Source organism: Hyposmocoma kahamanoa, unplaced genomic scaffold (assembly GCF_003589595.1).
Source record: "Hyposmocoma kahamanoa isolate Upper Pololo Valley unplaced genomic scaffold, ASM358959v1 78, whole genome shotgun sequence".
Lineage (NCBI taxonomy): Eukaryota > Metazoa > Arthropoda > Insecta > Lepidoptera > Cosmopterigidae > Hyposmocoma > Hyposmocoma kahamanoa.
Genome location: NW_020653945.1, coordinates 14036246 through 14178976, shown reverse-complemented (window position 1 = coordinate 14178976; position 142731 = coordinate 14036246). Strand labels below are relative to the sequence as shown.

The window sequence follows — 142731 nt, the reverse complement described above, 5'->3', positions numbered from 1 at the left end:
ACTAGTTATAATTAGTTCTGGCCCGATCCATATTGATCCTACAGACTAGTAACAATTTGGTCTGGTCCGGTCCACATTGACCCTGCAGACTAGTTCTGGTCCGGCTACTAGCCCTTCAGAACTATCAGTTTTTTTTTTTTTTTTTTTTTTTTTTTACTTAAGTATCGTTGTTTCTCATAGCTTGCAAAATTTATCATTGGACCGGCTTAGCCCTACAATGACAAATATCAGACACCAATTAATCATTCTTATCGGTCATTATTACTATTATCAGTTTTATGAACATCAGCTTGTATTACTATATCTATTGGCTCGGAATATACAGCCATAGCGTCTTCGGTATCAATTGAAACGGTTCGTGAGCTGTTGGGATCATAGTTGTCAGATTCTGTAGTCAAAGTACTAGAGCTAGCAGTTTCAGTTTCAGAAGTGTTATCGAACTGATTGGCAATTTCATGAACAATATCATCATGTGGATCCGCCGCCGTCACGTCATCGTTATTGCAGTTTTCAGCGATCTCTAAAAATGCAGTTGGGCCTCGGGGTACTTCTCGTAAATTTTCATGGGAGTATTTATAAAGTCTATTTGACCCATTAATATGTTTTAGCTCATAGCGATCATTATCTAGGATAGCACTAATTTTAAATGGACCTTTGTACTTCCTGTCTAATTTTGTTTGATGTCTTTCTTCAGATTTTACAAATACGTAATCACCTATGGCAAATGGTTTTACCCTAGCTTTACCCCTATTAAAACGAAGAGAATCAGCTTGGGATAATTTAATGATATTCTCAGAAGCACTAGATCTAATTTCATCAAGGTTTAAACGGTTTGTTTCATCGTTAAGACAATTGGTAGTAACTTGAGATAACCCTAAGGAATTACCCTTTGTTCCAAACATCAGTTCAATGGGAGTAAAACCAGTGACTCTACAACGCGTACTGTTAAGGGCCAGTTGAATTTCACCCAACTGATCCTGCCATGGACTATCGGATATTGATTCACTTATTGTGAGCAGATTTTTAAGGGTACGCATTACTCGTTCAACCTGACCGTTGGCTCTACTGGATCCCGTAGCAATGAGATGTAAATGAATATTGTAATCTTTGCAAAAGTTCTTGAAGTCCGAATTGTCATATGAACGCCCGCGATCGGCAATTATTCTTTTTGGTGCCCCAAATAGATTGACAACATTTTTGACTGCTTTGATAGCGTGAGAAGAATTTAAAGAAATAGTATGTTCCAAAACTACAAACTTTGTAAAAGCATCTATTGCAACAGAACAATATTCCTTTCGTTCGCTTTTACCACTAAGTTTACCAGATAAATCTAAGTGTATAGTATGCCATGGAACAGCCAGTTTTGGAATAGGGTGCAATCGTACTTGTTGAGCTCCCGAGGGACCTTTGGAGGCCTTGCATATTACACAGGAGTCAACATATTTTTTGACGAATTTTGCCATATTAGGGAACCAGTTTTTTTTTTTTTTTTTTTTTTTTTTAATATATAATAGACACACGCTTGGCCACAATCTCACCTGATGTTAAGCGACGATGTGACCGACGATGGGACGCGTTTGCCTAAAAAATGCCTATTCACTCTAGCCTTGAATAGCCCCAAATTGTACTTTTCGGGAAATACAGATGCCGGTAGAGCATTCCATTCCTTTGCCGTACGCATCAGAAAGGAGGAGGCAAAGCGCTTAGTGCGAATAGGTGGAATATCAACGACATAAGAATGGAGTGCTCCGGACCTTCTAGTCGACCGAAGGAGGAACGGTGAGGGCGGAACCAAATTGAAAAGTTCCTGCGCACACTCCCCGAAATGTATCCGATAGAAAACCGACAAGCAGGCTACTTTTCTGCGATGAGCGAGATTTTGGAGCTTCGACTCCACAAGAGGATTATTGTTAATAAGTCTCTTTGCTTTACGCTCCACCGAGTCCAAGGCAGCTAACTGGTATTGGGCAGAGCCGTCCCAAAGGTGGCAGCAGTACTCCATACAGGATCGAACTTGTGCTTTATACAGATGTAAAAGCTGTTCAGGTGTGAAGTACCGCCTGACCTTGAAAAGTATGCCTAGTTTTCTGGCAGCAGTTTTTGCCAAGCACTCGATGTATCGCCCAAAGTTGAGGTTGGATGATAAGTCCAGACCAAGTAGCTCAAGGTGGTCCCTTATCGGCACGGATACACCTCGGAAAGTCGGAGTAAGGTGTAGGGGACTCCGTTTTGATGAGAAAAGACACGCCTGTGTTTTAGCCGCATTAAACCTGACCCTGTTAGCATCTCCCCAGTCGGAAGCAGCTTTCAGACTCAGGTTCAACCGGGTGACCATCGCCTCTCGCTTACACCGGATCTCTTCGCTGTTGTCTCGGGCGTCTGGCACATAACTCACCGCCACTGTGCTGTCGTCTGCGTACCCAAAGATACCGGGCATCAGCAGCAGGTCGTTGATATGCAGCAAGAATAGAGTGGCGGAGAGGACAGATCCCTGAGGTACACCGGCATTTATACCATGAGGAGCAGACGAGTAACCATCTACAACTACACGGATTGACCTATCCTTCAGAAAATCGCCTATCCATGTGCAAAAGCCAACAGGAATTCCGTAAGCTGGAAGCTTGTTTAACAGGCTATCATGCCAAACCCTATCAAAGGCCTTTGATATGTCGAGAGACACGGCAAGCGATTCACCGCGTTTCTCGACAGCCTCGCTCCATAAATGTGTGGCGTACGCAAGAAGATCCCCAGTAGATCGTCCACGGCGAAAACCATATTGTCGATCACTGAGGAGATCGTTATCTTCGAGGTATCCAAGGAGACGGCTATTCAATACACGCTCCATAGTCTTACAGAGTATGGAGGTGATTGCGATAGGTCGATAATTAGATGGGTCGGCATGGCTACCTTTCTTAGGTACAGGCTGTACATTTGCAAGCTTCCAGGATTTCGGGACTTGTCCAGAACTCATAGAGAGGCGATACAGGCGAGTCAACACCGGAGACAACTCGGGTGCACAGTTCCGCAGGACAATCGCTGGGACTCCGTCAGGGCCACTGGCTTTGTTGACGTCTAATTTGCGTAAAGCTTTCAACACCTCTTTTTGACGGATAGTGATTTCGGGCATTTCCGAGTCACCAGTAGAGATCGTACAATTTATCGAGAGTTTTTTCGTAACCAAGATGTTTTATTTCATTATGTACATGGCCAATTAGGGTCCACATTAACGACCTGGGAATAATAGGTAGCCATTTTGAAACTTTGCCACGTTCAATCTTCCGGAAGAGAAGACCCTGTCTTATATCGTATGTATGTGATATTTCCATTGGGTAGTCATTGGATCTTATTTTAGCAATAATATCGGAGATCTCTGAATCGCGCTGCTGCTCAACTAATAGCCATCCTTTTTTTAATTCAGAGAAATTAACCGTTTTAGGTTTCTGATTAGGCTTAGAGTGCTGGTTTTCAAGAGCAAAGTTACGAGAAAGAAAATCGGCATGGGCCATATTTTTACCTTCCTTGTAAATAATATCGAAATCATATGATTGTAATACAGCCCACCACCTATGAACTCTTGGAGTCAAGTCCTTTTTTGAATGGGATGCTTTTAAAGAATTGCAATCAGTGAACACTGTGAATTTACGCCCATATAGATAATGCCTAAAATGCTCCACCGATTTAACTACAGCCAAAGTTTCGAGCTCATATGAATGATAGCGACTTTCCGCATCAGTTGTTCTGTGACTAAAATAAGCGACCACGTGGGGTAAACCATTGACTTTTTGAATTAGCACCGCCCCGTAACCGTCACTACTCGCATCTGTATGAAGTTCAATCGGCAAAATAGGATCAAATATCTTGAGAACAGGTTCAGTTGTTAAATGAGCAAGAATGATTTTAAGAATTTTGTCATGTTCGGAAGTCCATGTAATTTTGCCTTTTCCTGTAGCAGTCAAGGGGTATAGAGGTTTGAGTAGTTTTGAAAAATTTGGTATGAATTGACGAAAATAAGACGCCAGACCAATTAGTTGTCTTACTTGTGTGACGGTGCTGGGCGTTGGTAAATTTTTCAAAGCTTCTATTTTGCCAGGATTGGGTCTGATTTCCCCAGAAGATATAATAAATCCCAAATATTCGATCTTGGTTTTCATAAAGGAACATTTTTTGAAATTAAAAGAAAACCCTGCTTTGGAAAGGGTGTTTAATAACTTATCTAATCTGGCTAAACCTTCATCAACAGTTTCCGATGCAGAAAGTACGTCATCCATGTAAACAAGGATTTTGTCATCGTTCAGTTCTTTGAGTGCAGTATTAATGGCCCTCTGAAAAACCTGCGGTGCATTGCGTAGCCCAAATGGCATAGTCAAGTATTCGTACTGTCCTGTAGGGGTGACAAATGCCGTTTTTTCTATCGAGGCCTCATGAACCCTTATTTGATGGAAACCAGAGATCATGTCGATACTAGAAAAATATTTCGCTCTATGCAACTTATTTATTTGGTCATTAATTAACGGAAGAGGATAGCTATCAGGGCGCGTATTACTATTTAGTTCCCGATAATCAACACACATACGGTCGCTACCATCCTTTTTTTTTACTAATAAAATGGGACTTGCGAACGGTGACGAACTTTCTCGAATAATTTTGGAATCTAGTAGTTCTCTGATTTTTTCATTGACAATTTCTAATTCGGAGGGTGATAATCTGTAGGGGCGTCTATGGACTGTTTTATTTGGATCGATCAATTCTATTTTTAGCAAACCGGTTGTAGCCTGTGTAGTTGGCAATTTGTTAATAAAATTGTTGGAATATTTATTTAAAATAAAAATCAGCTTCTCTCTTTCAACACCCGTTAAGTCGGTATCAATCGATTGTGAACGGCTATCAAGCTTCGAACATAAATTATTGACCTTGGATTTAGAAAAGAGCAATGTATTACTATCGATTTCAACGGAAACTCCTTTTTCTAATATATCACGACCCAATAAAACTTCTTCGCTTAAATAATCGTCCGGCAATACGTGAAAAGTGATCTCTACAAGCAAACCCTGAATGCAAGCTAAAGATTTTATTTGCAAGGAGGAATTAATTTTATTGATACCTATACCCTTTAAAACGATTTGTTCGTGAGGTCGTTCACCTTCAAGGAAATTGCATTTACTTTCTTTTATGAGACTACACTCAGAGCCAGAATCAAATATAAATGATAATTTCATACCACCAATCTCCAAGACACCGCGGGCTGTTCTGGAGCACAGGTTGACCTGCTTGCTGCCTGTTGCGACGTCTTCTTTTTTCGTATATCGCCTGGGACAGTTGCTGGCGATGTGACTGGACTCATGACAGATGTAGCAGGAAATCGTCGTCTTTATTGGTCCTGTTTTATTTGATAAAGAAGCATTTTTGTTAATGAAGCGATTCTTGTCTCGACATTCACTGCCACGGTGTCCAGCTCTTCCACAGAAATGGCAGGTACCCCTGAAGCTTGCAGAAGTACGGAATCTTTTCGGCTCGATTTCTGCCGAAATAGACTCGTCATTGCATCTTTTAAGGGAAAAGCCTCTCAGGGTTCGAAACAGTTGATGTTTACTGTTAATCACTACGGAGTTTAATTCACGTCGTATTTTATCATCGCATTGCGATAATACATTACAAAACCGGTCGTCACATTTTCAGGTAGATTAGCATCAGGTATTTTCTCTATTAGTTGCCATAAGCGCATGCCTGCCTCAGCTGGACTCTCCTTGATAGTAAGGCGAAACTGAATGACTTGATCAAAATGGTCTTGCATCATCATGGGCTTGGAAAATTTTGAAATAAGCATGTCCTTAATAGTAGGCCACGAAAGTCTATTTGGTTGTATTTTTGTGAGACAGTTAGCGGCCCGGCCTTTCAGGGAATGAGTCAGTGCAACAATCAAGTCAACACCTTCTAGTTTCCTATTTTCAATAATCATTTCACTCAACGCGCACCAGTTGACAATATCAGATTCAGATTGATCTGGATCGAAAGATAACAACATAGGGGCTGTGGATGAAGGGGCCTGACGTGAATTTAAGCTGTCTGCTAGTTTTTGAAAAACGGCTTCCATGCCGGAAGAAAAAAGAGACATTTGCTGTGCCATGTTATCGGCCATATTGCTATGGTCATGAAGTGGGGGTGGATCCGTCACTTCTGATGAAGGATGGGGAACGGACATATTAAAATACGGGGATACTTAAATCAACCCTTTGTTTATTAATCTATAATTTATACAGATTTCAAAATAATAATTAATTACTTAAAATTAATTATCCGAATTAGTCTAGGTTAAGCTTATAGCTAGATACAGCATGTGCATCGTGCCACGCCAGAGCCAAGACTGCCCGCCTGTTCCGAAGCGGGGCCTTTTTATACAGTTTGCTTAACAAGCGGCGGGGGAGTCGTACCGTGCGCCCGGTGCCGCGGTGGCGCGTTGTGCTTGGTGGCGTGACGCGTCTCGTGGCGTGATCCGAGCACGTGTTGTTTACAGTTTTGCGTCGTAAGAGAAAGCGTACGATGACGCCGCCGTCATATATATATATATGTCAATTGTTTACAATTAAGCTATATAATGCCCAATCACTTAACACCTGTGGTGACGAGTTTGTACTAACGGTGGAAAGTCGCTGCCCAGACATTGTAGCCATAAATGAATCGTGGCTAAAGGAGGGATGTAATGCATTGGCTCCTACTATTCCTTCGTATAAGTTTAAAATGCGCCCGCGTCCGCGCGAAGTGAAAGAAGGACGAGGGGTAGGTGTAGCCTTTTAAATACACGAAAACGTAAAAGCTACTGTCATAAGTCATCCTACTTCTTCAGTAGAACAATTTTGGCTTCGAGTAAATGTGAATGGCTTTCGCTTAGCCGTGGGCACGGCTTACCACCATCCATGGCAAGCTGTTCCTTGATGCTTTTGCAGAATCTGTAACTTATTTTGCCAATTTCGATAAAATCATAGTATTGGGAGACTTCAATATTAATCTATTGGATAATAACAGTTTGAATTATCGTAAATTTCAATCTTTTACTTAAAGTTGCGGTTTGTCACAGATAGTTGATGGACCAACACATTATATTGAAAATTCTGCAACATTGATTGATATAGTATGCACAGACTGTGTGGTCAAAAAAGTGGATTTGGATGCTATTTCAGGGCTCACTCACTGTATGGTTAACGTTGTTCTTAATATAAAAAAAGATAAATTTAATCCAAAATGTTCAAATTCAAATTCAAATTCAAAATAATCTTTATTTCATAGGTAAGCATTAATACACTTGAAATCGTCACAATATTAAACTCTACCGCTCATTCGTAAGGCAGATTCCCCTGAGAAGAATGAGCAAGAAAGTCTAGGGGTTGCTCTTTGTAAATAACATTTACAATATTTTTTTTTTATTTGAAACATCAGAGATCGAGACTACCTCCATGAGCTAAACGGGTTACTACCACGGATTTTTGTCATCCAAGTACGCAGAAGTTGTATAATAACCTTTAGTATGTATTTAGTATGTTTTGTATGTATTGCTTATAGGCCCATAAAAGATATTAATGTGAATAATTTTAATGTAGACTTGTTAAATTACGGCTTCCTAAATATTGATCCTTTCTGCACTGTCGATGATATGGTCGACTCTTACACTAGTAAAGTTGTGCAATTATTCGATTGCCATGCGCCTTTAAAAACAGTACTTTTAAAACGTGAATCAACTCCGTGGGTAACTCTGAGTACTAAACTTATCATTGATTTGTGTAGTAAAACTCTTTACCGATTCCGCCGCAGCCGACTCGACATTCATAAAGATTATTATAAAAGCCTCAAAAAACAAGTTAATATAGCTATGCTCTCTGAAAAGCGTGCATATTTTAACCAACGTATAAATAACTGCTCCAATGACTCTAAGAGGCTATGGAAAACATTAAAAAATGATGTTCTTTCTTATAATAAGCGATCTGAGACCTTGCCGCCTCATATTTCTGATCCTGAAAAGATAAATAAACACTTTCTAACGCTTCCATGTACTGATGCAATTTCACTTTCCGAATTGGCTTACTTCAAGCAAGTAAATACAGCAGCAGTATTTTTACTCTGCGAACAGTAAGTGAGATAGAGCAATCCTTTCAATTAAGTCGGGGGCGTCAGGGGAAGATAATATAAATTCAGATATGGTTTTATTGACACAGCCGCACACTCTACCTCTCATAGCAAATATTATTAATAAATCTATTTCTTCCTCGACATTCCCGCGTGGCTGGAAGACTGCTCTGATTACGCCCCTTCCCAAAATTTCTAATCCTAACACTTATAAAGACCTTAGACCAATTAGTTTACTGTCCTATCTATCAAAAGTACTGGAAAGGATAGTATTTTGGCAATTAACTGCGTTCTTGGAAAGAAATAAAATCCTACCCGAAGTACAGTCTGGTTTTAGGAAAGGTTTCAGTACTTCAACAGCTCTTTTGGAGGTAGTAGACAATATACTTGGCGCACAGGATAAGGGTATGACCACTATACTGACTCTATTTGATTTTTCACGCGCATTTGACTCTATCAATACCCCATTACTGCTTGCTAAGCTTGTCTATTATGGTTTTGACTTAGCCTTAGCTTAGTAAAATGGTTCAATAGTTACTTGACAAATAGAGCTCAAATTGTCAAAGTTCAGGCGTCGAACGGCCATATCACTAGATCTTCTGTAAGCAGTGTACATAGAGACGTGCCGCAAGGATCTATATTGGGACCCATTCTTTTTGTTTTGTACTCTGCGGATATTATAAGAAATGTGAAATATTGTAATTACCATCTTTATGCGGACGATGTACAAATCTATATTCACACACGTCCACAGGATTTGAAACTGTTCCTTTCTAGGATCAACTCTGATCTCGATAGCATCGCCCGATGGTCAAATAACAATGCTTTGGTTCTGAATCCAACTAAATCAAAGTTTATGGTTCTAGGTTCAAAATACCAGATAGCAAGCGTCCTTTTACAGGATCCTAGGATTAGCATTCTTGGATCGTCAGTCGAATTTGTTAACCAAGCCAAAAATTTAGGTGTTACTATGGATAGCAGGTTGCTATTTGTGAGCCATGTAGAGTCTGTTGCGAGATCTTGCCTTTTTCGACTAAAAGTGCTATACAAAATTCGTCATTTGCTCAGCGAAGACATTAGACTGAAAATGTGTGATTCCCTTATTTTATCAAAATTAAATTATGCTGATATAGTTTTCGGACCTTGTCTTCTCTCCACATCAAAAAAGGTAATACAGCGTATTCAAAACGCTTGCATGCGATTTTGTTATAGAGTTCCACCGAAAAGTCACATAACACCTGTATTAAACCAACACGGTATTCTGAATATGGAATCGAGAAGAATTTTGCATTTTTCTACATTGATGCACTCTGTTGTCAGATACAAAAGTCCACCTTATCTATATTTAAAATTAAAGTGGCATACTTATTCATATAATTCACGCAGGATAAATAGTTTTTTATTGGTAACACCTTTTCATAAAACAAGAGCCTTTGAGGGTAGTTTCCGGTATCAGGCATCTAAATGCTGGAACAATCTGCCTCCTCCACTCAGACAAAGGATCTCTAAATCAACATTTAAAAAACATATAAAAAAAGTGTTAATAGAAAACCAGCGTATGCTCTGATGCCGGATGTTCCCAACTTATTAATGATATTTACATATATTTATAACTTTTATTTAAATACATACGTGTGTCGTAAATGTGTAGTGTGGCTTAAAAGGAAGGATATACATGTACCATTTCCTCGGGACTCAGTGGACGCCGATACAGGAACGACTGAAAATCAGCGTCTGTTTCGACCGAGATAGACATATTGCTGAGTCGTATCCTTTTCCTCGCTTGAGCCACTACGCACACTTACTAAATTAAATTAATAAGTCACTTGTTGTTTTCTTTTTAATTGTAATTTTAGATATAAGTGTGTGTAGTGTTTCAATTCAGTGAATAAACTTCTTTCTTTCTTCTTTCTTTCTTTCTTAAAGTCTTAAAAATTTGTATAAAAGGATTTTCATTTTTCTTTTAATCTATTTCACCGACCAACTCCGTAAACGCTGTTGGATAATGATATCATATCCGAATCCCAATCGAACGTTTAACTCGAATGTTCATAGCTTGGAAAGCGCCCTTCAATTCGAGAACGATATCCAATCGGGAGTTTTGAATCGGGGTCCAAACCTTACGATAACTCAGTTGTCGACCGATTCGATTTGATATCGTATGATTTCTTTCCATTTTTATTCAAAACACCCGAATTGTACGTTAACGTTGAAACCGAATCCAAATGACGTTACATCCGCACGATTACTCGACCGGCAAAGGCTACAAACGTTATTCAGAACACAGTTATCGAATGAAAGGTGAACGTCCTATTGTTTACAAAACAAGAATGTAATATGGAAATGGAAAGGAAGTCTGGATTTTGTCCAATTTTATTAATTTATTTAATGCAAGACTAATGCATTCCTATATTTTAGGCCTTAAAAATGTATATAAAAGGATTTTCATTTTTCTTATAATCTATTTCACCGACTAACTCTGTTATCGCTGTTGGATAACGATATCGTATCCGAATCCGAATCGAACGTTTATCTCGAATGTTCTGAATAGCTCGGAGCGCCCCCTTCGATTCGAGAACGATATCCAATCGAACGATTCGGTTAAAATATCGAAGATGAATCGGGGTCTACCGGAACATCCCTACTCGAGATAAATAAAATTGCCATTATTAAAAACGTTTCTTAATTTGATGGTTTCGTGGAATCAAACAATAAAAAAACTACTATGCAATAGACAAGATAAAAAAGATATTATATTCAATAAAATCATGTTATCACATAAATATATATAAATAAAATTGTATTTTTTTATTGTACTTTTTAGGTAACCTTTCATGTTTACTTTGATCACTTTTTCTAAAACGTCGACGTCATCATGGACTTAAATTTTATTCTGGTTGTCAATGTCATTTGTTTCTGTAATGGCGGTGCCGCTTGTCGTAAGTTTTAAGTAATTTTGTATATGAAAAAAAACTCGAAAATCGTACTTTATTATCCTGTCAAAATGATGAATAACGCTAAACACGAAGGTATGGATCTGTTTGACTACATAAAAGTAAGTGAAGATGAGGATGAAGCTAACTCCGTGGAAATTCCGAGTGAAATGGATGGCACTTTACTGTTGTCAACACTGGTGGCCCAGTTCCCCGGCGCCTGTGGGCTCAAATACCGCCATCCTGAGAGTAAAGCAATCCGTGGTATTAGGCTGAGTGACGGCAAATTACACCCACCAAACGACGGCACCTGGGGTAAGCAGCTTTACATTTGTGTATTCCCCAAGGAAAACAAACGAAAGATGGAAGATGTCTCTTCTGAAAATTCAGCCGCTAAAACAAAACGTCTCGAAAAAAAACTGACATGTTCAGATCTTATTTGTCTTGGCTTACCTTGGAAGTCCACTGAAGAATCTATCAGATCATACTTTGAGCAATTTGGCGAAGTTGTGATGGTGCAGTTGAAAAGAGACAAGAATGGTTCTTTCAAAGGTTTTGGATTTATACGTTTTGCTACCTACGCTTCCCAAATGAGAGCTCTTGCTCAGAGGCACAACATTGATGGCCGCTGGGTGGATGTACGTATTCCCAATTCAAAGGAAGGAGTTGTACCACAAATGCCCTGCAAGGTGTTTGTAGGAAGATGTACAGAAGACATGACTGCTGATGATCTCAGAGAGTATTTCTCAAAGTTTGGTGAAGTAACAGATGTATTTGTACCCCGACCATTTAGAGCTTTTGGATTTGTCACATTTTTGGATCCTGAAGTAGCACAAAGCTTGTGTGGAGAAGATCATGTCATCAAAGGTGCATCTGTATCAGTTTCAAGTGCTGCTCCAAAAATTAAGAGTAAATCAAATCCACACTGGAAAGAGGAGAACTTCGGACCAAATAACTGGGAAACTAACCGATCAGGTGGTCCTTCAGGAGGTCCCAGTAATAATGGAGGCAGTAGTAACATTGACACCCTCAATATGCAGAATTTGGGAATAACTCCCAATGGTGGACCACCTGCTAATTTCAATTTGCCCATAAGTCTTGTTGCTGCTGCTCTCAATCAGGCAGGATGGGGTGGTTTTTTGGGTGGACCTAACAACGCTGGTTCAAGCTGGCAAGGAGGCCCACCGCAAGGGAACTCTGGCAAAAATTGGAATAACAATCAAAATTGGGGTCAAAATGGCCCACCTCCGACTTGGAACCAGGGAGGACCAGGAGGTAATCAAAACTGGAGTGGGGGCAAAGCAGGAAGTAGCAGCAACTGGAATCAGGGGAACTGGTCAAACAATGGTCAGGGTGGCTGGGGAGGTAATGGCTCTGGGCCAGGTGGCTCAGGAACTTGGAACAACAAGTCACAGACTTGAGGTGAGACATAACTTACCCAAAATGTAACAGGGATGCCTGTTTATGTATTTTATGTAATATAAGTTAGATTGATATATTAGTTGGTTACCCATGTGCGATGAGTTTGTGTTTTTAATACCATTGCAGTTGCGTATTTACATAATTGTATACCATAGCATCTCGTGTAAGTAATGTAGGTGTTCTTCTACTTTAAATACTTGACAACAAATATTCTAATACACTTCCTGCAAATTTTGGTTCTTAGAATATTAATTTTAATGAGGTAATTTTATATTCAGAGCATACTTAAATGTAGTAGATTTAATTAAGTTTGTATTAGTTTTAAGCTGACCAAAGCTATGTGTGTCTTTTGTGATGTGGAGTGATGAAGGGTCAAGTATTTAATAAACAAGTATGGATTCTGAGATGGATGTTTTAATTATGACTGCAAGGTGACTTCTTGTTAACAGGTGTATGTTAGGATATTGTAAAATGAATTTTATTACTTAACATGGGATCACGGGAGTGAATGGACATTTGATTGAGGTTTAATTATTGATAAGAGTAATACGAGCAGGATGCATTGAGTTTGTGCACAGCTGAATGTAAGTGGCGGAAGACTTGTAGCTGCTGCATGAAGTCCCTGGCTGCATAAGATTGTGGTCACTGGATTGCTCCATCAAGTGGTGACTGGCCAGAAAACTGAAGTCTTGTGAGGTCTGTGATATTTGTGTTATTTATGTGTGAAAAATATTTTTATTCTTTTTTTGTACGTAGGTATTGAAGGATAAAAGGGTTTACCAAGAATCTTGACTGTTTCACTGTGTGAAATTAAATACAGGTTTCTTTTTGGTGGTATATAACAAATTCGATGTTTTTTTTTTTATTATTTCACTACTTTTGTATAACACATTTTGACTTATTCTTATTAACAGGATGATCCTGCCAATTTGGAGCTGAACAATTTTAAATGGACGATTCATTGTGAGAGAACTATCAACTTAGCCCAAAGAGCAGGTGCAAGTGTTTTTCTGAGCACTAGATTAATTACAAGGTGCACATATATTATCATATGAGTTATAAGAAGGATTCTCATAGCTAATTTTATTTTAAAAAACACTATTTTGTTTACAGGTACACGGGTGTTGTGTGGGGTGCAGCTTCATCTTTTTTGTTAAGTTGTAACACAAATAAAACTAGATTTTTCATACAATTGCGTATTTATTTACACACAATATAGTAGGTACGGAGTAGAGAACTTCTACAGGAGTTATCACAACTAAAAGTTATTTGCCACAAGCAGTTTCAAGAATCACATTGAACAATGTAGCACTTACTTGGTATGTGTGGCGTATCACAGCAAGTTTACTTAAATTAATCCAATCACGTTACTTGAGACTTGTGGTCAGAAGTATTATATGAATTCAGATAATTTTACACCAGCTCAGTAGCCGAGATAAAAACCTACTATAAAAATACGGCTTTCGCCAGGTAGTCCCCGAACGAACGGTGTGCATTTTTTAAATAAGTGCACGATAAATTTACGAAAAACATTTAATATGATCCCAAAACAAAAACTAAGATTGACAACTTCAAGGTCGGATCAAACTTGACACTTAAAGATTTAAATTCGGCGATCCAAAGTATCAAGCTTCGTGTTGTCTTGACTGTACAAAGGTTGCTTATAAATGTAACAGGTAAGCGGACCGATAATCAAATTTAAAAGCAGAACAGACAAAAGTATCAAATCCTAAACATATATACATTTTCGTATATTATCCACTATATCCTTATAGTGGATCATATAAATGTGTCTGAGACGTATTCCTCGACCAGCGGCTCACAGGGCTGTGGACGCTCTTCCTAATGATACGACATTATACGTTCGTTGTCTTAACACCATGCCTTGAAATCAGCTTTCATCCCGTCGGATGTTCGATTCGTAGTACATACATGACTTCGTAGTCGGAAGGTGCCTGATGGGATATACAAATCTGGCTGTGAATGTACATATTTCCAGCACAATGGAATCATGTTTGGATGTTCTACAAAGAAAATGGCAGTTCTTTTTTATGAGGGATTTTTTGTCATGTTTAAAAAATATTAACGTATGTACTTCATTTGTTTCGGTACAGAGAATGTTAATTTTATAAAATTATATAATATCATAAACATATTAACCTCCCTCCCTCTAATAAAAATTGATAAAATTAATAAATGCTAAAAGTCGTACGTTTCGGTTTATCTTTAATATTTTTGGTTTAATCTGCATTGTATGCACGGCACATAGGCTGCATTTATTTGTTTTGGTGATATAATGTTTTGTGTAAGTTATTTTATTACCATGGTCGGAATAGGGTGTTACAAACGAGTATATAAATGTTCTACAAACACAGGGAGCGATTAAATCAGCAAATGAATAAGTATATTCCGGATTTCCGGAACTGGTTCTGCGTCATAGGATAACACTATTCGCTTAGAAAGCTGAAATTCGATTTTTTTTTAAAGTAATACTAGTGGTGCAATGTAAAAACGCAGTATTAGCATTAATAATTAAATGAAGCCGTGGTAGCCTAATGATTTGACCTACTGCCTCTCAAGCAGAAGGTCGTGGGTTCAAATACGGACTCGCACCTCTTGAGTTTCTCGGAATTTATGTGCGAAATTTAATTTGAAATTTATCGTGAGCTTTTCGGTGAAGGAAAACATCGTGATGAAACCTGCACGTTGAAGAAGGTTCACAACCCTCGGAAAACGTGTCCGAAAAAAAAAGTGAAAAAGTCCACAACCCGCATTGGGCCAGCGTTGCGGACTACGGCCTAAACCCTCGTCTGAAAGGAGACCTGTGCCCAGCAGTGGGACATATAAACGGGTTGATGATGAATTAAATCAAGCTTTTGCTTGAGCTCATAAAAAATATTTACTTTGGTGAAAGATTACTTATCGACTACATGTTTTACATGATGCCAATCACTTTAAAATCCAACTTCAGCTTCCCGTAAAAGTTTCGTAAAAGTTTTCCGAAAATCCGGAATTCGAAAAAGTAATTAATTAATTAATATTTGGTGGCTTTAACTACTCTATGCCACTACGTGTATCATATACAGGGTCGTATTCTAGAACTCTAATCAATGCTCAAGTCAGGATTTGAGTATGGTTTAAAGCACTCGAAATCATATTCAAGTCCCTGCCATTAGGGTCGTATTTCCAGTGCTTGTGTTTCAATTACAATCCTGACTTGAGCATTGAGTAAAGTTCTAGAATATGACCCAATTTACAATTGGAAATCTAAATTATATTATAAATCGTGTAACGACAAGAATTTTTAATGCCGAAGATTATTTCAATAGTAGCTACAATTAACAATCTTGATTAAATTTATAACAATTACATTTTCATTTTTTTCCATTGATTTTATAGTTGAAATATGTTTTCCCTCACAACTAATTTAGAAACTTAATATCAACATTTTTGTAGAGTTTGATTATCATACACATTGTCCAATTTGTATACATACTTAAAATGTATGATTACGAACTTGGTTAACTAGACAGATGTGCAACGCACTGGCAACAATAAGTATGGATTTAATTAACAAATTGATACGGAATCACGAAGTGACTACTTCAAAAATACGAATTTGAGCAGATAATTTATATTCATAATGAACTACACGTCTGCGTCGAAAAACGTAGATGTAATAGACAACATATACATATTCATTCAAAGGTCTAATATCAACCGTAAGTTATTATTCCGCCTTCACATAAACACAGTATAATAAACTTTGCTGCTTATCAACAGACCAAACACATCATCTAAGATAGAATACAGGAATTAGTTAATTAACTAATTTTGGTTTGGTTTGTTTGGTTTGGTCTGTAGTAGTAGTTACTTAAAGACTTTTCGAATTCTTAAAGTAGCTTAAGACCTCGAACTGATAAATTAATTACCTTACAATTAAAAAGAATTATAAGAGATCTTAGGGCGCGTTCCCAGTATGTAGTAACGTTTTATTTATCGTTTGACGACTGTCGCGTCTAGCCTGTTCTCATATCACGACTATCTGTCGTGGACGTTTATTCTATCATTGGACGAATGTTGTGTCCAGCTATTCCCACTAGATCGTGAAGACAATTTATCAGCTCACGGCAGATGCCTTGTATTTTTGCACGACATTATCGTTTGAAGCTGCAATTATCTGTCGTCACGTTCTTATTGTGACGTTTTATTTACCGTCTGACGACTGTCGTTCTAGTTCTAGCTCTTCCCATTGTCACGACAGTCTATCGTCGTAACGTCAAAAAAGTCCTGAAGGACAGTTAGTTAATGTGTGAACAACGACTTCATTTAAATATACAAGCCATGACACTTTAAACTGCACAATTATTTATCGTCACGACATAATGGGAACGCGCCCATGCACAACGTATGCTTTGTGTAGGAAATGAGTTTCAGAAATCACGGCAACGCAATTTTTCACTTGCCAAGCATGAAATTACTCTTAAGGCAGTGTTGCAACAAAATGTGTATACCTACATTACGAAACAATATGCTTAAAAAGAGTTTGCGGCACAAGGTCGAAATACGTTTGTGCTAAGTCCTTTAAACGATGGTCAATTATTATCAGTCCTATATGCTCTAAGATTATCACTCAGTGATGTTAATTACACCATTATCCAATTTATTGAAATGGGTTAAGTGAACAGTTCATCATAGCGATGATGTTTATGCTATAGATTGATTGCGCGATGATTCATTAGTATGAAACTTCATTTGGCCGAATGGTTACTTGTTCTATTAATATAATAAAGAGAGAAACAAACAAGATTTAATAATCAATATACGTGACGCTGTTCGAACAAAACATATCTGTATCCCTTATTATTATTATAACAGAGTCACCTCAATCGAGTATTTAAATTTTATTACACATGTAAGGAAAATTTTATTATGTTCCGGCCTACACAAGATAGTGTGGCGTACCCTACATGTTTAGATCAGAATTGAGTTGCAATAATGTACTTTTTAAATTTGAATATTTATCATAAATTTAATGAAATTAATGATGAATATTCAACTACAAATAAATTGTCTTCAGACTCAGTAGATATTTTGAATATGTACCTATTTATTATCACTACGAACGAATGAATGGAAGTGTCTTTTAAGTAAATTACACGATAAAGACAAAATAGGGTACTTTTCCGAGCATTGGAGCCGATGTGGGTTATCTTTTTCTGTATCTAGAGCAATAAATATTTTTGACGTAACTACACTTATACCATTCTTCTATGAGGGGTGCGATTTATGCAAATCGTAGGCACATAACAAAACGAACAGGCTGAAGTGAATGCATTCTTTAATAACAAATTCTAATATATGAAATAGTTGATGTTCGATGTCTTTTGTACACAGGATCGACTCATTTTAGAATTTTGCGTTTAGGACCGACTAGACCTAACTTTTTATGGGGGCAATAGATCTGAAAAAACTGCAATTAGCGTGTACAGTAAAACACCTATTATATATATAAAGCTACAAGTTCTTACTTAATTTGTGGTCAAAATTGGTTTTTCGCCATTTTCAAATATGGCCGCCATAGAAGCGTTAGTTGGCGGCAGAAAAAAAAATGCTCTGATCCCTTTGAAAATTGGTATGTGTGGGTTTCTAGGAGTGCTTGATAATAATTTGTGATCAAAAATGGTTTTACGCCATTTTTTAATATGGCCGCCATTCAACAACTAATAAAAATTAGCTCTAATTCAACTGAAAATCGATATGTGGGGAACTCTATAGGTGTTTGATAATAATTTGCAGTCGAAATTTATTTTTCGCCTTTTTTCAATATGGCTGCCATACAAACTTTTTTAGCGCCAGATAAAAATTTGCTCTAATTCGATTGAAAGTGGACATGTCGGGGTCTCTATGAGTGTTTAATAATAATTAGCGGTCAACATTTATTTTTCGCCATTTTTCAATATGGCTGCCATACAAACTTTTTCGGCGGTAAATAAAAATTTGTTAAAAAAAAGTTGTGATTTAGTCGGTTCTAGTCTTAAAAAACTAGATTTTGTCGTTACGCCGCGCCGTTTTAAATTTATTAAGATGTTTTACTGTCCACGCTGGAATAAGCTTATTCCGGCGGCATCGGCACCATTCTTGAATCTCGAGAACCACAGATTCTAGCTTAAATATGATTGCATCCAGAAAGTCATGAATTAGTCGGTTCTAGTCGCGAAACTTTAGACTATGGTGACGCTGGACCGTGTAGCACGCATTTGTAAAAATATCTTACAGCAGAAGTATAATATAAGAAGGAAAAGTATTATAAGAATAGTTATTACGTATGTGTATTTGGCGGAAGTTTGTTTGGTCCATTCATGTTTATGCTACTGTCTCTGTTTTCCACATAATTTAGATGAGACTGAATATTCGTTTCGACAAAATTATAATTGATCGAGTTCTTAGGTTTTCGCGATTGTTATACATAGTCCTTTGACCATGTCAACCGTGACCATGGGACCTGTAAAGGGCCCGAAACGTCGTCGGTTTGTTTGAAAAAACAAATATACGCGATTTAAATCCGGAAAAATACTTTCATTTCCTAAAAATTATAATTCTTAGATAAAAATGTACCTACCAAAATAGTAATAAAGAATGTAATGCTTTTTCTTCGTAACTCTTAATTACATCATTTCCAATAAAATATTTCATGATTTTTTAATCACGTTTTAATTTAGATTACGTACGGCCTGCCCCTTCCGTAGGTTACGTTAATATGTGAAAAATGAGCACGAGCCGAGCGAGCGAAGCAAGCGTGACACGGCAGCGGCTGACGAGTGCCAGAAGTGAATTTATTTAAATTTATTTAAATAATTATTCGAGAAAAGAAAGTTGTTTTCGGTCAAATGAAATAAAATCTGTATAGATTAGATACAGATACAAGCCGAAGATTTTCAGAGACCAAATTCTGTAAATTTTCCAGCTTGTAATAGGTGACGTTTTTTAACAGTGCATGAATCTTGAGAACTGCATCTAAGCTAGGGTGTGTAGTTTTCGAGATTGAAGAAAGATGAAGACGGACAAAGTTATTCGGGCGTGGACAACGTTAAAACGCCTGTATGGTATGCGCAGGCTTATCGATTAACAAAAGGTTACACACTACCACACAACTTTTAAATGGCGGGCGCACTGATTCAATCTTTTAAGCGACTAGAACATTAAAGTCTAAATCACGATTTTTTTACCGTAGTCTATTTTTAAACACTTTATTAAGGTGACGCTAGTGCAAATGATCTTTTTAAGTAACTACTAATTAAGCAGATGTTAGGGTACTGATTTAATAATTATGGTATTTAGAATACCAGCATTTGTTTTAAGATCTTTAAGTACTACTATTACAAAAGCATTGTTTCTATTTATTTATTTACCTATTACGTACAGTTAATGGAAAAAATATGCCTTCAAAGAATAGTTTCAAAAACATATGCCGAAATACGTCCCAACATAAATATTTCTCAAAATACTTTATATCTATGTATCCTATTTTTGCCATTGACTGTACTGTTTGGTTCATGGTGACAACGAAATTTGTGACGTATTCTATAAATTTCGAACTAACAATCCATCGACTAAAATTGAGTTTCGTACAAACGAACATTCGATCACATGATGATCGTCGAACTCAATTTTCAACTAACAATCCATTATTTGACCACTGGACCTAGGGTTCACAGAAACGTATTTGACCTTGCCTAGAAAACTTTAAATCTGTAAAATCAAGTCTAATGACATTTTATTCTCAAAATAAGGAAACACAATGTAGAGTGAAGTTTTTCTAAATATTATTGTTGATATTATTTGACGTTAAATTTCTTTACCACAGAAAGAAGCGGATTTTTGAGCAAGCAACGGATGATAAAAAGATTTTTGTAACAGTAGACTCGCAATATTAAGTTAATAAGGTTTATTTAGTATCGTAATATGAAATGAAAATAAGAGTGCTTGACTCTATGTTTTATAGCTTATAAATGCCATTATCGTCTAATAAGGGAAAGTGGACAGATTTTAAACACTCATCATCTTGGGTGTCTTGTCTAATAGTGTTTTTCTACTTAACATTTTTTACTAATGTTTTCATTGGTACTTGTCTTTGTGTATATTTTACACAGACATAGTACTTTATTTATTAAATATAAGCTACTTGATGCTGCCAGCGATTTCGTTCGGATTCACTGTTAAAATATCCTAATACTGCTAATCAAGGTTTTAAACAATCGTATCTGTTCAGTAAATTCGTCGTGACTAATTAAAAACATTCATTAATATCCGCTCAAACTTTCGTGACCGTCAAGACGGCCGGTCACATGTCACATGTCACATCTGGCACTGAGGTATATTCAAGAATTGCTACATATTCTGCTTCTTAAAATTTTTCAATCGTTTATATTTTTTTAACTAATGTAGATAGGAAGCGTATACCTTTAATTCGTGAAGGTAGCAATTATTGGTAATACATACTTCTGGAAAATTTGCTCCCTTCATGCTGAACAAAGTGGCGACCAGCCTTCCTGACGTCAAAATGGCAGGTCAATTTTTTTTTTTTGATTTCTCAGAATATATCAAAGATAGCAATTATTTAGAAAAGGTAGCAATTCTTGAATATACAATCAGTACCAGATGCGACAGGCGACCAGCCATCCTGACGGTCACAAACTTTCTTCTTTATAATAATATTAGTGTCATAGAATAAAAGTCATTTACCCTATTATAAACTCAACTTATTGTCAACTTAGGGATAAGCTAAAGGAATAACAGAACACCTAGGAAGGTCGCCCCAGATGAAAAATTGTAATACATAAAGACGTTTTGAGCTCTGTATACATGACACTTATGTACTTATGACAGTTTACTACAAAACTACTTTTAATGCTCAGAAAATTCTGTGAGACCATATTTTATTACAAAAAATAAAATAAACACCTGTGTAATTAGCAAAATCAGTACTTGAAGTTAACGTACTTTAGGTTTAAAAGTAGAAAATGAGGAATTTTATATATGGTTTCTTTATGCATTACACTATACATTTTATTTTCAATTGCAACCGCATTGTTGATAGCTAAATACATTAACATCAATGATGTAGGTAGTAGATACAAATGTCATTCTAAGTATTATAATATAATGTCAGTTGGTATCAGTGCGACGCTGAAACGTGTTGATATGTAGCTCATCTCTTGGTGCCCTAATTAGACTTTAACTTTTTTAGGAGGTCTAAGAGCATAGTTGATAGTCACCTGCCGCTTGGCTGGTGCTCGGCGCAGGTGTCGTCTACCGTTCCACTCCGCGTCCATCTTTCGCGCCAGCTCCATGTCGTTCTTTTCTTGTTCTATCAATTTTTCAATCCTAAGCTGCTCCTCTAGTATTTTCTTAACATCACAGTTCTTTAAAGGACTAGATAAATTCTTCACAGCTAAATTGACTTTATTGTTATTAATGGTTTTGGAAATTAATGGTGGGCTATGGTGTCGGTTTTTGGTATCCAGTTTCTTAGTGTCACTTCTCAAACGCGGCTTACGCTCAGAGACAACTTCTCTTTCATGAATTTTAGCTTTCTTAGGTGTTGTCTCATTTTCGTCTTTTGCTATGGAGCCCATAGATCTGGTGCGTCGCAAATTCGTTTCGACATTGACAATGCCGTCTACTTGGATACATTGTTTGGACTTTTGCGCTTTTTTCTTTGGGGGTGTTTTTAACGTATTGCACTGAATCGGTCGCTTTAATGTCATTCTGCTTTCATTGCTTCTAGCACTTTCCTGGAAGAGATCAAATATCGAATTCTTATACTATAATTTAGAAAATCTGCTTGTCTGGCACATTATTATTGCATGTCACGTTTCGATCTTTAGAGGACAGTGTAAATGAAGTCTCTTGACAATTAATCACAGAATGTAATTTGTTGGCCTTGGCTTTGGATATACAGTTGTTACGCTGATACGCTGCTCAGTTGATTAGCTTTGAATGAAAATGAGTTTTTTTAAATGTAGAAGTAGAATTATTAACACATTACCTGTTTCACTCTAAGTATGTTGAGTGCTATTACAAATGCGGAGGGTAGGTTTTTAGATAGCGATATGTTACGAAGATGACAGAGCCCTTCTATGTACTGCGTGCGACTGGGTGGCGTTCTCCGGGGAGGTTCCGTCGACTCCAAGTCGGCGCGCACGCTGGGCACTCGCAACGGGATACTTTTATTGGTTTTGACACTAAAAAAATCAAATCATGCTACATCTTAAAATCCTGGGCTGTAATATACAGGGTGACGTCCAAAAAAAAACCTTTAGGTACTTCACATTGAGGGGTATCCGAATCACCCCCATGTATATTCCGCGATTTTTCGTGGTTTTCGAGTTATGATTTTTTTTTATGGATTTTTTCAAATTTTCAACCGGATCGGTTCTAAACTTTTTTTTTCAATTTGTACAACAATTTTTCGGTTTTTTTTAACTCAATCTTTATGAATTGTACTTTAACGCACAAAATAATCGGCTTCGTAACTTCAATGGAAGCGACGAAAATTTTGACACAAAGTGGAAAATTCGCGTTCGAGAGAGTCAGATTTGAATTTTCAACTTTAAATTAAAAATCTAATCCGGCAATTTCATTGTCCCTGGGTAACTTAAAAAACTGCGCTACTCTCGACTCCAAATTTTCATATTAATACAAAAATAGTAAATAAAAAGTAGTACGTACTTAATAGGCCTTTATTTGCCGAAATCAGCCTTCAAAGGTACTGAGGTCGAATATCCCTACGATAGTAATTTGATTAAAAAACAAATTATGCCTATTTTATCTTTCGTAAGGCTAATTATGGTAGAAAGTGTATAAACTAACAAAATAATAACTTAATAGCTATAAGTATTAGGGGTTAAAGTATGAAATTGCCGTTTTATTGCAATAGGTTCTTTGAATTTTCATAGAATCTTCATGGTTTGAGGTTTTCGAATGAAACTTTTGTCAAATGGTTTCTGTGATTTTTTTTTTAAATTTGAAACATTTGAATATCGACTTTCAATTGTTTTTGTTATTCAATTTAGACAAGAAAGATGGATACTGCGAAAATTCGAGTGATTTTTGAATACGAGTTCCGACGCGGAACTAACGCGGCAGAAACAGCCCGCAATATCAATGCTGCGTTTGGAGAGGGGTCTACTAATGAACGCACCGTGCGATTTTGGTTTAAACGCTTTCGTGATGGAAATTTCGACTTAAAGAACGAGTCACGAGGAAGACCGCCCACACAGGTGAATAACGATGAATTAAGAGAGATAGTGGAAGCCGATCCTAGTCAAACTACCCAGGAATTAGCGGCATGGTTTAACGTTACCTTACCCACAATATTGACTCACTTGCGTCAAATCAATAAAATAAAAAAATACGAAAAATGGGTGCCTCATGATTTGACTGATCTGCAGAAAGAAACGCGTGTTGAAACTTGTGTTGCCTTGTTGAACCGGTACAGAAATGAAGGAATATTGGATCGAATTGTAACATGTGATGAAAAGTGGATTCTTTATGATAACCGGAAAAGAAAAATGCAATGGCTGACCCCAGGTCAAATGCCACAACAGTGTCCTAAAGCAAAACTTACCAATAAAAAGGTAATGGTAACTGTTTGGTGGTCTCAGCATGGTGTTATTCACTGTAGTTTTCTCCGATCTGGTCAAGCAATAACGGCAGATGTCTATTGTGCCGAACTCCGAACCATGTTGACAAAACTAGCAGTAAAACAGCCCCGACTCATGAATCGATCTCCACCATTATTGCTCCACGACAACGCGAGACCTCACACAGCACGAGAAACCATTTTGACCCTTCAGGAACTGCAGTTAGAAACCATTCGTCATCCTCCGTATTCACCAGACCTTGCTCCAACGGACTACCATTTTTTTCGTGATTTGGACAATTATCTACGTGACAAGAAGTTTTCTTCCCAGGAGGCAGTACAAAATGCTTTCACACAGTTTGTGCAGTCTAGATCGTCGGAGTTCTATCGCAAAGGCATTAATAACCTTCCCATTAGATGGCAGCAATGTATAGATAATAATGGCAACTATTTTGATTAAATAAATTTGTTAAAAATTTAAAAATAAACAATTTAGATTTTCAGTACAAATCGGCAATTTCATACTTTAACCCCTATTATTTACTTAGATTATTTAACTTTTATTTATTTTTCTAATTTAATTTAGTTGATTGTGATGGCAATACATTTATTTATAAAAGGTTTTCAAAATGACGGCTTTTAACAAAAATGCACATCCTACACCTACGCAAGAAATTATGTTTTAGTCTTCGAAAAGCTTGTCTGTTGCCTTTTACATCACGTTTGGCTTCTTGGATTTTCTCCTTCAGTTCTTGTTCATTCGTACATTCTCTGGCGTATGGTCTTTGTAAAAACTCCAAACAAAAGTCGATGGGATTGAGGTCAGGTGAGTGTGGCGGCCGCCTAATTGGTCCGTTTCGTCCGATCCATCTGTTCGGGTACGTTTGATTTAAATAATTTCGCACTTGTGTTGCGTAGTGACATGGTGCGCCGTCATTTTGAAATACGATTCGTAGAGTTTCAAGGTTAACGACTTCCATCAATCATCAACAGTGGTAAATCGTTTTCTAAAAAACTGTTGTAGAGTTCTGCATTAAGTCTTGACGGCAGTTCAAACGGCCTAATTAATTCTCCATTGAGGATACCAGACCCCATGTTCACACGTTGAAAAGTTGAAGGTCTCGCTGCGTGTGGATTTTCAACCGCCCATGTGTGGTAATTATGAATATTGAATATTCCAGTTCACTCAAATCGTGACACATTAGTCCACAAAATTTTATTAAAAAATTGGTGATCCTCTCGCTGTTTTCGCAACATAATTCGGCAAAAATCAACCCGCAATTGATAATCTGTAGGCAGTAAAGCTTGTACTCGCTGATACGAATATGATATGCATGGTATCCTTCCTCGTGAATTATCTCTTGGATAGACGTCAACGCTAGAGTTCTCGTACTCGTTGATGGATTTTGACGATGTGCTTCCAGCACATTATTTTTCTGCGATCCGGATCAACTCTAGGGACTGCTTTGCGATGGCTATGTCGACCAGGAATGCAGCCTGCCATTAATGTGGCGTGCGTGTTAATAAAAACAAGATGATCGGGATATCGATCAGGTTGTGGTCCACCTCGGCGTCGAAGTTGATCTCGTTACAGTCGTGCTGCTTCATGGCCGTTGCCATAAGCAATGCCATAAAAATAATACATTTCTGCATATTCACTTAACGTGTAGCTCATCTCTAAGGCTCAACTCACAGTGTCGAAGCGTCGCGACGCGTCATATTTTTCGCCTATAGCATATTCATCTATATTTTCCAATAATTAAGGTACAAATTTGTTTTGCAAATATGGAATTGACGACGCGAATCGAAGCTTGGTAGCATTCGCGCGGCTTCGCGTGTCGCCGCGCGTCACTTGGGCGCCGTGAGGCGTCTGACGCCGACCAAACTGTGATCCCGGCGCACTAATGCGAACGTCATCGCGCGTCGCCTGGCGGTGGAGTTGAAAAACAGGACGCGACGCGACGCTTCGACTCTGCGCCAGTGTGAGTTCAGACTTACACTTTCAAGTAAACGAAGTCCAAATTACTATGCGAAACAGAGACCAATAAACGAGCTAAGTAGTCAGATAAGTAGATAGCAGGATCCGTGGGCAAAACTGCGTAGTGGTAGAGATAAAACGACGAAACGAGTAGCAGTAAACATAAAGTGAGAACGACTGAGGCGATTCTCGTTTGCATTGACTCACATTGCTCGTTGTTCCTCTCGCTTACACCGGTTCTAGATACAAAGAGTGAGAGAGACATCAATATTCTTTACCTGATCCATTGGTATTCCAGGTAAAAAAAGATAACGTGCAACTAAACTTCCGAGAACTGGTCGCAAAAAATATTTAGGATAAAATTAAACAAAATTTAAAATGTCCAGATCTTAGCTTTCCTACAGTTATTATTTTATTACTTTATACACTTTCTACCATAATTAGCCTTAGGGAAGATAAAATAGGCAATAATTTATTTTTTTAATCAAATTACTATCGTGGGAATTTTCGACCTCAGGACTTTTGAATAATTTTGAATTTGGCGTATTAAGTGCTACTTTTTTGTTTTAATATGAAAGTTTAGGGTCTAGCGCAGTTTTTAAAGTTACCCAGGAACTATGAAATTGCCGGATTAGATTTTTAATTTAAAGTTGAAAATTCAAGTCTGACTCTCTCGAACGCAAATTTTCCACTTTGAGTCAAAATTTTAATAATTGTAGCTTCAATTGATGTGACGAAGCCGATTATTTTGTGTGTTAAAGATTCATAAAGATTGAGTTACAAAAAAACCCGAAAAATTGTTGACACAAATTGAAAAAAAAAATTGAGCCTGCCCGGTTGAAAATTTCAAAAAATCCATTAAAAAAATCATAACTCGAAAACTACGAAAATCGCAGAACATGGGGTGATTCGGATACCCCTCAATATGAGGTACTTAAATTTTTTTGGACGTCACTATTCCGGTCACCCTGTATATTATAAAAAAATTACTTAGTAGCCAATCTCAGCAAAAAGGTTGACCACCATCACACTACACTCGTAATCTACACTCGCGAGCAACCAGATCGACTCTGCCACTAAGTGTGCAAACAAGATTAGTTTTTATCAAAAAATACACAAATAATTCATTAATTAAGTTCTTATTCATGTTAATAGTCATCTCTTATTAGGTTACTTGTGCATATAAAGCATAGTCCACACCTTCTTGACCGTTCATGAGTGGCATCACGGCGATAACCGTTTTAATATCAAATTAAGAACCCATATTTTAATCTAATATTGATTTTTGATCACCTGAATTGCAACAGTTTTCTTTTATACTCGTCACATTTTTTTAAATTTATATTTCGTTGGCTTATCCATGTACACACATCAATGGTTAATTCTATTAAAGTTAAATAAAAATATCAATATAAATTTACCAAATTATTTATTTGTTTTTTTAAAAAATAAAATCTCCCAATCAGATTTACTTATTTCATTCGCAAGCTTGTTAACTCCGGCACAATACGCTGAAATTCTTTATGATTCATTTAGCCTCTAAATATTCATTATAAGCAAGTTTAGAATCGTGGCGTTCTCCTTACTTATGAGTTCTCGCAAATATCTTAAACCACTTACTATATTATATAATTTTGACTTAATTACAATTTACAAAGCGTCTAAGCTAATTATACAGGGTGTCCGGTAATGAATGTATCATACTGAAATGGCTTATAGCACAGCTTAAGACTGTTCAAAAAAAAATGCAAAAAAAATCTATCCCATGTAGTACCTAAGGAATGTTTTTTTTTTTCTTAAAAGTTAATTATTTTTATCTTATTTTAGGTTTTTGTGCACTATGACTACAAATGAATGAATTTATTTGGTTTTTTGGTGTCATAATATTCTACGTTAACTGTGTCCTAAAATAAGCAGTAAATGGTATGACTAAGTGTACATTTTTTTTTTTTAAAAGTTTAACTTCATTTTTCAGAGAAACAATTTATTTTTTACGAAGTTTACGCGCCTTCTGTATAAAAAAAAGTATGAAAACCTGTGTGGCCAAGTACTTTAAAATAATGTAGGTTTAATGAGGATTCCAAAATGGTATCATATCTCATTGTATCTAACGTAAATATCAAATTATTGCTATTAATGTGCAAAAGGAGTAAATTTTACTAAATAACTATGTTTGCAAAATTGGACCGTTTCTTGTCCTGAATTGTACCCGACCAATGGGGTTTAATAAAAAAAAACATTATTAAACATAAACAAAACTCTATTTCTAATATTTACAGTAAATGTTCAAATTGTTTGCTACCGGCTCTGATGCAGGCTCTACATCGACGAATAAAAGCTCTATTAAGCAGCCGTGTATAGCGTCGTTCACAAATTTTTAATGCGGCCGCACGGACGCGTCTACGTAAGTCTTCCAAGGATCGGATCGGTTTGCTGTACACTTCTTCTTTAAGGCAGCCCCAATAAAAAAAATCCAGTGGATTTAGATCCGGTGAACGCGGAGGCCATAAAATTGGCCCCAGACGACTAATCCACCTATTTGGATATGTCGCATTTAAATATGCACGAACAGAAATAGCATAGTGCGCAGGACAGCCGTCATTTTGGAACCAATGGAATTCCCTCAGCTCTTCAGGCACGTCTTCCATTAAATTAGGCAGATCATTTTGTAGGAACTCCAAATAACTTTGGCCAGTAAGAGTCTCCGGTAGTTCAAATGGTCCTATTATTTTTCCATTTAATATTCCCGTCCAATAATTTATTTTAAATTGGTGCTGTGATCGGTCTTCCCGCATAAGATGGGGGTTTTGCAGTTGCCAGCTATGAAGGTTGTGTAAATTTAAGTAGCCGTCTCTTTTAAGTGTTGATTTATCGCTCCATAGAATTTTGTTAAAAAACTGGGGGTCTTCCTCTATCTTGGCCAGCATTTGTCGGCAAAAACGCAATCTTAAATTGTAATCTCTGGGTAGGAGAGTTTGGACGCGTGTGACATGGTATGGATAAAATTTATGTTTCTTTAAAATATCGTGCACAGTCGATTTTCCAATTCCCGTGTGTCGTTCTATTGCTCTCGTCGACGTGGAAGGATCTTGCCGAATTTCTTCAAGAACTATCTCTTCATATTCATCACGAGGTGCTCTTCCAGCGCTAGTGCCACCAACACCACTACCAGGCATTCTTCCTTCTGAGTAACATTGGTGGACTCTTATAAATACGGGATTAGATGGGTGACGTGCGTTAGGGTATCTTTCTCTGTAAAGAGCTTCAGCTGCTCTTGAGCTGGTACCGCATTCCCCATAAATAATATGCATGTTTGCATATTCTTGTGGCGTATACTGAGTACGTGGCATTTTTATTCACAGACACAAAATACCTGTTCAGTCCAGAAACAAGCCAAGTCGTCGCAAATATCACCAAACAAACAAAGTTGAAATCAGTAAGCAAAACTATAGTCCAGTAAAATAGCCAGTTCGTAGTTGAACACTGATTGAAAGCAAATCGCAAAGGAACAGAAAACACGTGCAAAACCGAACAAATCGAATGATGCACTAAATCCTTTTCGTTTTTTTATACATTTGCTGTTAATTGTCACTCTTTGCCTCTTGTCCAACTCTGACCATTCTTATCATATGAACAAAAGACAGGCGGAATGTGGCTATCGCGCAGGTGGCAAATAACGGTCACACGTGGTACTTTAAAGACAACAATTGAAAAATTACTTTGATTGGATTTTTCATAATTTCGCTGTAAATAAGTTTTATTAATGCCTAATATTATTTTTTATCAAAACTCAATAGTCAAGAACAATTCAGGATAAGAAATGTTCCAATTTTGCAAACATAGTTTTCTAGTAAAATTTACTCCGTTTGCACATTAATAGCAATAATTTCATATTTACATTAGATACAATGAGATATGATACCATTTTTAAACTGCCTCTGTGGCCTAACGGTTACCATGCCGGACTGCCACGCAGAGGTCCCAGGTTCGATTCCCGGGCCGGTAGAAATAGTTGTATGGCCTACAATTATTTCTCTCGTGAGTTTGGATGTAATTTGTGGTTGTCTATGTGTGTGTCCATGGCACCCGCGACACAGGGTTTCCCTAGTGCGGGGCTATGTTGAGTATGTGCGTTATTTATTTATCATTTTGGAATCCTCATTAAACCTACATTATTTTAAAGTACTTGGCCACACAGGTTTTCATACTTTTTTTTATACAGAAGGCGCGTAAACTTCGTAAAAAATAAATTGTTTCTCTGAAAAATGAAGTTAAACTTTTTTTTAAAAAGTACATCATTTAGTCATACCATTTACTGCTTATCTTAGGACACAGTTAACGTAGAGTATTATGACACCAAAAAACCAAATAAACTCATTTATTTGTAGTCATAGTGCACAAAAACCTAAAATAAGATAAAAATAATTAACTTTTAAGAAAAAAAAACATTCCTTAGGTACTACATGGGATAGATTTTTTTTTGCATTTTTTTTGGAACAGTCTTAAGCTGTGCTATAAGCAATTTCAGTATGATACATTCATTACCGGACACCCTGTATATTTCAAAAAATAACTTTATCTACATAAATAACATAGAAAAAAAGTCCATTCGATTAATGCGTAAAATATGACACCTTGTTTGCGCGTAATGTGGTTTGTAGTCACGGGTTGTTATTTTCTCTGGCATTGCATTTGACTGTTTGGGACCTGGGCGGCGCTGATGATGTATGTGCTGCTACGTGGGCCGGGCTATACCCTGGATTCCGTGGGCCAAGATTACTCTAGGCACCGCCGCTACATGGGCCGGGCAATACCCTGGACTCCGTGGCCTGGCTTTACCCTGGACACCGCAAGAGCTCTTCTTACAACGTCAACACGGCGGAAGGGATAGTATTGAAACCATTCTTATTTTGGATCAACAGAAATTCCAGCACACATCACACATGAGGCGCTGTCGTACGTAACTGTTTCAACGAAACAGCATTGCCTAAATTGCTCACAATTACTCACTGGACGCCTATACGTACGCCTGACTTCTTCTATCACTGCCATGCAGACACATTCTGCACTAGTCAGTGAACAAGACAGTCCGCCATTGCTCGACGTTCCAATTAAGGTGCTCTCAAGCAAATTGAAACTCGCTTACCGATGGCTTGGCGTCAATTTCGGATCTATGCCAGGCCGTTTTAAGCCGTGTAAGGTTGGCTTCCTTCAGGCGTCGTCTAACTGTCCACTCGCTGACAGACGCTCTTGGAACACGTATCTACTCCTGCTGTACACAGATGGCGATTTCACAGTGAGATAGAAACGGTAAACCGGTCGTTTCTCAGATATATCTGTGACGGCTGGTTCTCGGCCGCCGGTTGAATGCACCGTACTGGAAATCTTCTTTACACCTATGATACCGCACATTGCCTTAAGTACAGTTGAGTAGCGACAGTTTCCTGACTGAGTCCCTGTTGCAAAAGAGCAACAACTTTAGCGACTTCTTGCAGCGTTTTCTATCCATGGTTTCGATAAAATAATGATCGCAAGTTTCGAAGATGTGTTAAGGTCAACTTATGGAAAGCGACTGATAAGGATAATTTTTTTATTTTATGAATGATATTTTGCAGTTGGCCGCTGATGGCCTTTACTGCGCCCCCGGAGAAAGAGGGCGAGCTGAAGGCTCATAACCCCAAAAATAAACTTAAAGCTAAGTAGCGGGCCTGAGGGCGCCCAAGTGGCCACGGACCTCGGCTCAGGGCGCTACTGGAGACTTCCGCCAGAAGGGCGTGCTGTAGGAGAGAATCTACCACTGTACGTGCTGAAATAAGGGGCTTGACGACCTCGCCGGCGAGGACGGTTGGTGCGTGAGGGACGGGACTGACTAGCGATCTGGTTGGCCTTCAAAGTGGCGAGAGTGATAAGGTCGTCAGAGTCGTTGAGGACTTCCCTTGGCCGACGGGTCCTACGTACGCGGTGGGGTTGTTCCCTGAGGGGGTCGTAGGAAAATGCAGCCACCACGATGGGATTGGGGTGGTGAGGAGCAGAGTCGAAGTATTTCCTCGATGCCTGTTTCATGAATTGGGCTATTGTGGGGAGCCGTAAATCTATATGGAGGATAGCGTTGCGCATGAATCGATTTGATAAGGATAAACCGGGTACAGGGGGTTATATAGGGGTACCTGCGTGCGCAACTTGTGCTGTGCACCACTCGTACATTTTTCTGTACTTTAATTTTATTTGCGTTATTTAAAAACTGCTGAATCCATTTGATCCTTAAAGGTAAAGTTACAAGTTTTTAAACATTAGATGTGAACTTATAGATAAAACCTACTCTGTACGCACACTTAGAGGTTGAGTCAGTTTGGTTGCTCGTGTGTGTATAGCTATACTTCGTTTCAATCCATTTTGAACAAAAAGTAAACAAACAAGTCACTGACCTGACCATAGACGGTTTAGTGATGGCAAACTGTAACGCCAACAACAAATCGATTAATTAATTGAATAAATCGATTTGTTCAATTGAGTTATACTAGCGGTTTTCCTACATAACCTATATAAGCATATTTAAAATTTCAATTGAAATCCTCCATCAATTCCACTTAGATAATCGATTATTAAATCAAACATTTCAATTGCAATCGAACTTGCAATTGAAATGTTCGATTTAATAATCGATTACTAAACTTTAATTGATTGAACCGAATGTTTTTTTTTCGAACAGCACTATGCAACCATAGGCAAGTCATAGAAGTATAGAGGAATAATAACCTCACTTTTGGACTACCATTTTTCAAATACGATTTTACGATTCTATGCAAATAAAAATTGTTGGAAAAAGTGATGAGATATCAAGTCGAACTCTTCGAAATATACGTGAAAGTGTTACTTATTCGATTTATTGAGTGATTGCTTTAGAATTTTAACCAAACAGGTTTGTTTACTTTTTGTTCAAAATGGATTGGAACAGACTTTATGTCCCCTGCGAGTGTTTCGCTGTATGCTCTATTAAACTTTGAGATGGTGTCGAATTCGAAAAATGTATACAAACAACTGTCAAAATGACATCTCATAGATCATAAACTTTTTTTTCCACGTTCGTTTATTAACAGGTCCCACTCTATTCAGACTAATAATTATAATGGAAAAATACTCCTTTGGGTTGAACATTTACAAAACTTTTTAGAATCATCTTATGTCATAAAATATTTTCAATTAAAAAATTACGAGTAAATAAGAAGCGTCGCGGCTCACAGAGAATTACGCAAAAGAAACATATTAGAATATTCTTTATATTGGGAACATAAATTATGTTTTGTTTTCGATATCAGTGGCTAACATGTCAAATATTGACTTTTGTTTTTACTTAGGCAAACTATTCTACGAACGGTTCTTTCAGATATCCCCAGAATCTCAGCAGTTTTGTTGGTACACTCGCACAATTCATATACTGGCCAAGTTTGAAATGTATGCTAGTAAGCATTTATTATCATAACCTTCTCGGTTACAGACATTGCAGGGCGTGGTCTTTTTTTCTGCCTCCATTGTTGTTATGGTCACACGTACGCAAGCAAACACGAATGTAACAGAAAACCAAAACTTAACAAATAAAATAATACAAACGAAAACTCCACAACTAAAAACAAAAACTCAACAACACGATGCATACGTAGCAAAGAACACATGCGATAACGACAGCTGCCAGAAACCGAATGAAAAAAATTGCGGTGATGCACTGGTGGGGATGCAACCCGAAGACCTGACTCGTTATCCATCCATATCTATCAAAAATTGACTTTTCATTTTTTTATTCATTATAATTAACGCTATTTAGTAATTATCCAATCTATAATTTTAATTTTATTATTCTTAATTAATTAATAAATAATAATGATAAACAATATTTAATTTAAACAAGTATTAACGTTATAGTATTATAGCAATAAATTAACCCACTCCTGCTTAAAAGTATTTGTGTTTATATAAGAAATAACAAAAAATCGAATAAACAAAAAGAACAGCCAGAGGTTGTTCATCCTCGAAACATTGCCAATGGGATAAAAATCTTTCCACAGGATTATATAGTTTTTTGAGATTATCTTATTAAATATTGTTTTAAATAAAAAATAAGATTTGATAACATTTTGTTTGTACATGCACACAATTTAAAAACAATATAAAACATCTAGCATTAATTTTTAGCCCTTTTCACTGTTACACTATTCGTAGAATATTTTTTTGTAATGGCATCACCTTTGTTTACATTTTTGGACTTTTATTTCATCTCAGAGTTTAAAAAAAGCATTTCGTTAGCTTCACTACATATTTCTTGACAATCTTTTTACTTTCAATGCCCGAACAAATAAGTGTACACATTTTGGATAGAGTGACAAGGTTCTAATCCCCAAGCAGTGCACTTTCATACACCCTTGCATGCGGTTAATCAAAATTATATTAGCACGATACTGGGTGTCTACTCTCGATCTCGGTCCGACATCCGTCCGAAACAATTACTGCCAAATAAGCAATACTTGACACTTGTCTTTTAATTTTGTCGAATATTACTTATTTGACAGTAATTGTTTCGGACGGAGATCGAGAGGGGGGCTGCCCTGTCTCGTAGTCACGTAATTTTCATGTGCATAGAAACAATAAATTATGAAAATACAAAACATTGTATTTTTATAATTTATTCAATTTGTTTCTATGCTCATTTCTTTCTACTTTGTTATTTTTACAAAGGAAGATAATGCTATAATTATCAATACAAAGATCGAACACTTAGAAAAAATTCTTTCAATCCGGCCGGATTCTAACCGACATCTTCTAGCAAACCGTGTCATCTTTGTATTAATAATTATAACAAACTAGTGGAGTAATTTCACATCAAAAATAATTGAATGTGAATTCATTAAAAATTTTAAATATGAAATTAGTTTTTCAATATTGCAACCAATACTATAATTAATAGTTTAGCAATGATGGGAGTCGTTTCACGCTTTTAACAAACAGTTACAAGTTTGTAGATTGTCCTCATGGTTATGATATCACAAACAAACCATTTAGTGGTGGTTACTAGTTTCACCATTTTATATTATTATTTAATTTTAGTAGCAAAAGAGCTCGTTGTGAAAGAGTTCATTTAAGGAAGTACTGCCACCTTACCTATATCTGCTGCCAAGCAGCAATGTGACCATCGCTGCGTTCCAGTTTTGAAGGATAAGGGCGCTGGTGAAATTACAGGCACAGGGGACTTCTCAATTTATGTCTCAGGGTGACACGCGCAGTGGCAGTGCCTCTCAGATCTATGTGATGTGCAGCTCTAAGTGGCACTGCAACTGTTATGGACAGGCGTGTAGCTTACCACCAGGCACACGACTTGCTCGTCCCGTCACTTAATTTAAAAAAATTTTGACAAATTTTGATTTGGTTATGAATTTACATTCTTAAAGCTTTTAATTTTGTTATATTTGTCAAATAATGTAATTGCAATATAAAAATTATTGAGTGACATATTTACCCTGTAGTACATGTCTTTTCAATGGGCTTGAAATAACACAACTCCAGCCTCATGGAATCTACACTCCCTGTTTCCAGATTTCTGCAATTCTCCGGCTTCTGTTTTTCCAAACATTTGTATATTTCTATTTTTTGTTTGTCCAAATTATTTTTTTCCAAACTTCTACTTGATTCAGGGTTTTTATTTTCAGTGATATTAGATTTATGTTGTAAAATCCCTGATTGTGGAAGAGGCAAGGACACAAGTAGCGATTTTACAACACCTGTAGTTTTTTCGTTGACACCTTCTGCATTGTTTTCAGTTTCTTTTTGACTAGGGTGAACATCGTCTGGCTTCTCATTCATCTACAAAATTAAACACCATATTAACAGTATAATAATAAGGTAAGTCACAATAAGCATAGTGCGCTTCATTGCATCTGGTTAAGTTACAAACAATTAATATTTATACATACAATTTATTAAAATAAAACAATGACATGCAGCATTTCAACAAAGAGATAAGTCAAGAACAAAATCTTACTTTTTCCTTGTCTCTTTTTCCATTTTCTTTATTCCAGAAACTGGAGCCAGTTTTGACTTTGTGATCTATTAAATTTTTAATGATTTTACCATAACTTGGTACCACTTCAGGTGATGCCCTGCTATTCGATTTTATGGTCGCTTTGCAAGTTGAGTCTGAATTTGTGCTGTCATCAGTTAACAAGGGACTGCTGTAAAAATGAAATTGTGAGGACAGTCAAATCATTTGCAACGGCAAACTCGCGCTCCCGAAGTTAATTGATTTTCTACTGTAGAAGTGAGAACGGAACTGTAAAAATATTGTGAAACTATTAAGAACACACTGTAAACGATGTGGTAGTGTTATATCGGCATAACAATCCCGAAATCAACAATAACATCAAGAAATGGAAGACTAAAAGTCTTCCATTTCCATCAGCACCAGCAGCATCAGCAACTGCACTAAGCAAAGTGAAAAGCCCGAAACCACATCGTCAATAACTTTTCAAAAACTGCTCACTCTGCAAGAGTATCACCCAGGCCTCTACAATAGTACTCACTAAGTGAAGTGAATCAATAAACAAACATGTTCCTAAATCCAAGCCTATGTCCAAAAAGTATCCGATTTGGTTTTCACGTGACCTTATAAGCCTATTACGTGAAAAATATAAGTACCGCCAGAAGCTTCGGAAGTTTAACAACAACCCACGCGACAGATTAGCGTTTGATCTTGCGAAGTCCCATTTTGATAAACTGAAAAATATCTGTTACAAACAGTACATCGCTCGTCTGGAGAACAACCTTCGTCCGAATCCAAAATTTTTCTAGTCTTTTGTGAAAACTAAACGCAATAATAATGGCCATTATCCTTCTCAAATGTACCTGCACGAAAAATGTGCAGTTGGTAGCAAAGGTGTCTGTAATCTGTTCGCTAATAACTTTGCTTCGGTATACAACAAATCTACTAGCCCCTCTTCTGCGGTCTGTAGTACACCGGCTCTAACTAGCAGCTTTTTAACTATGGTTCAGTTCAAGGACGACCAGGTCTTCAAAGTTTTGGAGAGACTCGACCCTTCGAAGGGAGCTGGACCCGATGCTATCCCTTCTAAATTTGTGGCCATGTGTGCCCCAGCATTGGTTCATCCACTAATTTTTAATACGTCTCTGAGCACAGGTGTCTTTCCGACTGCATGGAAAAGGGCTCTTATAGTACCGTTGCATAAGAGTGGACACAAAGAAGCTGTAAACAACTACAGGCCTATTTCCATTTTGCCAATCTTTGCTAAGGTCTTTGAGCGCTTGCTGATCCCCATACTATCTTGGCTTTTCAGGGGCATAGTGCTCGCAGAGCAACACTGATTTACTAAGGCACGATCTACAGTTACTAACCTCGTTTAATTCATCGATAATATCTCACGCTCTCTTGACCAGCGCTCGTCTGTAAGCGCCATTTACACTGACTTCAGCAAGGCTTTTGATAAAGTTAATCATCAACTTTTTCTACGTAAACTTTCCATATACGGTATTGCAGAGCCTTTGCTGGGTTGGTGCGAGTCGTATTTGCGTGGCAGAACGTCTGTAGTGGTTGTAAATGGAGATTCTTCGGATCCTTTTGGTGTTTCTTCAGGCGTGCCGCAGGGTTCACATTCGGGCCCATTGCTTTTCAATATCTTCATAAATGATATAGATCAGTACTTTAGGCACACGCGGATCTTGCTTTTTGCTGACGATTTGAAATTTTTCCGAGGTGAATACCAATGATGATATTGCGAAATTACAAGAAGACATTAACCGCTTAGACTCCTGGTGTGACAATAACCAAATGACTTTAAATGTCTCTAAATGTTACGTAATGTATTTCACCAAAAAAACTAAGCACGTCTTCTAAAAAACTACGCAAAATTCACGATTAAAGGTGATCCCATTTCTAATGTGAGCCAAGTTAGAAATTTGGGCGTGTTGCTCGATAGCAAACTTCACTTCCATATCCACATCGACAACATCGTATCTAAGGTTTTTCAAACCCTCGGTTTCGTCTTGCAAAACTGTAGGGACTTTAAGTCGCCTAGCATTAAAATTATGCTGTACAATTCTTTGGTGCGAAACAGGTTGGAGTACTGTATTATTATATGGAACCCTTTCTATGACGTGTACAAAAAGAAACTCGAAACGGTGCAGAAAAGATTCTTGTGGCACTTGACCTATTCCTGTTTATAATAAATTAACAAATGTAATTGAAACAGTGTCCAATAGATGTCACTAAAAATAGTCAACAAAAACTTGTTATGTACTCTCGTTGACTCTGCAGAAGAGTATAAAAAAATCATCAGTCTCATAAGGGAGAATAGTCTTATAGGAGACACCTTCACAAGGAAAGACAATAAATGTTATAGATTTGTTATTAAAAATCTTCATCACACTACTCCACATAGCCCTCTTATCGAGGTAGTTGAAGCAACTGGTAACAACGTGAAAGGGAAAATAATAAATGCACGCTACGGGCCAGAAAAAACACCAAATCCACATTCATCGTAAATCTCGAACCAAGTATAAATAATAAAAATGTTAAAAAGACCAAGTATATTTTCAACCAAAGCGTTAAAATCGAAGACCCTCTTAAAACAAATACAATTGTTCAATGTCAACAATATGGACAATCCAAGAATAATTGTATGAAACCTTTCAGGTGTGTCAAGTGCAGTGAATGGCACAAAATCTCCGCCTGTCCCAATAAAAGACGGAAACTCCCCTGCAAGGTACGCTTTATGATCTCTCGTGCATCCTGCTAATTACAAAGGATGTGAAGTCTACCAGCTAGTACAAGCAAGACGTAAGACTACACAAATAACGCACTAAAACAGACTTCTTCTAACTTAACCTCTGCGTTACGAAAACCGCCCGTGTTATACAATGCGACTACCGACCCTGTCATCACAACAACCACCTCGAGGACCCCTTTGTTTAACTTGCCTACATCAAGCGCTATATCATATGCTGACATAGTTAAAAAGCCCATTGAAAACCAACAAACCAGCAGTGCCGTTGAAATCATGCTTCTGAAGCAAAGTGAAAAATTGGATACATTAATTCCACAAATAAGTACCCGTGTTAGCCTTATTACCATCCAAATCGCTAATGTCACAATGACTTCTCTGCGCATAGCCAACGTGGAACATCAATAGACTTGCACCCAACACATGTGAATTAGAAACATACATTGTTCGCAACAGACTTGATGTTGTCCTCATCTCAGAGTCACACAGCTATAAACATCAATAATTACTGCACCTACGTTACTCCCCACACTGATGGAAACGCTGGGACAGCTATGGTGGTCAGAAAATGTATTAAACATCACCTACTAGAACCTTATGTAACGGAACATTTGCAAACTACTTCAATCAAATTAATGGATAGAACTGGCACAACAAAGTTGCCAGTGTTTTACTACAGTGCCCACCTAGGCGCAAAATAGATGAAGTAATGTTCTCACATTACTTTATTACACTCGGGCAACGATATGATGGTGATTGGAATGCTAAACATACCTACTGGGGCTCCGGATTTATTGTAACTAAAGGCCGGCAACTAAAGCGGGGCATTGACATCAATCGCATCTATCCAATATAGTCTGGTAAACCAACGTACTTGTCCACCGATGCCCAAAAAGCACCTGATCCTGATCTGTTAGACTTTTTCATCACAAACACATTTCTTATCTTTACACTACAATCGAATCAAGCCTAGATAGCTCGTCTGATCACACACCTGTCATTCTCACACTGAGCACAACGGCTATATTGCGTGAAACTACAAAGAAGAAAACCACACAATCACAAGACCAACTGGGACTCGTTTCGTCATTACCTGGAAAACCATAGCAACCTTAGCAGATAATGATAGAGGATTGATTGATGAAGCGTGCGCCTACATACATAATCAGCTCCAAATCGCTGTTTGGAAAAATACTCCAGTGACTAACCCAAAATTGAAACCAACTTGCCTACCAATGCTAATTTTATTCTTAAAATTACTGAAAAAAGACGATAGTATGACACCAGTCTTGCCTATCTTCTGATAAAACTTTCTTAAATAGGGCCATTAAGGAGTTGAGACAATTAAAGGAATGCTTAGAGGAAAGTAACTTAATCCCACATCAATATGGGTTCCACTCAACACTCCACTGTCCAATAAATCCACCGAGTTTACCAAACAATTAGACAGCTTATGGAAAGGAAAGAATATTGCTCAGCTGCTTTCATTAACGTACAACAGGCTTTTGATAGTGTGTGGCACCATGGACTGTTGTATAAAATTAAAACTCTACTACCTCACTCGATTTATTCCATAATCAAGTCTTATCTTGACAACAGTCTTCCAAGTAATCTAGATAAAGTGGTGAGGGAACATCCGCATTTTACACTTTCGTGCGGGCGTGTGGCAGGGATCTGTGCTTGACCCAATACTGTGCATGATATACACATGCGATTTAACACAGTCCCCTGATGGTGCTATCGCAACATTTGCTGATGATGCTGCTTTTCTGTCGTGCAGTTCCAACCCCAGCGTAGAAAGTGCACAACTACAGAGGCGACTAGCACTATCTCTGCATGGTTGAAGAAATGGTGAATCAAAGCAAATGCTACTAAATCGTAACACATTACCTGAGAAGAGGCAACTGTCCACCTGTAAAACTTGGAGTAGATAGCCTATCTCAAACCTTGACCGCTGTCTGACCTGGAAGGTACTGTAGACTAGGCATTATGGTTTGTGTTAGTGCTGGCTGAATGAATATAGGTTTGTGTTTAGAATTATATACGAGGGGAGGTCCAAAAGTCCGCGGAATGGAGGGGGCGGGAGCCCGCTAATTACGCTTGCTTGATGTGGTACTAATCAGATACTCATTAGGGGTATATATATCAAGCTTCACCCTTTTAACTTCATTAGTTTACGAGATATCGCCCTACAAACAAGTAAATCCGGAAGAAAACTGCAAATATGGAGCAAATCGAGTTTCGTGCTGTCATCAAATTCCTTACCAAGCAAGGAAAACCTCCTCAAACCATTATGAATGAGATGGAAACTGTTTATGGGGATCAGTGCCCTGGTAAAACAATGATTTACAAGTGGCACGTTCTTTTCAAACATGGCAGAGAATCAATTGAAGACGATCCTCGCCCAGGACGGCCAGTTGAGGCCACCACATCAGACAATGTTGAAAAAATCGAAAAATTTATATTGGAAGATGCCCGTCTGAAGAAGAAACAGCTGTCTGCATTAGTAGGAGTATCAGACACTACCACTTTGAGGATCCTACACGATCATCTTGGCATGACGAAAGTCAGTGCAAGATGGGTGCCGAGAATGCTCACGCCGCCCGCCTCAAAAGCAACAAAGAATCGATGCATCAAAGCACTTCTTGGAGCTGTGTGGCGCAACCTAACCTACCCCAATTTTGGAGCAAATTGTTACTGGAGATGAAACTTGGGTTTATCACTTTGAGCCCGAGTCCAAACAGGAGTCAATGCAATGGCATAAAAAGGGTACACCACCCCCTAAGAAGTTTAAGGTGTCGGAATCGGCTGGAAAAATCATGGCTACGGTTTTTTGGGATTGTGAAGGAATTTTATTGGTTGACTACAAAGAAAAGGGGGTCAATATAACGGGAGAATATTACGCAAGAACATTAATAATAAATATAAATAACGCACACACTCAACATAGCCCCGCACTAGGGAAACCCTGTGTCGCGGGTGCCATGGACACACACATAGACAACCACAAATTACACCCAAACTCACGAGAGAAATAATTGTAGGCCATACAACTATTTCTCTCGGCCCGGGAATCGAACCTGGGACCTCTGCGTGGTAGTCCGGCATGGTAACCGTTCGGCCACGGAGGCAGTTAAAATTAGAGAGACTGAAACATTAGAGAGACTGAAGGAAGCTGTCAAAGAAAAAAGGCGGGGAAAATGGACAAAAGGTGTGTGCTTTTGCAAGACAACACACCGGTTCACAAGAGCAATGTTGCGATGGCTGCTCTACACAAGTGTGGCTTTCAATCGCTGACCCACCCACTTACAGCCCGGACCTAGCCCCCAGCGATTATTATTTGTTCCCAAATTTGAAAAAAGAATTACGTGGGAAAAAATTTCGCGACGATGAAGAGGTTAAGGCAGCAATTTTAGCTCATTTTGAAAGCAAAGAGAAAAAATATTTTTTCGATGGCATAGGAAAGCTAATTCCGAGATCTAAAAAATGTATTGAGCTCAAAGGTAATTATATTGAAAAGGAAAAATAGCCTTATTGTTTTATATTATTTACAACCCCTTCATTCCGCGGACTTTTGGGCCTCCCCTCGTATAAAACGAGCCCTGTACCCCACTGTACCCACAATATCTTTTTTGCACCATATCGCGAAGTATGCGTTCTATTTCTATCAGAGAGTAAGAACTTGTAGCTTTATATATATAAATAAAAATAGGATTAAAAAAAGAAAATCTTGGTTGTTCTAGTCGATCCGATAACACGCAGTAAATCTTTATTCATGAGTATAATCCTCGTTTATCTTTGAAAAGTGCCTCTACACTCTTCACAGTACATTATAAAGCATACAAGAGACGAATTCAATAACAGATTCAGAAACTTGTTATGGCTTCTGGGTAGGCTGTCCACCCTGTCTCTTAGTAACAAGCTCATGGTGTACTGTGCCATATTGAAGCCGATATGGCTTTACGGCATTCAGGTAAGGGCCACTGCCTCCAATTTAAACATCCATAGCCTTCAAAGAGTCTAAAACAACATCCTTCGAACTATCAGTGGTGCTACATGGTACACCAGAAACACTTGATCCACGAATACCTAGAAGTGATGGACCTGTATAGACATAAACACAGGTATCAGCTCAATACTCATCCGAATCCTCACGTTAAAGCACTAGTTGATGGTGGCAACATAGAGACTGAAACGACAGCATGTGTTCGATGAGTAGGAGAGGCTGAAGTCGCAACTGGCAACTGATTGTAGATACATAATAACAAAAAAAATAAAATATTGTGAGGTACATGTTTAAAAGCACACATTTTTTTTAAAGGTAAGACTTACTCTCTGGGAGCTGGAATAGTAGAAACAGTAGCTATCTGTCCTCGAGACAAGTATCCATCAATCTTAGTTGCCTTAAGCCGTGGTCTGGCAGCATTGACTCTACTGGTCTTTCCGGTCACCATGACAGCTTTGACAGGTTCTTGTTGCACTAGCTGCTTTGCTAAAACTTCATCTTGTTTTAGTCGCTCCAAGTATTTCTTCTGAGATTCTTGCTCTTCTTCTTGTATTTTTCTGAAAATTTTGATAATACATTCCTTAGCATTATTGTATGTGTGATATACAGGTGTCCCAAAATAGGGTGTACCACGTCAGAACGACACTATGGGTAGGTGAGCTATACACCTGCCAGAAAAAATGATTTGACCTTAGGCCTTAGAATAATAACGCATAGAAACCTAGCCCGCACACGCTAAATGAGGCAAGTTAGAGGCTTCCCAACGGGCTCCCATGAGCGCGCGGGCTGTTAGTGCTCAAGGTCAAATTGCACCGCGAACAGCTCCAAAATTTTTTGCTAAAAATGACGAAACGTGCGGTAAATGGGTGTAAAAATAGAACAGACAAACATAAAATAGACACTAACATCACATTCCACAAGTAAGTAATGCGTTTCAACTTCAAGGGGAGCATTCTTAAGCGATTTTTTAATCTATTTTAACAGTTATTTTCTTTAATGTTTGCTTATGGCATTTTCGGTTTTAGGTTTCGAATATGGCACTTATTTCTAAATCCAAGATGGCGGGCGCGATTTTTCGAATAATGGCAAGTTGGGTATCGTTTTCGAGATGTTTGGGAATGTTCAATACAAATATGGCACTCATTTCTAAATCCAAGATGGCAAACACGACAGTTCAATCAAAAGCAATATTCCTAATGATCACCCCCAAATACCTCGAAAACGATACCCAACTTGCCATTATTTGAAAAATCGTGCCCGCCATCTTGGATTTACAAATAGTGCCATATTCACATTGAGCATCCCCAAATACCTCGAAAATGATACCCATATAGCATTTTTTTGAAAAAATCGTGCCCGCCATCTTGGATTTAGAAATGAGTGCCATATTCGTAATGAGCACCCCCAAGTACTTCGAAAATGATACCCATATTGCATTTATTTGAAAACTCGTGTCCGCCATCTTGGATTTAGAAATGAGTGCTATATTCGTAATGAGCATCCCCAAATACCTCGAAAATGATACCCATATAGCATTTTTTTTGAAAAATCGTGCCCGCCATCTTGGATTTAGAAATGAGTGCCATATTCGTAATGAGCACCCCCAAGTACCTCGAAAATGATACCCATATTGCATTTATTTGAAAACTCGTGTCCGCCATCTTGGATTTAGAAATGAGTGCCATATTCGTAATGAGCATCCCCAAATACCTCGAAAAGGATACACACATAGCATATTTTGAGAAATCGTGTCCGCCATCTTGGATTTACAAATAAGTGCTATATTCGTTTTTCATCGACAAAACCGAGCATATCTGTAGGCACCTGATCGACAATGTCGGGCAAATCTGTAGGCACCTTTAACTTAATGATGAGTTAAGCAAGATACAATTTCCCCACTTTTGAGGGAAATGTTATTCCATGGCATCATTATTTGTATATTTGTGTGCGTGCCGACGAGCGTAGTTACAAGTTGCTTACGCCTACATGAATTTGGTTTTTGCCTCACTTGTGACAGTCGTTTGATATGAAACTATCATTCTATGCGTTATTATTCTAAGCCTTAGGCTTAGGAAAGTCTTTTGATTTTAGAGATATTGGCGCTTTAGTTTTTTTGGAAAAACTCTGTTATTTAATTGGTTTTATTTTTTATTTATTTATTCCAGACCACATGACCCATATAATATATACCTTAAGGAAAATCATACATAAAATATAATAAAACACTATTTCTAACTAATCTACACGAATTGCACTTGTCGGCGACGTTAGGCGCAATCTGGTGTCAGGTAACCGACCGCGGAATCGCCGATCTTTTTTCTTTACCCTTCGACCAAAATTCTTCCTTTATGAAGGTCGACAGATGTTCGGTCGGTAGTCTGATGAGAAAAACTTTGTGGTGACAAACGAATTGAAATTCACGTTGTAGCGGGAATCCAAATGCTCGACCCTCAAGGTGTATTTGGCATTATGTCTGATGTACTTCACTATCTCCTCAGACTTCGTGGAGTAATGCAATCGCGACAGGTACAGCAGCGTCGTTGGTACGGCCGGACGCAGCAGGAAGTTCGGTCCTGTCGGTGCTGTGCCACACTGGTTACGGCTGGTGGACTTCCTCTTCTCCTTCCCCACTTTTGTGAAGCCGTCCTCGTCGAGGACGCAACGACGCAATGTCCTTCAGCAGCCTAGTGACAGCAACGTTGTCGAATGTTACTGGGGGCAGCTTGTGCGACTCCTTCGCCATGAATGTGGGCACGTCGTCCGGGTCAGTCTCCTTCAGGAGTGTGATGATATCTTGGAGACTCTTCACGCCTCTATCCCTCTGGCGAGATGGCATCCGTTCGGCTTTACCGAGGCTCTGGAACAACAGCACCTTGCAAATCTCATCCTCATAGAAATGCGATTAGCAGATCTGCACAATGCTGGCTTTGTCCATGGTGTTGATGGCGTGTTGAATAAACGCCAGGACCTCATTGGCAAAGAGTTGCTGGGAACCCATTGTCAATTACGCACAGCGGCCTGTGCCGCGCGAGACGCGAGTTATAATTAATAATTAACTCACTGCGTAGTGGAGCATCCGGTTCCGAACGCGTTTTTTTATGCTATTATTGCCAGGATTAACTCCAGATGCAAGTTATTTTTATTTTTTGGGTATTCTGAATAGTTTTTCCAGGTACTGCAACTTTTTTTTTTAAATTGTATGAAACGGAATTTGCTAATGATCTTAAAAACTATTCCACTTTATAAAGAATCAGGAATGGTACAATACTATTGAAATTTTTGACAAGAGCTTAGTCATTTTGTTTTTTTCGTCATCAACACCCTACTAGCCGAATTGGCTTCTAAACTAAAGTGTGTTAAATTATGGAACTTTATGGCAAGCTACTCTGTCGCTAGAACCCCATGTAGTAAAAAATGAGCGAGAGGTATGACCCTTACTTGTTATCTCTCTCTCTTACGTCGGTATCAGTCACTATTGACCGAGTGGGAAAGAGTCGGGTCGAACTCGTAAGTTGGTACTTACAGTTCGCTCGTAAGTTAGTAATAATTGAATATGCTGACATGTACCTAATTTACAGCGAAACTAGACGTGTTTCGGCTCGTGGCATCGTATCATTAAATGCATTAGCAGTAAAATTGTATATGGAAATATTTCCTAACCACAATGCCAAGTTGTTGATATGATTACTAAAATACCGTTCTGATCGTTAGCAAATGAAAGACCAAAGTGATGCCAAGTTGCGGAAAGTTTAGAAACAGGCTTCTGTTTCTAACTTTAACTTACAAGCCTTTTTTTTTACGTTGGGAAATACTCATCGATATCTCTCTGCTGCAGGGGCAACAGAGAGATCATGTCCGACTCCAACCGACTAAAACCCCACGGTGTTCCGTCCCTGCACCTTTTGCCGGGACTATGAGAACGCTTTCGCACTCTTCCGCGGTCCCTACAGCGCTACTTACAAGCCTAACCCAACCCTATACTATCCCAGCCGGCCGATAGATAACAAGTAAGGGTCATACCTCTCGCTGATTTTTTACTACATGGGGTCCTAGTGACAAAGTAGATTGTCTAGAAAGCTCAATAATTTAACACAATTTTGTTTAGAAACCAATTCGGCTAGTAGGGTGTTGATAGTGAAAAAAATTAAATGACTAAGTTCTTGTCAAAAATTTCAGTAGTATTATACTATTCCTGATTCTGCATTAAGTGGAGCAGTTTATAAGACCATTTGCCAATTCAGTTTCTTACAATTTCTTTTCACACTAACTATTCAAAGTTAATGTTCCACTTTTGAAAAGGATATGAGGTATACAAAATTAATAACTTTTTTCACATTTTATGATGTTTCTCAGTAAAATATTAGTTGCAGAACCTGGAAAAACTAGTTTTCAATCATTACCCGAAAAATAAAAATAACAAGCATCTAGAGCGAACCCAGGCAATAATAGCATAAAACCCAACAAAAAGTAGTTTTTCCAAAAAAATAAAGATATATATATATATAATATTTCGAAAACCAAAAGACCTGCAGTGTTGCTCTGATGTGGTATTTTTGGGGCACCCTGTATAGAGATTCTGTATTTTTGGGACACCTGAGATTCAAAGTCAAATAATCATGAATTCCGTAGGTAAAATTTTGTACACTTATTATTTAAAGTACTGCTTGTTCCCTGAGAAGAATGAGCGAGATACTCTAGGAATTGCACTTTTCAAATAAATTTCAATGCTATGGAATACACTTTGAATCATATTTGTGTGAAATCTAGACTCATATTGTACTTCCATACATCTTTATCTAAATGTAGTCTTCAATTTTTTAATATGACTTTTCAATTAAAATACTTTACAGAGAATCGATTACCAACATAGAAAAAAAGTTAAACACCGTACTTAATTAGAAGTTCAGTCTCTTGCATGTGCTTTTGTTCTAGTAGTAAGCGTTCAGCCTTCAATCTCTTTAGCTCTGCCTCATATTCAGACCTTATTTCTCCAGGTGCACTCAGTCGAGGTGGTAAATATTTTTCTACAATAAACAAAGAAATATTTAGGAAAACAAACGATACAATAGGGGCCATGTTATGCGTTAGTGGCTAAGCTTACCGTCAGGCACAATTACATCTTCACCCTTCAACTTGACATCAATTTCTTTTGAAAACTTAGATTGTATATACTCCCAGAGTTCCACATTCACTAGATTTTTTTGTTTTGTTGCTGTTCTCAACCAAGATCCTATTCGAAGTCGGCAAAGAGGACAACACAAAGCATTATTTTCTACGCTGCCATTGAAACAGTGTTGGCAGAAATAGTGCTTACACGGCAAAGTTACAGGTTCTATGAGAATTGATTGACAAATTGAACACACGACATCCTTTAACTGCAATTTTTCCAATTTTATTACTTTATTTTCTAATTTCAACAGCCGCTTCTTTAGTTTGGCCGACATTTTTGACAAACAAATGACAATTAGCTTTCTGAAGGTTGCCGTTCTGATTTTTTTTATTTGTCTATGATTAGTGTTGGGTCAAAAATCTTATTTTTTTCAGAAAATTAGTGTTTTTTTTCCTTTATTTTTTCCATCCTCTAAGGTTTATATCTTAGAGGAGGTGGAAAAAACATAGTCTAAGGTTTTTCCGCATATTTTTCCTTTTATTTCCACATTTGACGTTGACACCTATCAAAAATTAAAGTTACTGAACGAAAACGATGGAACCATTAAAAAGGTTTTTTTCGCTGTTGTGAAATCATTTTAAATCTCGTTTTTCTTTAAGTGGCTTTTAGGGTTGTATTCCAGAACTCTAGTCAATGCTCAAGTCAGGAATTGAGTACGATTTCGAGCACAGTAGAAATCATACTTAAGTCCTGACTTGAGCATTAAGGAGAGTTCTGGAATACAACCCTCAGTAAAGTTTATTTTATATTACGAGCTGAATAAAACTTCAAAAGATATTTCTAAACGTAGAACATAATAAGAACCTTCGAAAATTGGTAGGTCAAAGCTTCAAAATTATGTTTTTTCACGAACTTGTATAAATCCGTGTATTTTTCTAATTTTTTAAATGTTTCAAATTTTTCGGGAATTGTTCCTGAATTCTACTATATATATTTGAAGTTTTTTAGAAAGTTACTCAACAGTATCTATAATTGATTAATGATTGATCTACAAATTTTTAAAAAAACAGTTGTATCTACTGTTAGGTAATTTTCCGAAAAGTTTCAAACTGTGGAAATTTTTCCAGAGTCAACAGTCAAATCTGGAAAAATGTAGGAGATACAAACCTATCTTCGCGTTGGCCTAGGATCGACCAACATCCACCCCAAATGGGTTCCTACTTGTCGAGGCGGGAGCTCGGTAGTCGTGGTCGATTTCATCTCACGGTGTAGCTAAATGCTTTGCCAACCTATGGGCTGGCCGAATGTGCTAGGCTAGTGTTTGGTCATGGAAAAAAAATTCCATTTTTTTTCAAATCAAATTTTTCATAAAATAAATATATTTTCCGGATATTTTTCCTTTCTTTTTTTTTTCCACATTTGACGTTGACATCTGTCAAAAGTTAAAGTTATTGAACGAAAACGATGGCACCATCAACAAGTGGAGGTGGTGTGGTTGTTAGATGTTTTTTCGCTTTTGTGAAATCATTTTGAATCTCGTTTTTCTATTAAGTGGCTTTTACTTATACAAGTTTATTTTATTCACGCTAAATAAAACTCAAAATATATTTCAAATCGTAGAACATAATGTGAGCCTTCCAAATTATATTTTTCCAATTAAAAAAAATTTCCACCATTTGAACTTTTTCGGAAAATTACCCAACAGTACCCTTATATCCATCTATAGTGGAGAAGAGGAACACCCGGGAGTTTGGCGCGGTCGGGCGGCTCCCGTTCAGGGTTCAGCCCAGTACCACGTAGCCCCGCGTCTGCTAGGGGGTCGGGGTATCTGTAAGCAGATTCCCCCGGGTCAAAAAAAAAGAAGGCTCAACCAACATGTATTGCAGGCTTAGGCTCAACTCACACTGGTGCAGAGTCGAAGCGTGGCGACGCGTCATGTTGTTCGCCTATAGCATATTCATCTACATCGTCGCGCGTCGACTCGCGTCGACGCGCCTCGCCTCTCCATTCCATTTTTGCAAAACACAATTTTGTACCTGCAATTGGAAAATGTAGATGAATATGCTGTAGGCGAAAAACATGTCGCGTCGCGACGCTTCGCCTCTGCGCCAGTGTGAGTTGAGCCTTAAGGTACATGATGTAATTGTGTAACGGATTATTTTCCGCTACTTAACGTCGCAGCTGACGGTTCAGCTTATCCTAATTTTATATATATGTCAAATAATATCAAACTTGACTTGACTAATATCCTTGATAATTTAAAATAAATAAAATAATTACATATTAAAACATATGTGCATTATAACCAATGGTTTTATGCCAATAAAATCTTTCAATTTCATGTTCATTTTTTTTCTTTCATTGCAGGCACTTGCCAACTGTGAAGCCTGTGAAAAAAAAATTGACAAAGACAAGAATTAAATGAGTACCAACATTGCAGGCGAAGAAGCCATGTTGATTATTTTCTTTCTTTTTTCGTCATGTACCGACTCACATGTATTTGATGAGAACGAAAACGATCACGCAAGAGCAACATCCACGAGAAATATGGTGGTTAGAAGAGAATTTTAGATTGTGGTGTTCTTTTGTTCTTAGACAAATTGTGCAGCAAGAGTAACAAATGTTTGAGTAATCCTTTGCAAATTTGATGCGATCACGGAACAGTATTCACGAAAATGTCTTCGATGCATTTTGTGGTTCATCCATTGCCTGGTACAGAGGATCAATTGATAGACAGGTAAACAAATTTATCGGTTCACTCGCCTCCATTACGTTCATCTTGTGAAATCCGACATTCCATGATTAGCAATGATAGTGAATTTTGGTAATCTTACAATTTTCTCCCAGATGGCCACGTTTTCCCGTGGCCTGTAAGAATTTTCCAATGACGTTTATCCGCAGTACTGTGATATCCATTATCATCCTAGGGTGCAGTATATTGGATGGCGTAATCGTAGGTTTCAACACTTGCGAACCCCGCTTACAGGAATTGTCGCAAAGGGTGGCGTTTTCTTCGAACAAACAAAGGGGATGTAAAAAAATCGATGTAAACATTTAGGATTCTCGGATTCTAATGATTCCGAGAAGTAATTTTTATGTAATAGTATTTTTATATCATTGCATGCACTCTTAAATCAGTCATCATTTACTATCCCTGTGACTTGCAAATATTTGTAAAATGCAGTCATGCAATCATGTTGTGAAATATTTTAAGTACATACCTACTTTTCACTTTTAAACATACTATGGCTAAATAAAGGATTCCTTGAAAAAATTAACTAACTCACATAATTTATTATGCCAAATGAGAACATTCAGTTGATTTGCTTCATAAGTTTTCATTCTGAGTAAATAGAAACTCTTAAACAGCCTTTTCCTCATGTTCCTACTGGTAGGACCTAAAGGATAAATATGTCCTTGTGCTCCTACTAATGTATTGTCAACTATATTTATATGTAATTGATGTTGTATTGGGGGTATTACCGATATTAATAGAATTTTTATACTGCAAACACATGCTGTTAGGACAATTTACAATCTTGCCCCCTGAGCATCTTTGAGAGATAGTCTCTTTATGAAAAATAGTGACAAACATACTAATAACATTAATAAGTGGAATAAAAATAGTTGTTCTTGATATCTGTCTTCACAATGTCACAAATTCATTTAAGGGGCAATGTATATACTTCTATGTATATAGTAAGATGCCAGTTGATTTTCAAACTTTGCCATTTATGAGGTAAAAAACTATAGTAATTGAAAAACTTTATACTAAAGGTGACATACAACTTCTGCGAAGGAACTGGGATGACAAAAATCCATGGTAGTGATCCGTTTAGCTCTTTTAGGTTTGTTTCTGTGTGTACATTTCAATTACAATATTAATTTTAAAGGCCAACCAACCCCTAGAGTTTCTTGATCATTCTTCTCAGGGGAAGCTGCCGCGTGCTGCTGCGAAACATGCGCTTAAAAACAAACTGACATGAAAACTAATGAAATTCACAACACACAAATTTATATCAGTTGTAATTTACAAATAGAGCTACTACATATATAACTAATTATGAGATAGAGCAAATGACTATAATACTAATTAATACGGATTGTTACTATGTGTACTAATATTAACAAACAAATACTATTTTATACTAGAGGTGTGCTTCCTACATTTTGTGACTTCAAAAAATAAACCCTTGAGCCATGAAATTGAACACAATTGGGACATTCTTTGACGTAAGGGAGATAATTACATATTTTTGTGGCTGAGTATTTGAAGCATCCTCTGAAGCCCCCTGTTCGAAGTGTAGACAATAGCATAATGATTAAATTTATTAAATTAAAATATAAATTTATTAAACATATTTGTTAAACAATATTTTTGGCAACATAAATTCATGTGTTAGTTTTTAGATGTGATAATTTTTTATGCCATAATAATTTATTCATTGTTAGATATCAATTTGTTACAAACCTATACTGAACTGTAATGAGTTCATGGTAAGGACCCTGGTCTAGCCATTGTAGGTAGTGCCCCAGAGTGAATACTGTTGCTATGGTGCTCATAGTACAGGGAATAATATCCTATTTCGAGAGTTCAAGTAATTGATGTGGTTGCTGGGCAGTCTTACTATTGTTATAGTTCATGCAGTCCTCACACTTAAACATTTTGTCAATTCCTGAATCAGTTGTGCAGCCCAAGATAGTTATGATGTCTCTGCCGTGTTTTGCTTTTGGTAATACTCAGCCTGGACAACAATTTTCCTACATGGCAGTGCATATAATTCTCATCAAAAGGACTAGCACAACAAGCGCGACCTGCGCGAGAGCGACATAAAGCGCGATATACTTTTATTTTTTATAATATCAAGTGACGGGACGGACAAGTCGTGCGCCTAATGGTAAGTTACACGCCAGAGCTTTAAATCGCAAAGATCTGAGAGGCACTGCTACTGCGCTCCTTACCCTGAGACATAAATTGACAAGTCCCATGTTCCTGTAATTTCACCAGTACCCTTACCCTTCAAAACCTGAACAGAGTAATGTTGACATTACTGCTTGGCGGCTGAAATAGATGAGGTGGCAGTACTTTCCTGGAAGAACTCTTTCACAAGGAGCTCTACTGCTACTACTCTATTTTATGCTAGAATAACAGTATCATGCGCTTTAAGTCGCTTTTGCGCAAGTCGTGCTAGCCCTACGGGTGTCCCAAAAGTTCAAAAAGAAAAAAAATTGTGATTTGAAAGAAAACAAAAATATTTTTGTGATTCATAATGTTTAATATCATTATAACACGAAATTGGCTAGTTCAGTGACTCTGGTCAAATGAGTCACTGAACTAGCCAATTTCGTATAGAATAAGTATAGATCATTAATAATTTAATTTAATTTCGTATAGAATTTCGTATAAAATAAGTATAGATCATTAATAATAGTCCAAAATAATTTGCCACCCTTTTATTAGGATTACATATATTATTACCACTTCTTGATTCTTTTTTTGCTTTTTGCATACTTAAAATTTAATTTCTTATTTTTATTACAACACATTTCTTACATTGTGTAGAGTTGTGATACATGTAAAAATTTGTTTAAATACAAAGAAAAATCCTTCTCAAGTCATACTTAGTGCGGTTAGAGGTTTAAAAAATCATATGTTACTAGAGTGTAATTCTCAATAGAAATTGCACTTTTGTTACAGTGTATTTTGAACTATTTGTAGGTTTACAAAAATTAAGCTGATGAGAATGGACTGTCTCTTGTGGATATACATGTTCCAGTGTCATGTTTAATAAGCTTAGTCAGAAACACTATTATGCCTATACATGAGTTGATTCTCTTGCAAGTTTTTAAAACATCGCATAGCGCACAGGTTATTCATCAACAAAATCTCAGTCAAGACTTTTGTAATTTAATCTAAAAAGTTATCGCCCTAACAGGTGTTATAAATGTGCATTTATACATTGATCCCAAAAAAGTATGTATAATACATGTTTCAAATAGGATCTAAGTCCTCAATATCACCTAAGTCCTATTTAGAAAATTCAATTGCGTTTTCTGTATATGATATTGCTTGAAGAAACCAACAATGCACCTTTTGGAAACAAATTGCTGGAAAAGCAATTTTATTGTCAGTGACACATAATCTTCAGATACTATGATGTTGTAGAAAGCTAAGCGATGTCTATATATCTACTCATTTTCTCATTTCAACACCTGCAATGAACACTACGGCAATTTAATTATTGGACCTGATTTGATTTTATTTTGTTTTTTGTTAGATTTTTGTAATATGTATGGCTGTTTACAAAAATAACAAAAAAATCATCGAAAAATAAACTTGGAGTAGTGTTCATTGGAGGTATTGATTTATGTGTTGTATGTAACTAAAATTGTATAATAATAACCAAATTGCTACAAACTTAAATTTTGATGGTATTGACTAAAAGCTAAATGTTTCACACAATGTTGTACAAATTGCTATAGTTAAATGAAGATACACTTTAGACGTTCTAATAAAATAAGACAAATGATAATCAGAGATTAGGAAGGTATGTGAATGTTAAACCACATTGTAATTTTTTGCCATGGTCTTGTTTTAGAATCAAAGAAGTAGCCGAACGTTGGAATAGATATGGCACTGGGGCAGGTTCATCAGCCCTCAGTTCCCTGCGGGGAGTTCGGGCTGTGGCTGCGGGCCCCGCACATATCGCTTGCCTTCTTGATGACGGCACCATCTGTCGAGCTGCCTTCTCCATCATTCCTGATAGACTTGACTTGAGTAAAGCTGATGCTAGTAAAAATGGAGGGAATGGTGGTGGTGGCAGCGGCGGTGGAGGGACAAGTGGGGGCAAGCAAGGCGGTAGCGGCGGAGGTTGCGGCTCGCGACAGCAGCCCCGTACTAGAGCTCGGATCATGAGAAATTCCATACGAGCAGCACCTACCTCACAAGGTATATTTTTAATGCCTTTTTTTGTTATAAATCAAATGTGGCAGGCTATATTATTGTTTTAGTTTGTATCTATGATGATTTTACAATTAGTTTCTTGTGAAATAATTTAATAATATGCACTATTGCGTGGTGTATAGGTGTCTACAGATTTGCTCGATTTTTTGACGACCGACACTTGTCGATCTACAAAAACGTATTTTTTGTAGATCGACCTGCTTCTTAGAAGTTTACTCGATTTTGTTGGATAACACGTGTTGATCGACAAAAATATATTCTCGATCGCTTGTAGCTTACAAATTTACTCGTTTTGTTTGATCATACATGTCGATTGCCAGAAAGTCAAGCAAATCGGTAGGCTACTTTTAACATCACATCTCTTGTTTTTGTCTTTGTGGCAGGATCGACAAGCCGTGCAACTGGAGTTATAATCGGTCCATCAGGCTCAGGCAGAGTAGTATCGGTGCCAGCCCCATTTGTGCCAGAAGATTTAGTTACACAGGCACAAGTCGTGCTCCAGGGCAAAAGTCGGAGTCTCATTATTAGAGAATTACAAGTACGTTATTAGATAATTAAGTGTTCATAAACACGTTGCGCATTAGTCAACTGTAAGAGCCTGAGCTTTTGCAACACATTGTTTTCTGTTCCTTACACTGTAGCGTACAAATCTGGACGTGAACTTGGCGGTGAACAACCTGCTATCACGCGATGACGAGGAGGGCGAAGAGCCGGAAGGCGGCGAAGGAGGTGACGGGTACGTGCCCGAGGACCTCATATCCCTGCTCGACGGCGGCTTCCACGCGGCGCAGCAGGATCACTCCGTCATCATCGACGCAGACGCCATGTTCTCTGAGGACATCTTCGGGTACGCGGCTATCAGAAGGTATACCTGTCCAGCTATGCTCCTCCGCCTCTTTCCTGCCTGTAGAACATAGTCCCACCACCTGATCTCGCACGCTGACAAGCTTACGCATTTTCCATTTTTTGTTGTGATTAGGTGTTTTATGTTCTAGCAAACACCATTTAGTTATTTATAGACGTTTAGTGTTTTGTATTAGGGCCGCAGGTCGACTTCAAAATAGTTATATTTCAAACTATCTCGTCTATTATATTGTTTAAGTTTATTTTTATCAGCGTGCAATAACCAGTCCAAGTAAAACAATCCCATAATTGAGAAATTGATCATTAAAGTTGGAGTCGACCTACTAATTCCAACACATACTTGATGTTGACGATAAAACTTGAATGTAGCCGTAGTGGTGGTGGCGGTAGCAGTGGCGGGCGCGGGGGCGCCAGCCGCGAAAGCAGCAGCTCCACGCAAGAGCGGCCTTCGGAGTTCAGCCGTTGGCGCGAGCGACAGTACTTCGGTCCGAGGCGATGGCTGGAGTCGGCACTGCGAGACACCTCGTGGGATAAAGATGGAGGTCAGTTCCTGAAACAAAGTAACTTTTAACTCGTTCATCTTTGCACTATACAAATTGCACCTTAATCTGTCAATATTTATACCAGATTTACTGTACTATTTTATGAGGAGATAAAGTAGTTTGTTCCACAGGTGAAAGTAAAAAGAAAGACTCTGCCATGACGGCATCTCCGTTGTGGGTGTCAGAGGAACTGGAGTATTGGGACAGCAACATCCGTTTTACGCACATCGCGGCAACATATAGCGAGCTTATTGCTGTGTCCACTAATGGTCAACTGCATCAGTGGCGCTGGGCTGATGCGCATCCCTACCAGCGTAATGACGTAAGTGATCACTTATAGGAAAACCGATCGTGACCTATTTTCTCAATGTAAAACAGATTCCGTTGTGTTGTCCGTGTTCCGTCATTGTATGCCTCAATGTGCAATAAAGTTTTCATCCCCTATTGAATATAACTACATATGGTCTTCGTGAAAATAACTCTATACAACCAATTTTGTTCGGTTAATCATATTATTACAATGTAAAATTATTTGTTTTAGCCTTCTGGTTCCGGCGTGACATACCATCCTCGCGCAAACTGGTTGGGTATGGGGTTAGGGGAGAAAGTGGTGAACATCAGCGCGGCTGGCATTCGGATCTCCGTGCTCACCGACGCGGGAAGGATCGCTACGTTCCTTGATGAGTCTATTGGTAAGATTTTTATGTAAGAGTTTGGTAAAAAAAGTTTATTCGAAAATTGTTGTACCTATGATTTTAGATAAACTGCCGTAAAATTTTAGGATTTCGAGTCCGCGTAATATGGGCGAAACAGCAACACATCGTGGAAAATGTCATCTGTACTTATTTAAATTCACGTACCATTAATATAAATTACTTCTTGTAAAAACTATTTCTATATGAATACATTTTAAAATTAATAATTAAAATAAGGTTATAATAACTAACTACGTGTTTTTGGCTAATTTTTTATTATTTTATATACTTGGAAATATAATTTTCGCCTGTCGGCTTAATTTTTTGTGATAAATTATCCATATTTCAAAATAATACAGTGTGTAACAGTCACTGAATAATGCGGACTGCGACAAACTAATTGGTGAAACGCCCTGGTCTTTCGTCTCGCAAACTATCAGGAAAGCAAAGCTTACGGCGGCTCACCTGTAGTTACCATTAGGGTTCTTAGCTCATGATTCATAAAGGTCCATCAGTAGATTTTAGTGTTTGTTTGTCGATTTTTTACCTGAAACTATTTAATGAACGCTTTGGCATTATTACAAATTCGTATGCACTTTTTGCCAATCAAAACACTGGCAGCTTTTTTAAATGATGTATTCTTTTAATCTCCTTGAGGTATTTGTTCTACTGAGATAAGGCACACTAAAATTACATGTATAATAAATGTTAACATTGTATTTATTGTAGCGCACGCTCCTGGAGCTTCTCGTTTGGAACACCCCATGCAAACATTCTCAGAGTTTGGGTCTGACAAAGCCATATCTCTGCACGTCTGTTCGCTTTACACAGTGGCGAGACTTGAGTCTGGAGCTCTTTATTGGTGGTAAGTGTAAATAAAAACATGTATTGTGTGTATTGAAACTATTTGACTAAACATAGTTCACATAATTATAGTACAGTGTTAAAATATTTCAGTTCCATTGAATTATATTTTAACATTGACTTTGACATAATTCAGTTAGACGGCTCTTCCAACTTAAAAAACATTTAAATGCACAGTGAAATGGTTTCAAGCTAATAACACCTGTATCAACAAAGTTTCTCAATTTGTATTCATTGTTGTAGTTTACTCGCGTGAAAGACCATTATTACCATAATACTATACTCGTTAACTAGAGGATATACAGTTTGCATAGCAACTCATATAAGTTCATAATAAAATTATTTCCAAGGACAAATAAAAAGTACATTTTTGAGGCTTAATCTTGTGTAGTAGCGGCAGGTAACCGATGGATGCACGTCGCGTCCGATCGGCTAGTCTGGAAATCTTTGGGGGAGGCCTATGTTCAGCAGTGGACATCTTCCGGCTGACGATAATGATGATCTTGTGTAGTATGTGAACTTTATGCAATTATTCATATTACGTAATTTTTATGCTTATTTTATCAATATTATTGGTTAAACGATAGCTGTTGGATGTCTCCTCGAGAAGCTGAACAATGATCCCGAACACATAATATGAGCTAAAGTGACATTTTCGGCATGAAATTTGATTGGTTAAAAACTATTAATGCAATTTGAAAGCTGGTATACTAAACTTCATTTCTGTATGCCCTTGTTGATTATTTGAATTGGTAAAACCTGGGACAACTTAAAATATTTTTGTATTCTAGCAATTTAAAAATAAAAATGTAAGGAGGCACGAATAATGTGTAATACATATATATATATATATATATATATATATATATATATATATTTATATGGTAATTATTCACTGGCATTATCTTTCAACTTCTAACATTATCCATTTTGCAGGGGTGTACTTCCGCTGGGTCAACGCGCTCGCTTGTGGGAGAAGCACCGCGCTCGCTCGCGTAAACAACAGCGTGGTCACTCCTCCGCCACGCCTCAGGATCTGCAAGCGGGACAGAGCGTCACTATGAAGAACGCACCCATGTATCAACCTGGTGCTATTGGTGAGTATAGATTAATCAATCTACTTTAGCACTTGTGTTATCCATCCTCGAAGGCCTATGCGAACGCTTTAATTGACATTCCTGTCCTAGGGTCGTATTCTAGAACTCTACTCAATGCTCAAGTCAGGACTTGAGTATGATTCAAAGCACTAGAATCATACTCAAGTCCTTGCCATTAAGGTCGTATTTCCAGTGCTTGACATCGTACTCAAGTCTGCTCAAATCCTGACTTGAGCATTGAGTAGAGTTCTGGAATACGACCCCTAAACAATTTTCAGATAATACGACAGTCGGTTAAAAAAAAAAGTAAAGTCCACTGTCAAATTGGTTTATAGATAGATACACAAACACTTTATTCACTAATATGCATTGACCTACCAATAAATGGACATCGGGTCTAATACAAAAACCACGAAAGAAATATACGAAGTTAACTTATACAAACGTAGTGACATGTAACGAAATATAAAAAACTAAAACATTTAAATTGTAACGTTATTGCAGTACTGCCTAATTTTGCTTGCAACAATTTAAGGGCCCAAAAACACCATATTCTACTTGAAAATTCTACTGGAAACTTAACAAAATGCACCATATTTAGCTTCGACTGAAAATTACTTCAACACAAGAGTAATGGAGTAGCTTTTCTCGTAAATATTAATTAATTTTTATATACAGGGTGTAACCGCAAGGTGTAGTCATATTAAAGGAGCCAAACCTATACTTGATCTAGACCCTCTGTGCAAAATATCAAATAAAAATAAGTGACTTTTAATGTTGATATAACTTTAATTATGTTTGTATAAATAGTGATTGTCCGAAACAACCACTGCGTCACAACTCTATTGCTAGTTACGTTACTACGACTTCACAAATTCATTAATGAAACCTGGGCGGCCGCAAGCGGGGCGAAAGAACAGCTGACTACAATTGAAATGCCACTGTAAAAACATGATTTGAATATATTGATAACACGTTAATATTAAGTAACAAAATCTTTAAATACCTAGAAAAATCGAATTATTTCTAACAATATTATTTTATACCATACCTAGGTACGTACTTATTTACATACAGTTTAAAGGATATTTATTTACTTATTAAGCCCGTAGTTACGCACGCCTTCATCGTATACACATTCTACATAATTTTGTATTAATACATTTATTTACGACAATTTTACAATAGTGGATACTTTTTTAATTGGTACTTACCTACTGTGCAATTCATACACGTTTTAATGAATTTCCTACGAATTGTAATTCACTGTTGTACAATGTACGAAATATTGACTTGTTTACGATAATTTTGAATAATAAGTACAATCACTACACGCACTGCTGGCACATTTCACACATTTACAGGTAAGGTTCAAAATGCCGACCTCCATGCAATATGCATATTTCCGTGCGTCGGTACAGAGACTGCTCTACTCTTTGAAGCATCTGCCGAGTGATTTGACTAAACGCCATTTCGATCCGCTGCCTCATTTCTTCTGCGCTTTCACAGGACTCCGCATAAACAATATTTTTATATGACCCCACAAAAAAAATCGAGCGGTGTCAAGTCTGGGGACCACGCTGGCCAGGGTACAGGACCTCCCCGCCCAATCCACTGCGGGAGACGGTCGTTCAGATGGGAACGTACATTTCGAGCAAAATGTGCGGGTGCTCCATCGTGCTAGAAAGTCATCCCGTGTTCCATCACGAGTCTCACGTATTGTGTCACTGGCAGGGCCATCAGAACGTCACCCAAGTCTTCTGTTAGGAATCTTAAATAATTGGCCCCATTCAGACTTGCCGGCAAAAACACTGGACCGATGACGGCACAACCTATTATACCAGCCCACACGTTAATCCGCCACTGGTGTTGAAAATTTGATTCCCTTGATACGCGGGGATTCAAATGAGTCCAAAAATGTTCATTATGCATATTGATAATGCCCGCACGCGTAAATGACGCCTCGTCTGTCCACAGTACCGACGAAGCGAAGTCGGGAGACCTCCCAACCTGGTCGCGGTACCAGCGGCAAAATGCCAAACGTAGATCATAGTCCGCTTGTAACAGCTCCTGCGTTCTTTGAAAATGGTATGGGTGCTGGCCATCATCCCGTAGCACACGCCACACACTCATATGGTTCACACCACCAAAGGCTGCCGCAGCACGACGAGTACTTGTCTTTGGATTGCCGAGAAAATGTTCCAAAACATCTGCCTCGAATTCTGCGTCTCGTGAACTCGGCCGGCCTTCAGAACTGGAACCACGGAACGATCCACTATTATGAAGTCTCATAACCATCTTCCTGAAGCATTCCACAGCAGGAAATGGTCGACGTCGATTTTCTGGGACGCCATCAATAAACTTTGCCCAATAAATTTGGCGAGGCTGGCGCAAGCTCCCATCGGCTGCGCCTACGCACAACATCATCTCTTAGTAATCACTATTGCTTAAGCGTGACATAGTTTAAATAAACACAAAAACAAGACACAAACAAAACGATGACACCTATTTAGTCCTCACAACGCAAACGGCAATTACAGACTGTTACAAAAAATTAAGAAATAGCACCTCTGCCTCAGCGGCGGCACATCAAAGGACGCCGACTGAAACGCAAATTTTGGAATATAGGGTAACGTTTTCATAATGTACCTACAGGGTGAAATTAAAATTATTACCATCCTTTTGAAATAAGACCCTTCTCCTGATACAAATTACATCATTACATACACATTAAACGAATACCTATATCCTACGTCTACGACCTTCAACGTTGCACTGCATACGCCTTTGTTTGTAAACAAGCTCTGACCATCACCCGTACCACTTCCACATAATGCAAGAACTGACTGAGTGATTACGGATATACTGCACTAAGGAGGCAGTCACCCATCGGAAACTCACGACGTCCGAAACGAAAGCCTAACACACTAACCACTACACCATGGAGGCAGTCGACTATAGGAATCAAATCCACGACCTCCGAAACGAAAGCCTAACACTCTAACCACTACACCATGGAGGCAGTCGACTATAGGAATCAAATCCACGACCTCCGAAAACAAAGCCTAACACTAACCACTACACCATGGAGGCAGTCGACTATGGGAATCAAATCCACAACCGCCGAAACGAAAGCCTAACACTCTAACCACTACACCATAGAGGCAGTCGACTATGGGAATCAAATCCACGACTTCCGAAAAGAAAGCCTAACGCTCTAACCACTAGACTATGGAGGCAGTCGACTATGGGAATCAAATCTACGACATCCGCAAAGAAAACCTAACACTCTAACAACTACCCCATAGAGCCAGTCAACTATGAGAATCGAATCCACGACCTCCGAAACGAGTCTAACATTAACCACTAATCCACATCACCATGTATAAAATCAAATGCTGGCGGCGAAAATCAAAGGTGATATTTTTGCCGCCAAAGTTGCCGCCAAAGGCTTGCGACTTCGCTACGATTACGTATCGCGTACGCAAGGCGACTAATCTTGATACTTTGTTTATTTAGGTAAGATTTTTTATGGTTTTACACTATTGCTAATTTAAACTATTCTAAAATATTTCTTTAGATGAGTAGATATTATTAGGAAGTAAGAACCTTAATAGGTTCAACGGATATTAATTATTTCAATTTCACCATGTAATAAACCCATACCCAGAAAGTTGTCGTGTGTAGATAAGTCAAATTAAGCGTAAGCCTGTTGTTAGAAACGTGCGCTCAGCAATAGACGTATGTAAGTTAGTAAAGTACTATTTTTTGCACAAGGTTTAGTCCACTGCACTTGCATAGTAAGTACTGGTTGGAAACTTGACATTCTCGCATCTTTGAAGATTTCGGCAATTATCTCCGAAATCCAAGTTTTCTCACGATATTTTCATTTCCAAGCAAGTGATGAAAATTTATTTTATTTTTATTTTTTATTTTTTATTTATGGCACAATGTACAGACATCAGATACAGAAAGTGAGGAAAATAAAAACACTTAAAAATTAATACAACAGGCATATCTGTGCCCAATTATTACTGTGCTCAACATTCATTTTAAAACATTTAGATATACTTAAACAGACACTAAATCAATCATAAAAAAAAATTAAATTAAATTAAAATTACAATAATTAATTCGTGGTCAACGATCAAAACTAATTTCTTGACGTTTACCGACCTTCAGGTTGCACCTTTACGATGAAAGTGTCCCAATACAAAATTTCAACTTTTTGGGAATAAAAAAGAAAATAAGATTTCAAGTTTTTTCATATTTTCATATTATTTTATTTATTACCTACTCTTGAAGTACTAAAGGTGATGGCCTTATTAGTCTTTGAAAATAATGAGGAAAAATGGAACTTTACAACTGAAAATTGTTTCTGATCATTTTAATGTTCAACAATTTAAAAACATAATTTACAAAAACTAGTCGCCAATAGGTCTTTTTTTTTAACGATTTTTTGTTATCATTTAACGTATTAAGAATTAAGTCTTTTTAATGTTCATCAGCTAAGCAAGATGTCATAACCCTTGATATTGTTTTGTGGTCCCTGTTTCACAATTAAAAAAGAAGAAAGTCCACGAAACAAAAAAGTAAGTCCCTTTAAAAAGTAAGTTACTAAAAAAATTTTTTTTTTTAAATATTAAGCGACGGGTCGAACAAGTCATGTACCCGGTGGAAAGCGTCACGCCTGTCCATAACAGTAGCACTGCCGCTCGAAGGCTACTGCTACGGCGTCCATCTCTCTGAGACATAGTTGACAAGTCCCATGTGCCTGTAATTTCACCAGCACCCTTACCCTTCAAAACTGTAACACAGTAATGTGGCAGTACTACCCTGGACGAACTCACAAGGAGCTCTACTGCTACTAGTGATTTTTGAATATGATTTTCGGAACGAAAATGGCTCAAATGCTAATCCGTCAGTGGCAGCGTGTTGTCTTTGCAAATGCAGATTCAACAATAAATGCGGCGTTAATATTTCGACGCGGGAGTAGAATTTTTAAACTGAAAGAACAAAATGAAAGGGACCTTTATGAATCAGTGCTATTCGAGCTTTAATTGCACAATTTCATCTTCACCACAGTGTGACTAATGTAACAAAATATTTTTTTAAGATGGTTTTACGGTATAAACTCATTTTTTAATTTTTTGATTTGGGTCGCTTTCATTGTAAGGGTGCGAAGTATTAGTCGGATAATTGCGTCATATTGCGTCATGCGTTAGAAGAAACATACCGACGCCGCCATGCGTTAGAACAGTACCGACGGATAGAAAGAGACAAATTTCATTCATTAAAATACAATAGATGAATGCGTATGGTAAAAAGAAACAGAGATAACTTTAAATATGTGTTTTTTAGAGGACATTAGTTTTATTAATGGATATTAAACGGAAATTTGTGTATTTTGTATGTTTGAAGATATGAAGTTAACGAAACCATATTACGTTATTATGTACTAAGTTTTAAATAATAGTTTTATTATGAACTAGTGTATTTTGGCAAAGTAATCGATAATATTTATTTTTCATTAAATGTTTACACGCATATTACATGAATAAAATAATAATAAATTTAGTAAATTATAACATAGTAATAAGAATATGGCATTAAGTACTTTATCATTTACAATAACATGCCTGAATTTCACAATTTTTTCAAGTTACGTAATTTGGTTGTATTATGATACTCAATAGAGATGTGATGTGCCTATTTATTTTCGTTAAATGACATCAGCTGATCGAAACTGTTCATGGCGAAATTTCCATAAATAACGTAGTTTGTACTAAAACAACTTTGCTAAATAGTTTCATACCATTAACTGAATCCGACCTTCAAATATGACTACACCTTGCTGTTACACCCTGTATATCATTATGTCGATTTTTTTACAAATTCATTTAAAGATATAATAAAGAGTTGGGCAGATACATACATACAAATATTACTACAAATGTGAAAATAAGCTTGTGCTATAAGAAATGTACCGATATTACAACTAAACGTAAACTTTTGAGTTTACGCCAAAATTAGCTTTTGTTTTGTAATATTCCTAAAAAAATACATTTGACATTATGAAAATTCGAGCTAACGTTATTTCGGGCAAATGTATTTTCTGACTTCTGATAGGTAGTCCCAAGCAGTAAAACGAGTACAACAATATTTTGTTAGTTATTGCTTCCGTTTAATAAAAAAAAGTCATTTTAAAAATAAGATTAAAATCAACACAACTCTATAATTTCTTTGTTCCAAATATTTCAATCGTTTATAGTTCGAACAATTGAAAATGACCAAGAAGTATATTTAGGCTTTTTGAAATTGACGTAATGGGTCTCTTTCCGTTCTTTGCGCATGCAATGTGTAGAAAAAGGACAGTTAGCTATTTGAGTATTTTATTTGCTTTTGTAATTTATATTTACGATTAATGTATATATAAATTAAATACTTTAAAACTGTACCAAATAACACTTTTAAATGAAAACTATGAAACCCAATATATTTGTTTAGTGAAAATATGATACAAAATCCTGTTTTTACACTTTACTGCAGTAATTTTTACAAGTTATTATTATACAGGGTGTAAATTTGAGACCTTCAGCAAGACCAGCTACCTTAACCGTTGTTGTTACAGGAAAACGGTTCGAGAAGACTATCCATGAATTAGGAAGATATTTTGATTGGCATTCACAGATTTTAAAAAAATGGTACAGTCAGCAAGATAAAAAGCAATTTGTACAAAACTTTTTTTTATGCTATTCGATCCGCAGGCTTATTACCGAACTTTAGCAACTGGTTGCTAATTGTACAATAGCAATGCGATTTCTACCAGTTGCGATTGCTAAGTTGGTATTACGAATGTATATCACAAACTGATTGCTCTCTTGGTGCATTTGCGACTAAACTGTATGGAAACTAGCGCCACTCTCAACTAAACGGCAATCAATGACAAACACAAACGTCAAAAAACAACAAGAAATAATTATATTTACGTTTTCTTAATCTTAAATTGATCTATAAAAACAAAAATATATCTTAGATTGGACATACAGAAATATGCAGACAATGTATTTTAAATGTTTCAAACAAGAAATTTGTTGTTTCGTGTTTTTGGTTACCCAAGAAAGTTTGAATTGCAGTGACGATTCACTAACACTTGAAAGTTAAGTGGTCGACGAAACAGTATAAATCACTATAATAAAAATGCCAACTATGTCTACGTTATTGAGTTCTGCTTCTATGGATTCATTTCGTTCATATTACCAGCGTTTTGGTGTCGTGAAATTCAGACTGTGAAGATGGAAAGTCGCGTCTCAAACGATCAGTTAGAAATGTTATTTGACCATCTTCTAAGGCACCTTTGCATTGGCTAAAGGTTTCAGTCTAAGTGGAAGTTCACAAGAGACATCTGAAAGGCTGTGGAACGAATTAGCCACCAAATAAATGCTCTTGGCAGTGGAACAAATAAAAGTGATGCACAATGGACACTTAGAATGAAGAAAATTTAAGTAGAGTAATTGATATAATTGCAAATGTATCTAAAACCAATGCCAAAGCTGCAATGTTTCAATCTGAGGCCGCTCAAATACAGTCCAAGCCCTAGTGAATATTGTACAATTACTCAAAAAATAATTAAGACAAACTAGTGGTTAATTGTTATTATTCTTAGTATCATTTTGTTGTCTTATTGTAGTAAAATTTTAATTAGGTATGAATAAAAAGTGGCAATCAATAAACACCTTTTAATTTTCAACTTGCATTGTAAAATTACATATATTAACATTTTGTACAATTGCTTACAGTCATCTCCTACCATCCCATCTGTCAACATTTTGCACTGGTTTTATTATGAGTGAAGGACCAATTGGAAGTTTTATGAAAGTAAATAATTCAATTTAAGGCTTTTATTTCATACGTTCATTCATAAGGGTTAGTAACAGAACACTTTAAAATAGAGTTAGTATTACAAATAATTCTTTTTCCTCACAGTGATATGCATTCAAGTCCAGAGCTCATGAACCTAGCCCTGTACCCTGAATGCAATAACACTTGGCAGGCCATTACTGCTGCCACAAATTCAGCACATCAAGGAAGCCAATGTTTTTTGCATTAGTAATAATAGTTTAATAAGAGTTTGGGTGTAATTTGTGGTTATCTATGTGTGTGTCCATGGCAACCGCGACACGGTTTCCCTAGTGCGGGTTATGTTGAGTGTATGCGTTTATAATGTCCCTGCCTGTCAACCTCTTGGTTATACGAGAAGAGCACTATTACCTGTGCAAGCAAGCACACGCAGCGACCGCGACACGCTGTATGCCTCGCGATACTGATTTTCAGGCCGACCTTGTTGATACATGGTTTTCCAACATAATCCAATTGAACTATACCATCGCAACGTTAAACATCGAACATTAATAATTATATCGGTTGAAATTATTAATAACATTTAATAGATCAATTTAAAAAAAAAATGATTCTATGACTATGCACGACTAATTTACATTGTAATGAACAATAATAATATTATTAAAAAAAATATATAAACCAGACAATATTCTCAGTTACACCACTTACGCTGGCTCGCTGTCCGCACCGTCTCTTACCAATAAGAAGAAGAAAAGCAGTTAACTTCACATAGATTAAAATAACATTCTTCCCGTTTTACTCATACGAAGTTGTCCTGTTACAAGAAGGAGTTACATTACTTTTTGTCGCTCTAATAATTCTCTTTTCGTGTGCGTCTTAACTAAGTGACCTTATCACTCAGGTCCTGACTCCAGATCAGCCCCGTTTACACAGACATCATCTGGCTGTAGGTACAGCTCTGTACCTTTCTACATTAGTATTGGTTATAGTGACCCTCCCTACCGACCCTTACTACTATATACCGAATAGTACTATAACCTGTGCGTGCACAGGAACATTCTAATTTCAGGTTCTGACACCAGGACCCCGATTGAGAACTCTTCGATATTTTAACCGAATCGTTCGATTGAATATTGTTCTCAAGTCGAAGGGCGCTTTCCGAATTATCAGAACATTCCGAGTAAAACGTTTGATTCAGGTACTCGGATACGATATCATCATCCAACACCATTTACGGAGTTAGTTGGTGAAATAGATTATAAGAAAGATGAAAATCTTTTTAAATATATTTTTAAGACTTTAAAGGTGCTAAAATATAGGAATATATTAGTCTTGCATTAAAATAGATGAATAAAGTTGAAGAAAATCCAGACTTTATTTAAATAATAAGAGATTTCCATGTTACGTTCTTGCTTTGTAAACAATAGGACGTTCGGTAACTTTCATTCGATAACTGTGTTCTGAATAACGTTTGTAGCCTTTGCCGGTCGAGAAGTTCGAGTAGTACGGATGTGACGTCATTTCGGTTCGGTTTCGAATACGACGACAGTTTGACGTTCCATTCAGGTGTTGTGAATAAAAATGAAGAGATATCTGTCGACAACTGAGTTATCACAAAGTTCTGAATCGACCCCCAGATCAGCCGTAGGTACCGATTAAACACAGAAACTATTGTACAATAGTTTTATTGTACATACGGTGTTTGTCATAGCAGTGAACAGGCACAGACTCAGAATATGTCCAAGTACTAAGGCACTAATTTTCAGTCGGGACTAACGCGGAACCAAATGTATAAGTAATTTATACGCAAAAAAAAAATAATTATTCGTGAAGTTATTGTGTAACATTAAGTGTAAAATAATGCATCTAAAACAACCTATTAGATGTGTAAGTGCTTGTGCGAATGTAAATATAAGTATTATGAGCATATTTGTTACAGAATTGATTTCGTTACCAGTGAGTTAACTGTAAAAATAGAAAGGAAGAAGGCGATAATGCATTGATTAATTGTTTATTAGACTTCATACCGTTGCTTATTAATGAGTTTGGCAATCAATCGATAAAACTCTCGACAACGACTACATGACTATTTAAAATTTATTTTATGAATTTATATTTAGAGAATAGTGGCGACCCTGCAAACATAATTTTACTCAGTCACAGAAAAAAAATTGATATACAGTATCGAGTTCCTAGGTTTTCGCGATTGTCACACATTTGAAAAGACTATTTGTTCGTGTCAAAATCAACCGAAAAGTTGATTTGTTTGAAAAAGACATATAAACACATATTTACTTAAAACAAACCAACTTTTCGGACTCTTTACAGGTCTCATGGTAATAACTGATGTGAGCTGTGACTATTATGCGATTTAGATCCGAAAAAATTGTATCCGAAAAATTCGATCTGAAAAGAATATAGTATACCAACTTGATATTATAGACATTCCAGGTGATATGAATTTGCGTTTGTAAATCTAAATTCTTGTAGAGCTATTATCGTAGTCTTCATTTCAACTTGCTATCGCATTATATGCCTTAATGTGCGATTGCTTGTTTATTCAGGCTTCAACATGTCAACTGGCGTACCGAAGGTGGGCGTGTTGCAAAACGCCGCGTGGAACCTCTCGGATATGTGTCGTTTCAAGCTGATGCCGCCGCCGCAGCCTGACCGCTCGGTTTCTGATAAGGAGAAGAGGGAGTTACAGGTTAGATACCGTCTTCATAAAGATTGTTTATAAGTGATGAAAGGTATATGTCGGTTTAAGCTTGAAGTTACTGACACTCCTTGAAGAAACCCTCGCTTACATAGCCAATAAGGACTAGAATAAACAAATATAATATCTGAACAACATTTGATGACATTTAACGACAGATACAAAGAAAGTTTAGAAGGAACTACTGCTTACATTTTAATTATATTGAGATTTTTAAAAACCTTCCAATTGTTTCAGAATCAGTCCCCACTCACGGTATCATCGGTAAAGGCGTCATCCTCGAACAGCAACTCTAAAGACAGTGGCAAAGACATGGCCGATAGACTGGACATGCCGCCGCCGCCCAGCCCCGCCTCTTCCACGTGCAGCGATACCAGCACATCACATAGTGAGTTTATTATCCGTAGTGAATTTCTAGATAAATTTATACGATATAACAAATAATGCGCTTGGCACTGCGACGAGACGCGCTTTAACATGAAAATATCTACATAAATTATGTGGTGTGTTTGAAAAAAGTTAAAAACTTAATGCAATTTTGAAGCTGTTATACTAAACATCATATCCGTACGTCCTTGTTGAAAATTGAATTTGTAAAAATGGGTGAAACGTTGTCTTCGATATAACAACATTTTTATATTTAAGCCGTCTAAAAATAAAAATGCATGGTGGCTCGAATTATGTGTTCGAATGTGTATTTTGAGTAATAAATAGGCAATACTTCAAGCGTTCTGAAGAACGAAGAATGTTACTTTCCCGCCTCTTTTAGCACGAATTTATATAGCGACAACTGGTTTCTTCAGCAATTACTAAATTTCTACCAGTAACTCGATTGCGGCTTGCCGTATTCGACAACGCTCTACTTTACTTAAAGTCCGTTTTTATTGAAGATGGAAAAATTTGACATTTGCAGGGTTGCCAGTTTTCGTAAAATTTTAAATAGTCATGTAGCTATTGTCGATAGATTTATCGATAGGTTGGAAAGATGATAATAGTTTCCAAAAAATGTATGAATTGTGAGACTTATAACATTCTAATGATTAGTAATTGCGTTATCGCCGTCTTTACTCTTATTTTGACGTTTGGCCCGCGAGTATCAAAATCAATTCGTAAAGTATCTACAGACGCACGTTCAAATTATTGCCCTATTGTAGACTATGTACAATACCACCTGAACTCGTTTTTATTCATATACATTTTTAATAATGCTAGTTGGATTTGATTATCTATACTGAATTACAATGAAAAACCACAAAATTTCCCCTTTTGATTTTTAATAGATGTGATGAACTTACAAAAGTTGACAATTCAAATGTACTTATAAATTTTACAATTCAAATGTACTTATAAAATCTACAATTCAAATGTTGACTTAAAATTAAATATGTATAATGCACACTGGGCGGATTCACAAATTACGAAACAAATGTATATATACGTGTTTCATATACATTTTTTTTAATTCGAAATTAAATTAGTCCTCTTCTGTGTTAGACGAGGTAATGGTATCGTCGGAATCCGATACATGTATAATAAATGTATCACATACGTCGTCAATTAAATGGTCGAGTTGGCGCATTTTCGTTTCGACATCGTTGATAACGTGGTCTACACAATTTTTCCACTTTTGTGGCGTTACATTAGTTATCCCTTCTCCAAGCAATATTTTAGCTTCATTCATTTTAAAAGTTTTGTTATTTCTTGCGACGTGCCCCTTTACCTGTGCCCAAACTAACTCGATCGGATTTAGTTCACAATGGTAAGGGGGCAATCGCAAGACGGTAACGCCATAGGCTGCAGCCAACTCGTCCACTGTATACTTTATATAGTTTCTCTTTTCCCTCCTTACTATTACCATTAATTCTGTTTTCACCATTGAAAGTTCAAAAGAAATATTTTTTGAATTCAGCCAATTTTGTACATCTGCTTTTCGCCACGCTGTAGTAGGTGTCTGCTCCAGTCGTCGTGAGTGGTAAGGCGCGTTGTCCAATACCAAGATTGAACCGTTTTTCAACTTTGGCAGCACCAGCTTCAACCACTCTTCAAAATGTGCGGCATCCATTTCCTCGTGATAATCGGCTTTGTTTTTTTTGGCTTCGAAAATCAGCTGACATCCTTCCACGAAACCCTCTTCATTGCCAATGTGGCTAATTATTAATCTCCTCCCCTTTCCTCTAGAGTCCGTTAATCCCGTAGAATACCCTTCTAAAAATGCATCTTTGCGTTATTGGATTTGTGTATCTTGCCAGACTTTTTTCATTGTGTGACCTGCAAAAAAACAGGAGTAACTTATAGATTTTAGTATTATTTTTGCGTAAATTTGTAGTAGTTACTTGAGTCATTGATTAAGTAGGTAGGTATATTACCTTCATTAACCCAAGTCTCATCTTGGTAATATATAACCTTTCCCTCCCGTCGATATTGCTGGATCGCTAATAAATATTTTTTTCGCCACAAAATTATATCTTGACGGTCAATTAAGCAACTTTTCCTGTTTCTTGTCGCATATTTAAAATTTAAATGTTTGAGTATTTTGTAAGTTGTACTTCTCGATAAGTTAGGTAGCGTATCATCATCATTGATGGCTTCCTGGACCTGGAAGTAGAAATTGTTAGTCATGAAAATCTAGTTCAAGTAGTATTACTTTTTATCAATTAATACAGGTATAGACGACCACACTAATCTAAAAAGACCACGAAACCATCACGTCGGAGAGGCGCAGTGCCAGCACGTGCGCAGATAAGAACAAAAGCATTGGTTTTTTGCTAATACCACTGCTAAACTAAAAAACAAAAGCTATTGTCCCGCCGCGCGGTTGCACTCTCTATTCCGTTTTCTTATCTAGGCACCTGCTTGCATCGAGCCGACACTACGGTTTCATGATCTTTTCTAAATGGACTGAATGACAATATCGTCAAATAGATGCATAATATCATAAAATTTGATCAAATTCGATTTACGGTAAATATTAGTTACAAATAATTACCGTCCTCGTTTTCAGATGTTCATGGGCTATAAACCTGATTTTTAAGTTCGACGTTAACGAAGTGTCGGGAAAAACCCGAGTGCTGGCCCATCTCTGGTGCGAATTACGCAATTTGACTGTAATGATAGCTTTAATTGACAAACACGTCGTACGCCAAGATTTCTGCACCTAAACAACTACAGCAAGTTATTTAAATAATCTACCAAAGTGAATATTGATTTGCGAATGCTTACCTTGGCAATAGTTGGACCTTCGTTTCGGAAAAAGAATTGATGAACCTTGCGTCTTATGGCCTCCAAATGGAATTCATCGAATTTTTCTATGTAGCTTTTTCGCCTGCCTTTCGGTTTAGGGGGCTGAAAGTTCATATTTTCGCATTTTTCTTTTAGAACTGTATAAACAGTTGATTTTGAAATGCCCAGAATGTCAGCCGTTTTTTTAGCACATTCTGTTTCACTGGCAGCTTCTAAAAGATTTGGATCGCAACCCTTGTTTTCTTCCTGAACAATGTATTTATGTACATTCTCCGTCATCATCTTCTCAGTAGTACTGAGAGCAATACGTTGTCTTTTCTTTCGAGGCGATAAAATGCCCGAAGAAGTGGATGGTCCTGGGTTGTCGATATTGCGATGCAATACACAACAAATACAGTAACAAAAAAAAACTTAACACGATAACAGAAAACAATAACGTGAACTAACAAAAGAAACGTAATAAGCGCGAGCGCAAGTGAGCACATCCGAACAAGCCAAAGAGTGGTAGTCGAATGCGGCAAATTCAGCCGGCCCGCTGTGCCCGTGCGGCGTTTTATTTATTTGTTTAAATTTTAGTAGCTACTTTTGTCTATAATAAGTAATATAATAACGACTCGCATATACCAATTACCAGCATAAGTAAAGATGACGTATATTTATATTATACAGTTTTTTACGTTTTTCAATGTTAATTTATAATAAAAAAAATAAAAGCAATAGTAGCCCAGCAGTGGCACGAATAATTGGCCGATGATGATTCAAATTTAACAAGTTCGGACAATCATTGCGTAAGCGTAACCAATATTCAGTCGATAATTCATTCATTCATTCATTCATATTTATCGACTGCAATCACTAGGTACTTGAGAACGGGCAACACTTTTGCGCAATGAATTGTCAAATTTTTCCATCTTCACTAAAAACGGACTTTAGGTAATGTCTAAGTAATATGTAATGCGTTTTGTAGAACGAGCCAAACGCGTGACTGTCCGGGGAGAGGAAGGCTCCTCCAACGACGGCTCCAAACGTGACGAAGAGGAGTGGCCGCTCAAGGAGGTTGTATTCCTGGAGGACGTGAAGAGCGTGCCGCTTGGCCGCGTGCTCAAAGTCGACGGCGCTTACGCCGCTGTTCGATTCCCGACCGTTGGGAAAGATGGCAAAGAAATCGTTCCTTCCACCCCGGATGATTGGATGACGTTGTTGCAAGATTGCCGTCTCGTGCGCAAGGACGATTTAGTTGCGGTGAAGTGGGGCGCGGGAGGGGCCGCTGGCCCTCGTGGTCCTGATTGTCTGCAGCGTTCGCCAAGGAAGATTGCTTTGCCTCCAGAAGTTCAAGTCATTACCATTGCTGTAAGTTTTTACATTTCCTTAAATAAACTTATATCAAGCTATGTTTTCTGTATACTGTAGTCAGATTTTTGTCTATTTTCATTTTAGGTGGACAACCGTGGCGTACATGCTGTAGTTCGTCGCGCAGGTGGTGCGCTCGCGTACGCTGTGTACGCTGTGGGAACCACGCGCGCTCTTACCGACAGTACCTTCCCCACTGACAATACCGCATTGCTTGGGCATTCTAACGGACAGGCTATACATCTTGCCACCGCTGCTGAGGTCAGATTAAAAACTGCGGCATTGTATTCCTTTATGATAAGAACCACTTTAAATTGTAGGTAATAAAATCTCGACAAATAAAGGACGCCCTTCTGTTATTACTTCTTGTGTAATGGTCGTAAGTTGTTCCCACCACATATGTGTCGTCATGTCGTTTAGATGTCCGCTATGTAGTTATCTAAGTTTATATTGTGAATTCAACAGGGCAGCGAGCCCGTAGTGATGATGTTGGATGGGAACGGTGCGCTGTACCCAGTAGCACGCGACTGTGTAGGCATGGTGCGCGAGCCGCCGCCACTCAACCTACCGCCAGCACGGGCGTTGGCTGCGCACGCGCTGCCGTTGCACCCACATGGCGCAGCGCATTCGCACCATGCTGCGCTCAAGTCGCAGGTAAGGGTTACGATGACATTCGTCCCAACACTTATTTTATTAACTATTAATTCCTGGTGTAAGGCGGTGGCGACCTTGGGGAAATAAACGCCCCAGAGGGAGACCGCATATGCACTGGAAAGATAACATGAAGAATGTGGCGAGGTTGAATTGGATACAGTTGGTACAGAACCGAGAGAAGTAGCAGAAACTGAAGTAGACCTACTCCGATACGGTTGAGAACGGCTTTAATTTTAACGCTAAAGATACGTAAAAGCACATGTTTGGTTTTAGATTCATTCTGGTGAATTGGGAAATAATTTTCTAAACAGAAGTTTGCATACTATATTTAGTACCCTTTGGCCGGACGTGCATTACATTTCCGAGTCAGAGGTCGTGTTATTTTTAGATTGTATGTAACTAATTACATTATTTACGACACAGGTGGCACTAATAATATTAGTACCGGAGCCACAACTGATGATGCCGCGCGTTCTGCGGTGTGATCTTGAAGGAGTACGTACGCTACTGCATCAACTGGAGGCTGACTCTAACAGTGTGTACTTTTAAGTATATTAGAAAAGCATACAATGAAATTACTGTCTCTTAAACTAGGCTAAATCCGTAACTAACTCGATTTATGTAAGTCCAGTGCTATTAAAAATATAGCGAAGTGTCTGCAGAGTTGTGTTACGATGTGAAATTTATTTTTAAAATATGATTGATGCTTGCCCGCCGTGGCAGCAACAATACTATCTAGCTAACATTGGCTAATTCTTTAACTAATTAAGTACTTATCGAGTCCTTAGGTTTTCGCGTTTTTTACACATAAGAAATGAAATAATTTTTCGCATCCTAATCGCGTGTTTGTTTTTTCAAAGTATTTTTTTTCCAAATATAAAGCATAATAAAATGTAAAAGGCCCGAAACGGTTGGTTCGTTTGATACGCGATTTAGATCCGAAAAAATAGTTTCATTTCGTATTTAAGTACTGTAACTTATCTCTTTAATATTTTGTTAGGCAGTCAGTAAAGTTATTATTATTATTTAATTTATTATGCTTTCATACATATATGAGACGTTAAAACAATACGGTATTGATGACCCAACGTTCGATTTCATTTTCTCGTACTCCAAGCAAAATACCAATGTTTAAATCGGTTGTAAAATACATATAACATTGATCGTTTTTCACCCTTGTTATTATAATCTGTATTGTAATCTACTATTTTTTCACAGAACAACAAGTCTTATCGATTCTCCAAGAACGTTGTGATGGCAACAGAAACATACTACACGCTTGTGTGCACATGTGTGCTCCTACGTCTAATAAGGAACCTGACATAGGTAAGTTGTTCCGTAAATTGTTAGAAATAATTAAGATATTAATGAAATTATAAGTGATTATATAAATGATATGGTCTTGTCTATAAACTATAATAACCATTTGACATTACACATGCATAGTGTCTTCACACTATGCCACATGCATAGTGTCTTCACACTATGCATGTGTAATGTCAAATGGTATGACTGGTAGCCTAGGCCTAACATATGATATAGAGTAGTAATTATTTATAGTTGTAGTAACACAAAATAGCAACCCATGGAAACATACTCTCAGAGGACGTTTGCAAACCACTAATTACAAACAAATACATATCAAAATATTAACTATCACTTCCCACAAATTAGCACAAAAAACTTTGTATTTATGATTTATGGAAGGTATGATTGCGAGTTTCACCATTTTTAGTTCACGCAGTTGTTTGGCGTTTTACCGTCATATTGTGTTATGGTGACAAGTAAAATTTTTCATATGGTTTTGTGTACAGTTGAGAATTCGATGCCGAATCTGGCAGGCAACCCCGGCAGTGGCGCTAGCGCAGAGGAAGCGATGCCGGCGCTCTCCTGGCCGCCGGAGACCTTCGAAGCGTCTGGAGATGAGGACAGCCTGATGGGACTTACTAATAACGGGTAAGGTATTTGGCAACTAATGTTGAAGAAACGCAATTTGTTGCAACGAGAACGTGAGTTAACACTTCACACTAGGAACATCAAGAGTTGCAGAATGACGACAGACGAAACGACAATTAGTATGACTCGTAATTCAATTAGTAACTAAATTACGTATATTATTACGTTTATTAATGTTGGACCAAGAACAATGTAGACTACATTGATAAGGATATGCAATAAAGACGAAACCCTAGTAACAGTAGTAACCGAGAGTCGTTTACAGCAAAATGTCAAGCGGCGGCAACAGCGGCAGCGGCGCCGTGAGCGCAGATCCTGCTGAGCGTCGCGGCAATGCCCTTTCGGCCCTGCGTGCCCTTTGCGAGAGTCCTGTACTACAGCCTTACTTAATGCAACTACTTACTGCTAAGTAAGTACATTTCTCATAAATTACCCTTTACAGCGTGGTTTAAAAAAGTGAAAACTAGTTCGTAGCTTCAAGTTTTCAATAATTTGACCTCAAATTGCTGATCTAAGTAATATTTGTGTCCAAGATATCGATATGACGCTATATTAAACAAAAGTAGCTGTTTGTTATGTTTTTCATAATTTTATTATTTAGGGATGGAATGGGCCAAACTCCCCTAATGGCGGCTGTAGCGGAACGGGCATACCGTGCGGCTTTAGTTCTTGTAGACGCGATTCGCGCATGCCCGGATGTGGATGAGGCCCAGCGTACCGCTGCCATATTCCCTCCCACAGCGCACCCCGATCACTCTCCGCTTCTCGTTCTCTGCTGCAATGATACCTGCAGCTTCACGTGGACCGGACAGGAGCATATCAATCAGGTACTGAATAAACATTTGTTTTCATTACTTTTGCACATGAATGGTCGTTAATTGAATTTTGTATTTGTCAAGGTTATTAATTGTTCTTACATGTTAATAGTTTATGTACAAAAATATTTACAAGTTGATGATAATCATCTAACGTTATGATATTTTCGGTTTCTTGTATAGGATATTTTCGAATGCAAAACTTGTGGACTCACCGGATCCCTTTGCTGTTGCACTGAATGCGCTAAGGTGTGCCACAAGGGCCACGACTGCAAGCTAAAACGCACATCGCCGACGGCCTACTGCGATTGCTGGGAGAAGTGCCGCTGCAAAGCTCTCGTTGGCGGCAACTGGACCGCGCGTTGCGACTTGCTCGCACGCCTTGCTAGGGATACTAACCTCGCTACACACTTCAACTCCAGGTAATCTTAACAAAATCGAAACAAACTATAGACTAAAGCGCTAGACTGTCCGTAACTTTGATTATTTTACTAGAGTATTTTCGACAACTTTTTATGTAACGAACACGATGAGCTGTGATTGAGATATATGATTACTACTAGGTTTTAAAATCAGCATCGTTATTGTCACACAGGGGCGAGTCAGTCCTGCTGTTTCTTGTACAAACTGTGGGACGACAAGCCGTAGAGCAACGTCAATTCCGCGCAGGCGGCGGGCGGGGCCGCGGGCCGCGCAAGCAGCCTGGCTCCGACGCAGAGGTCGACGCTCCCGATCACGATCTCGAGCCACCACGATTCGCAAGACGCGCGTTGCTGCATTTGCTTGGTATGCATTATACACAATACACAAGTCTCAAAATCAGCCTCTACGCTATAAAATATGTGGTGTAAACATCCCTAGGAAATGTATAACTGACCTAATTTTTGCGTTGCAACCGTTACACTCACCCGACTCGTGATACAAATGCAATACGATCTCACGTTTTAAAATACGGTTAAACAAATAAATGACCACTTGAATGCAATAATTTACAATTACAGAAGAATATAGAAGAATATGAATTTTTTTATTAGATAAAGATTTTACTTATCGAATGAAAGACAAATAAATAATCCAATTCGTTTGTCCAGGTGACTGGCCTGCTGTGGAGGCGGCGATAATGTGCGGATCGTCGTGCGGCAGTGGCGACGGCGAAACCCGCTCCGGGAGTCCCGCACCACACCAGTCTGGGACCACTTTGTTGGACAAATTCACGCATGCACTTATCGTGAAGTGCACTAATGAAGTAAAAGGCTTTTTTATTCACTATGTAAACTTTATAGGGAGGGAGTTGTCAACGCGACTGGGTTATTGCCTTACTGCAATAATTATGCTGATTAAGTTATGTGGTATTGTACATAAGATATTCAAGTGGAAGTTAATTTTAAAATGACAAATACAAGTATTAGAAACACTTAATCCTTATGACAATGTGCATACGGAAGTTTATATAATTATGACATCAATCTTCAGATGCTAGACACCCTGCTGCACACTCTTATCCGCGAGCAACAGAATGAAACGATCCCGGGGCGCGCTGAGCGTGCCCGCGAAGTAGCGCGTCGGTTTGTGCGCTCCGTCGCAAGGATCTTCGTCATATTTAGCGTTGAAATGGCGCCGGGAGCTGCAAAGAAGAAGGGGTAAGGGTTTCTAGATTCTTGTAAATAGACAAATTAAGCGATTACGTTATAAAATATCAACTAAGGCTCATTTGTTCCAGTAATTTAAAGATTAGTACAAATTGTGATAATGAAGTATAAAGCAGGATGCAAGTTAGAAGTGTGCAATTTAACAATAAAACCAAGCGATTGTTTTTATAAAGTATAGCTTTATTTATTTATTTATTCAGGACATTCCACCATAAGTCAATGCATTCCACATAGAAAAACACTACACTTTAAATATCGAACATAATAACTTAAAACTAAGTGCACACTTAAGGAATATTACAGCAATGACAACAATATGCTGTGAAATATTAATAAAATTATTGCTGTTTTAAATTATGCGAATATATTATAATGAATCTATCTACTTATAAAATCGATATACACGAACTGATTTAAATAATAAAAATGTTAAAATATAAATTTGAGAGAGTTTACTGAGTACCATAAAATGAATTGAAATGTAATTTATGTATTTATAATATCACCCAGCCTTCTTTTGTAACTGTTTAACCCAAGACCAATGTCCAAATCATGTGATTTGGAAAGCGAGTTATACATCCTGCAGAGCCTTGGCATAAGAATGAAATGGTTCGAGATTCGTTTTTGAAACTGGTATGGCAAAAAAGTTGTAAGCGCTTTTCCTGGGCAACCAACAAAAATTGAATATGTTGCTATAATAACTCAGGGCAATCTAATGAACCGTTAACAAGTTTATTTAGGAATATTAAATCAAGTCTCTTTCTACGGTTGACCAAAGTTGTCAAATAGTAATGCTTGAGTCTATGTGAGTACCCTGGAAGTCTCTTAGCACTAAAATCGCCATTTGCCAAGTGATACAGAAAGCGTTTTTGAACACTTTCCATACGTTTGATGTACACTTCGTAATGAGGAGTTCAAATAACACTGTTGAATTCTAGTCCAGGTCGTACTAATGCTTGAAAGAGTTTTATTTTTGATGAAGACTTGAAACCCTTTGCATTGCGCAGAACGAAACCCATCATCCCAAAACCCTTGTTTACCGCTTTTATAATATGTGAGTCAAACCTCAAATTTATTCTGTATACCAAAACCCCCAAGTCCCGAATCTCGTCTACTGTCCTTAATTCCTGTCCGTCAATATTGTATTTGTATAAGTTGTTAAGCTTATTGCGTGAAAAACGTATATGATGACGTTTAGCAACATTTAATATCATTTTATTGGATGTGCACCATCTATATAAATAATATCTTCTTGGAATAGTTCTGAATCCTTGGAAGACTTAATTGGTTTTATTATATTTAAGTAATCGGCGAAAAGGTATAAACTCGAGTTTTTTAAACAATGAATTACGTCGTTAATAAATACGTTGAAAAATATAGGACCCAAGTGAACTCCTTGGGGAACCTCAGACAGAGCAACAAAAAAATTTGAACTAAAACCGTTTACCTTAGAATGCCGATAACATAAGTAGGACTTAATCCATTTAAGCAATGACCCATCAATGCGTGAAAGCGAAAATTTATTTAAAATAATTTGATGATCAACTTTATCGAACGCTTTGCCGATGGCGTCCACTGGAATTCGCTCATCTACTAATTTAGATATACTAGATATAAATATCGCTAAGTTTGTAGTAGTTGATCTTGACTTAACGAAACCATGCTTATGCGTAGTAATAAAATGCTTCAGGTGCCAAACTAGATGCTTAGTGACAAATTTTTCTAGAACCTTTCCAATAAATAATAAAAATAATATTAAACTCTAAGGGTCGTATTCTAGAACTCTATTCAATGCTCAAGTCAGGATTGCACTGGCAACACAAGCACTGGAAATAAGACCCTAATGGCAGGGACCTGAGTATGATTTCGAGTGCTTTAAAACATACTCAAATCCTGACTTGAGTGCGAGTAGAGTTCTAGAATACGACCCTAAAAGTGCATAGATGCGTCGTATGTTGTCGTACGTTGCTATAAGTGCAGCATCGGGTTATAACACTCAACAACATGCTTCGATCACTAAACTTGATTTATTATTCTCACAGGCCGTTATCTATAACATCGTCACTCGTCCGGTGTCGGCGAGTTTTCGCAGCCTTAGTGGCACTCGCAGTCGAAGAGTTAGTGGAAGCCGCAGACGCCCTTCTGGCCCCAGTACGACTAGGCGTCGTACGACCCACCGCGCCATTCCCCTTGGCTACCACATACGTAGACCTTGTCAATGGCAGCGAGGACTTGTTTGGTGTTGAACCACTCTCGACCGGACATTCACGACTAGCACACGCCAGACGGTATGATAAACTATGATATAAAACTAGAAGACTTGTTTATTGCTTAACCGAAAGAGATAAATATCTACTAATGGTCGTTATTGATTTTAAACATTTCGTCGCCTTACATTTTCAATCTCGTATCTTAAAGCACAAAGTTACTGAATTGCAAAAAATGGATTGTAGATACAAATTTTACTGATATCACATTTCCTTCATATTCACATTCTGGCTTTTACGTATTCTTAAAGTAATGCATCCAACTTAATAAGAAATTTAAAATAAATATAAAGTCTTCTCATCTCCTGAATAATCGTTCTTTATAAGATACGAGTTTGAGAACATAAAGCATCGATTTGCATTATATAATAGATATGTATTGTGTATACATACATATTTATATAATATGTATATTTATGTTAACGGAAGAAGTATCAGAAATTTGAATCCTCATCTTGCCTCGTCTCGTCTCTCCTCGCCGGTGGAAAGCACCTTAAGCGCCCAGTTACACGACGCGAAAGTTTTCGCGCGGCTATCGCCTAGTTACCCGCTTTCATGTACATTAATGGCGAATCTAAATTCTATTTACTAGGCAACAATATTTAAATTCCTCTGAATAAATATTCTATAGACCAAATTCAAGCCAGTGTCGCCCACGCGCTCGAGACGCTCATTTAAGTTAAAATGTAAAAGCTAAATAAATAGAGCGTATTTTGCCATGACAGTTAGATTCACGCGGTCGCTGCGTGGGGGCAACGCAGTCTCCGCGCGGTGCGATGAGCGCGATGAAATTCGTGTTGAATAAACGCGCCCTGACGGTTTGGCCTACCGATTTTCAAGCAGAGGTTCGAATCCGGAATTTATGTTTCCAAATTTCATTTGAAGTTTATCATGAGCTTACCGAAAAGGTAAAGGAATACATCGTGATGAAACCTGCACACCGAGAGAGGTTAATAACCCTTGTAAAACGCGTAAAGTCCCCAACCCGCATTAGGCCAGAGTGGCGGGCTATAGCCTAAACCCTCGCCCATTAGGAGGTCCGTAGGAAACCCGTGCCCGGCAGTGGAACGTATTAATGAGTTGACGATGATATACAGGGTGTCCCAAAAATAACACGCCAGAGCGACACTGTGGGTAGGTGAGCTTTATACCTACCAGAAAAAATAATTTGACCTTAGTAAAAGTCTTTTAGTTTTCGAGATATTTGCACTTTTTTATTTTTTTGGAATAACTCTACTTTTTGTTGAGTTTTTTGCTACTATTGCCAGGGTTAGCTCCTCCAGATGGTAGTTGTTTTTATTTTTCAGGTAACCTGAATAGTTTTTCCACGTACTGCAACTAATATTTTATCTGATAAATGTCATAAAATGTGAAAAAAGTTATTAATTTGGTATACCTCGTACTCTCGTACTCGTAAAAAATTAAACGTTAACTTTGAATAGCTAGTGTGATAAAAAATGTATGAAACTGAATTTGCCAATGATCTTAAAAATTGCTCCTTTAATGCAGAATCAGGAATGGTACAATATTGAGATTTTTCACAAGAACATAGTCATTTCATTTATTTTTCGTCATAACACCCCACCAGCCTAATCAGTTTCTAAACAACATTAAATTTAAACTTTTAAATGAATTAATTGCTAAGCGCTAGGTAACGGCGCATCAATCTTCTTCCCACGTTGTATTCGTAATATAGGAGTGAGATAGTTACTAGGCTTTTCTTTCTCTCTCTGAACTGGTACAAACAAACTGTGACAAATCAAACTTCCCAAAAGCATGCGGATTTAGCTACTAATATCGTAGTAGAGTGCCTTTGTGTGTCGCTTGATTTGTGGCCGTTTTTACTTAATGGAAAATAAAACAATAAAATTTAAATAATTTAATTTTTATTAGATATTATAGCAAGTGTTCAAACTGCCTCCCTCTGACTCTAATCCACATGCGACATCTTTTGACGAATGAGCTTCTCAGACGCCTCAAACTCATTTGAGAAATTTCTCGAGCTGCTTCATAGACTCGTCGTCGTAGTTCGGTTTCTGTAGTGATAGCTTTGGAGTAAACTTTATCTTTTAAGCACCCCCATTAGAAGAAGTCGAGGGGGTTCAGATCAGGTGATCTCGGTGGCCACAAAATTGGTCCCAATCGGCCAATCCATCTTCGTGGGAACGTCTGGTCGAGGTGCGTTCGGACGTCGCGAGCGTAGTGGGCTGGACACCCATCATTTTGAAACCTCATTCTTCTTAGTAATGCTATTGGCACATCTTCGAGAAGGTTTGGCAAATGGTTTTGTAAAAACTCTAAATAATTTTCGCCATTTAGAGTCGGAGGCAGTTCAACTGGACCAAATATTTCCCCATTGAAAATTCCGGTCCATAAATTAATTTTAAACTGGTGTTGGGACCGATCTTCTCTTCTCTCGTGCAGGTTCTCTAACTGCCAGCTATGGATATTGTGAAGGTTTACATAGCCATCTCTGCGACATGCTGATTCATCACTCCACAAAATCGTATTAAAAAAGTTGGGGTCTTCACTGTGCTTTTGAACCATTTGTTGACAAAACTGTACGCGTTTAGCGTAATCGCTCGGCAGTAAAGTTTGAACTCTCTGAATATGGTATGGGTGGTATCGGTGCCTTTTTAAAATTCGCTGTGCCGTAGACTTTGAAATGCCAGTCCGTCTTTCTATCAGGCGAACTGAAGTGGACGGATCTCTTGACACTTCCTGCAAAACTATTTCGTCTGCGACGGTACGAGGTCTGCCTCCACCACGATGGCCAGGGTTCCTACCCTCTCTGTATGCAGTATCAACTCTTATTATGGTCTCATGGGTCGGTTGCCTACGGTTAGGAAATCTTACCGCATACAATCTTGCTGCTAATCTTGCATTTAACGATACGATGCCGCGAGCAGAAACACGTCTAATTTCGCCGTAAACTAGGTACATGTCAGCGTAATCACTATGAGTGAATTCGGGGTTTGCTCCAACGATATTCTGTTGATCTGCCATTTTAACTGTATAAAGGCAGTATCCGGAGGCGCAGCCGTGGATCACACACAAACAACACGGTCCAAATAGTAAGCAAATCAGGGTCCAAAATAATGCCAAGTTGTTGATATGATTACTAAAAAAACTTTTCCGATCGTTATCAAATCAAAGTCCAAAGTGATGCCAAGTCGTCGAAAGTGTAGAAACGGAAGCAGCGATAAAACGAAAAACGCGTACGTAGCACAAAACACAAAGGTATGTACTAACGGGTACTACGGACCCAACCCGACCCGACCCCGCCTGGCGACCGATACCGACGTAAGAGAGAGATAACAAATAAGGGTCATACCTCTCGCTCATTTTTTACTACCTAGGGCCTAGCGACAGAGTAGTTACTCATAAAGCTCAATAATTTAACACAATTTTTGTTTAGAAACCAATTCGGCTAGTAGAGTGTTGATGTCGAAAAAAAATTAAATGACTAAGTTCTTGTCAAAAATTTCAATAGTATTGTGCAATTCCTGGTTCTGCATTAAGTGGAGTAGTTTTTAAGATCGTTTATAAATTCAGTTTCATACAATTATTTTTCACACTAGCTATTCAAAGTTAATGTTTAACTTTTTACAAGGGTACGAGGTATACCAAATTAATCACTTTTTTCATAGTTTATGATATTTCTCAGTAAAAAATTAGTTGCTGAACCTGGAGAAACTATTCAGAATACTCGAAAAATAAAAATAACAACCATGTGGAGTTAACCATGGCAATAATAGCATAAAACCCAACAAAGAGTAGAGTTTTTGCAAAAAAATAAAAAAGGGCCTACATCTCGAAAACTAAAAGACTTTTACTAGGGTCAAAATATTTTTTTCTGGTAGATATATAGCTCACCTACCCACAGTGTCGCTCTGGCGTGTTATTTTTGGTACACCCTGTATATAATATTAAAATATAAACATTGTTATAGGGAGTCAAGTGTCGCCGGAGCTCGCGGCAACGTAGCTAGTGGTACATCAATGGGCAGCTCTACTCTAGTGCCCGACCGGTCCTCGACGCCCGTAGCGACTGAATACGCAGATGACGTCGCCGGTGAAGCTCTGGGTGGCGACGATGACGCGTCAGAGACTGATGAACCGAATGCGCCTGCGCCTGTACCACCTACTGATGCTCAACATGATGATGCTATGGGCGACAGGTAAGGTTTTAAAATTGATTAATGAAAAAGCAATTTATAATCGAGGATTCTTTGCCGTTAGTTGACAAAGGTTTTGCATCAAGACCATCGATCTACTCTTGTCTACACGTATCAATTCGTATGTGATCTACGGCACTGTATGTTTTTTGCACCGTACAATACTATGCTAACTTAACAACCTACATATTGCACGTGTAAATGCTCGTAAAAGCCAGTTGGCTTCACCTGTGATCGACCACAGATAAGCATTCAAACTATATTGTACACTTTTTACTTAATACATCAAATTACTACGGAAATTGTGGTTTACGTCAACTCTGGAGTATTATTAAGTAGAGTAGGGTAACTTCCATAGAAAAGGATCATCCAATTTATTTTTTTAACGAATTTGGAAAATTACAACTGATACACGACGAATGGACGTTACTGGTGTACTTCAACCTAACATCGTACTGGCAAGCCACAATGAAACTACACGATTACGTTGAAGAAATTGATAAACTATGTCACAAAATATCGTACACACCCTGCGAAAACAATCGTGAATCATCTATGTCACGAATTACATCATCTAACAGAATATAACTTAATAATACTCCAATCTTAGACGTACATGAAGATTTCGAACGAAACAAGACATTTCAAACGTCGTTATTTTCCGATGAATTGACCCACTTACAAGTGCAGTGGCATTTTAACGCACCTCTCTGGCCGACAGCTGGCGGACTATAGGAGGACTATGAGAGGCTGTTAAATCTATGAAGTATCATCTTAAGAGTGTTCTAGGTGACCAGAAACTTACTTTTGAGCAGTTTACTACACTACTTACCCAAATTGAAGCTTGCTTGAACTCACGCCCGCTGTGTCCGCTCTCGGAAGATATCGACGACCTAGAATACATATCACCGGGACACTTTCTTATTGGCGGGCCACTAATTTCACTACCGCGAGAAGAAAATTTCAACCACCAAGATTTAAGAAATAGATGGCGACTAGTGGAGCAAATGAACTTACATATTTGGAAACGCTGGTCGCGTGAATACTTACATCAACTACAGGTGCGCAGCAAATGGCAGCAACCACCGAAGGATCTAGAAGAAGGAAAGTTAGACCTTGTCAAGGACGAATACTTACTGCCTGGCAAATGGGCTCTCGGTAGAGTGACGGAAGTCCATCCTGATAGTGACGAGAAAGTGCGAGTAGTCACATTAAAATCTAAAAGGGGTCACTTGACACGACCGATTACTAAACTTGTTCCGCTGCCCCTGAAAGAGAACTTATAAACTACCGAATCAGTACAAGAATCGACAACAACTCCTAGTACACCGACATCCTTACCACGTAACACACGATCCTGCGAAGGATTACACAATATTCTCTACTTACAGTACTATTGATGCTGTCCACTTTCATAAGTGCAGCACGACCACAACAATTAACTAATTATTAATTAACTTCCATAGAAAAGGATCATCCAATTAATTTTTTTGACGAAGTTGGAAAATTACAACTAATACACGACGAATGGACGTAAGCATTCAAACTATATTGTACACTTTTTACTTAATACATCAAATTACTACGGAAATTGTGCTTTACGTCAACTCTGGAGTATTATTAAGTAGAGTAGGGTAACTTCCATAGAAAAGGATCATCCAATTTATTTTTTTAACGAATTTGGAAAATTACAACTAATACACGACGAATGGACGTTACTGGTGTACTTCAACCTAACATCGTACTGGCAAGCCACAATGAAACTACACGATTACGTTGAAGAAATTGATAAACTATGTCACAAAATATCGTACACACCCTGCGAAAACAATCGTGAATCATCTATGTCACGAATTACATCATCTAACAGAATATAACACCATGCTGCTGTCTCAACGTCATAACCGACAAAAAAGAGGTTATTTCGACGGTATTGGGAAACTCGCAATGACGCTATTTGGAGTCCTTGATGAAGATTTTGCAAACAAATACGAAAACGACATTATTTAATTGCAACAAAACGACGATTACTTACTACAGTTAATGAAAAATCAGACACTGATAATTGAGACAAAAAATAACATTGTAAAAAGGAGTGAAGAGTTCATGGTCAAGCAATTTGAAACCATACATACCCACATAAATCAAACGTACTACGAAATCAAGCAAATTGAAAACCGGGTGCAAATGTTATACGCGGTGAATGACGTTTACTCCGCTGCTATTACTTCAACTTTGATACTAAACAACTTACAAAGAATTCAAGAAATGCTGCTTAACGCGTTGAGCGATATCTTCAAAGGACATTTGGACTCCCAAATATTTGCTGCATCTCAACTCATTGAACAACTTACTTAATATCGGGTAAATTACCACAAGGTTTATCTTTACCTATAAAAGATGTGCAACAAGATATTCAAGAAATATACGAATTGATTTACGTCAGAGCTCGAATTACAAACAAACTATTTACTATTTGAATTGCATATCCCGCTACTAAGCAACGAGGAGTACACAATTTATCGTATTTTACTGTTACCTACCGCCAGAGGGAGTCACTGGGAGACAGTAATTATACACAACCACTCTTGTTGACACGTATATTCTGACTCAAAAACGACGCGGGGCGCAGCCGCGTTTCTACTTAAAACTACCCACATAACATCCCTCCACCTTTATTCTTACAACTACAAGAACTTAAACTAGACTTAAAACTAAAAGAACTTTCGGTAGTCTATTTTATTCCGGGGGCGCTTTGTAGTTATCTCAGGCTGAGCCTGAGCTGACGGGTTGAGTACAGGCGCTTCTAGCGCGGCAGACTCAGGCGCGGATGACTCCACGTTGGGGCTGGTTTCGCACTCGAGCCAGCGCTCGGCGTCCACGTCGATTCCATCAGACGGCCCAGAGGGTTGTCCAACGTTCGTGTCGCGCTCGCCGGACACGGCGGTCGAGTTGTCGCCGGGCGCCGAAGGGTGAGCCAGTAGCACCGGGGGCATGATTGGAGGCCCACTCACTTGCGACGATGCTGCCAATGCATGAGGTGTCTCTCCGCAGCCTTCTTTCTGCTCCTCCTCCCCCTTGTATTTCAGTATTTGGTTCAAATGTTTTTTTATGCTCTGGTTTGAGTGTTCTATGTGCACAATGTACACAGATGCACCAAGTTTCTTTGTAATAGTCCCCTTAACCCATCGTTTCTTAAAATTATCGGTGATTCGCACTAACACTAATTCACCCACAGTAAAACTCACTTCCCTATTGCCGCGATAATGTTTACTTTGCGCGCACTGCTTCTTCTTTACGAGTGCGTCGAGTGTAGCATCGGATGATGACGAACTCTGTGGGACTATGAGATCCAACCTGCTTCTTAATTTACGCCCAAATAATAATTCTGAAGGGGATCTGTCTGTAGTACTGTGCTCTGAGTTTCTGTAATGGAATAAAAATTCTTGTAGTTTTAAATTAAAATCTTTGGCTTTTGTTTGTGATAATATAAGTCCCCTTTGATTGCCCGTTTTATTATTTTGACACTGGCCGGATTGTAAACTGGGAAGGTTATATGTTTTATTCCATTACGAGCGCAAAATTCTTTAAACTCATTGGACACAAAATAAGTTCCGTTATCCGAACAAATCGTATGAAATACCCCAAATCTCGACATCACTTCGCATAACTTTTCTATTATTACCCGAGAGTTATAACCATTGGAAACATCGAAACACTCCACCCATTTAGAGTACGCATCAACTACCACTAAACAGGTTTTATTATCAATCGGTCCTGCTAAATCAAAGTGCACACGATGCCAACTGTGCGGCGGGAAAGGCCAGGGCGTGCAGGCGCGTGGCGTAGCGCGCAGCACACGCTGCACGTAGCTACACACTGTTCGATATCAGCGGATAACTGCGGCCACCAAAACCTGTCACGGGCCTGTGATTTCATTTTCTGGGCCCCTAAGTGACCTTTGTGTAATTCTATAATAATTTTTTTCCGACGCCAACTCCCGTTTTATCGCTGTTACTGCCCTATCATGTTCTTTATTCCATACCCAAGGACAATTTTTTTGCAATAGTTCATGTAAAGGGTATTAAATTAGTATTGACGACGCATTCTTTACAAAATTTCTGTAATAATTAACCAAGCCCAGAAATGATTTCAATTCTGTTACGTTACTTGGCACTCTTGCTTTTAAAATGGCTTTGTCGGGTGATTTATGAATACCTTGCTTGTCAATAATAAACCCTAAGTATGACACCGAATCTTGGAATAAGGAACACTTTTCTTTTTGCAATACCAACCCGGCTTGTTCTAACCGACTAAATACTTCGTGTGGTTTTTCTACATGTTCGCTTTTATTTTTGCCAGTTACCAAGATAACGTCCAAATAAACCAGAACCCCGTCTAGGCCTGCTAGTAAGGTCTCCATGGTTCTCTGAAAAATGGCTGGTGCACTTGCTAAACCAAACACAAGCCTCGTGTATTTATAAAGGCCTTTGTGTGTGTTTATTGTTGTTAATAACTGTGAATCATCGGATAGCCTTATTTGGTTATATGCCGCGACAAATCAAGTTTAGAAAATTGTTGTCCCCCGCTCAGCTTAGCAAAAAGTTCGTCTATTCGAGGAAGTGGGTATTTCTCAACAAGTAAATGTTTGTTTAATGCAACCGAATAATCGGCGCACAAACGTAATGTCTTGTTACTAGGCTAGGCCACGCACGCGAGCTGCCCACTCTGCCATAGTCCCGTTTGTGTTTTGAATCGCACTGTGGAATGTATATCTTTCCGCAAAACTTTTAGATTGAAAATGTTCGTCGAGTAACTTTACTAAATACACATAAGCTATTTTCTCGAGTGGTTCCAGTAATGCTAGGTCGCGCACTAATCTGTAAGTAGATTCTGCTAAAATACTCGGCAATATGGCGCGCCGTTTAATACCGCCTTTGTCTCCTTCCTCTGTCACATCGTTTGCTAGGAACCAATGTTGCAGTCTGTACATGTAAATTGACCACTCGTGCACTTCATGGTTGAAAGTTGCTAGCGATCCAACCGAAATTTTGGCCATTATCACGCGTATACTGAATTTTTATTTATCCCATCCTCGTCGCCACTGTTATCTACCGCCAGAGGGAGTCACTGGGAGACAGTAATTATACACAACCACTCTTGTTGACACGTATATTCTGACTCAAAAACGACGCGGGGCGCAGCCGCGTTTCTACTTAAAATTACCCACATAACATATACCTATACCTTTTATGCGACGAGAGCGTTTGAAACTTCTTCGGTCATCGTCAAACTACATCGCAATTAATTTTGTGAAGAATTCGCATATATCTCTGGAACACGAGGACATGCAACGGTGTACTAGATATGGAGAAGAAAAGTTAGTTACATTGCACGCCAGCCTGTCTACAACCTGCACGATAAAAATGCTCCTTGTGAAGCTAATGTATTTAGTCAACAAACGACATTATCGTGTGTCATTGAGGATATACCGTGCAAAGAGACTTGATAAAATTACACAAATCTAACTTTTGATTGTTTACGTTGTGTGAAAAACATATGATGCTCGTAATATGCGACGGAAATGTAACACCAGGAGCTATTGATGGAACTGGAATAATCGCATTGAAACCAAGCTACTTTTTACAAAAGACGGATCCACTATATTTACACACAGTCACTGAGGAAGCAACCTTTATACGGAGTTGATATCGATATCCGAACTGCTAACTCTACAATCAACAGCATGTTTAAACTGAACTGGGATAATGCACAATGAAATATAACAAAATTTTGCAATTTTGCAATTTTATTTTTATTTTTAAATTTTACAATTAAACATCAACCGCAAATGATATGAAAATTATTGAGAAAAAAACTAAACTTTCAAAAAGAACAGGAAAAACTGCCTTTGCAATCAGCATTTCAGTTCATGATATCTCACTGTACTACTTTATTTATTATTACTACTTTGCTGTTGGGAGGGATATTCTCGCTACTGTTGTTTAGATATTTAAAAAGGAGGTGTTTGAGACGAACACCCCCCTCCACACACACTGATGAGATGCAGCAAACGCATAGTCCTGCATCTTCAGAATACATCTACACCGAAGCGATACCCAAAAGACGAGGATTTCACTTTGCTGAACTCCATGTGTAGTTACTGATACGTTTTTGTTTGTTTTTTGCTGTGTACTGGCTTATCTGACTAAATCACTTCTCATGTATTTCCTCGGGAGCATGTACGGTTTTTGCACCGTACAATACTTTGCTAACTTGACAACCTACATATTGCACGTGTAAATGCTCATAAAGGCCAGTTGACAACTCGCTTCACCAGCGATCGGCTACAGATAAGCATTCGAAACTATACTGTACACTTTTTACTTAATACATCAACTTACTACGGAAATTGTGGTTTACGTCAACTCTATATCCTACTCTACTTAATAATACTCCAACCTTAGATGTTCAGAAAATCATACGGGCACTGTCCCGTTCCATCAACGAAAGCTAAAGCTCTTAGTATTTGTTCCTTCAGCTCTGCAACTTATCGATCTTATTGTATCTTTTCAAAATTTGTAGAGGTCAGGAACAACATGTCGTGGTCGAGAACGGCACAGAACGCGCCGAAGGCGGAGAAAGTGAGAGCGAGTTAGATCTGCTTGCTGAGGTTGAAACAGAGAGCGATTCCGATGATCAAGACAACGCTGAATCGGCCCAGCGCAGTGTGCAGACCGGCGCAACACAGGGTTCCGACGCCGGTAAGTTGCTATAATTATCTATTGTATTTAGTGTTGAGTCATGGAAAAAAATCCACTCCGTTCCATTTTGTTTCAAAGCATACTTTTCAGAAAAATAAATATTTTTTATATTTGACGTTGACACCTATCAAAAATGGAAGTTACTGAACGAAAACGAGTGGAGGTGGTGTGGTTGTTGGAGGTTTTTTCGCTGTTGTGAAATTATTTTAAATCTCATTTTTCTTTAGGTGGCTTTTAGCTATACAAGTTTATTATATAATTTACGCTAAATAAAATTTCAAGAGACTTCTAAACGTAGAACATAATATGAGCTAAAATCCAAATTGTTTTTCGTGAATTTTTGCGGAATAATTTCCACTATTTGAAATTTTTCACAAAATTACCCAACAGTAATTGTATTATTGCTTGTATGATTTTTTAACGTACACACTCATAGCCCTGCACTAGGGAAACCCTGTATCGTGGGTGCCATGGACACACATAGGTAGACAATAACAAATTGCACTCAAACTCCGAGAGAAATAAATGTAGACCATACAAATATTTCTCCCGGCCTGGGAATCAAAACCGGGACCTCTGCATGGCAGTCCAGCGTGACTGCCACTCGACCACGCCAATTAGGATTAAATCATAAAATGAAATAAATTGACGCAACTTTTTTTTATGACATGAAGCAATTAGTGGGAACGTTGAGATGCTTAAAAAGGTGAACGGAAAATACTGTAATGTGTAGATACTTAACATACATGACGTTTATACGTGAGGACGACAAAATCCTTTCTCTAAAAAGTTAGTAGTTTTATTGGCGGCTACTCGCCTCAAGTGTTATTATCTTAATTACGTATTGCACCGCGACAGGCATAGCGTCCCTGCTGCTGTACCCCGAGGATGAGAGTGGCGACTCCACACAGCCCGAAGACGAGGATTCAGAAGCCGGAGAAACAGATGAGCAAGATGGTGAAGCCGAACCGCCGTTACCGGATGGCGAACCACTCGAACGCCGCACCGCACCGCCATCTAGACCGAATTTGGCCCCGCACTCCATGCAATGGGCTATACGGTAAGCACTGAAACATCCTTCTTATCAAAACCAAAATAGTATCTTAATAGCAAAATCAGTTACTATTTGTGTTTCAAACCAACAATATCTTTATACAGGTGTAACAAAGAATATTTCATTGACCGCGCTCATTACTTTCGGAGAACCCTCATATTTATTCAGGAAACTTTAAAGTTATTTGTTATCATGAGTTGTTATGTAACGGGCGCATTCGCCAGATTTGTACGCACCTTACTCGAGTTGTTGAATCAGGTAACCAACATGTTAATCTGATACATTTATTATTGTTAAATACCTCTCCATTTTCGCCAGCTTTATTCATGAAATTTATGATGCGCAGTTCTCGCGAGTCGAACCGTGGCACGAGCGGCAACGCCAGTGGCGTGCGTCTGACGGGCGGGTCCTCTTTGGTGTTCATCGACCCCGCGTCGCTGCGTCGCTCAGCCGCGGCAGCTGCCGCCGGCGCCCATGATCCACACTCTACCTCCACAACTGCGTCTTGTTTGGCTAGAGCTTTCGGTAAGTCTAATATATCGACTGTGAACTGGCAACCAGTACTATCCCAATTTTGACAACAATAAAATACACGATGAAGAAAAAAATTGTTTGCGTCATTTTTGTAGCATCTGGTTTATTAATTAAAAATAAGTAGTGTATGTGTAATACAAATATTTCAAAACTACGTATTTTATAATCAGATGCTATACAGGCTGTATATTTGAAAGTGGGACATACTTATAGAGTGCTTTATATTCCTGATTCTGAACCCAAAGAAATAATGAACTAATGAACTTAAACTTTACAAAAAATATTTTTGTAATTTTTTTATCGACTATTACTTGAGAACAACATTAGTTATCGAAATCTATGCACATCAGTATTATTGCTCCGACGCAGCGGCGGGTGTCGGCACGGCGGCAAAAAACAAAGCACAGGCGGGGGTGGGGGCGCGGGCGCATACGCGAAATTGCTGTTTGCAACTTCAGACAGTGCACGCGCGACCTTGATCTAACGAAGACACGTAAATTATTTACGCAATAAGTGGTGATAGTGCGAGGCAAGCTATTGAAATGTTCCCAAATCGGAGTTTACGCGGAGGACGTGAACAGTGTCGAAGTGTTGCGTGAGAGGGTTATCTCAGCATTTTATACTCTGAGACAAAATGTGTTGTACAATTTAAAACAAAATTGACGATGCCGTGTTAGACTTTGCATTGTGGAAAACGGTGGACATTTTGAACACTTGCTCCATACCACGTCTACATATTACACGTGTTTAACTAAAAAATCAATCATTGTAAATAATTTGATTTCACATTTTTAACTACCCCAACAACCTCTATTTGTATTAAATGATAACTAGTTACTAAATCATAAACTTATCGTTTTTAGTACGTAAAACATCTCAATGATAGTTCAAGTAAAAAATAATTAACATAGCTAAAACGTACATGTGAAATCATTGTTATTGTTGCTGTCTCATTCGGCGCTCGCTTGGTAGTATTCCCATTGCTCTCGAAGTCAAGCGTAAAGGGAATCGGTTTATTCCTATGTACACTTCAAAACACATTTGTTGATTTATTTTTTGTTCTATCCCATCTAATTTTATTTTAGTTTATGTTAAGTTGTACCATGATTTACTATGACATGTATGAATATGTCTCACTTTCAAACATACAGCCTGTATAAATGACTCAAACAATTTTTCCTTCATTCTGTAAAGTTGTCAAAATTGAGATAGTACCGTTTGCCAGTTCACAGTCAATATTCCAAAATAGTTCTCTAAGTGCTTTAACACTGTTAAATACAAATACTAGAAACGCCTGAACCTATTTGAATGTTTCTGTATCTTTCTAATAGACGTCACTTACACTCGATATTAATGATACATTTAAAATCTTTTCTCCGCTCTGTAATATTTTGTTTGTCTGTAAAGGAATTGTGATCCGACAAATTGCGGATCTGTTGTGGGAGTACGAGCGCATAACGCTACCGCTACCTCGCATGCTGCCACTCGAGTGCAGGGAGGCTTTGCGTCTACAGTGTTACCTCGAGAGGCAGCTCAAGCCCACCTGGGACTGGCTTGTTACTGTTATGGACGCTACTGAGGCGCAGCTCAGGTATGAAATGTAAATAAAATGTACATCTTTAAGTTACTAGGGAGGAAATGTTGCCTGCTACAACAACTGCTACACAAATGTGGACAATAAAGATAGCAGACCAAAATTTGTGTTCTTCAAATCTCGCGTTTTCACACGATATCGCAGTCGATAATATGTTCCATGGCATTTGTTACCTACCGGGTACATGACTAAGGGCATACTGAATATGTGTATAACTCCAACATTCTTCAACACAAAGATTCGGCGCGTCCCTTACGTCGAACAACGCGGGCACCTCGACAGCTGAAACCAGCCGCGTCGCGGCACCGGCAGCTCGCCGCACTACCTCCTTCCCCTCGCCTGCCACCCGCATCATCAGTTTTACCGAAGGACCTCGTGCCAGAGATCGAGAACAAGGTAATTTCTAATATCCTGTTTCCACACAAAATACGTTGCATATTCGTGTTCATAGTTTTTTACTTTCCTAAGTCCTCCTAAGAGAAGTCCTAAGTTTCATTTGCAAAAAAACACCTTGAAAAAATGATAAACAGCTCTATAAATATATACATGCTGTTAAATTTGTTAGGGTGGCGTTGTTTACATATCGCATACATTCATTCTATTTCTGCAGTTGCGCAATAGCTGCGTATTTAAGGCCTCAGGGTCTTGTTAGCCTCACCCTGTCCCTTGGTAGTCTTTCTGTTGTACCAAGGGCATCCTCACGTCAAGTTACAGGTGTGGAGGCAGGCAGCGCCCGTCGCGAGTTTCTGGCGTATTGCTTGTCATTGCTGCGCGCGCACAGCGCCGAGCACGCAGAGCAACTTCCGGTGCTAGACGTTGCGGCGCTAAAGCACGTAGCCTATGTGCTCGACGCGCTTGTCTACTACATGCGTGCTGCGCAGCCGCAGCCCCATCACCACCCGCATGTCTGGCCACCTGTATGTATTTTCTTCTTGAAAAGGAACAAGATTCTTTTTTATTTTTCTTTTTTTGCCTCAAGAATGTAAAATACATGAAAAACGAGACCATGTATGTATTTTCAAAAGTCAGCGCGTCTATAACAAAAAATAAATATAATGTTTATATTTAATTTTTTTAATTTGCCAAGGACGAGAATGAAAACGAAGAAGGTGACGAAGAAATGGTGATGGGAGGTGCAGCGGCAGCTGAATCTGATGGAGAAGGCGACGGCGCCCGCGGACGCACTCACGGGTTCTTCCAACGATCAGATTCTACATTGTGTCTTGGTTGTCCACCGCCCGATCCGTTTAACAGTGAGTATTTTAGAAGTGACTATTTCTCCTATTTGTTCAAGAAGCGCTATATTTTAATGGTTTGTTGGTTATTACTATAAATGAAAACACTATTGTTGGATGTAAAGACGGTGATTCTTATTGTGTTAGACAATCACAAGAATTATCTGATCTCAAAGTAGGTGAATACGAGATTAACGAAATTACCTTCGGAACCCTACCCAGTACACCTAGATACGAACCAATTTGGAAATTCTTTCTCGTTCCTTTACCTATATTTAAGTATATCAACTAAAATGAAGGAACGAATAGTGGAGTGAATGAAGTTTTAACTTTGAACGTTTAGTGCAGTAATTAATAGATTTATAACGCACACACTCAACATAGCCCCGCACTAGGGAAACCCTGTGTCGCGGGTGCCATGGACACACACATAGACAACCACAAATTGCACCCAAACTCACGAGAGAAATAAATATAGGCCATACACATATTTCTCCCAGCCTGTCCGGCATGGTAACCGTTCGGCCACGGAGGCAGTTCAGGCGTTAGTTTGTGGAAGACAGTATTAATAAAAATGGAAGTAAACTTGCTATTCTTGTGTTGAATATTTTTTTTTCATTGCAGTGACAATGCAAGATGCGCTGCCATTAGCAGACCAGCCACAGTTGCTGCAGCCCAACGCGCGGCGCGAGGAACTATTCGGCATGCCGCGCCAGCCGGTCACTGTGCCCTCATCTGGCGACGCGCCGCCGGGCGTTAACAACCCTCTTGAAGGTAATGTTTCCAAACTCGTGGAAGCGTATTTAAAAACCTCAACTATACCAACGTCAACATGCTACGCAGGCTTGGCGATAACTGCTCATAAGATAATATAACGCCTGTTTGGTGTATCAATACCATTGACTTACAAATTAATGGACGACGGGTCTAATACAAAAACCACGAAAAAAATGTCCCAGGTTAACCTATTTAAACGTAGTGACATGTAAAGGATTATGAAAAAGCTAAAACGCTGATTTAAATTGTAATGTCATCGCAGTACTGTCTAATTTTGCTTGCTTCGCTGTCAGTCGAACAAACGAAGACTAAAGCGTGAATGACGCTCTGTATACGATTTTAACGCCCTATAAGTTCGGACACTTTTTAGCGCGGACCCGACGTCCATATAATTGTAAGTCAATGATCAATACCTACATTTCACTAGAGGCGTAGGGTTGTGACGGTGTGACTTCCTTACATCGTCATCCCAACTTTTTATCGCCTTTTTCCGGTTCCAGGCCACTCATATTTAAATTTTGAATCGTTCCATAGCTCTTTTGCCTCGCATTCTGATTTTGTTTCGTTCCGCCGTCACTCCCTGCTCGATCGCGACAGCGTACGGAGCTGGTTAAAATTCAATCGCGTCTAATTTTGATTCCTTTACTAATTTTATAATCACTAGTAATCTAAATCATGTGCCAATTTTAATAAGTTTATAGCCACTACAGCCTTATCACGTACCTATGAATACGTATCTGTAACTCATTATATGTCGGCCCTTTTGGGCCTTACTTCTTTGTTACCTTTTCCTTCCTTAACAGACTTGAAATAAATTTGTGGTCTTGAAGTTTTCTGTTTTACTGCCGTGAACCTGGTCACGGCTTGTTAGGGTTACAACTCTTTCAGGGTTGTCACTTTATTATTTTAAGTTGTACTTACAGGTTGTAAACATAATTTGAAAAACTATAGGTTTTTTTTAAACCTATAGTATTTAGCAGTGTTTTCGTGCTATATTGAAATAACCTTTGTCAAATGCAATACGTACGTATATTGATATTTTTATACTAGCATTGGTTTTTCGTTTATGGGAGTAAGGTTACGAAATAGGATTGCGTGCGCATGTATGCGAGGGAGAGCGTGCGAGCGCGTCTGAGTGATAGTGAGTGCTTTCGAGTGCGTGAGAATGCCTTCGAGTGTATAAGTAAAAGCAAGCAGCTTGATTGTAGTCGCGGCGCCTCGTAAAGGTCCGCTTTAAAAAATATTTGCAAAATATAATTTCACTAACTAAAACTCCTAACAAAATAAAATTATTTAACTTTCTTCTGTATATGGAAATGATGAAATTTAACATTTTTGTCTATGCAAGATGATGATATGCAGTCTAACAGGACATGTAGTAGATACCATTTTCCATTCAACAAATTACTACAACAGTCACACGAAGTATTTAACGTAAATGCGGGAACCCTGAATGGGTGTCCTGGGCGAGTGTATGGCAACTCGGACTCGCACCCGCCCCTCTCTCGCCTGCCACACCCCGCACGAGTGCTTTTTCTAGACGTGTCCATTGGCGGACTCTAGGAATTGGTTAGATTGGTATTAATGTGTTTTATTTGATTTATTTTATCTTAGGGGGTGCAAACGGCTTATAGTACAACATAATAATAATTAAAATAACGATAGTTAGTAAACAGTTATCCGCTAATAGAAGTTGAATAGGTATACAGGCTGTCCCAAAACTCAAGGTCAAGCGGACATCGGGCGAGAGTATATCAGTTCTGGTAAAATAAAATAAAAAATTGAGTTAAGAGGGCACCGAGTTTCTGGCGCTAATTCATTTTAGGTATTCTTTGCGCTCCGTGTATGTGTGCGTGTGGCATACGTTTTCAAAACCGTGTGTAAGCACAAGCGACACAACCTCCACGCCTGACGGCCGAAGCAGGACTAGCGGACAGGAGGGACACGTCCCCACTCTGGCTAGTATGGCCAGACCACGTGCGAATTTAGGTGTTTCCTTCGTATTATTAAAAAAATATTCGTTTTGAAAAATAGTGCCTAGTATATGTTATAGAAAAGATGTAGTTTTGGTATTATTTTAAAAACTGACTGAAACTGATTGATTACCTTTCGTGAAGTATTTACGCCGTACTAAGGGTTTATCTTTGGCACACAAAAGTATTATTTACTTATCATGATATGCGTTTTTTTTAATGACGTCTTTTTGCAAAAAATAAACAATATTTTTTAAGAAATGATAGTGGCAAGTATTATATCATTTTGAAATCTTGACTAAATGGGTCATCTTTTCAAGTAAGTTGTCCAGGGTATTTATTTTTTTATGAAGTGTCAAACTAGCTGACATAATTTTTTTACACTATGATTCAATGAAACTATTTTTTTTTTTACTAGAGTAACAACGTTCATTGTTTGATTTGTGACTGCGACAAATAGCATGGTTGTTTAGGGTTACGTTAAAAAACAAAACACTTAAAAAATTTGAAAATTTGTGATGAGAATCATTGACTTACTTAAATAAATGGACGACGGGTCTAATACAAAAACCACGAAAAAAATGGCCCAAGTCAACCTATTTAAACGTAGTGACATGTAAAGGAATATGAAAAAGCTAAAACGTTGCATTTAAATTGTAATGTCATTGCAGTACTGCCTAATTTTGCTTGCAACAATTGAAAGGCGCAAAAAAACACCATATTCAGCTTCTACTGGAAACTTACTAAAATGCACCATATGTAGCTTCTAGTGAAAACTACTTGAACACAAGTATAATGGAGTAGCCTTTATTATTTATAAATAAATTTTATATGTAAATGTTGAATTTTATACAATGCGTATAAAATATATTACTAAGCTAGCTAGTCTGACTTTTTTTTCTTGAGTTTCGAAAATTCTCGTACCCGATTTCTCGAGTTATTCGAGAATTTTTTTGAAAACCGTAAAAAATCAGCTCAATTAGCTATAAAACTAAATGTGAACTTCTCGAAAGTTGTTTTGGCCTGGGTGTTCTGAGTTATGCCCCGGAATGAATAACATCGTTCTTGGTCCCAGGTTCGATTCCCAATAGAACCAATTTGGGAAAGGAACTTTTGTAAATTGGTTCTGCTCTGGGATTCTGTTGCTCTGATACTCATGGGGAGTATGTACAGAGAGTTCCCTAGTTTGAAACCAGGTTATTGTCTTACAATAGAATACCAAGACCAGAACCATTTAGAAAAGTTAATTTGTTAAATTGATCCTACCGGTATCGAACCCGGGAACTTCTCATCCAGTGCCCACAGTGCAAAGCGTTAGGCTATCAAGGTTGTACTATTTGTATTATTATGCAGTGTTTTTGTTCACTCATTGATGTAATCACATACCAAAGCTTTAATATTATGGTCTTTTATCAAGCTTGCATCAGCTCTGGTTTCCTTTCTTTTCTTACCATTTTCTTAACCCGTTCGTGCATAGTACTGAAAATATACTGCGCTCAGAAACGTCACCACTTTTCTATATGCGATAGTGCTTACATTGATTCAATATAATTATTACGGTTTTTCACTGACGACTGTTGATTCCGTCAACAGGCATAGTCGTACTGCTCATAGTTCTTGCAAATATTTCTTGTGCATGAAAAAGTACAGCTATGACGTTAGTAGGGTATTTGCCGTTGTGAGATAATTACAAAATGAAAACGCGCGATATTGATTGCGCAAGAGAAACGCTTTCCAAAATAAACACTTCGGTACTAATTAATAATAATAATTATAATAACGCACACACTCAACATTGCCCTGGATTAGGGAAACCCTGTGTCGCGGGTGCCATGGACATACATATAGACAACCACAAATTACACCCAAACTCACGAGAGAAATAAATATAGGCCATACACATATTTCTCCTGAAAAACCTAAAAAAAATACTTTCAGGATTATGGAAATTCATGCAAACGTTATTTCGGGCAAATGTATTTTCGGTCTTCTGATTCATAACCCCGAGCCGTAGAAAGAGTACAACAATATTTGAAAGTATTACTAACACGTATTAAAAAATATTTTAATAATAACATTAGCATCAAAGCGACTCTATGAAATTTTTGTTCTAAATATTTCAAACGCTTGTTTTTCAAACAATTGAAATTGACGTGATGGGTCTCGTCCAGTCTTTTACGCAAGCAGTGAGTCGGAACGAGACAGTTAGCTATTTGATTATTTTGATTGCTTTTGTAATTTATATTTACGATTAATTTCAATATAAATTAAATACTATATATGCTAGTGCATAAAATAACACAATGTTTAAAATTTTAAAACAAAAATTTTAAATGATAACTATGATAACACAATGTAGTACTTACTGAAAATATGATATACCACCCTGTTTTTTTCACTTTAGTTGAGTAATATTTACAAGGTTTTACTACACAATACGGCATCACTGACAATCGCGCTATCAATCGAACAAACGAAGACCACTCTGTATACGATTTTAACGCCCTGTAAGTTCGGACACTTTTTAGCGCGGACCCGACGTCCATTTATTTGTAAGTCAATGATGAGAATCCATAAAGATGTGGTCTGAGGCTGTAATTTTCAAAAATATGTCTATTATCACTTAACTAGGTGACATGGATTTTTTTTACTTTATTTTTACCAGAATTGATATACACTGGCCTTTCGCCTGGTGCCCGCTTAACGTTGAGTTTTGGGACACTCTGTATATGTATTGATAACATAGCAGTGCATATAGAGCAAGAAACTGTTTCCATAGTGGTACCGCGCCGACTTGGCTTGTCTTCTCGCGGCACGGAGCGTGACTGGTCTCCCCCCGCACGTCCCGCCTCTGCGCCGCCGACTCATTCGCATACTATGACTAGAGACGAGCCACAGGTAAAAAACAACATATTTTCTGGTTTCTACGATATATGATCTAGTCCCTTTTGAATATAATAAATGAAAAAAAGCATGCAGACGTATTTTTAACGAAACATTCAATCTCTTTTTTTCTCAACATATATATTATAATTATAACATTCAAATGTCTGTTTTTCTTTTGGGCAGGACTTATCATGCGCAAAGGATACAACTACAAAAATGGAAGTTGACACTGACGGCGAATATCTTTCCGATTCTGACTCAAATGAAGCTAGACAAATCCCCAGGAAGAAGATACACAGGTAAGGCCATTCAATAAAAAGGACGTGATGGCGTTGTAAAGCATAGTTGTTTTATGATTGAGTTAAAAGTAATCATGGACATTTTCACAATTATCACAATGTACACATGTGATAGTTCTAAAAATAATAGTGAATGAAAAAAAAAACAGCTTAAATAAACGGTGTAATAAGAGAACGGAATACTGTAATATTGCAATTTTAATTTGACAAGGAGCTGCTAGTGAAATCTTATATTCAATCAAAGCTTCTAGATTATCATGGTTTTAGAGCTTTTTTATTGGTCATTAACCGCGCTATGCATTGTGGGAACTAACAATTATATTATTATATTTTTATGGTTATCATTTAAGTGTTGTTTTGGTGAGTAGTCTAGTGTTTTTTGTATTTGAATTAATTTGTAAATATAAATTACAAACGCAATAAAAATAACCAAAACATAGCTAACTGTCATTTTCCTACACATTGCATGCACTAAAGACGGACAGAGACCAATTACTTCAATTTACTACTTTCGATTCGAGTAGTCTAAGGGAGTCATCTTAGTGGTCGGAAATTCGGATGCTTCTATCCCTGAGGTTCACTTTTCCCCGTGATTAGCTGTGAAAGTATAGAAGCGGCTTCTTAAAAAAATGTTTTCTTTATTTTTTCTTCTTTTGAAGCCCGCCGGAATGTCAGAATGATGTGACATGTTACAAATTTTATATTTTAAATACATTTTCGAACTTTTACCTTATGTTACTATATTAACTTATATTAGTTACCATTTAACCCAGTCACAACATAACATAAACATGTCGAGCAAAAATTGGACTTAACACATGAGTAATCAGTGTGTTTAGTGAATATGTCTGAGTCTCACGTTAATTTCCCAATTAAAATTATTTTTGATGTCTTATGTTTTTACATTTTCAACTTTGTAAATATGACAAAAAATAATTTAAATGTTACATAAAATTACAAATAACATCCTGAATATTTTGGACAATTTTTACGTTTCAAAAGCTCATTCCATATTTAGCGAGCACCAAATTATAGGTAAACAAGCATCCGAATTTCCGACCACTGGTCATCACACTTTGTAATGGAGAATCGTATTAAGCTGGTCAGAAAAAGCATTGTAGTATGCACAGTAGCATAGTTTATAAACGTAAGATCGAGACCTCTGTCGCTGAATATCATATTCGCAAAATATCAATTGCGAAGGGCGTAAACCTCAAGAGAAATGGTTGGGAAATTTTTAACATTAAAAAATATGCAAATTTTTACGAATATGTTGTATATGGTGAATATGTTTTATCAGTAATTATTTTTCATCAGTTTGTATTTTGATACTTGGGATATCAATATATATTTTTTTTTTTTTTCCTATAGACATCCGCATTCCGGTGGCAGCAATTCAATGCAAGAAACGAGCGCACCCCCTTCAGAGTTCCACACGCTGGTCGATACCGCTTGTTCAATTATTGAGTCGCCACATCAACAGGCTGCTTCACCCATACCTGGTAAGAGTTTTTGCATTTTACTAGTAAAACTAACGAAAGCATAAAATTTAGTTAACACCGTAACACTGAACATTAATGTAAATATAATGGTCTGACTAGAAAATCGAAAATAGAGGCAATTTGAAGGATTCTTCTCATTTGAAAAACGAGGCAAAAAATGTAGTCTTAATTTTTTTTTAATACCATAAAAAGAAAACAAAGTTTGTTGTCTCGTATTGTTTACAACGTCGGAAGATAATAAGAGAATGGCAAAATTGTTGAGTTGATGTCTTGATTTCAATGCATGGTGTTAGTTTTTTACTTTTATGCTTTACTCTACCGACCCTCAATTTGTTGTCACTTAGAAATTTAAAATGTTTTATATTTTACTTTAATTTTTTCTTTTAGTCGTATATTTGGGCATAGCGATTTAAAGTGTTTTGGTTCTTAGGTCCCAGTGGTTCGGGCTCGTCGACTGCGGAACCCCGGGCGTCTTCCTCCCGCAGCCCCGGCAAGACTGTCATTGTACGTGCTGTAAGTCACTCCACTTACTTGGGGGACTTTTTCTTATCCAAATTATATCCTGACTACCCTTGAATCGGAAGTAACCGTTTTATTTCAACGATTTTGAAATCTCTGTGTCATGAACTTGAATCATGATTAACGATTCTAATTGGACATGGTTAAACAAAAAGGATCCAATGTGGCAGTTTGAAGTTTAAAAGTGTTTCTCACTCTTGGTTTATTTTCAAAACTTATAATGTCATGTAACTCCAGATATATTTATTTATGTTTGTATGTTGGATTTTTTTGCTGATCTAAGAGGTTAAACTTTATTAACCGGTTGGTATATATAACTCACTTTTTGATAATGTTGTGGATTGGATCCTTTTTGCTTAACTACGTCAAATTGATAATGAAATATGTTAGAAGATTAACTCATATGCCACATGTTATTCAGTACCCACACGCCAACACTATCACAGGAGCATTCAGTATTTGAAATATTTGGTACATGCATTTCATGTTTATTTTCCATACCAACATCTCTACTATGGTGTAGTTCAAAGAGCTAAAATGCTGAATGTCAATTAATATTTACCAGGGTGAACTTCTAAGCGCGGCGGATCCGTTGGAGTCGCAAGAAATCTCAGCTCATGTAACTGTTGAGACGACTGGGCTACCTCCACCACCTCTGCTGCCGCCTCTTAGTGCACCCGCTCAACCGTAAGTTTATATTATTTTTTATTTTTTTGAAAAGATTAAACAATACAATATATTTATTCGCTGAAAAATGTAGTTAACATTGTTGGTGTCATCAGGTGTTTTTCACCAAATGTACTACACCTAAACCCCTTTGAATTAAATAAAGTACAAACCAGCGCATGCGTTTTGCGCGACTTATCGATATTATCTATGTTTTTAATATTTTGAGAAAAATATACACCACTTGTACCAGAGTACAAAACTGCCCGAACCCTTGAATATGTTTGTGTAGTGACTATAATATGCTTGTTCCCTGTCCAGGCGCGCATGCCCATCCCTTGGCGCTTCGGTATCTCACGATCTGCTCCTGGGTCGCTGGCGTCTGTCTCTCGATTTGTTCGGCCGCGTATTTACTGAGGATGTAGGCCTGGAGCCCGGCTCTGTAGTGGCCGAGCTTGGCGGATTCCCTGTCAAGGAAGTAAAGTTCCGCCGCGACATGGAGAAACTAAGGAATTCACAACAACGCGATCTAACCTTGCACAAGGTACGTATGTATCACCCTGTTAGATAGTTTATGGAGCATCGAGTCTATTGAAGGTATATTAAGTTAATGGTTAGTATTCAAATTGGACATTTAAAAAGTGATTGGAAAATCCTAAATTCAAAATCAATAAATTGTACGAATGCTTTCTGATTTCAAACCAGCCGTACTATGCGATAACCGTGTTTCGTGTAATAGTGCTCAAAAGAGCTGAACCGCCGCTATATTAAGAAGCTTGAATGTGTGTCTTATTTGTCAGATGGAACGGGACCGTGCGAAGCTACTGCAGCAGACATTTGCAGAGCTGAACAGTGCGTTCGCGGGGCAGAACCGGCGCGCCCACAGTGCGCTACCCCCACTCGCCGTTAACCGCGTTAAAGTCACTTTTCGCGACGAACCAGGAGAAGGCAGCGGCGTTGCGCGCTCGTTCTACACTAGTGTTGCAGAGGTAAAAGAGGACATAGCGATATCGATATTTGTACCTAGTTAAGTAATACGGGTATCTACATATAAATAACTATCATTAATTGTATCCAAATTACCCAGCTTCAGATAGTAGAGCCAATCCTTTGTTTCATGCATTGATTGTTCCAGGCGTTATTAGCTAATGAGAAGCTGCCGCCACTGGAGCCGACCACGGGTAGCGGCAGCAACAGCAATAGCACCAATGGTACTGCTGGTCCGGCAGGCACCGCGGCAGGGGGTACAAGTACCAGCAGTGGCGCTAGGTAATTTATATAGATTGCTAATCTCTCATCTCTTTGTCAATTGTCAAATGGGTTCGTGTCAAATTGTAGATTGAACAAACCCATCTCGTGTTGTTAAGTTACTATTACTATTCAATATGTATTGGAAGATATAATTGTCGTAGACGTAGTTTGATATCAAGTATGTTTTGGTTTAGAAGCGGTGCCGGACGAGCTCGTTCGAAAGACACGACACGCCGTACACCAGGCCGGCCAACGCCGCGCCCACCAACCGCCCGCGAGCCGCGTCGCGTTTTAAGCGTTGACGCCAGACCTTACTCGCCTCAGGTGACGTGTTAACTCATCGTGCCCTTCTCTTTGTTTTTTAAACCAGTTAAATTTTAATTCTAACGTCGTTTGGAAACTGAGATGTGTAGTGGGTTAAAACCTATCAACCCACCCGAGGTTTAAGCCGGTTTTTACCCAAAGCGCTTATTTCTGATCAAAATCGTGGGCAGAAACGGCGAATACGGATTTTTTATAATTCCATACTTATTTCAAATTTCGCTGTAAAAAGTATTGTTTAGACGAAAAAGAGGCAACTGCACACTATACCCAACTTGCAGTCCTGTAGATTCTCATTACTAAGGATGCACATTACTATCGAATCAATTCATCTTTCATTCATCATTCAATTCATCAAAAAATATTCGTTTATACGATCTAACTATTTTATGTATGGATTTATTTCAATGCAATTTACAAGCAAATTGATTTAATAGAAAGGCAAAGCGAATCATCTAGATCAGAAAGCAATAAGTTTTTGTAATAATATAAATACATAAATATACACGCAAAATAGGCGCTTTGTCGTCGAGTTGCGGATACCAGCCCGTTGCACCAAGTACCAAGTAATAATATAATTAAATTTGAATAAAACTCGATTCACAACACGTATTTAGTTGTAAATAGCTTTTGCTCTCGATGTTGGGCGTTAATGGGTTTTAACCCGATTTAAACCGGGTGTTTGCCCATCTCTGGAAAGTATAACTTGGCTAATTAAGTACTGTATGAATATCAAGTTTCAACTAAAATTATGCAGTATCGTTACCGAGTCTTAATCGTTGTTATAGGCGGCACCCGGCACAGAAGGCGCTGGCTACAGTGGAGATAGACCCGGAGGACATAATGAGCATCTCACTCTACACCAAGCTCAACTAGGCGAAAGACTTTATCCTAAGGTGAGATTTACATTAAGTATTTATACGTTATCAGTGCCGTCACTGTTACACATCAAAAATCTAATAGCTATGTTATGAGTTGGTTATAATGACTGGAAGAGGTTTCGATTATTTTTTCATACAATTGAAAATACCGCAACACGCATATGCATAATATCAGGAATTCTTGACGAATTGTAGGAATTTTTTAGGTTCATTCCCTGCACCCTACATTCGCTGGTAAAATAACGGGCATGTTGCTCGAGTTGACGCCAGCACAGCTGCTGGTTCTACTCGCTAGCGAGGACGCGCTCCGGCAGAAGGTGCGCGAAGCTATGGATCTTATTGTCATGCATCCATCTGAAGCCATATTGGGTAAGTCATGATTTCTGCACTTCACTTGAGCAGCCGGCGTAACCTTTATGGACCTCGTACACCACGAGACAGTGGTTGATCGAGAGCATTGCAGGACAGTGCTTTGAAAGAAAATAAGTTTTCATGAATGTAGATTTTTTTAACTTTCTCTGGGTTTTCTTTCCTACAGAATTAAAGTCTTTTTTGCGAGAAATTTTTGTGTAAGCTTTACGTGCTGATTTCGATATTTATAATTAAATATGAAGGTGACCCCACAGATTTGGACGTGTTTTCGCTATCCGAACGCGGCGCAGGTGTAGCGGGCAGTGCCACAGTAGGCGCAGCGCTCGACGACGCCGCACCGCTATTCTATTCCCCGGGCAAACGAGGTTATTACTCGCCAAGACAGGGGCGCGCTACACCAGAGAGAATTAATGCGTTTAGAAATGTCGGAAGGTAATTCTAATTGTGACTTTTGAATTTGGTTAATAATCTCATTCCAATACATTGACTTAGTAAGTCAATGTTCCAATATCTGAAAGTGCAATTCACAGACTACAAACAAATATACTTTTTGCCTAAATAAAACAGAATCTACTCTATTACGAAAATCAATAACAAATATTGACAAAACTCTGAAAAAGTTGGGCTGACAAATAACAAGTCAACTTATTAATTTACAGGATTATTGGCCTCTGCTTACTTCAAAACGAGCTGTGCCCCATGTTCCTGAATCGACACGTCCTTAAATACTTGCTAGGGCGGCCGATCAGATTCCATGACCTAGCGTTTTTCGACCCGGTCGTGTACGAGAGTCTCCGGCAACTCGTCGTTGACGCCGAGACTGGCGACTCGCACTCGCTTTTTGCTGCGCTCGATCTTAACTTTAGGTGACTGCAATATTTTATTTTTATTGAATTATCGTGATGTAGTAATTCGTCTATCGATGCCTGACTTTCTCAAACTCGTATCTTATAAAAAGTGATTATTCAGCACATGGTAAAATTTTCTATTTATTTTAATTTTTTTTATATTTATAAAATTATTTTTTTTACTTTAATAATAGGTAAAAGCCAGTGTGTAAATATGAAGTAGATGTGATGTGAAATCAGCCTGCAAAATTGGTATATACAATCCATTTTTTGCATTTCAGTAACATTATGTTTTAAGATACGAGTTTGAGAAAGTAAGTAAGTATGTTTTGTGAAACTCCTCCGACTTCACTAGTTAATTACAAGGGCCACGGTGAGATAGAACATACCTGGTTCGAGTCCAGTCGGGACGAAGAAATTTTTCTTCGCTTGATCGATTTTTGTATCAACAAACTTTTGGTGAGTTTGTTTCATGGTATTTCATTGCCATTGCAAAGTATGTTGTCTGTCATATCTAATAAACTTCTGTTTTTCAAACAGCCTAGAAATGTGCGAGGAGGAAGGTGGTGGGTGCGTAGAGCTGGTGCCGGGCGGGCGTGAGTTGGAGGTGACCGCGCTCAACGTATATGACTACGTACGCAAATACGCGCAACATCGCATGCTCATCTCCCAGGAGAAGGCGCTTGAGGTATAAACAACTTTTAACATAACCAAATAAAATCAGTATAAATGATGATTCTGCGTTGTTTTTCAATTTGATTAACACATATTTTTAGACTGAAATTTAGTATTTCTTATATTGAATGTACAGGCGATGCGAATGGGAGTACTGGACGTCCTACCCGAAACCGCCTTGGAAGGTTTAACGGCAGAAGACTTACGGCTACTTCTGAACGGTGTCGGTGATATCAATGTAGCTGCGCTCGTCTCCTACACCAGCTTTAACGACGAGAGTGGCGAGCCACCCGAGCGGCTAGCGCGCTTCAAGCGCTGGCTCTGGGCCATCGTTGACAAAATGACGCATCTAGAAAGACAGGACTTGGTCAGTACATACATTTTTGTTTTATTTCAAGTTTCCGTTTAATGTCTTGATAATGCTTGGACTTACACTTTATTATATTGTAACAGGTTTATTTCTGGACGGGTTCGCCGGCACTGCCTGCATCCGAAGAAGGCTTCCAGCCAATGCCATCGGTGACAATCCGACCAGCCGACGATGCGCACCTGCCCACCGCCAACACCTGCGTCTCGCGGCTCTACATCCCGCTTTACTCATCGCGGCACGTGCTCAAACATAAACTGCTGCTCGCCATCAAGACTAAGAACTTCGGCTTTGTGTAAACTTCCTGCCTCTCACCTCTCGTAGTATCTCTTTAGTTTAAGCCCAGTCACGTAAGACTGCCGTTGTATTTTATTGTGACGTGAATGCTATCAAATAGCCCTAAATGATAGATAACCTTATATTCAATGCTGAAGTATGTTTTATGTACTCTAGATCACTTTTTCTTCGCGTGACTGGGTATTTTGACTGAATAGTAATATTTATTACACAGTAATTCTTTTGCTACAGGAACAGTCATGATTAAGGTCTGCACAAGTACACTATAATTTTTAAACAAATAAGCTCTTAGACCTTATAAGTATTTAATTCCGTTAAGCACAGACAATCACAAAATGATTGGATTGAATATCAGTAATCAGCAATTATTCTTTTTTCGTTTTTGTATCAAACTTTCTTTTTAGGTATCTTTTTCTGTTCTGAACTTGGATTCAATGGCCTATAGTGCATTTGATCATTTTCCTCATTATTTATTTGTGTGATCGCAAATAAGGCAGCGTGAATCAAAACTATTTTAACTTGTTTATATACTGTTAAAAAATATATAATATAGAGTATGATGATTGATGAGTATACTGCAACCTTTTGGGTAAGCTTGGGCAGAGGCGTCGAATCCGAGTGTTGGTGGTATTGTGATATCAGAGGAAGTATTTATGCGCCTCTATCTCTAAATCTAAGAATATAATTAGATTTCTCTTTTATTAGTTGTATTATGGTTCATAATAAACAATCTCAAAACGCTTACAATGTTATTTCATTTCATGGACAAATAAAACACATGCGTTAAGGTTATAATTTATTGCGATAAATATGTGTTAAAGTGAGACACACTTAAACATTCAAAATAATAATTGGTTGCCAATGGCACATCAACTACAAACATACTGTAACTTTAGTCATTATCATGTTACAATGGCTTTGGATGCCATATAGGCGTAAATTAAATCATCAGTCACAAAATTACTCATAATTGACATAATTTGGTATAAAAGTACAGTCGAATTCTACAGGTATGTAGTATGTATAAATAACTAATAAATAATCAATATTAACTTTATCGTATTTTGGACGCAATTTTTAGTTCATTTGATATTTTTGTGTACAGGCCATATAACACAGTAATGTGACAAACATGAAGCAGTGCACTAGTAAAGTTTGTACTCGGATAAGTGTTCCAGCATAGCTCAATTAGAGCTAAAATTAAAAACCTAATAATGTTAGAGAAATTACAAGACCACAACAAATATGGTAAACTGTGGAAGTACCAGCAATAGAACTGATAGTGGAGGCTCCTTGCACAAACTATTCCAATGAAATTCACAATGAACATGGGGAGAATAAACAATTGTGACAAAATATCAAAGTTGATGCTGTAATGTAACTCATCCTCATCAGGCTCCATTCGCTTAGGAGCCTTGTTTCCACCTTTGGCATTTTGAAGCATAGCCTCGAAAGAATGCAGAAAGTCTTCCTGCTCTTTGCTCAGTTTTTCTTGATCGTCAATTTTTTTACTCAGTTTCATTTTTGCCTCTTTTATTCCTTTAAATTTGGCTCTTGCTTTATTTTCGCGATTCTTAGCATCAATTTGAGGCTGGACCTCCTTCTGCACATACTTAAGGCGACAATAACTTTTGAAGTACTGAATGCAGAATGGTAGGAATATGAGTAGGAGCATTATATGTATACCCAGCAGAGTGAAATGGAAACATTTGCTTTCAAACATGCTGATTTCCATAAATCTATAATTGACAGTCCAGGTGTGATTGAAAATGCGACCCACATCAAAACTACCTTTCAAATATGCTACTGGATTAACCAGCAAGAACGGTAAACCTAACACAATTTGTATTATACCACAAACAAGCAATTGCTTAGTAGTATCTTTCAAACCTAAGTTGACTAGATAAAAGAAAAACAGTGCTGGAGCAAACAAAAGGATATTCATTTTAACAGATACTCCTAAACTGTAAAATATACTGCCTAAAGTCCACTTTGACTCAAGGAACAGATTCAAAGATATGTACAAAAAAAGCACAGCAATAGGATCATTAAACAATCTCAATACATGAATTGAATGTATTCTATATGATGTAAGAATTGTGATAGCTAGTACATATGGAGGAACTTTCCGTGTTTTTATATAAATTCGCAGCACAAAGAACAAATGTAACAGGTAAATACCTATGAATATGTACTGTGCTAGTTTGATATTTACACCTTGATTTGTAATGTAATAAAAAATAGAGTAAATGTAAACGAATCCCGCTGGGTACACTAAAGGGCCAGTATCTCCACGAAGCTGGCTGTAGTCGTAGGTGCCATTCAAGACTCCTTCACATTGCTGCATGTAAGCCTTCCAGTCTATTTCGGTATAAGGCACTGATTCCACTATAAAAATGTTGAGCACAAGTTCGATGATAATGATGAAGAACGCAATAACGTGCACTTGAACAGGACTAAGCACCAAAGTTTTTAAATAAGTCCACGTAAATAGCTTTTTTATTTTTCGGAATATATCTTGATAAGTACTTATGTTCACCATAGTTCCTAATGCTTTGGTACAACAATTAGGTTATTAAATGCCTTACACTCTGCATGCGTTTGTTCTCGGTGCAAGCATGTGTTCTATAATTTTAGAATGTTCATTACCGATAATTCTATTTTAAGATTCACCTAATTCCCAGTCGACACAAACCCAGTCGATACGAATGAAATTACGAAACCACAGTACGAAACCACGACAATACAGGGAAGAGAGAGCGGCTTTCATTTTTCATTCCTGCTTTTTTTTCTAGCACTTCGCGGTTTGGAATGGATCGATTTCGCTTTCGGAATTAAAATTGCATATCTTATCCTTAGAGATCTTATCATTAACACTCTGAGTGACTTTGTAAAACCTTTTTTCTTTCGGTTTTAAAATTCAAGCTTTCAAAGTGTTAAACTTAAAAGTTGAAATAAAGTCAACAATTATAAAATCACATACATATTTAAATCAAATCTAACAAAAAACTCATTTTTAGTCACACGACTTTTCTATCCAGTCCATTTTTAAGAATTCACATTTTTAAGAAAATTTCGCATCTTTCAGAAAAATATTTTTTTTTTCCGAATAATGTTTTTCTTCTTCTTTTTACTCATTGGCGGCCATTTCCCTGGAAGAAACAGCAAAACGTAAACCATAGAGCCATTTTATAGATTTTTATTTTATTTTATTTATTTTAGAGATACCTACTATTACAATATTAATTTAAATATGATCAATCCGATGCATTCCGATGTCAAATAAAAGCTTAATATAGCTCCACAAAATAAAGAAAATAACATTACAATAAAAGTAAGGTCTAGAACTCTACTCAATGCTCAAGTTAGGATTTGAGTATGGTTTAAAGCACTTGATATTATACTCAAGTCCCTGCCATTAGGGTCGTATTTCCAGTGCTTGTGTTGCCAGTGCAATCCTGACTTGAGCATTCAATAGAGTTCTAGAATACGACCCGTAGTATCTTCTCTGTAGTCTGTGACACAAACTAACACATTTATGAGACACAACAATCGCGTCAGGATTAGCCACTTTGCATTTAGTCTAGTATCACTTATTAGTTTGTGAATCTATTTTAGTCATAATTTTGTTGGTAGGTCATAATAATCGAAGTCTGAGGGGACAGTGGAGTACATCAGACATAAAGCCAAATACACCCCGAGGGTCGAGCGATTGGAGTCCCGCCACAACGTAAATTTTAATTCGTTTGTGGTGAGAATTCTATGTACTCTGTGGTGCCGACCAAACATTTATCGACCTTTATGAAGGAAGAGTTTTGGCCGAAGGGTGTCATGTGTCGGCGATTCCGCGGCCGACACCAGATTGCGCCACACGTCGCCGACAAGTGCAATTCGTGTAGATTAGTTAGAAATAGTGTTTTGTTATATATATAGTAACAATCTTATAAGCTAAACAATGGACGGCTAACCAGTTTTTTCGGATAACAGGGTAACCGGTTTGCCCTAGTTACGTTCCCCACGTGATCCGACCTATTTTAATGAGCTCCTCGCATAGACAGTGCGTGCGCATTGATGCTATCACTGGCTACCTGAGAACAAGTGTGCGACAATATATGCGTATTGATTATTATCTACTCAGTTCTTCCCTTTTCTTTGTGAAAAAAAAGATTACATGGCTCGTTTACCTCTTTTTTAACCTGCGGATATTATTCGATCGTATCGAAGTTTATTTTATATAATCACACAGTGCTGTGTATATACATCATAATGCCGTCTGTCGTGCCTGAGCACGTTTCACTACTGGGCACTTGCTTCAAATTATTGTATTTGAAATTATTAGATTTTAATGTTTAAAACTTTAATTCACTTGTTTTATGACATTTTTTTAAATAGCATTTAATTTTATACCTTTCTTGGCTATGTTATAACCGGACGTTAATTAACATTTTATTTTATTTACTGACATATATGTATGTATGTATAAGTATGTATCCACTTCTAAAATTTGGAATGATCTACATCCTCCTGTTCGTGCGGCAGTGCAGTGTCTCAAACACTGCGAACATTTAAACATGAATGTTTTCTGTGGCTGTTTGAAAAGCAATCTCGGGATGCAGGCTCTAAGAATTAGCATAAGTTTGTACATCTGTTCTGTGTATTTGTGTATGTTTGGTATTATGCTATTTAAATAACTTAATTATTATTCCAATACATTTTTTTTCTGTCTAATTGTTGCTTGTGTCTAATTTTATTTACTTAGTGGCTAATTGTCTACTATAATTGGATGTGTACGTTTGGTATTATGCTTTTTAAATTACTTATTTATTTATTTGAGTGTGTGCGTTATAGTCCTCAGAGGGCTGAGTCATGGACTATTTTGGCATGCTTTTTTTAAATTATTTTGTATGCTTCTTTTTAACCGACTTCAAAAAAGGAGGAGGTTCTCAATTCGACTGTATGTTCTTTTTATTCTTTTTTTTGTATGTATATAACGCGATAACTCCGGTATTTGTGAACCGATGTGCATGGTTCTTTTTTTGTTGGAAAGGGGGTACTTCCATAGTGGTCCCATTTCATTTTGAAGAAAATCATCCAGCGCCTAACTTAATTTAGGAGCAATTATTTTAATGGTTGATTTTGCTATTTCTCCAATTCGAGGCGTTTTTCTCTCGATATACTTTGAGTAGTGAAAACCGATTATTATTATCTCCAGTGTCAAGTCCTGTATAGTGGCGAACTAGGGGATATTTCAATAAAACTTAGCGAATAGACGTAATTCCATGTACTTTTGAGGTCGGTTTTTTAGTACTCTATACTGAGATTATTTATTTTTATTTTTATTGAATTTATTTTTATTAACTTTTTGTTGTTTTGTTTGAAAGTTATGCATGTTAAATAAATCCTATTTTATCTATTTTTTTTTTTAATTGGAAAGATTTTTTTTCTCATTACAGATCAACACAGTCAGTAGCATTTATGTTCAACCAAACTCATTTAAGCAAAATAAAGAACGAGAAGATCGAACGTTGGAGATTAGTTGTCTTGTTTTAAATACGACATCATTACTCGCCCTGGCAAAGAAAACAACGCCGCTGATGCATTAACAAGACTCTGTGAACATATGAACCTTAATAATCTTAAAACTATACACGAAAATCTTTGTCATCCATGAACAGCACGAATGAGTCACTGGACACGATCTAAAAATCTTCCATATTCCATTAATGACATTCGTCAAATGACCACTAACTGCCGAGAGTATGCGCTCAAATCGAACCTCGGTATAAACGGTTGAACAGGCAGCTTATTAAAGCGACAGCTCCCCTGGAACGGCTTAATATGGATTTCAAAGGGCCATGACCATCGAAGTCACGGAATAAATATTATACAAACGGTCATTGACGAATATAGTCGTTTTCCCTTTGCTTTTGCTTGCAAAGACATGATGTCAGGTACCGTGATTGACTGCCTGAACAAAATATTTTATATTTTTGGAACCCCAATGTACGGACAACGGCACATCAGACTACACATTTTTGTTCGAAAATCGCCTCCAGTGCAACGGAACAAGATACGTCAATGTGTAGCTTGGTGTGCTGGCGTGTGTACATACATTCAGATAAGGGAACTTCATTTATGTCTCAAGAGCTCACTCAACACCTAGTCTCACTTGGAATTGCTTGCAGTAGGACCACGCGTTACAATCCGCAATGCAACGGGCAAGTTGAACGTTTAAACTTCATGGAGAACAATCCGATTAAGCCTCAAAACCAAGGGTTTAGAGACAACGGATTGGGAAAAGGTTCTACCTTTAGCGTAACATTCTATACGCTGTTGTGCACAGCTACTAATGCTACTCCCCATGAAAGAATGTTCGACCACCCCCGAAGAAGTCCAAATGGGATATCTTTGCCTGCTTGGCTCATGACTCCGGGTCCTGTGTTAATAAAAAGAAGCGTACGTCATTCGAAATTTGACCCCATAGTGGAAGTAGGCCAACTCCTACAAAGCAATCCAAACTATTCTCACGTCAGATATTCAGACGGAGGAGAGGATACAATTTCAAACAGGCACTGAGCACCACTCCCATCAAGTACCTAATGCTGAATATTGTCCTCAGATGATGAGCCCAATGTTTTCGTTGATGCTTCGTCTCCACCCGAAAGTGACATTGAGCTCGTTATTGACGAATCGAGGGCTGCAGACTCGGCCAACAGGAGGTTTGGCGCTCCACGCGCTCGAGAAGACCACCGGCCTATTTGGATGAGTACGAGACATCTAGGGCTTTATGCAAGGCTGCAAAGTTGTTGTTTGCCGCGAGTGCTTGTATTGAAACCTGAGCAAGCGAAAGAAGCTAAGATTGAACCACGAGCGAAACGACCCTCGCTACGCCCAGCAGCGTTTCACGGCACGAGACGCAAAACAAATTTGCTGCCGAGCGAAACACACATCTGTTGACCTCATTAAAGCGAGGGAAATGGTAGATGAAAGAAAAACAGTTGAACTTTATAACATCAATTTTTTTTAAATTATAAGGATGCGTTCTGAATTTACATGTCATCACTTTTTATTCTTGTTTGTACTTTTATTATGTGTGATTAAATGACTATTGTGTGAGACCATCGTGACACAATTCAATTTCGCATTTGAGTGCACCTGTTTGCTTATAGTACTATCCCCCTCAAAAAGTGGCAGACAGTTTTGTTCGAGAAATAATGCTAATAGCGTCTCCCGTTCTGTATGCTCTAAGAGTTGAACGCTGAATCTTTTCTTTCTTTAGAAAAAGTTAGGTGCGCCACAGTCCATCGTCAAGTTCGCATTTCAAAAACCCTTTCCACACTAGCTCAATATCTAATTCTAGCCTCCTTCGCTTGCTCAGGTTCTAATACTAGCACTAGCGTCAAACAACAATTTTGTACTCTTTCTTAACAAAATAAATTGTTGTTGCAGCTTTTGTTACAGCTTGTACTTTTTAGCTAGATATCGAGAATTTTTTGGTAGACATGTCTCGATGTAGCGGGTATAATTGAATTAGTTTTGAAGTTTGTGAAACTCAACGTCATAGTTTTTTAATAATCGATTATTTTTCCTACCAAATATTTTTCATATCACGAATCAATTAAGTTACGACTTCGCCTACGAGTGTAACCTATTAAACTTAACTGATTACTACACAGATTGATACACAGACATAATATACGCCGTTCCACATATATATTTTGAGTATGATAGTCGTAGCGTTCTATTGCCGGTCTACGATAGCTTTATCAATTTCAATCATGGCGTACAAAATTAAAAGTACAAGGTTAATAAATAAATAATGGAAATTATGGGCAATGTTATATTTCTTCAACGCATTTTTTTATTTAGGTATAAGTGCACAAATCAGATAATTAAAATCATAATACGTTTCTTGTAGTAATTATCGACTATAAATGAAAGGTTTGTCACACTTAGCTTTCAGTTAGTCCAGGTTACTTTCATAATGAAGTCAATTACAGTAATCGGGTTACTAATTTGCGTCTTACCTACAAAAGTAAGAGGTAAGTGTTTAATGAGAGGAAAAACACTACTTCAACGGTGAATTCAGACTTGGTCTACGATTCTTACGCTTAAATGCTCGAATATTCGACGTCTATATTTAAACAGGTTTTGTATTCTGAAAAACAATTTGAAGTCCATATTCTCCCAAAAATTTTACCAAATTCTGTACAAATTATTTACGACAGATATTTTTTTATTAATTTCACATGAAATACGATATTTTCTGCGTTTTTAAAGTAATTACGTGAATATGTTTAAATTATAAGATGAGTTATATAAAATAATTCGAATTTTTGGTTCATGAGCCTCATAAATTACCTTTACTTTTATTTTATTTCAATTGTAAATGGATTTTGTATGTTATTTTTAATGCACCACGCAGAAAAAATGTACCTATAAAAATATTACTTTTTACAATGGTGTGATATGAAGTTCGGCGCCGAATACTTGACGAAATTTTCGAGTTTTATTTTATTTTATAAAACATTTTTACAATTACCAAATTTTAGTGTTGCGTTACACTAGAACGGTGTTAGGAGGTGTATCTAATATAACAGACGGACATAATGTGAGAGATAATTTTTAATAATATATACATATATAATCTTCATTGCAGCGGACCTTTCATCCGAAGTACGGGAGAATTTTAGAGCAATTTTTGAATTATGGAAGTCAGGCGAAGTACATAAGAGAATACCTTTTAAAGTACCTCCTGTAGAGCCATTACCCATGCCACCATTTTGCGATAACATAAACAAACTCGGTGTCAAGTCAGTAATAGAAATAATTATTTAAATTTTCATTTAATAGCCAAGAAATATAAACAATTTTGTAATAAGACAATTGCACTTGATTAACTTGAACTTGAATAAATTTTTAACGCTCATTTAATCACGATGACAAAAATGCCCAGATATTGTCGATTGTCGTGCACATTTCTAAATTTAAAAATAGCAACGCGTTTTCAAAATTCTCTTTTTATCGTATCGAAGGCTTGCAGCCCAAAAGTATGGGATATGTTTGCCATCTTGGTGAAAGAGTTTACCAATCGGCGTAAGGTTCTCGCCGATTGTGCCCCGGGTGTGCCTGACGTACCTATAGGGAATGCGAATAGTATCTACGCCAAACGGGAACGCTCCTTTCGTGCAACCCACGTCTTTTTCGTTTTGTGCTTCAAAATTGGAATACCGTGATTCACTGCCAATTAAAGCCTTTCTTGTTCAATATTCTAACTTAGATTTTCTTTATCCTTACTTAGACTGTTAGGGCGCGTTCCCATTATGTCGTGACGACAGCTTGTCGTGCAGTTTAAAATGTCGTGGCTTACTGCTGCTCACTGCAATACCATTACCTGTCGTTCACGACTTTTTGAACGTTACGATGATAGAATGTCGTGACAATGGGAAGTGCTACAACGACAGCCGTCCGATGATAAATAAAACGTCATGAAAAAATGTGATGACAGATAATCGCAGCTACAAACGTTTCTGTTGTACATACAATAAGGCGGCTGTCGTGAACCGATAAATTATTGCCACGATCTAGTGGGAAGAGTTGTTAAACGATAAAATAAACGTCCACGACACAGTTACGACAGATAGTCGTGAAATGGGAACAAGCTAGACGCGACAGTCGTCCAACAATAAGTAAAACGTTACGACATAATCGGAACGCGCCCTTACTTAGATTCTATGCACGTTTTTGGGCCTGTACATCTTACTTTAAATTAAAATTGCAGAGCGTACGTAGAAACAGGCATATTGAATTTTTATGGACTAAAGGAAATGACTCTTGACAAAATCGATGTTTCGGACACAGCCCATGACATTACCGTATCTATGAGTGCACCCAAAGTGCACATACATTCTGGTTGGTTACTTTATTTATATTAATAATATACGTAAGTTAATAATCATGAATAATTACGAAATTAATAACTTTATCTTTTAATTTTCAGATACTTATAGTATTAGTGGTAAAGCAATGTATGTATACAAAGTCAAGGGGACAGGAACATTGGAGTGAGTGCGCCATTGCCTGGTTTCTTTTTTTGGCACGTCTTCGCAAAAGTTTAACCGAACCATACCAAATCCAATAAAATCTCAACTCGCTTATATAGTATATAGGAGTTAAAGTTTAGAACGTACCTAGAGCTACCGAAACTAATTGTAGAATAGTTACATGATTTGATAATCATGCAGGTACATAATTAAAATTCAACAATCCATTACTTTAAAATTTTTGAATGTTTTTCTAAAATTGTATAACTAATTGGAGATAATAGCATTTTTTTTTTAAATTGGATCCTAACATTTTTTACATCCTCTTTTATTTCAATTGAAGAATTATCATATTATTTCAGTTATTGAGAAAATCAATACATTCGGTATTGTTGATGATAACACTTGAAAATAAAATGAACTATAGCACTTGGAACTCCTGTTAGGTACTTATTAAAATCACGTTGCAACTCAATAAATAAATAGTGGCTGAAAATTATAACAAGTACTAAAACTATATTTTTATTAGAAGGTACTTACAAACACTTGAATTAGTAGGCAAGGTACACTCATTAACCGACTTCATTCTCTTAATTTTTTTTCAGTATCACACTGTTTAACGTAAAAGGTAGTGGGAAAATCCATCTCAAAGGCACAGACACTGGTACGGAGATAGATCAATTAACGGTAAAAATAGCCTGCGAGAAAGCGGAGGTAATAAAATTTTACAGCTTCAAATACTTTAGTTTGATTACAAATACTTTTGCTATGTACTTTTGTGATGAACCAATACTTATAGTCTTCCAAGGCGCCGCTCTATTTACGGTTTGTCGCATTTTTCTGATAATCGTATCTAAGGTGAAGGCCAGACGAGTGTAATCTTATGTTGTGAGTCGCGGTTTTTGAGTCACTTCATTTACGCTGCATTCGGTTTCACATAAAAGTCCGGCTTGTGCCACACGACGACGCAAAATGACTTGTCTACGCGTAATCACAACCGAACTTCGGTTGCACTAGGTGACGTGGAGAGAGAGATGAAGGAAGCAATGTGAGGGATATGTTTATTGGTCTGTGGCTATATGTTACAAATTGATCTGAAAGTTTTCATAAACTTTCATATAGTATATATATGAAACTGCACTATAATCTTTTCACATTGAGTGGATGTAGGTTTCTAACATCGTGTATAGCTTCATAAATACACAATTTTTAAAGGATCCATTGCGCTATATGGCACAAACCCCCCGTATAAATGCTTAAGAGCAACTGAATAAATTACTTCGCCTAGCGCCCCCAACCGACTTTTTTAGGCGAAGTCATTTATTCACGAGATACAAGAGTCAAAAAACGCGACTTACCTACAACTCACAAATTACGCTCGTCTGGCCTCACTCTAAAGATTGGATTGATGGTTTGTCGCATTTCCCTGATAATCGGATCTAAAGATAGTTTAATCTCATTGTAAGTCAATGTTAATCTCTTTTCAGGGTAACTTACAAAATGCCTCATGGCCAATTAACAATTTGATTAACACAAAAGGCCGCCAATTAGTTGAAGCTTTCAAAACAGAAATACAGTCTATAGCCATGAAGCAGGTTCAAAAGATCTTCGGGGAACCTCTTTCCAGGATAAAGTTTGACGACCTGCTTCAATACATGAAAGACATCTTAGATGACACTCTTTTAAGTAAGAGTCTTAAAAGGTCTAATTCGGAAGATGGCTTCTACAATTCTACTTATGTTGACAATGACATAGATGTTTCAACTGTTCCTATTGTTGAAAATGACTTAGACCATTCAACTGACACAGTTGTCAAAGATAGTTTAAATAATTCACCTGATGTTGAAGATACCTTGAAAAATTCAACAGACTTCCGGAAAATTCGCACCGGTTCACAAACCTTGAGAGACCGCAATTAATATAATGGAAGAAATTAAGTGCGGTGCTGTTCCAGTTATTTATTTCAAAGAATGTAACATAGTCTGGATAAACATAACAACTAAAATACGTTTTTTTCTTTGTGTCCTGCAGTATACCCGTTATTCCATATTGTTGTAAAGTATACGAGTAATATGCATAACCCAGCATAACCTGACTTTGTAGATAATGACGACTGAGTCGATTAGCACTAAAATAAATTTGATCAGATGAAACGCAAAAAAAAATTACAAAATTTAGAATTGAAAATAGACTAAAAACCATTTCTATTCTGGCACGGCAATTCTTTCCACCCATGAAATATTACATTCTAAGGTAAAATTTTACAATATATTCAGTAATTTCAATGTAAAAAAAAAGAGGTTGACATACCCTTCATACTCTTTTAAAATGTCTTGTCGCGACTGTTGTATCCATTGCAGTTGATAACTTATGTTTATAAGCAATTATACTGCAGAAGTTTGGTTGTGATTATCCTTAAAGGTCTAATAAAACATTTTCTCAAAGCTGCTTCAATAAGTCTTTATAATTTTCATGGATATAATGTTTTCATTTATTGTCCTAAATAAATCAATTTCGTTACTCAGTGTTAGTTACAGTTTAAAAAAATAATTCATGCATTACTGAACATACACAATTTTTTTTTAATTGGTAAGTCTCTTTGAACCCTGTTTTAATATTTATCGTCAACTGCCATTTTGTTACGGCGAAGAAATTGGACGCTTGAGTTGGGTATTTTGTATAATTTTTTATCAGGTAATTAACGACTATTTTGTTATGAAAGTGTGTTTCTGAACAATTATTTATTATCGAAGGCTACTGATACATACATACATATTCTTAAATTCATGGACATTTCAATACAAAAGCAAATGTTGTGCTTAAAAAAAATTTGACTTAAGAATTTATCAGATATTCTTAACGGTTTCGTTACGTTACGAAACTGACGAAATATAAAGTTGCATATAATATGGCAAACAAACTGAAACATGCATAATATTAATAAAAAAATATTAACTACAATTAGGTTTGTTTGCAGAAATGGCACCCATGACGAATACCGAAACGCAAAAAAAAGATCGTGAACGCTTCAAAAATTACCCCGTTAAATGTGAAGTTTTGAGAAAAAAACGTTTTCATAGAATTAAATCAAATAAGAAGAAAATAAAGTATTTAAGCGATACGCAAAAAAGTAAAGTAAAAACATCAAGTTAAGGGGATCTACTGAAGCAAAAGGAAAAGAAAATCAACTAATAGTACATTATGATACAAGTGTGCTAAGTTGGTCATTACACACGAGGCGTTATTACTCGCGCGAGCCGCAGGCGAGCGCGATAAGAAAGCCGAGAGTGTAATGATCAAAGCACACGTGTTTCATACGACGTTTTTCAACACATTTGCGAGGAAAATGAAACAAACTTGAGTAAAATGGAAATGAAAAATAGCTTTATTTGGCATTAATTAAAAGTTTCATATGCAGCCATGTATTTTTCTCTGGATTTCGAAGGTAATAAACTGTCACTTGCGTTTTGTGCCTCTGTGAGGATTTCGGGCGGTGTTAAATCCATCAAAATGTTTTCTTCCGTGCTTGAGCAGGACATTTTAAACACCTAGGTAATTATCTAACACACAGCGTATATAAATGTTTCGAACGTATCAATGGAAATTGGCGCGCAGAGTTATTTTTTCTGCGCCTGGCGCCGCGTCGCGGATATGCGCGCGCAGGTGCTTCGGCAATAATGAGACTTAGGTGAAATTCCTAAACAGCCAATGCGAAATAATATAAATATGTCCTTATTTCACTCAAATTCGTGTAAAATATTATCCAAAATAAGTCATTTTATTCAATTAAAGTTTTATAGGTGTATATTGTGTATGTTTTTCTATATTTATCACATCAAATAAGAAATATAAATTTATTAATAAAAATATTATTTGTAAGGTAAGACTACACAACCGTATTAAACAGAAATAAAAAAAAAACTGTGACCCTGTTTGTTTGGGATTACTGTCATTGTAATTTGAATCTTATAATATGTAGGTTAGAGCTGTTTTTTTAATAGACCAAGTTAATTTCAAAGACATAACCCGGATAATTTAAGAATGCATAGTTTTAATACATAGGCCTTGTTGTGAGATACATCTTAATCCGGTTAAGCCTATACTTATTACACACACGTTTTGTAATATAATTACAAACGCGTGTTCAATAGCTAGGTTTATGAGCCTAAAAGCGATACAATAAGAAGCCCGTTACGAGCAAATGTGTTGAAAAGATAAATAAACACATTCAAATGAAAAAAGTATTGAAGTGCAGCAAGATATAATTATGGAAAGTAAGAATAAAATAGAAGAAAGAAGAAGCAGTACCGAAAAGAAAAGAAAATAAAACAAGACCGCAATTTTAATTTCGATATTGTTATGCACTAAGAGGGTTTATTGTTTTAAATATTTTTATTTTGTTAGTGTGTTATAATGGTTATTTGAAAGTTCCTATCCAAGTAAAATTTCCCTCGCTAGATGTATGTGCATTGTGATGTGTAAATTTTATGTTGATGTTATGAATAATGTGATTTCTGTAGAGCGGAAATTAGCTAAGTTATAAAGAAAAATAAATGTATCGGTAAATATGTTATGACATTTTACTTACTCAAAATTAAATACCTACATGAGAAGCCAGATATTATAGATGTCTAGTGACCTTGACATATGCGTTCGCAGCTTTATGTATCAGTTTCATTATGTATCAGTTGAGTTAAGTTTTTTCGCCTGGGTGCAATTTTCTGCGTTTGACCCATTGGTTTGACCCATCAATTGTATTCATTTTTATGGACAACTCACACTGGACCAAAAAAATTACTTTGACAGTTGACAGCAGAGAATAGTTTTCACAAAAAAAGACTTCATGTTTCTTAGACAGTTTCGTTGTATCTTCTGTTGTTTCGGGTTTCCTCATACTGTTCCATTTAAAAAAACAGTCTGTATAACCCATTGACTTACAAATAAAATAACCAATAAAATTAGTCTTATGATTTTTTTCTTCAAAAATTACTTTAAATCGTTCTCCTGAATTTTTTTCCAACCGCACGTTAGACGTTACTTTTCCAGAGTCGAATTAATATACCTATATTATATTTTTTTATACTTTTCTAAACTGATTCTTGTCGGTGTTCTGAGAAGTGCCTCGGATTGTATTCTGTTGCTCTGGTGCAGGGAATTCCCTAACACGAAGGAAGAGGTGATTGGTGTTGGTTGTCAGGCATTGACTTATTGTCAGGTACATTATTATATTATTGTTATGATCTTAATTGGTAAATATATTGTGACAGCAGAAAATAAAACACGGTGACATTGACTTTGGTATGCACGATTTATAAAAAGAAAAATACAGATTTAACTAAAGTACTAATAATATACCGATTTTATGATTAGCAAGTTTGAAATATCTCTTTATAAGTATGTTTTAAATATTGTTGAAAAAAAATGGTTCTCAATTGTACTGTATTTTTTTGTATGTTTTTTATGCGATTAGGTACTCCCACATTTGTGAACCGATTTCGATGATTCTATTTTATTGCAAGGAGGTACCTCAGCAGTGGTCCCATTAAAATTTTTGAAGAAAATTTTATTTATGGTATTTTTTGAATATTCAAGTTGTGTTTTCACAATTCCACAATTTTGAGCTACGACCACTACGACAATATTTGGTTTTAAGTGCAACGTATTTACGTAATATTGAGTTATGGGCATTTCTCCAAAGCCGCAATTTTCTGTGTCCATGCACTACAGTCCACTTATTTATCGAAACAAAAATCTACAAAAAACAAGGGAGTATAATATAGGTCGAAAGCTACCTGAAGAGCACAAAATCTTCGCAATAAATCTTTCGGACCTAATGTAAAAAGAAATCCGAAAGGTCTAACCTGACAACGATGGCGTGTGGAATGCAGAACCTAACAAAAAGTTTCTTTTTTCTCAAAATTGGAACCGTATATCAATATTAGACTTTAGTTCACGTATAATACATTAGATGACAGTACTTTTAATCTAAATTTCACAATAAACTATACAATAGTTTTATCACAATAAAAGTTTGCTACGTATCCCAATTCGGTGATAGTTACTAATCACGCTACAAGTCAGGGGGGCTACTCTCGATCTCCGTCCGACATCCGTCCGAAACAATTACTGTCAAATAAGAAATATTCGACAAAATTAAAAGTCAAGTATCCAGTATGAAGCTTCATTCGCTTCACGCGTCTTTTCATTTGGTCAAGTATTGCTTATTTGGCAGTAATTGATTCGGACGGATGTCGGACGAAGATCGAGAGTAGACCCCCAGAAGTAAGGCATTTTAGAAGCTTCGTAATTCGTTCGCATTATTCGTCCATCACGCCCCTGCGGCTGGAGAGAACAGGTGGATGATTTTGTTGCTGATGTTCAGACTTTTTGCATGTAGGTAAATACGTAGTTCGGTGGATTTGATCCAGGTTGATTTTTGAATTCGGTGTATACGATATTTCAGAAACTCAATTTTATGGTTGTATGTAATATTTTTTATACTATGTGTTGTAACGACTAAAATATAATAACAATTTATTGGTTTTACAAGTGTTGTCGTTTACGAGTAATATTTAAAAAAATATATTTTCTGAATCCCGTGGCCTTGAATTCGGTGGATTTTATGCCACCGAATTCTGAAAAGCTTCCACCGAAGTCGGAAAAACCTGCCTTTGAAGCCATGTGACGGAGAATGCAAGGGTTTTGAAGCGTAAGTTTCGATAGGATTCTGGCTTAAAGCTATAGGATGTATATCGACGTGTGACAAATACTGCGAGGTCATCGTTGATATGGCGTAGGTTTCAACGGTAAGCGATTGACGGTTTAAAGCTTCCAGCTGATTATCACAGTGTCGTGCAGAGCGCAACGTTACAGGTGCAATGCGAACTCAGGGTTACAGCAGAGCTGGTGTGACGTAGAGTTTGGCGGGTGATCGGTCAAAGGTTTTAGGTTGAGTATTGATAGACAATAGGTAAGAAACCTCTGGATACCTACGTCGATACGTGTGACATGGAGTGCAACATTATATACAGAGCGGCATTAGAATCCATAGGTATGTTGGCTGGTTGATTAAGTTTTGAGGAAATACGCCACAGGCTGAGTGGCATAGAAATCCATGGATGATATATCGGGTGGAAATTTGTATTGCCACCTGGAGGGAAAGTACTCCAATACACAATATACAATACTGGAGGTAGAAATTTTTACTTAAAGGAAACATTCCTTTATTTTTTTAAAGAAATAAAACTGCATTCATAGATTTTCGAAAATTTTTAGCAACACGCGGGAATCGAACCCGCTTTAATCAGAAAAAAATGCACCCTGCACTTGTATTGCATCGATCGATAGGGTTAATTATAAGAATAAAATCTCTCTCACAAAATTGGTCAATGAAATAAAAAAAAAAAAACCATGAAATCTTAACGTATTTTAATAAAACGAAAAAAATGGTAATCTACCTAATTAGTTGCTCGAAATGAGCTCCATTTTCTTGGATACACAAATTTAATCTTTTAACGAATTCATTTTGAGTAACTTTTAATAACGTGTTGTGATGAATTGTATTACAAATCGTATTCTGAACCTCAGCCTTCAACTCGTTTACAATCGCATAGGATTTAAGGTAAATTTGGTTTTTAACATATCCCCACAAAAAAAAAATTACGCCAACGATAATTAACAAGTAATCTGATGGACCTTTGAGTAAAAGTGCTTTAACTTGACCCATTGAATTTGTAACTCCAAATTTCATGGTTTGTAAGAGAGATTTCATCCTCATAATTGACCCTATCGATTGATTTAATAAAAGTACAGGGTGCATTTTTTTAATGATTTTAGCGGGTTTGATTCCCGCGTGTGACTAGCAATTTTCGAAAATCTTTGAATGCAGTATTATTTCTTTTTAAAAATAAAGGAATGTTCCCTTTAAGTAAAAATTTATATCTCCAGTATTTAACGAACTTTCCTTCCAAGTGGCATTACAAATTTCCACCCTGTATAATAATCTGAGGAACGGTTTTCTTCTGCTGGAAAAATATAGGTTAAGGTCATCGGAACTATCTTTGAGGAACAACTGGTTGATACGCTGAAGGCGTCTATCATAAGCATAAGAGTAAGCATAAGCATAAGAGTGTCAGCGTATTTGTTACTTGTTTGGAAATAATGTTGATTTTATTTGTAGTAGTTATTAACTTTTCTTGACATTTTATTGATTCACCAATAATAATAATGTTTATTCCCCGAAGTATAATAACGCACAACAACGCACACACTCAACATAGCCCCCGCACTAGGGAAACCCTGTGTCGCGGGTGCCATTGACACATATACATAGACAACCACAAATTACACCCAAACTCACGAGAGAAATAAATGTAGTCCATATGGGACTACATTTATTTCTCCCGGCCCGCGAATCGTACCTGGGACCTCTGCGTGGCAGTCCGGCATGGTAACCGTTCGGCCACTGAGGCAGTTAAATAATATATTTATAATGTACGATGTATATGAAGAAAAATTCATAAATACCACATAAATACATAATAATATATTTATAAATTTTCTTCATATTAAGCTTGACGCTATTAAGGTAATTACGAAAAATAGAAAAATGGTAATAAACTGTTTATTTCCTTAAATTGTGGGATAGTAGAAGATGTAACAAATATAAGAGATGATACAACATAAACAGTCCTAGTCCTATGTTTCGTAACTATATTTTAATTACCTATACTTGGTTATGTGTATTTTTTTTATATAATACTAAGTGACGTGACGAACAAGTCGCGTGTCTGGTGGTAAGCGTCACGCGTATCCTTAATAGTTGCAGTGTCACTCAGACCTTCAAATCAAAAAGATCTGAGAGGCACTGCCACTGCGCCCGACACCCTGAGACATAAGTTGACAAGTCCCATGTGCCTGTAATTTCACCAGCACCCTTGACATTACTGCTTGGCGGCAGAAATATGTAAGGTGGCTGTACTTCCCTGGTCGAACTCTTTCACAAGGAGCTCTACTGCTACTATTATTTTATAATGTTGATTGACTTGCAAGAATAAGTATAGTCAGCATTGACTTACAAATAAACAATTTTGCAAACAAATATGTAGGTCACCAATATGTGAATAGATTGATTAAATACATGTATGACCTTCACGAGTATTCCATCCTCCATCGCAGGCACGTAACAATAATACTCAATTTATATTGCCGCGGAATGGAATGGAAGCGAATTTTTGGAACGATATTATATCGCATGCTCGAGAATGCTCGCCCATTCCGCGGAAGATTTTGGCTCGTATCTAGTTTGTACGTTTCACAATTGACCATAAAGTTCATTATGCTATGTACAATATCGTTACAAAAATTCGCTTCCATTCCTAATTCGCGCGCCTGACGCGATCTTCAAGTAGCAATGGTGATATCATCATGTTGGCCATTCACGATGAAGAGAAATACTACCCTTCTGCGCATGGATACAGGCATGAATGATATTGAGGCCACCGAGCTTGAACGTTTACCGCACGAGTATCCCGTACGCGTACCTATATAACAGGAAGAGTCCCGTACATTCTTATGTCTTCTGCCTCTTGGCAGTAGGTTTAGTTATCGATTTTCGCCAATAAGAGCGTGCTTTAGGGGAGAATCTGCGCGACTGCACGCTGAACGGGGGGCTCCTTCGTCTTCAGCAATTTGATGTGGAATGTCAATGAGCGGTGATCTGGTTGGTCTGTAGCGTGGCGAAAGTGATGGGGTCATCGGAGTCGTTGACGACTTCTCTGGTTCGACTAGAAACCATTGTATTCTTTCTTCTATAAGTTACAATGTGTGGACAGCAAACAGTGCCCGCCGGCGCTAGCTATTGTAGTGCCCGCGCGCAATCAATGCCCTGGCGCTCTGTATTATAGATACGTGATCAAAATGGAATACTATTTTCCCCAGTGATGAGTAATATTGTTGAAAAGCCTGTTGACTTAGGTCACGCCGCGATCGACACGGGCTCTTTGGAGGCGTCGCGAGCTGCGCTCGGCTCCCCGGTTAGTAAGCCGGCATTGATATCAAATAATATAGATGGATAATTTGTTATCAATAAATGAAGATAATGCCATTTATATATACAATAGAAACAGAAGTGGTTCTCGTTATACTTCCTTGTGGAACACTTTGATTCATTCTTGATGGTTTGATAAACACGGCCTACTGCAAAATACAAAATAGTACTTTCTAACTAAGAGTAAATTTCTCAATTCCACAAAGAAGCTATTAAAAGCGTTTTCATTATCAACGGAGTCTATAATTTTCGTGTACCTAAAGTAGAAAACAAAGAATGTCATTAAAAAAAATCTAATATTATAATAAGACGCAAGTAATAAATAGGATTAAAGGATTACAAAGTATAAGGACAATAAATACCACATACATTAAATTAAATTACTGATAACAGATACGAAGATACTACGTAAATGGGAACAGGTGTAAGGAGTTGTTTATTTAAAATACTCCTGATAGGATCTAAATTATGATTGATCGATTTTGCAACATTATAAGTAAGAAACATGTTTGATAAATTAGCTAAACTATCTTAAATTTCGGCAAGTAAGTATGGTTATTTAATTATTTATTTTTATTTCCAAAAGGCTTGTAAAGAACTGGTCCGATCTGTTTCAGAAATATGAAGTGCACGGTTTTTACATTTATTTGTTTATTTGCATTCGGGCAAGCAGCCGTTGCAGGGCTGCAGAATGATTTTGGTATGTAACTTTTGAATAAAAATTGTTTAAAAATTTTAAAAATAATAACTTTTGCACCAATATGATCAATTTTATGATGGGAAAAATATTTTGAGCACGAAATTTTGTATAGAATAACTGATTTCTTTTGTACCGTGAAATGATGTTAATACATCGATATTACCTATCTACCAAAAAATATTGTGAATAAAAACAAATGTTTGGAAATCATTTATAATAATTGTTGGTTTCACTTCTCTGGATTATTTAGTCTCATTCAGTACATTTCGTTTTACAGATGATACAGCAACTGGACTGAAAGCTGCTTCTGACTTGGTTAACGAGGATGACCAACCACTGTCACAAAAGTTGGCTTCACTGGAAATCTCGCAGCTAAACGCCGTAGCTGATCTCATTAGGAATATACTAGAAGGATTCAGGGTTATCGTGATATATGGAAATGACATCTTACCCCCTCTAGACCCACTGCATATTCCGTCTCTCGGTCCTATACATTTCACGACTACAGGGTAAATTTTATTAAATCATTTATATATAAATATTTCATTTCATGTATCGATGGCATAAACTGTAATGTTTGCTAACGTGGTGAAGGCGTAAGGTACTCGCCGATTGTTGCCTAGGGTCCGCCAGACGTCGTTTCGATGGAACGGTACGTCCGTCGTGCGGGGAGGCTCCTGTTATGCACCCCGAAATCATTATAATGCTGCCTTCGTTGCGTCGCACTGGTTTCACGCTGTTTGTGAATTAACGTCATTTGTTGAAGAGTTCGCGTGACAGCGCAATTGGAGGACTTCAATATGCAAGGTCTGCGTTGGTACGTTGTAGACGATACATCTTTCAACGCGCTGAGGTTAACAATTGGAATGAAGATGACCGTACCGTGGATCACTGCAACAGGTGCATGTTTTTTTTAGCAAGTTTAATCTACTTACTAACCCTGTATATTTTATTTTTATACGTGTCAGACCATAATTATTGGTTAACAGATATACTTATAGCTCATTTATCATTCGAAACAAATAATGATTACAGGTACGTACGACGCACATGCCTTCATAACGTTGATTCAACATCGTGCTGGTGGTCGGTACAGGTAAAGAAAATTATTAATTTTAGAGTGGTTACACTCGACGACATTTAGCAGCGCGTCTGCAGCGATTCAGTCATAGGGTCGTATTCCAGAACTGTACTCAATGCTCAAGTCAGGATTTGAGCAGACTTGAGTATGATTTCAAGCACTGGAAATACGACCCTAATGGCAAGGACTTGAGTATGATTTTCAGTGCTCACTGCAATACTCAAGTCCTGACTTGAGTATTGAGTAGGTAGAGTTCTGGAATACGACCTGTAATGCAGTAGCGTTTCTACCGCTAATCATCAACTTTTACACACAAGCGCGACTTAAGCAGCTATACAATCGCGCATTTGTAAAGCAGCTGAAATTCGCCGTGTGTAACCGCTCTTACATAAATAAATATTGAAGTACCTTCTTGAAGATAATAATAATATGTACTTGACGTAATAAAAAGGTTTGACTATAATTTTGCTGGAGATTGTACCTACTGAATTCACAGAATGAGCGTGGTCAATAAATTTTTTTTGTTGCCAAATCTTATTGACATCACGAGTCAGTTGAAATATAGTTACATCTCTATCTAAATAATATTTTATCAGGTTCTTCGTAAATCGCCTCGAAACTAGTGTGGACCTCCGGGTGGGTACTAACATTCTGGGAGGCGGAACTCTAATCCTTCGCGAGCTCGATATTGACTTAAAAATCCATGATGTGCAGGTAATTCAAATGTTTTTATTTTTAATAACTTAAATAATAATATAGTTTGTTTCGAGTTCTTAGGTTTTCGCCATTTTTGCACATAGGAAATGAAACTATTTTTTTCGGATCTAAAAAATAACTGACTCAGCCGTGAACATGGGACCAGAAAAAAACTCCGAAACGTTGGTTTGTTTCAAAAAACAAGTATACGCGATTTAAATCCGAAAAACATAGTTCATATCCTAAATACATTTGTTTATTTTGTTCCACAATAATTGATTGAAAACTAATGGAACAGAGCGCGTTTGTGTCTGTGTGTACGCGCGATATTTATACCCACATAATTGCCATGAAAAGCTTTGTTCACGAATATCTAATTTTAGTGGATTACGCAAAATTAGCTGGCTAATACTTCACCACAATAGCCTAAACGAAGGTCGATGAACTATTTTTTTTTTTATTTAAGGTAAACATTGAGGGCATGGTTGGGTCGAGTATCCTCAATTCAATGATCAATTCGATGGTCCAAAATGCCGCTCATAACCTGTTGGTCGAAGAATTGCATCTTATTAGTGACATGCTCAGCAGAGAACTATTTGACGTCATCAACGACCTCCTCAGCAATTTCACACTGGATGATTTACTTGGGATCAATTGATTCCTGACGTTCGGTCCTAGAATTTTACACTTTTCCTAAAAGAAACGGAAAGCCAACAAAAATAAGAAAAAGAAGGTTATTGCGTAAAACATCAAAAACTCTTGCTTCTAGTCAATGATTCAAAATAATTACTTTATTTACTGATTTACACACTAACTAACTAAATACAAATTTATGTATAGATTTTCTATAGTCCAAAAAATAGCAGGACTTCTGACAAATAAATGATTGTTTGAGCGCAATCTTCAGTCTTTAGTTTTCACTACGATGTATTTTGCGAAGTACTTTAAACAAAAAGAAGAATATCAAGATTCGGATTTACCATTGTTTTATTTAACCCACGATGAATTTAAATTATAGGTACCAGCAGCAGCGTAACCAGAACAGTTACATTCACCTTCTGAACCTGTAATCTTTTCCTTCCTAAACTTGACTTTACCATAGTAAAAAAAATAAAATAAAAACAAGTAAATGAGGTACCCTCTTTTCAACAAAAAAAGAAACATCAAAATTGGTTCACAAATCGTTAAGTTATCGCGTAACATACATACAAAAAAAACATGCAGTCTAATTGAGAAATTCCTCCTTTTTTGAGGTCGGTTAAAAGTACAGTGGAGTTGAGAACCTTATTTAACCGACTTAAAAAAAGAAGGAGGTTCTCAATTCGTCCGGCATCACGTCGCAACTACTCCCTACTACTATTGCCGGAGTTGGTTAAAAAATTAAAATAAATCTTTTTATGATAGTATTTTCGGCATTTTTATTTAGAGGATGGAATAGTCTAAGCATTTTTAATACTCTTTGGGATATCATCGTTTAAAGTTTTAAAAAAACTATTGTTTTAAAAAAAGATCATATTTAAAAAAAAACAGAAATACAAGTGGACCACGGGTGTACTAGAGAAATTGTAAATTTATAAGTAAGTACTTAATATAATTACGGAAAATAATAACTACTGACAATTTTTGTAATATATAATTTTAGAATTCAAATGGGCAACTTTCAGCTTTGAGCATGAACTCTGATGGTTTGAGAACCTTTGAAGACTTTTATTATAGCTGTTTCTAAAACTCGACGCCATCAAAACCAAAATTTCTTTAGAAATTATAACTACCGTTGCTTTGAACAAGAATAGAAGTAATTAGCATACCTAGCGAGTATCATAAGCCGTTATTATACTTTTATAGCATGGAACACTAATTTGGGTTTACATTGCAACATTTGGTTCGTACGTGCTTATTTTGCCTTTTAAAACTCGATACAATGTAAAAAAAATACCAATAAATGTATGATAACTAGGATAGATAACACTATGAGAACCTTTGCTGCATAAAACTTAAATAAAAACTATCTTTAGAAAGTCCATAAAATTCGAATCTCTGTTTACGAAGAATTTGCCAAAAGTACGTAGGGTAGGTACACCAAATTAATTAATGTTTTCCTAATCTGAATTGGTGATTACTGTATTTTAATTATTATTTTATCGACTCCATGGTAACAAACACTTTACCAATTACTTGGACACACTTAATTTGTCATCAATACCCATTGTAATTAAAAACTTTATAAAGGTGCCGTCAAAGTTAGACCGTTATAACCACAGTACAAATACTCACAACCTCGTTATCGGGTTTATACAAGTCAATGGGTTTATATTTATTTTTAAGTATGTGTCATCTCTTTCTTTGTTTAGACATTTAAAGTTGGAGGATTAATAAAGACTCATTATCTACAATAAATTATGATTCAATTTAAATTGAAAAAGAATATTTAATATAAATAATATATATGACACTGGCAAAATATGGCAGCAAATTTGAATAGGTATATAAAGAAATGAAACTATTTTTCCGGATTTAAATCGCGTTTATTTGTTTTTTCAAACAAACTGACGTTCTGAGCCTTCGGCTTATGTGTAACAATTGCGAAAACCTAAGAACTCGATAGGTGTATAAGATCAATGCAATGAACTAATTATTTTTATGAATTGAATTTGACCATCGCACTATCGCACTCTTTAAAATTTTCTTTTCTATTTTTGTCGTTTTTCGCGATTTTCATTCTCGTTGAATCGTTTTTTTTAACGACTATTTCTTTTTGTTGTGGTAACCCTGTTGCTCTTGTCAATAATGTCAATGTTACAATTTTGTGGTAATTAAGACAGTGACAGGACTGACCACTCTCACATAGTGTTCTGTGACTCTCACACTCTATCTTTATAATTTGCGCTCACACTGACACCACGGTAGTAGGGAGAGAAGCCAAGCTAAATTATTTCAACTCTCTATGTTTAATGAAAAGGAATTGCTAGCAAAATTTAAGTTATTATTTATTTATAACAATGGCAGGCAATTTTTGGCAAAGCTCACATCACCAGCAGTGGATACTGGACAAACAGGATCTCATACGCGACCGCCAACACGACTTGAATATTTTGTCTGAAGAAGAGTATCAGAAAATTTTTAATTTCTTTGCTAGCATTATCCAGGTCTTAGGCGAGCAGTTGAAACTCCGTCAGCAAGTGATAGCTACCGCTACTGTGTACTTCAAACGGTTTTATGCGCGAAATTCCTTGAAATGCATAGACCCCTTGTTGCTGGCGCCAACTTGCGTATTTCTAGCATCCAAAGTGGAGGAATTTGGTGTTATATCGAACTCCCGTTTAATAACCACATGTCAGACAGCTATTAAGAACAAATTTAGCTATGCCTACGGTCAGCAGGAATTTCCATATAGAACAAATCACATATTGGAATGTGAATTCTATTTGTTGGAGAATTTGGATTGCTGTTTGATCGTATACCAACCATACAGGCCATTGCTAACATATGTGCAGGACATTGGGCAGGATGACCAGCTCCTAACATATGCCTGGAGAGTTGTTAATGATTCCTTAAGAACTGATGTCAGTTTGTTGTATCCACCATATCAGGTAATCAATAAAGTATTTCTCTATAAGTAAAATTTCTTATAAAGTATTACTTCTGATTTGTTTCTAAACAGAATTAGGTAAAAATCATGGACAGCCTAAAATGAAAACTTCAATGGTAAACATAATGTTTAAATATTGTTAATTCCAGATTGCAATAGGCGCACTGCATATAGCATGTGTTATGCTTGGTAAGGAGAATTTAAAATCTTGGTTTGCTGAACTCAATGTTGACATGGATAAGGTACATATTGGTAACATATCATAATAATATTTATTTTAATTTATATTAATTTATTCATTTGTTATGAATATTTAAAAACTGTGTGTGAAGTTGCTAAACTCGGCTACGGGTTAAAGTATTATTTAAACTGAAAACTAAGCTAATTTATTTATAACAAACATGTAGGCCAGCATTTAAGTAAAATGACTAGGTTTTTTTGTTTGCTTTGGGATAGTGCTGCAAATATGCAAAAAGGTGCTGTTAGAGTAATCTACAAACCAAAGTAGACATGCATGAAACAGTGCTTGAAAAATGATACAATATCACATGCAATATGTTGGTCAAAGTAATACTACAGTGATATCACTATCACTCACATCACTAAACTAAAAATGAGATATAAGCATCCCTCTTGTGCTTGTTTGAAAGAAAGAAAAAATGTTTCATGATTAAATTGAGTCACTATACTCACCTAAGTCTAATACTTACACTAAACAACAACTGAATAATTTTTATGTTAGCAATTATGCATAGTGACACAAAAGAGAAAAGAACATGACTCAGCAAAATTTTTATCTTGGGTGAAACAGATGCTGATTTTCAGTCATTCCTGTTTCAGCACCGACTGAGTCTTAAGAAAACTTACTACTTAATAATGTTGCCATCACTCATAGATATCCTATTCTGACGGTTGCAACTAATTGAGTACACTAGAGCAGATACATTTTAAGCAGTGTAAACAAGTTTAAACAAACAATTTTTAAGTAACACAGACTGCAATATAACTAATGTACTATTAAAAGGATTTATTTAATGTTTATATTGTAATTGTAATAATATTCAATATCAAACAAAACAAGGCTCAGTATGTTGTGTTGTGTCGGTTCGAGTGATTTTATAAGTGATTCTCATGTAAGTGATGTGTGATATTACATGACATTTGCATGTTATCACAATTGCAATATTACTCGCATTGTTCACGCATCTCTACCCCAGAGTATATTTGAGGGAGAAGTTAAGGAAATTAACATTCACACAGTATCACAGTACATTTGTGAAAATATTTTGGTATGGTGTAATAATAGGCTGGTGTCCTCGATTTGATGAAAAGATTTGCGTCTAGGGGCAATTTTCTTTGTTGTGAGTTCAGATTCCTACTTGTGCTACTTAAGCACCTCCAAAAATCTCAGCACCCCTCTAGGTTTGCTGAAGTCTTCAGGGATCGACCTCGACACTCTAATGTACTTTGTCCTATAGTTGGCCGCATTCCACATAGAAGTTTATTGAAGGTGTTAGCGACCAACTGTGATGCAGCCTCTTTCGTAGTTATGGTTTTTTTTATACATTTTATATATCTTTCCTGTCTTTGTTTTACAAAATTTTGGCAGTTGCCTTTGCCACGCTGCATTGTTCAGTTTAGATTGAATATTGTATTCTATAATCATCTCAAATTAGACATGACTTAGAAAAGGTAACCTTATTAATTTGGCCTCTTTTTAGAAAAAACAAGATTTTTTTTGCCAAGAAGATGACCTAGAAGGTTTCATACCATTTTAGAATCTTGATTAGTTGCGTCAACTTTTGTAAGACATTGCCATGGTAGTCTAGGTACATTTTTTTACTGTATGGGTTGTCAAAGTTACCTTGAAAAAAAAAATCTGCTAAAAATTTTAAGAAAAAAATTAAATACTTTTTTTTTTGTACTGATACTTTAGCAATTCGGGCTTTGTTTGGCATTGAGTTCAATAGCTGGGCTATTTGGGTTACCGTTACAAAAACTAGAACAGCAAAATTAGCAAATTTGTAATTGTAGTCCTTAAAGTGGTGTACAAGTCGTACATTTTCAACAATTTTCATTAAAATGCTTGTATCACAACAAAAATGACTCTGATTTTTTAAATATTTTTTTCTGGGTTGTTACAAATTTTTTATCGTTGACTTTTGGGACACCCTGTATATTATGGACCGTGACCCAGTGGCAGTTAGAGTATGTAGTTCTGCCGTTTGAGCTAAACAAGTTTTTGGGATAGATAGGAGTTGAGCATTGGGAGTGTATCCCTAGCCTGTCTAGAAACCGTAAGAATTGTTCAGGTATTGTTATGAGAAGTTTTGCATCTTTGTGTATTTGTTTTGGACTCGTTAGTGAAGACTAGCAGTTGTCTTTAACAATCTTGTAACGGATTTCTCTATGTTAGGTCCTCCTATGCTTCCCTGGCTGGGCCAGCTCTGTTCGATATTCGACCAGAGGCCGAATAGCATATTCGAAATATTCCACCTAACTATTCTAACTGATTAACGTAGATATCAAAATTGGCACGAAAAATACCACATACCTCTACTTATTACCAAAAACTTCAGATACGATAAATAATTTTGTAATAATTTAAAATTATGACTCGATGTAGACTTACTATCTGTATAGTAGGTACTTTTCATTTGACATGTACTTTATCTAACCTTTTTTTATCTATCGAGTTCTTAGGTTTTCGCGATTGTTACACATAGGAAATGAAACTATTTTTCCGGATTTAAATCGCGTATATTTGTTTTTTCAAACAAACCGACGTTTCGGGCCCTTTACAGGTCCCATGGTCACGGTTGACTGAGGTGGTACAGTCTTTAACCAGTTATGTCTAATATTGATGCAAACCACCCTATTTTTTCACTATAGTTACAATAGTTATTAATTAAATACCTTATTTTAATTTTACAAAGAAAACATTCCAATTTACGTTACATTAAGTTTTACAAATTATTTTATTGAATGAATTTTTATTAAGTTCAATTTATTATTAATTAATAATAGAAATTAGAATAAACTAAAATATGTTTTGATCGTTTAGAAAAATAACTTAGTTATATTACATTTCCTTTAATCTCTTATATAAAAAAAATATATTTTTACTTGATAATTAATTTACTGCGTTTTTTTCTTAGACATGAGACTCTGTTTTAAGTATTTATATTTGGCCGAATAGGAACGGCGAAGAACAGGCGCAATAATCTTAATACCCAATTGTACTCAAATATTTATTGCAACTCTATTAAAAACACAATTTTCAGATTCAAGAAATAGTGAGAGCAATTATCAACCTATATGAAATGTGGAAAAGTTATGATGAGAAGAAGGAAATTCAAGGGTTGCTAGCGAAAATGCCCAAACCCAAGCCCGCTCCACAAAGATAAAAGAAGAAACTATTTGACTGGATATATAATTAGCAAAAAGTTTACAAATAGAAGTAAGGCGTTTGGGCTTTGCACGTAATGTATACAAACGGACAACATTATTCTGAGTTGTTTACATAAGATTCAGATTTACGTAATGGAAAGTGATAATACAAAATAATAAGCTAAGGAGAGTGTGACCTGCCTAATTTTGACCTTAGTAACATTATTTTTAATTTGAAATATTTCTATAAAATTAATTGAAACATTATTTTAACTATCACTAAAGCATTTTTCAATAGTATTCTTTTATTAACAATAATAGTTGTATATAATAAATGTGTGTACATAAAAAAGCTATTTCTATAAACGGTATGTTATAAGAATAATTGATTACACTATCAACTTTTACCTCATATTGAAAGCAATCAATAAATACTATTTGATTCAAATATAATCAATTTGAATATTGTAAAAATATATTTTCGTAAATAACAATGAATTAGATTTACTAGTTATTCTAGTTTAGGGACTCGCATACCTATCCAATGTTAGGTATTCCGTAAGTACAAGTATAATGACATAAGTAAACCTTTTCCGTTAAAAGACTGATGGTAAATTTGTAACAGAATATTACAATAAATTTTAAGAAATTATATGTTATTGTATTTTTTGTTTGAATCCCTTGTGTACCTAATTAGGAGTTAGTTTTGATGACGTGCCCTAAAACGATATCGCCTGTTTTGGAATTTTAGCAGGTAAACAATATAGCAGGTACATGTTAACCAAGCAGTTGACCAATAACGTATGAAAAAGCGAATCTCTTAACAAATCGAAGTTAAACAAACCAAACAAGTGTGGTACAATAAATATTTAAGGATGACTTTTGATATGTAGCGTATATAGCCTCGGCCAAAATGTATACTTTTATATTGAAACAATTTATACAATGCTACTTTTACTATACAGAGTGTTTTTTATGGGACTGTATGGGTAAATCCGAAATATTAGAAAATACAAGGAGTCGTCATAAAAAACCGTTAAGTCTTTATGAAAACAATTTTAGCATGGTCAATTTTATGAAGCATGAGTTTTCCGTAAAATATATAAAATTGATCAAAATTTTTTTTTAGTGCTGATCGACTCAGTTTCATGAAGAGATCATTTTATTGTACCTATAGGACAAAAAGAAATCGAGACAGCAGAAGTTAGTGACACGTAAAATATTTTTTCATACAAAACGAATAAATTTGACTATTTTTTTTATTACTATAGACTCATTCAATTCATTTTGTAAGAAAAATGATTTTATTAAATTTTGACCAACTTTTGTCCCGATTTTTTCCGTTCCATACAATGAAATCGAACCCTCCAATGCACACCACGCCAATTTAATATTAATAAGAAAAATCTGTATGTAATATGTCACCCACGGTCCACCCTTTGCCTTAATTATGGCAGATTTTTTTTTAGTAGAGAGCAAACGATTTTTTGCAGTCTTCAGGGCTTATCGCGTCCGTTCCTTGGTGTTTATTGTGTTGCGTCCATCTTTGCGCTTTATAAACCTCATGAGTAAGTGTTCTATGTGTGGATATTAGGTCCGGAGACTGCGCATGCCACTCGGTTATGTTAGTTTTTCGAAATAATGCTATAGCAGGGAGACATATGCATGCCGCATTATCCTTCCGGAATTTAACGTTGTTCATTTTCGTATCGCCAAAAAGGGTTGAAAATTAGGGCTGCAATGCTGATTCTAGAACGTTAATGTATTTTAAGGACGAGTTCGTGCATACCTCGCACAGAAACATAACCGCAACTACTGAATCGATCAAGCAGTCCGCACACTATTATGCTGTCTCGCCATGATTTATGGTTGGTACTACAGTATGGACTCTATTCTTCGCTTATCCGGGGGCGCCTTAGTCATAAGTTTTTGCTAGTTATTATATTTTCATATCCTAAAAAATAAGGCCAGTTTTCTGCAATACTTTCATTCGGATTTCTCAGGGTACTCAATACTTTTGGCCAAGGCTGTAGGTATATATTTAGCACTTATATCTGTTTGGGTAAATATGAGACGCGATACTATTGTCGCAGTGATGTCTACGTGTTGTACAGAATACATGAAACTAGTGCTGCCTGTTGAGACAAGAATAACACAATATCCACTGAATATAGTAACGAACAGTAAAATACTACTCCTGTTTATAGAAGTTTAGATACACATAAGATTTCAAAGTCAAACTGTTGGGATTATGGAACCGAATTTGTATACACCTACTTTGATTACACTTACAAAATTTTCTTACAGCGTAAGTAACCTTTGTAAAAGGATATTTAGATCGCGGAAAAGTGGCGCATGGTAGGTGCTACCCAAAACGTATTGCGCCGGCTAATAACCGTAATAGAAATGAAGATTAAATATATCAGGATTTATATTTAATGAAGTCCGAGTTCAAGTAACATGAGCATTTTCTGTTTACGGAGGCTTCGGTTCGTATCTAACCGCTTCATTTCACGATTTCAAACAATTCTATCCGAGCCGTAATGGCTTATTGTACAACACGAATTCATAACAATACCTATGCTCTAATATCAAAACACCCTCAGTCGTTATATAACAAGGCAACCACGCATTACGTGAATGCTGAAACATTGCACAAATATTTT

The 142731-nt window shown here is 37.3% G+C and overlaps 7 protein-coding genes and 1 pseudogene across 19 annotated transcripts; 5 read left to right on the top strand and 3 right to left on the bottom strand.

Moving 5' to 3' along the window:
• Positions 1-5504: 5504 nt before the first annotated feature.
• LOC113233154 lies at positions 5505-6546 on the bottom strand. The gene has a single exon (XM_026468163.1). The coding sequence runs from the start codon at positions 6197-6199 to the stop codon at positions 5609-5611; it is 591 nt and encodes a 196-aa protein (XP_026323948.1). The 5' UTR covers positions 6200-6546; the 3' UTR covers positions 5505-5608.
• A 4497-nt stretch (positions 6547-11043) lies between these two features.
• LOC113233446 lies at positions 11044-13503 on the top strand (annotated as a pseudogene).
• Positions 13504-21437: 7934 nt separating this feature from the next.
• On the bottom strand, positions 21438-48327 carry LOC113233445 (E3 ubiquitin-protein ligase rnf168-like). 2 transcript variants are annotated; one of them, XM_026468584.1, is made up of 8 exons: positions 47982-48324; positions 47772-47904; positions 43207-43437; positions 36123-36312; positions 35601-35944; positions 22522-22717; positions 22153-22267; positions 21438-21828 (listed from the first exon to the last, which is right to left on the bottom strand). In XM_026468584.1, exons 1-8 carry the CDS (start codon positions 48322-48324, stop codon positions 21701-21703), a joined length of 1680 nt encoding a protein of 559 aa, XP_026324369.1. In that variant the 3' UTR covers positions 21438-21700. The 2 variants fall into 2 exon arrangements, with proteins under 2 accessions (XP_026324369.1, XP_026324370.1); XM_026468585.1 differs by having other exon boundaries at positions 21438-22267; positions 47982-48327.
• A 2256-nt stretch (positions 48328-50583) lies between these two features.
• On the top strand, positions 50584-110782 carry LOC113233302 (E3 ubiquitin-protein ligase UBR5). 9 transcript variants are annotated; one of them, XM_026468380.1, is made up of 50 exons: positions 50584-50727; positions 54590-54939; positions 55338-55492; positions 55596-55819; positions 56188-56360; positions 56480-56682; positions 56902-57052; positions 57785-57920; positions 58856-59016; positions 69444-69586; positions 69833-69983; positions 73803-74185; positions 74273-74446; positions 74651-74839; positions 75263-75374; positions 76058-76165; positions 76654-76795; positions 77061-77204; positions 77397-77622; positions 77794-77801; positions 77877-78032; positions 78206-78396; positions 78702-78856; positions 79084-79250; positions 81302-81547; positions 85479-85706; positions 92289-92467; positions 93326-93527; positions 93868-94046; positions 95463-95646; positions 95888-96045; positions 96358-96566; positions 96737-96902; positions 97509-97658; positions 102414-102532; positions 102704-102819; positions 104191-104321; positions 104752-104834; positions 105406-105527; positions 105828-106050; positions 106307-106495; positions 106642-106775; positions 106952-107081; positions 107867-107974; positions 108166-108328; positions 108586-108763; positions 108991-109197; positions 109720-109867; positions 109991-110221; positions 110308-110782. In XM_026468380.1, exons 1-50 carry the CDS (start codon positions 50666-50668, stop codon positions 110518-110520), a joined length of 8460 nt encoding a protein of 2819 aa, XP_026324165.1. In that variant the 5' UTR covers positions 50584-50665; the 3' UTR covers positions 110521-110782. The 9 variants fall into 9 exon arrangements, with proteins under 9 accessions (XP_026324165.1, XP_026324159.1, XP_026324163.1 ...); XM_026468374.1 differs by having other exon boundaries at positions 50585-50727; positions 77794-78032; positions 93332-93527; XM_026468378.1 differs by having other exon boundaries at positions 50586-50727; positions 55596-55801; positions 77794-78032.
• A 527-nt stretch (positions 110783-111309) lies between these two features.
• On the bottom strand, positions 111310-113279 carry LOC113233048 (lethal(2)neighbour of tid protein 2). The gene has a single exon (XM_026468004.1). It carries the CDS (start codon positions 113058-113060, stop codon positions 111573-111575), a length of 1488 nt encoding a protein of 495 aa, XP_026323789.1. The 5' UTR covers positions 113061-113279; the 3' UTR covers positions 111310-111572.
• Positions 113280-115113: 1834 nt separating this feature from the next.
• On the top strand, positions 115114-122547 carry LOC113233164. Of its 4 annotated transcripts, XM_026468177.1 has the most exons (8): positions 115114-115153; positions 115972-115980; positions 117138-117284; positions 119178-119331; positions 120300-120430; positions 120519-120582; positions 121167-121275; positions 122049-122547. In XM_026468177.1, exons 1-8 carry the CDS (start codon positions 115129-115131, stop codon positions 122478-122480), a joined length of 1071 nt encoding a protein of 356 aa, XP_026323962.1. In that variant the 5' UTR covers positions 115114-115128; the 3' UTR covers positions 122481-122547. The 4 variants fall into 4 exon arrangements, with proteins under 4 accessions (XP_026323962.1, XP_026323963.1, XP_026323964.1 ...); XM_026468178.1 differs by lacking the exon at positions 115972-115980 and having other exon boundaries at positions 122049-122546; XM_026468179.1 differs by lacking the exons at positions 115114-115153; positions 115972-115980 and adding an exon at positions 116445-116469 and having other exon boundaries at positions 122049-122546.
• An 8566-nt stretch (positions 122548-131113) lies between these two features.
• LOC113233245 lies at positions 131114-133754 on the top strand. The gene is made up of 6 exons (XM_026468288.1): positions 131114-131309; positions 131587-131818; positions 132076-132209; positions 132345-132405; positions 132987-133104; positions 133553-133754. Exons 1-6 carry the CDS (start codon positions 131231-131233, stop codon positions 133742-133744), a joined length of 816 nt encoding a protein of 271 aa, XP_026324073.1. The 5' UTR covers positions 131114-131230; the 3' UTR covers positions 133745-133754.
• Positions 133755-135949: 2195 nt separating this feature from the next.
• On the top strand, positions 135950-140299 carry LOC113233156 (cyclin-C). The gene is made up of 3 exons (XM_026468167.1): positions 135950-136676; positions 136825-136917; positions 139960-140299. The coding sequence occupies exons 1-3, from the start codon at positions 136086-136088 to the stop codon at positions 140080-140082; spliced, it is 807 nt and encodes a 268-aa protein (XP_026323952.1). The 5' UTR covers positions 135950-136085; the 3' UTR covers positions 140083-140299.
• The last annotated feature ends 2432 nt before the right edge of the window (positions 140300-142731 follow it).

Coding starts and splice junctions, on each gene's coding strand:
- LOC113233154 (XM_026468163.1), bottom strand. CDS start 6,199: ATGTCCGTTCCCCATCCTTCATCAGAAGTGACGGATCCACCCCCACTT.
- LOC113233445 (XM_026468585.1), bottom strand. CDS start 48,324: ATGTCGGCCAAACTAAAGAAGCGGCTGTTGAAATTAGAAAATAAAGTA. Junction 43,438..47,771: donor GAGACTGAACTTCTAATTAA/GTACGGTGTTTA, acceptor CAAAATTTTCAG/AAAAATACAAGAAGAAGAGC. Junction 36,313..43,206: donor ACTATTCCAGCTCCCAGAGA/GTAAGTCTTACC, acceptor TCATTTTTACAG/CAGTCCCTTGTTAACTGATG.
- LOC113233302 (XM_026468372.1), top strand. CDS start 50,666: ATGTCTTCGATGCATTTTGTGGTTCATCCATTGCCTGGTACAGAGGAT. Junction 50,728..54,589: donor GAGGATCAATTGATAGACAG/GTAAACAAATTT, acceptor GTCTTGTTTTAG/AATCAAAGAAGTAGCCGAAC. Junction 102,533..102,703: donor TGACTAGAGACGAGCCACAG/GTAAAAAACAAC, acceptor TCTTTTGGGCAG/GACTTATCATGCGCAAAGGA.
- LOC113233048 (XM_026468004.1), bottom strand. CDS start 113,060: ATGGTGAACATAAGTACTTATCAAGATATATTCCGAAAAATAAAAAAG.
- LOC113233164 (XM_026468177.1), top strand. CDS start 115,129: ATGCAGGCTCTAAGAATTAGCATAA. Junction 117,285..119,177: donor CCACCGGCCTATTTGGATGA/GTACGAGACATC, acceptor TCTTCATTGCAG/CGGACCTTTCATCCGAAGTA. Junction 121,276..122,048: donor TAGCCTGCGAGAAAGCGGAG/GTAATAAAATTT, acceptor ATCTCTTTTCAG/GGTAACTTACAAAATGCCTC.
- LOC113233245 (XM_026468288.1), top strand. CDS start 131,231: ATGAAGTGCACGGTTTTTACATTTATTTGTTTATTTGCATTCGGGCAA. Junction 131,310..131,586: donor AGGGCTGCAGAATGATTTTG/GTATGTAACTTT, acceptor TTCGTTTTACAG/ATGATACAGCAACTGGACTG. Junction 132,406..132,986: donor CGTGCTGGTGGTCGGTACAG/GTAAAGAAAATT, acceptor ATATTTTATCAG/GTTCTTCGTAAATCGCCTCG.
- LOC113233156 (XM_026468167.1), top strand. CDS start 136,086: ATGGCAGGCAATTTTTGGCAAAGCTCACATCACCAGCAGTGGATACTG. Junction 136,677..136,824: donor TGTTGTATCCACCATATCAG/GTAATCAATAAA, acceptor TGTTAATTCCAG/ATTGCAATAGGCGCACTGCA. Junction 136,918..139,959: donor TCAATGTTGACATGGATAAG/GTACATATTGGT, acceptor CACAATTTTCAG/ATTCAAGAAATAGTGAGAGC.